This window comes from Lepidochelys kempii, chromosome 20 (assembly GCF_965140265.1).
Source record: "Lepidochelys kempii isolate rLepKem1 chromosome 20, rLepKem1.hap2, whole genome shotgun sequence".
Taxonomy (NCBI): Eukaryota; Metazoa; Chordata; order Testudines; family Cheloniidae; genus Lepidochelys; species Lepidochelys kempii.
Genome location: NC_133275.1, coordinates 3978160 through 4108351, shown reverse-complemented (window position 1 = coordinate 4108351; position 130192 = coordinate 3978160). Strand labels below are relative to the sequence as shown.

At 49.9% G+C, this 130192-nt stretch overlaps 5 protein-coding genes and 1 long non-coding RNA gene across 12 annotated transcripts; 4 read left to right on the top strand and 2 right to left on the bottom strand.

Annotated features, from left to right (window-relative positions):
* Positions 1-22563: 22563 nt before the first annotated feature.
* Positions 22564-26944, top strand: LOC140900895 (uncharacterized). Its single transcript, XR_012155740.1, has 3 exons — positions 22564-22792; positions 24881-25051; positions 26864-26944. It is a non-coding gene; the product is annotated as an uncharacterized lncRNA (long non-coding RNA).
* Positions 26945-56795: 29851 nt separating this feature from the next.
* CTDSP2 (CTD small phosphatase 2) lies at positions 56796-82682 on the top strand. Of its 3 annotated transcripts, none has more exons than XM_073318244.1 (8): positions 56796-57019; positions 75133-75281; positions 75966-76004; positions 77279-77380; positions 77895-77951; positions 78467-78559; positions 78787-78972; positions 79094-82682. In XM_073318244.1, exons 1-8 carry the CDS (start codon positions 56968-56970, stop codon positions 79217-79219), a joined length of 804 nt encoding a protein of 267 aa, XP_073174345.1. In that variant the 5' UTR covers positions 56796-56967; the 3' UTR covers positions 79220-82682. The 3 variants fall into 3 exon arrangements, with proteins under 3 accessions (XP_073174345.1, XP_073174344.1, XP_073174346.1); XM_073318243.1 differs by lacking the exon at positions 56796-57019 and adding an exon at positions 57071-57360; XM_073318245.1 differs by lacking the exon at positions 56796-57019 and adding an exon at positions 72608-73203.
* Positions 82683-84491: 1809 nt separating this feature from the next.
* AVIL (advillin) lies at positions 84492-98628 on the top strand. Of its 2 annotated transcripts, XM_073318403.1 has the most exons (20): positions 84492-84523; positions 86388-86483; positions 87379-87453; positions 88131-88327; positions 88759-88867; positions 89254-89364; positions 89808-90013; positions 90480-90558; positions 91122-91220; positions 91432-91585; positions 91867-91967; positions 92905-93042; positions 93153-93311; positions 93986-94165; positions 94287-94432; positions 94506-94650; positions 95283-95471; positions 96855-96923; positions 97713-97841; positions 98418-98628. In XM_073318403.1, exons 2-20 carry the CDS (start codon positions 86418-86420, stop codon positions 98529-98531), a joined length of 2466 nt encoding a protein of 821 aa, XP_073174504.1. In that variant the 5' UTR covers positions 84492-84523; positions 86388-86417; the 3' UTR covers positions 98532-98628. The 2 variants fall into 2 exon arrangements, with proteins under 2 accessions (XP_073174504.1, XP_073174503.1); XM_073318402.1 differs by lacking the exons at positions 97713-97841; positions 98418-98628 and having other exon boundaries at positions 96855-97248.
* A 55-nt stretch (positions 98629-98683) lies between these two features.
* TSFM (Ts translation elongation factor, mitochondrial) lies at positions 98684-106538 on the bottom strand. Of its 3 annotated transcripts, none has more exons than XM_073318406.1 (8): positions 106433-106538; positions 105817-105969; positions 103058-103186; positions 102513-102635; positions 101577-101661; positions 100051-100615; positions 98894-99009; positions 98684-98813 (listed from the first exon to the last, which is right to left on the bottom strand). In XM_073318406.1, exons 1-6 carry the CDS (start codon positions 106493-106495, stop codon positions 100197-100199), a joined length of 972 nt encoding a protein of 323 aa, XP_073174507.1. In that variant the 5' UTR covers positions 106496-106538; the 3' UTR covers positions 98684-98813; positions 98894-99009; positions 100051-100196. The 3 variants fall into 3 exon arrangements, with proteins under 3 accessions (XP_073174507.1, XP_073174506.1, XP_073174505.1); XM_073318405.1 differs by having other exon boundaries at positions 98684-98798; XM_073318404.1 differs by lacking the exon at positions 98894-99009 and having other exon boundaries at positions 98684-98798.
* A 1570-nt stretch (positions 106539-108108) lies between these two features.
* On the bottom strand, positions 108109-110811 carry EEF1AKMT3 (EEF1A lysine methyltransferase 3). Its single transcript, XM_073318332.1, has 3 exons — positions 110567-110811; positions 109531-109642; positions 108109-108996 (listed from the first exon to the last, which is right to left on the bottom strand). Exons 1-3 carry the CDS (start codon positions 110798-110800, stop codon positions 108605-108607), a joined length of 738 nt encoding a protein of 245 aa, XP_073174433.1. The 5' UTR covers positions 110801-110811; the 3' UTR covers positions 108109-108604.
* Positions 110812-121049: 10238 nt separating this feature from the next.
* On the top strand, positions 121050-127331 carry METTL1 (methyltransferase 1, tRNA methylguanosine). Of its 2 annotated transcripts, none has more exons than XM_073318792.1 (6): positions 121050-121287; positions 123524-123690; positions 124368-124552; positions 125138-125251; positions 126136-126237; positions 126817-127331. In XM_073318792.1, the coding sequence occupies exons 1-6, from the start codon at positions 121208-121210 to the stop codon at positions 126979-126981; spliced, it is 813 nt and encodes a 270-aa protein (XP_073174893.1). In that variant the 5' UTR covers positions 121050-121207; the 3' UTR covers positions 126982-127331. The 2 variants fall into 2 exon arrangements, with proteins under 2 accessions (XP_073174893.1, XP_073174894.1); XM_073318793.1 differs by lacking the exon at positions 121050-121287 and adding an exon at positions 122340-122489.
* The last annotated feature ends 2861 nt before the right edge of the window (positions 127332-130192 follow it).

Sequence of the window (130192 nt, the reverse complement as noted above, 5' to 3'; positions counted from 1 at the left end):
AGGCCCACCTGAGAGCTAGACTAGGAGCCCCCCCGCCCTGTTATAAGGCCTGGCCCAGCTGCGACCTCACACAGACAGCAGCAGCTCGTGCAGTCAGGGTGACCAAACAGCAAGTGTGAAAAATCAGGACAGGGGGTGGGGCGGTAGCAGGAGCCTACATAAGAAAAAGACCCCAAAATCGGGAAGGTCCCTATAAAATCGGGACATCTGGTCACCCTACATGGAGTCCTCAGCTTAATTTCAGGACCCATTTCTCCCCCAGCCGATCACTAGGGTTTTTTTATGTCACAAAAACCGGCTCCTGTTATGGAAGATATTTATAGGCCCTCCCTCCCATGGCTGTAGGAGCTGAGAGTCTCGCTGTCCCCAATGCATTTAATCTCACAATGCCCCTAGGATGTAAAAAAGTGCTGATTTCACAGGTGGGAAACTGAGGCACGGGAAGACTGGAGCAGCTTGCTTAAGGTGAGGCAGGAAGTCTGTCCAGGCAGGGAACTGAAAATAAGCCTCCCAAGTCCTCTGCTTGAGCCCTAACCACTGGGCTGTTCTCCCTTCCAACCCTGAATGACTTCCACCTGGCTCAGCTGTTTCCTTGCCTGCAGGGAGAGCAGGGCTTGTATTGAGCTAGTGCCCTGTACCCATGCTCACCACCGGTGCCTGCAATTTTCTTTTGCGGGCCCTGTGGGAAGAAGGTAAGGAAGCAGGCACTTTTGTGGCTCCCGTGGCATCCCTGAGATTGGCTAAAAGGCTGTAAATATGCAGTGGCTGGAGCATCCTTCCATCAGGCAGAAAACATCTGTGTATGGTGCCTGGAAAAAGTATGTGATTTTCAAAAATGGATATGGGTTTTTTTAAGGGGGGGGGGATGACAGTTTGGTTGTGGGGAAGAATAATAAAAATAACAGGAGGAAGGGAGCGTTTGAGCTGATTGCGGCTCTGTTGTATGGGTCAGGCTGCAAAAGATGCGGGGCTTTTTTGTTTGACCAAAGAAACCATTTCATGTGATGGGAACCTTTAATGAGAGGGACACAGCCCCCAAAATAACACAGCAGGGAGCTTGAAATGAGCTTTGTTGTACACCAGGCAATGTGGGCTACCTGTTAATAGTGAGAACATCTCCCCTCTCAACACCATCCCATTTGCAGTCAGGCATCAGCTCTGTGCAACTACTATAATAGCTTATGTGGAAAAGTAAAATGAGGAAAGTATTGAGGTAGAGTTAATATCTTTAATGCAATGCACGTTTGTTTTTTGTTTTTTGTTTTTTAAACCGATCACACCGCAGTTTTCGCTCTACGCTTCTCCCTTTCTCTCACCTCTGGTACCTGGCATATGATTTTCTGTAATCAGGTCCCTTTCTTCTCCACTCCTCTGCACCAGCTGCCCGATTCCCTTCTGCTTTGAACATTCCTTCCCCTGTGGAGGTTTCTGGTCCCATTGGCAACTCCTAGTTCCACTCCTGATGGTGGCTTGTGACTCCCCTTTCATCTCATCCTTCTCCTATGTAGCAGCCTCTCCTAATAGAGATGGCTAGGCTGGCTCCTCCTCCTTGTTTAAGCTGCTTTTATAGGCATTCAGGCAATGGGAAACGAGGAAAAGCCAGCACCCTGTGACTTTCCAACTCTCCGCAGACTACCAGCATGGACATACTCCATTTTACTTAACCAGTTTCACCATCATGTTCTGTAATAAACAGTGTGATATAAACACTAGGGTAGGAGTGTGTGGGGTAGAAGTAAATTTGATTATGATTGAGAGATCAAGCCTGTCTGGCTTAAATGTAGCTTTAGCCCATTCTTCACTGTCACTGATGATCCAAATTGTTGTTAAGGATAAATTTGGGTGATATTATGCCTGGTTTTACTGTTAGTGCACCTCCAGCAGGACACACATCAGTCACTAAAGAAAGCCCATTCACAGTGCTGTTCCAGCTGATACTTAAATGTCTGAATGATGTATTTAAAATGTTAACATGAACAAGATGACAGCAGTACAAGGAACATTCTGCCAGTAGTGATGACGGGATAATTAGCAATAACTCAGCAACCCAGAAGCAAAAAAACAACCACCCCCCGAATTTATTTTATTTAAAAGGTCTGAAAATGTTACCACTCCATATATATATATATATATAGATAGATAGATAGATATATATAGAGAGAGATACAATAATTAAATATTATTGAAGAACATTCACTGAATCAGGAAAGATGAGTTTGTCTGACACCTTTGGGAGTTCTCAGATTTAAGTACCACTCTAGATATATCCAAACACAGCAGCTGAAAGCACAGAAGTTATCCATATTTTACAACGATAAACGTATTGCAGAAAGGAAGATGTCCAGGAGGGGGAGCAGTTGACAAAGAATAGAGAGAAGAACATACATAGAAGAGAATCCTCACCTATGATTAATGAAATATTTATTCTCTGCCTGTGAACCATATGCTCGCACAGTTTCATCCTCAGAAAGCAGAGGAATTTGGTAGTGCAGATACTAAGAGGAGTTCTCTCTGTTATTATGACTTCCTAGAAAGTATTTCTGGCATAACTAAACACCTGCTGCTGTACCACCTCATGCTGTGATTTTGTCTGCTCTTACAAGCGCTATCTTCCTCAAGGATAATGCTGCAAGAAGTGGGACTGGTGATTCAGTAGGTGTCAGTCTTCCCTCTGAGTGAGTACTGACCCAATGTCTCACCATGATGTTAGGGGACAATGCACTACTGGATATGCTGTTTTGGGTATGATGAACACTCAAGATCCTGATCGTTTGTTGTCATTAAAGATGACATGGCACATTTTTTTTACAGGAGCAGGTATGTGAACCCCGATGTCTTGTCTAAATTCCAGTGCAGCTAATTGAGAACATAAGAACGGCTATACTGGGTCAGACCAAAGGTCCATATAGCCCGGTATCCTGTCTTCCGACGGTAGCCAATGACGAGTGCTTCAGAGGGAATGAACAGATGAGGTAATCATCAAGTGATCCATCCCCTGCCGCCCATTCCCAGCTTCTGGCAAAGAGGCTAGGGACATAATCCCTTCCCATACTGACTAATAATTACATTCTGCCTGCCTAAATTTCTCTTGCAGTTTAGAGTAATGGCATTAGAATCAGACCCATAGGTATTTCTTATATCATTCATCAGTGTATTGGGTGAAACTGCACCAGCCACATGGTCACATACATTTCCTTTAATCAAGGGCATTTTGTGCTCTTGTGCCAATGGATTTGGACTGCAAATATCTGAACCATGAGGGGAATCAGTTGCTGGATGCCAAATATCTGAACCATGTGGGTGGGGTTTAGAGGGATGTGTTGTTTTCCATCGGAACTAAATATGGTCTCACAGCGGAAACACTACATTGTGCCCCTAGAAGGACTGAACCTGTGATCACAGCTGAAGTTTCTGTTGAGTTTGAAGACATGAAAATATGAGTAGTAATAATTTTAGAGAAAAATATCTGAAATCTGCCAGTCAGGTTAGAGGTGGCTAGGTGGTAGAGTGGAAATTATTTGAATACCCCTTTTAAAAGATTTTACAACAGGTGCCCAGCAGGTGGCATCATCTCCTCAAACAGACTATAAAAAAATGGAATGTCAATCTGTTTTATTTACCCAAGTGCTGCTTTGTTGGTGGTATTTTATGTAATTCCCCTCGTGTTCTAATAAACTGGTTAATGAGAAGAGAAAAGTAATGGCTTTGGATCTTTAGGTTGTTAACCAGAGAATGAGTAGAAAAGGGTTACTGAAGCAAGCAATACATGATTAAAATACAAGTGTAAAAAAAATCTCAGAGCATTAGAAATCTCTAATTTCTTAAACTCCATGTGTTGATCCAAAAGAAAATATGTAATCGTTTTGTAATAGCTGGGACTGACACCTGCCAGAAGCCACAACACACATCTGAACAGATAAGGCACAGATTCCATATCCAACCCCCAAGGCTCTAGGGAATGAAATAGAAATACAGTAGTTCCAGATTGCTGGCATGGCCCCTCCTGGACTTTTATCTCTGTTACACCACCACCAGATTGATGTGCTGGATTTGACAACCTCTCTGCAAGGGAGGCCCAGAATGGGAAGGGTAGAGATGTTACAAATCAGGAGGAGAGGGGGCTCAGAAAGCTTTGTTAAATGCTGACTCTGCCTAATCTGCATCAGACCATACCAAATACAGTGTAATTGTAGCTGTGTCAGTACCTCACCCTTCTTGTCTCTCTCATACCAAATACAACACAGTCAAGCCAAAACTTCTTTGAGCGCTAAGATAAACAACAACAAGAAACTCAAGAAGGATAAAGAGGAGGAGAGGAGAAAGGTTTGAGAAACCTTTTTGTCCTACTTAGCTACATACCGAGGCTTTATTAGGCAATTGGACTAAAATCTAAAACAGGTACGTAAATCTGAATGAGACAGAATTCCAAAAAGGATAACTTTATTTCAGTTTCAGTAACACCCAGGAACCACAACCAAGATTGGGACCCCCAGTGCTAGGTGTTTGATCAACACATGAGGTCAGGATCCCCATCCCAAAAAGCTAACAGTGTAAGAAAACTAGCAAAATATGAAGGGGGGGAGGGATACAGTCAAATTGTTGTAAAGTGGGCTATCTGATTTGATTTTGACAGCCAGTCACTGCGGTGGTGTTGGGGTTTTTTCTTTCTAAGATACTGTTAAGGTGTGGAAGGGCCAGAATTTCCCACATCTATTATTTTTGTCTGTCAACAATCTATTCTAATCAAGTTCTTATAGGGTCCCAGTTATTACCATTGTATGAGAGTGGCTGTGTATAGTATGCATATAATTATTTTATTCAAAATAAGTACTTGAGTACTTATTTTAAAATACAGTGCCAGCATTCCAGCACAAAAAGCAGTCCCCAAATTAAAAAGGTGCATATCCCAGCACTCCTGAGTTACCGTATAGCCACGAACCAATGTGTGCAGCCCAACACTCAAGCAACCCTGCAACAGCAAACCAGTTTGTGCAACTCGAATGCTTATAAGCTATCATGAAGTAACAAATCACTGTGCTTATGCAGCTGAAAGAAGCTTTTGTAAGGAAGGGTTTCAGTTTCAAATTTGCAGGTGGTGTTATAAATGAGGAACATTTATTTAAAAATTATGAACAGTAACATGACCATGCCTTTTTAAGTATGGCCGTGTCAACTGTACATCTGCGCATATTTCCTCTAAACTAGTGCGCGCACACACAAAAAGACTGTGTGAATGAAAAATAAGTTCAGCATTTCAAAAATGCCTACTAAAGAAGGGGGACGAGGGAAATGCCTAATCCTTTAGAGAAAATGTAAAACACTAAATCCCAGTTTGCTAGTCTGTTTTAAAAAAAAGTGTATATGCAATGCTGATGAAGCTATACTTGTTACACTGTTCTGGGGAACTAGCATGTGAATATGATCTGGCTTGAGTTTCATCTGATTTTACATTAAAATATGAAAATGTGGAAGTTGTGTTGCTATTTTTATGAGAAGTTTTTAATTTTATGCCCTTATTTGACAGGATAAACACAGCTGCTGAAAAATAATGTAATTGCATACTGCTTCAGTGGCATGTACTGATACAGGCAAAGCAAAATCAACTGCCGCTTGCACACTGCCAAACCCTGTCATTGCTATGCACAGCTCCACTCAGGTCAGCCATAAGCCCTTCCTTCCCAGAATAAACAAGTCTCTTCACACTCACATTCCTGCCCACTTGTGCACATGCACAAATACACAGGCACACACACCATTGTCTCTACCACAGACACAGTCCATTCCTGCCACGTGCACCACACTTACATGCCTTCCCTCACATAGCAACACAATAATTTCCCCTGCATACACATATGCACTACTTCTCCCATGCACAGAACACACTCAACACCATTTCCTTCCACATAGAGATTTGCAGCACTCTCCCCCATAGACCCACATGCTCTCACTGCCCTCCTCTGCTGTTACCACATCGCTCATAAGTTCACATCACTTGCTATTAGTTCAGTTGATACTGACGTGCCTAGTCCTTCCCTGAGAAGCAATCTACACCCTACCCTACGAACCTTAGAAGATAAATTTAAAGTCAAATAGAACAGACTGACATCCCAAGATTTACCAAGATTTATCAACAGATTCCAAGGCACTGCAATAAATTACTGTATTTATTGGGACTGCCATATTCTTTTCTGGTGTAACTCATCTGATTTAGTGGAATTACACCAGAGAAGAATTTGGTCCAAGGTGTCCTAGTATGAGATTCGTCACAGGTAATTTTTAAATCCAACAACAGTATATCAGTTTGGGTCAGTCCTGACCTTGCTGTTGGGGTGTTTGTAGTGCCTGTATTACCCGGTATTCTTTCTATTGATACTACACTTGTGAATCAAGGCTACTTACCCCTTCCACGCCCACCACACTACTACTGTGGGGGCTGACACCTCTAAAATTTACAAGATACCGTGTTCACAACTGACAGCAACTCTGGCATGCTGGTGGAGATGGTGGTTGCCTAGGAACAGCAAAATATTTGGTGACTTTCTTTCAGAGAATTGTAAGCGGATGGACCCCCTTCAGTGTGCATATGGAAAACAAACAAAAATAACAAAACTGTTCATAGCTTTCCAAAGAAGTAGTTCTAGGAGTAAAGGTGGAACTAGAAAGTTTAAATGGGTTTAAAATGCACTTGATCAGAATCTCCCATCCCTAATTAAAATTTTGGTATTTTCCACTTGCAAATGACCTCTATCTGTTTGAGTGAACAAGTAATCCATCAAAGCAGTCTTGATGCAGACGCTATCATAGAACTGCCCCTGTCAGCAACAGAGTGATGAGTGCACATGATTGTGCTTTTCCCCAATCCACAGGAAGTTTCGCCTTGTAGGAGCAGGATATTCTTTATGGCAAATACTTGCAGCATGTGGCATTGTGTATATAATCTTCCTGACAGCATTGATGCTATTACGATATAGAGATCTGAGTCCACATTCAGCCCAAGTAAGCAGGTGTAATTTCAGTGAAGCCAATAGAGTCTTCCTACTCCAGGACTGAACTTGACCCAGAATTTTTATGTCTGCTACCTGAATGATGATGTAACAAAGAACAAAAGAGGAAATACTTGTGGGAGGAAAAGGTTTTATATCCCATGTTTTTAGAGTGTTATGAACTTTTATATCTGTGGAAGCATTTTAGCCATTTGAAAAGTCCTGTTTCTCTCTGTCCCTTTTCAGCTTGCTGATTTCCCCCCTCCCCTCCCCCCAGGTAATACAATGTTCTGTGAAGCCCAGCTGCTTCATTATTAGTGTCAGACATTGTGAAGTGTTGCATAAAATAATTCATTATCTCAAGCATCTTGCTGGTTTTAATTCAGTACAGTTACAAATGATATACATTCACCTTATACTGATATATACAAATTAGTTTCCACTAGGGCTGTCAAGCGATTAAAAAAAATAATCGCGCAATTAATCGCACTGTTAATAATAGAATACCATTTATTTAAATTTTTTGATGTTTTCTATATTTTCAAATATATTTCAATTACAACACAATACAAAGTGTACAGTGCTTACTTTATATTTATTTTTATTACAAATATTTGCACTGTAAAGAACAAAAGAAATAGTATTTTCCATTCACCTAATATAAGTACTGTAATCTCTTTATCATGAAATGTGAACTTACAAATGTAGAATTGTGTACAAAAAAAAACTATATTCAAAAATAAAACAATGTAAAACATTAGAGCTGATTTTCTTGTTTGGTGGTTTGGGTTCTGTAGTTTCCACATCTGAGTGTTGCTCTTTTTAGACTTCTGAAGGCATGCTCCACACCTCGTCCCTCTCAGATTTTGGATGGCACTTCAGATTCTTAAACCTTGGGTTGAGTGCTGTAGCTATTTTTAGAAATCTCACATTGGTACCTTCTTTGCATTTTGTCAGATCTGCAGTGACAGTGTTCGTAAATTAAACAACATGTGCTGGGTCATCATCCGAGACTGCTATAACATGAAATATATGGCAGAATGCGGGTAAAACAGAGCAGAGGACATACAATTCTCCTGCAAGGAGTTCAGTCACAAATTTAATGAGCACATTATTTTTTTAACAAACATCATCAGCATGGAAGCATGTCCTCTGGAATGGTGGCTGAAGCCTGAAGGGGCATACAAAAGTTTAGCATATCTGGCACGTAAATACATTGCAACACCAGCTACAAAAGTGCCTTATGAACACCTCTCCTCACTTTCAGGTGACGCTGTAAATAAGAAGCAGGCAGCAGTATCTCCCGTAAATGTAAACAAACTTGTTTGTCTTAGTGATTGCTGAACAAGAAGTAGGACTGAGTGGACTTGTAGGCGCTAAAGTTTTACATTGTTTTGTTTTTGAGCTCAGTTATGTAATTAAAAAATCTACATTTGTAAGTTACACTTTCAGGATAGAGATTGCACTACAGTACTTGTATGAGGTGAATTGAAACATACTATTTCTTTTGTTTATAATTTTTACAGTGCAAATATTTGTAATCAAAAATAATATAAAGTGAGCACTGTACACTTTCTATTCTGTGTTGTAATAGAAATCAATATATTTGAAAATGTAGAAAAACATCCACAAATATTTAATAAATTTCAATTGGTATTCTATTGTTTAACAGTGTGATTAATTGAGATTAATTTTTTTAATAGCAGTTAATTTTTTTGAGTTAATCATGTGAGTTAACTGCAATTAATCGACAGCCCTAGTTTCAACATTAGCACCCCCTCCTTAAAATATATAACTCCCCTATCCACCCAAAAAAAAAACCTTGATGAAAAAATACTTCAGCTTTTAAAGAAATATTTTTCTGCAAATGTTAAAGTTTGTCCATTTCCTCTCAGTTTCTGCTTTGTTTCTATGAAAGAAATTAGCACTTGCTCCTCATTTTATTTGTGACAACACAGCATTCACTGGAATGTGGTCTGAAATGCACAACATGACAAATGGAGAAACAGTCTTCTGGCTTCCCATGGTTGCCTCTTCCTAAGTGAGTCCACTCATCTATAAGTCTGCATAGGATGGAAGGAGATCTTAGCGCTAATATAGGTGTGTCATACAGAATGAAGGGTAGTTGGAAAACTTCCTAGGACAAGAGGCAGAGATTTATCTGTCTTCTAAAACAGCCACTGGAGACTGAAATGAACATCACAGGTGACACCCTTTGCTCTTCCTCACAAAATCACCTTCAGAGTGCTTTCCAAAATTCGAGCCAGCTTGCCAACTCTTTCTATAGAATGGTTATTTGCACGTACCTTACTTTTGTAGATAATAGCTTTCTAGGTTTGCTATTTGAGACAAGTTCCTGTTTCTTTTTAATAATTTCTTTATCAGTGGAAGCTGAATGTAACCTCCGGACGAATGTAACCATCAGATTTGATATATCTGTGCTCCTCTGGCTGGATTGACTCACCACTTTATTCTTCCATGGTAGATAAACTTGAGTTTCATTCACTTCACTGGTTTCAGAGTAACAGCCATGTTAGTCTGTATTCGCAAAAAGAAAAGGAGTACTTGTGGCACCTTAGAGACTAACCAATTTATTTGAGCATAAGCTTTCGTGAGCTACAGCTCACTTCTTAGAGACTAACCAATTTATTTGAGCATAAGCTTTCATGAGCTACAGCTCACTGCATCGGGTGCATCCGATGAAGTGAGCTGTAGCTCATGAAAGCTTATGCTCAAATAAATTGGTTAGTCTCTAAGGTGCCACAAGTACTCCTTTTCTTTATTCACTTCACTGTACATGGGTCTCAAAAATCAAGGCGTTGCCTGCTTTAGGTTGACTTTAAAGATCCTGTGGTGCTTTCTTTGAAGGAAAATGTTTGCCTCAGTTGCCAAAATTTCCTTTAGCTGGTGTTGTGCAGCGTGTAGTTCCCTAACTGTTGGCTTTCACCACAGTTGTGGCTGCATTTCAATGAAGTTGTATATATAGAGCTTATGGCATGCCCTGGGATGTGTGTATTTTTTATTATCACGGCTGTGTCCTCTCCTTGCATCAGAAAGTGGAATCTACTGACTTATTCTAATACTGATAAAAGGATCTTAAGGACCTCTCTCCCTGTATATGTGTGTGACACCAGGACTGAGGCCTGTCTTTGAAATGGCCGAACAAGACTCTTCCCTGAAAAAGAGACCCTGTGCCTTTAAATCCCCAGCAAATGGAGAAAAACAAGCTGTGATTTATATAAGCTGGGTAATCATGTGATTTGCAGGAAAGCTCTATCCCTCTGCCCCCTCCCCTTCCCTGTTTCCCCTCCCCACACTGGCCTCCAACTGGCATGCAGCGCAGTTCCAAGAAAGAGGCACCAGCATTGGGGCCTGAGCAGGGGGCGGAAAGGGGAATGGGGGGGTTCATTCAGAAAGAGAGAAAGCAAAACAAACAGAAGAGAGGCGGGAAAGAAGAAGGAGGGGAGGCGGGAAACGGGGGCGGGAGGGGGGGATAGGGGCCTCCGCATTGTTTTCATTTCTGCAATTCTTCGCCCTCCATAGAACTACATATGGGCTATCAGAAAAGCTGGTTTTCCGTCTCTCAGGCATTTACCACAACTCCAAGCCCAATTCACAAACTGATCCCACCAGCAGGTTATTTATATTCATGCTAGCAGGGGTAAAAAAAAATAAATCTTAGACTGTTTACAGTATTCTGGTAGTATCCAGCACCCGTACAATGCAAAAACATCTCAGCTACCAGCCGTGAAGAAAGGAGAGACATCTTCATGTCTTCTGCATGCCAGCATTCATGTGTGTGTATATGTGTAAATATCCCATATTTACCCTTCGATTTATTTTATTCATTGAGGCCCAGAGACATTTTATGTCATTTAGTAAAGATAAAAAACCCAACTCCTTGTGACCAAGAGCCAAAGCAAGTAGTAGATAATTTTGTACTGAAAAGTAGGAAGAAGTGGCCATTTATAGAGCAGAAAAGACGATGTTGTTCTCTTTTGTGATTAGCACATAGAGTTTAGCTTCTGGTGAATTGAGCATGGCCTTTTAGATCAGTGCCAAGAACAACAGAAACTCAGATTTTTAGATGTCATTAGCTAAAGGGATCGAACAACCCTTTGTTTTACGCCAGCAGTTCTGGTTGGGCAGAATAAAATCTACATATTTCCTGCAACATTTTAGCTCATCTCAAGCATACTTTGGGCTTTTGTTTTTAATTTTCTCTCCCCAAAACTCTCAAGATGCATTTGGTGATGAGAATGAAGTACGTGGCAATGACCTGGGGAGGTATCACTGCGTGATATGCTATCAGGAGATGCTGTACCATCAAAATGTCTCTCAGTCTCGTGCCTTTTTTACCCATTGGAAACACAAGCTCAAGTGAGATGATAAAATGTCTGTGAAATTCACAGAAGTATCCCCACGTTTGTAAATGGCCTACCAATTTAGCATCAGGAAATGCAGCGTATGTACAGGTTTCAGAGTGGTAGCCGTGTTAGTCTGTATCAGCAAAAAGAACGAGGAGTACTTGTGGCACCTTCGAGACTAACAAATTTATTTGGGCATAAGCTTTCGTGGGCTAAAACCCGCTTCATGGGTTTTAGCCCATGAGAGTATGTACAGCGGGGGTCCCCAACGCAGTGCCCGCAGGCGCAATGGCGCCTGCCAGGGCAGTTGTGTGCACCTGCAGGATACTGCGCCGCCGAAATGCCGCCGCTGAGCACGGCCACTGGAGAACCGCCCGCCAAAATGCTGCCAAGAAGCATTGCTGTTTCTCGGCGGCATTTTGGTGGCGACGCTTCTTGCTGCTGCCGCTTCTCAGCGGCATTTTGGCGGCGACGCTTCTTGCTGCTGCCGCTTCTCAGCAGCATTTCGGCGGCCGGGTGTCTGGCACCCGCCACAGTCTTCTGGGAATAGGAATGTGCTATTCCCACAGAAAGGTTGGGGACCACTGATGTACAGTATGCCTCACTTGGTGGGTACACTGACTCATTGCAGGGAATTAGTATTGCTAGTTTCTCAGTTCTTTAGAGAGAGAGCAAGTGTCTTTTTTCTTCTGGTTTGTTTCTGCGAACCTTGTAGGAAAGAAAGAAAGTGAGTAAGGGGGAAATCCCTAAATATAGAAAAACAGAGCTGCTGATTGCTTATCGGAGGCTACTCTGAGACATGTTTTGCAGGGCTCCCATCTGCTTCAGTCTGTTACTTTAAGCCCTTGCATTTTGTTTTGCCCTCAGGCCCGTAGGGCAGCCACATCATAGATGTCTTTCCCTCTCTCACTTCAGGGGCCATTTTTCACTCATCTTGGAGTTTGCTGCTGCATATGTTTGTTGTGTTCTGCCAAGAGCTGTCCTGCCAGTTTGCTTTGTCCTGCCAGAAGTTCCATCCCTCAAACTGTTATTTTTTTAGGTGTAAGCAGCATGACTGAGGGCCCAGCATGGGAGATTGGGGAGGGGTGGGGGGATAAAAGCATGTAGAAAATTAGTATTACGGCTCAGGAAAAATATGGGGGGTGCTTGAGGTTCTGGGACAAAGCGGCTCCCCCCTTTTATCTTTTTACTCATGTAACAGGAGGAAGCACAATCCATAATTAGCCTTCAGTGACCTCCATTTGAAAAGCAACAGTAAGAGCACAGCTGTAATGTGATACATAAGCAGACTGGTTACTCCTCTCCTAACAGTAGTTGAACTGAAAATCTCATGGCGAGGTACAAGGCCTTTTAGAAAATTCCAGACAGATGGTTCTTTCCCTTCCTACCCCCCACGGTTTGTAACAATTAGGGGTCTTTCCTCCTCCTCATACCTGACTTCAAAGAAATACCCACAGCCGCTTTTCCTGTTGCATTGCTCAGAGATTTGCAAAGGCCAAGAGCATGAGGCCTTCTTGGCCAGTACATGGCGTACACTTCAGAAGCCTCCAGGGCTACAGACAGCTCAATAATGGAAACCATAGACCAGTGAGAACACTGTCAGAGATCACCTTTTCTTTTGGATATGGGGCACTACCAAGTGGAACTAGAGCAGGTACGCCAGCCTAAATACTGCCTAGCCATGAATCACATTAGCAACTTGCCAGGAGCCTAAGGACCGCACCTAACTGGTATAAATGAAGGAGATTGGAGCCGCAGGAGAACTGGTGAAATTAGGCATGTAGGAAGGAGTTGCCAATTTGAATCAGACCACTGGTCCACTTAGTCTGTTATCCTGCCTCCAACAATGGATTGTGCCTGATGTTTCTGAGGACAGAGAACCCCCCATAATACATTGTTATTGGTTCAGTGTTATACATGGAAGGTGGAGGAATGTGGATTCTTTTCTGCTCCTTGAAGGTGATCAGCTGATGTCTTGAAGCAGAATAGTTGATTACTCTTATCATTATCTTAGCATGCACATTTATAAATGTTATTAATGCTCATCCAATTATTCAGCCCTAATAGAAAGTTAGAGACAATAGAAGTTTCTTTGCTCCACCCCCTACTTGCACCTCTTGCTGCTGCTGTTGGATGCATTCTCCTGAATGGAGAAACGTTTTCTTCTGCCACATGAAAGTGTTTCACCCAGAATACACTCCTGCTCTGAGAGGAGTTTGTAAAGAGACAATGAACATGTTCAGAGTAGGCTGTCAGTAAATGACAGGAGAGAATTCTGTCAAAACAACACTCAAAGAGAAATAGAGAAGTGTGCAAAGAGGTTCAGAGCTCTAGCAAAGCACAGTGGAGTCAGGTGTCTAGTGACACTGCCATGTCAGCCAGCCTCACACAAGGAACACAGCTCTGCCTCCTGCCAACTTTTTCTTGCATCTTTACTTTTATATTTTACAGTTTCTTTTATCCTTGATTTCTTAGCTTGAATTTTCCTCTTCTCCCAGATAGCCATGTCAGAGAAGCAAGGAATTAGTAAATGCTGGATAGGACTCTGGAACTAAATGGCACAAGTGAACTGTTAATGCACTGGCCTTTCACCTTTCAAGGGAACTCTCGCATCTGGGTGAGGTTACAACTGAGATGAGTTTAGGGGTCCTCCATTGAATCCCTAGATTTGAGTAAAAAAAAAACGTTACACAAAAAGCACAGTTAGCAGTTTCTGAGTTTTTATCAGTTCCCTAAAAATACAAGAAAATAGTTCCAGTGATTTGGCTGTTTGTTTCACAAATCCTTTTCAGCTGGAATCCACAGCAAATACCCAGCCACATGAAATACCCCTAAATCCAACATTTTTACAAAACAAAAAAGAAAATATTAGCAACCCATCTCCAATGTTTGGTAGCTCACATAATCATTAGTGCAAAAATTAGGTGGTGTATTAACATTGGGAACTATGTTTAAAGCACCCCCTTTATGTTTTGGTTTGTGTCTCTCTCCCTTTCCCCTTCTCCCATGCATATCTATTCTCCTTCTCTCTTTCTCCAGTTAACTGGAAAAAAGCAAGCAGTTGCACATTTTAGCCTGCTCCCATCTTGGGCAGGTTCCAGTTTACTAATCTTGGCCATTTGATTTAGGGTTAAGAATTGTACAGGAAGTACTTCTGTTTAGATCAGGCCGCTCTCAGTCTTCTCTCTTGTGGCACCTCTCCTTGTTTACCTTGAATCCAACTGTGCCGTTTTACCATTTTTAACTTTTATTCAGCAACCTGCTTCTCCAGCATGTATTTTACAGGAAAACCAAATGACCAATCTAGGACAGCGTGTTTTTCCCATTAATTGTATAGGAGAATAAAACAATGTCTGTGCGATGTATGGAACTAAATGTTTAAGCCTTATCGGTGGTCTGGAAGCTCACCCCCAAAGCATCAGGTGTGACATGACACAGAAGGAAAATTTAAAAAATGTCCAAAATGTTGTGGGTTATTTGCGTCTGTGAAAACCTGAGTCCGATTGCACAAGCAGCACTTGCAAGCACTGTCTGGATACAGCAGTGCCATTTGTGCACTCAGAGTCAAGCTTTTCAAAGTACATGTTGTGGATTCAAATTTGGAGTTTGGTTTGAGGCCTCTTTGAAAATTTGGTGCAATGTGTAGAATTGACCCTTTTCACTGTTGAAGTCATTTAGCTTTTTATCCACAAGAAAAGAAAATGTGTAAGAATACCATTACTGCAACAGCTATTGGTTCCATAATTCCCTGAAAGAGAACCAAAAGTCACCCAGAAATTAATGGTACACTTAAGCTTCTACTGTTCAGCAGTTTAACAGGTTTCAGAGTAACAGCCGTTGTAGTCTGTATTCGCAAAAAGAAAAGGAGTACTTGTGGCACCTTAGAGACTAACCAACCTATTTCCCCTTGTTTTTTCCTGCCCCCCCCCCCTCCTTCAGACGTTCTTGTTAAACCCAGGATTTGTGCTGGAAATGGCCTACCTTCATTATCATACACATTGTAAGGAGAGTGGTCACTTTCGATAAGCTATTACCAACAGGAGAGTGGGTTTGTGGGGGGGTGGGGGGTGGATTTGTGCTGGAAATGGCCCACCTTGATTATCATACACGTTGTAAGGAGAGTGATCACTTTAGATAAGCTATTACCAGCAGGAGAGTGGGGTGGGGGGAGGTATTTTTTCATGCTTTGTGTGTATAAAAAGATCTTCTACACTTTCCACAGTATGCATCCGATGAAGTGAGCTGTAGCTCACGAAAGCTTATGCTCAAATAAATTGGTTAGTCTCTAAGGTGCCACAAGTACTCCTTTTCTTTTAGCAGTTTAACAGTTCACTTGGGTGTACAGTAGTTCTACAACATATACAAGGGAGAGACTATGCAATTCTATTTTAACAAAGTACCTTTGTTTGGGAAGCAAAGTGTTCTGGTCTATTTTAAAGCTATTGAAACTTAGGATCCACATCTGGTGACATGCTGTGCTGCAAATTTGTTTTGGGTATTAGAGCAAGTAAAGTTTAGGTAATACAGATCATCAAAGGCAAAATAGCAATGCTTAAGTAGCCAGAGAGATTCTTTAGATTGTAAATATACCAAAGACTCCTTAGGTCAACTAGCACTGATGGAACAGTCTAGTTCATGAAGGATATGCCATCTTGGAAGAAAAACAGGCTTTAAAATCTTTACAATTCTGCTTTGTTTTAGTTACCTTCCTTCTTCCCACCCCCAGGCCAAACAACTCAATGCCACTCCCGGAGAGTGGGTAGACAAATTCTGGTTTGTCCCTGCTAGGAAGAGGGCTAATTCTTGGAGGGAGAAGGTTGCTAGTGGTAAAGGCTATTTAACCACAGTGTTTTCTAAAATTTCTCCTTGTTTTCTCTCTTCAGTGTGTAAAAGTAAAATGTGTGGTAATTCCAGAGCTTCAAGAGATGAAACTAAACATCTAACTCCCTTGTAGCAAAGGGGCCCTCAAGAGGTAAAGCTGCTCCAAGCTCAGGACAGAGAGTCACTCACTAATTCCCAGGGGAACACTCTTGTTTCACAGCAACCCCTGAAGAATTTCCAAAGCTTTTAACCAGAAGAATCGTGAATCGAATATCTGCCAATCTCCTCTGCTGCACCAAGAAAGCCTCTCATTATTGGTGTTTGGTGACTGCAAAATACATCCTCTTTCCCCTGCCCAATGTTCCTTTCTGGATAAGCAGTAAGGAGAGACGAAGCCACTAGTGAAGACTGGACTTTGGCCGAACCCAAACACACATTCAGTGTATATTATTTCACCTCTATCGTCCATGGAAGAGACATGATCTATTAGGTCTCTTCCATCTCTAGTTTCTTTCAGTTGATTAACTGATTTCAGCTCAGAGCTTTAGGCAGGCAAGTAAAGTTTAACTAGTTTTAAAGTACATCTCTGCAGTGCCAGATTCCACATAAACTTTGCCCAGCTTCTCTGCCAAGCTGCATAGGCTACCTGGTGTTCCAACTGGGCAGTATTCTGACTGAAGATGCCCATACATTCCTGAGAATTAGAAATACAAGGGCTGATGTTCAACTGGCAACGTTTGCCTGCCATCCGTCCATTTGAAATATATCTGCTAAAATTATCTTCCTGGTCCATTGAGCTGAACTTGCCACTCCCGCTCTTTGGATCCCTCCATTGGCTTACGCTTGCATCCGATGAAGTGAGCTGTAGCTCACGAAAGCTCATGCTCAAATAAATTGGTTAGTCTCTAAGGTGCCACAAGTACTCCTTTTCTTTTTGCTTGGACACTGCATCAAGTTCAAGCATCTCTATTCTGATTTGATGATGTTTTTGCATCCCTTCATGCTCGAGTAAACAGGTACACAAGGAGCAGAGCTACAGAAAATCAGGTCCCCCATCGTCTCTGTGTCTCTGACTGTGTCTGTGTGACTGTGAGCTCTTCAGGGCAAGGACTGTCTTTGTGTCTTGCACAGTGAGGAGCACAGTCAGTGCTTAACTACTAATAAAATACTGATTGACAATAATTACTCACCATAATCACTACATCTTATTGAAAATATCACTGAATATAGGTAACAGTCATGTAGAATATTTTATAAGTTAAATAAGGCTCTGCTTCCTTCCTCGTCTCTCTCCCTTTTTGTCTCAGTGTTATTTCACAGCTCTCAGCAGCTGATTACAGCAACATTACTGTAGAATTTGTACTTGGCTCAGAAAAGCTATAAATCTTTGGCATTTGAGTGGCTATTGGCCTTCTTACTCACCCTCTCCCCGGCTCACATTTTAAAGAATATTTGCTTTGATAGTTGTTAATTCCTTTAATCATAAAAATTATACATAGGTAAATAAATGAATAAACTGATCCTCAAACTGAGATTCTATTAAACGGTTTTGCCATCCAGATGTCCAGAGAAGGAATATTTAACATACAGCTGAAAAGCAGAGGATTCTTTCTAACATAGCTGTTGACATGATGGTAAATTTTGCTGCTGCTGTAATTAATATTTCACATTCAGCTGCCATTTTGTTTTTCCTAAATTATCCAGAAATGCAGAACATAACAATGAATAATTAATAAAATGTAATGTGGGTGCTGAGGCTTGGCAAGCCTGTAAAAAATGTCTGCTTCAGTCACAGGTTCTCTGAATCTATCAATCTGTCATAACTCAGGTATGGGCTAGTTGACAAAGCATTCCTCAGATAGTTTTCACATGAGCAGCTCACCCAGCCAAACCCTGTCTACTCCAGCACATCCTTGCAAGCACTGCACACCTGTGTGAGTCCTGTACAGCTGAGCAATTACTGTACAGCACGACAAGCCCTGCCCACTCAGTCAGACCCTACAGAATTGGTCAAATTCCAAAGACCCGTGCAAGCCCTCCCTACAAGGTTTTTCCCTAAACTGCAGGGAGAGATGATGACTAAACCCATACTCAAAGTGCTTTACATGAGAGTGGTAATGAGAGATTTGTGTTTGACTCTTCCTGAGGTTGGCAGTCTGCCATTTTTTTCCCAATTACATGTATAGTTGCTTAATGATCCCCTTTTGTACAGTAGAGGTGCAAGGGGGTGGGAAAGGGGAGGGACAGAGGGAAGGGACCTCCATTGTCTTTTGAAGGATTAAGTAAAGAAATATTTAAGGGCATCAAGTTTTCTTTGTGTAGTTTCCTGCGCTCCAGTGGCAGAAAACACAGATGTCAAGGCTGTGCATGACACAGACAGTCCTAGTGTCTCTCTGATGTAATCAGACTGAATAAACAGCCCTGTTTTTCCTCTCACACCATGGTGTTCTCTGTCCTTAGCATTTTCATGTGTTCATGGAGCTGAATCTAAATCTGATGTGTTATTTCAGGATCCTCAGAAGAAATGCTGAGTTCACTACAGATGGTTTGACATACACATTGAGCCGTGTTCAATTTGGACCATGGCTTCTGGCAAACGTTAACAAAATTGAGGTGCCACTGATCTGTCCTAGGTTGGGGGGCAACCCTGTTGCATGGCACTGCATTACTCCTTCCAGTGCTTTCTGAGGCACTTTGTATTGCTTTCATCAGTGGGGTCTAGTGGATAGAGCACTGGACTGGAACTCAGGAAACCTGGCTGCTATTCCTGCCTCTGCGACTGTCCTTCTGAGTGACCAAAGTTCAGTTGAAATGAAATTAATTGGCAGCAAGTTTAAAACAAACGAAAGGAAGTATTTCTCCACACAACACACAGTCAACCTGTGGAACTCTTTGCCAGAGGATGTTGTGAAGCCCAGCACTATAGCAGGGTTCAAAAAAGAACTAGATACATTCATGGAGGATAGGTCCATCAATGGCTATTAGCCAGGATGGGCAGGGATGGTGTCCCTAGCCTCTGTTTGCCAGAAGCTCGGAATGCGCGACAAGGAATGGATCACTTGATGATTACCTGATCTGTTCATTCCTCTGGGGCACCTGGCATTGGCCATTGTCAGAAGACAGGATACTGGGTTAGATGGACCTTTAGTCTGACCCAGTATGGCCGTTCTTAAGACCTTGGGCAAGTCACTTTCCCTCCACGTGCCTCAGTTTCTCCATCTGTAAAATGGGGATAATGATACTGACCTTACTTCATAAAGCACTTTGTGATCTACTGTTGAAAAAAAGGCTATATGAAAGCTAGGTGTTATTGTTTATCACTATTCCTTGGCACTTTTATAAGGCAATAGCAGATGAATCTGCAAGTTTAGAGTTAGAGATTTTAGCTCTAGCTCAGGCTTGAAAAACCACTCTAGAAATTTTACAAGGCCAGGGTTTTTTCCTTTGGTATTACTGAAAATAATTGCTTTTTAATAAGGAGTTTCTCCATTACTGTATAAGATCTGCAGAGGGCGACTCCCAGCTGAGACAAGCTACATATAATTCTTACCAGCAAGCTGATAGAGCTCGGCACAGCACCTAATAGCTCAACCCGGGAAGGTGATTTCCAATAAAGACCAGTTCAACACAACTCCTTCCTGTTCAGCTAGAGATATGTGACTCCCACCTGAATGCAAGGCCAGTAGGGGGTGACTTCCAGAGGAGACTATCTTGTTCCAGCTTCTACCAGCTCAGGCAAGGGTACACTGCCTTCTGGATTACTTCCTATAGCTGCTCCATACAGACCCACACCAGGGTCCCAGTTTGAGTCTTGGCTGTGGTAACACAAAGGCCTCAATCCTCCAAGTCCTTACAGGTTGTGCAAAGTTGTTGGGCTGTGGCACAAGTGTAAGTGGACGCTATGCATGAGCACAGGTAAGGTGAGGTGATGTGCATAGTCCTTCATACAGACAGGAATTCAGTCCCAAGTCCACTCCCTCATTCTCAAGAATGCAGAGTATATAACATGCAGGGTGTGGAGAAGCTATGGGCTTAAATGCAGTTCTCTTAAGTGTGAGTTACACACTCCCATCTTTTACCTTGCACTTGTGCAAGCAACAGTCTGAAATTGTGATGGATGAAGCCCACAGTGGACTGGTCCTCCAGATTAGATAGGGGACTCTATTGGTTGGTTGTCTGCTCTAGCATTTGACAACCCTCTGGCAATATAGCATTTTCACAGCCCACCTCGCCTGAAATCCTGCACTGAAGTAATAATCATCACAGCTGGGAAATGATTGTGATGTGAAAAATTCAGTAGCACGATGTTGCCTTCAGGGTCAAACAAGAAGAGCAGAAGGCAGCCTGAGTTCAAGCCTACTTGAATCATAGTCACATGACTGGGTAAAAAGATAATGAAAAGGGGAAGGTTTACACTTAGATTCGACAAGTTAGAAAGTTTTCTCCAGTATGCAAAAAGAAAAGGAGTACTAGTGGCACCTTGGAGACTAACCAATTTATTTGAGCATAAGCTTTCGTGAGCTACAGCTCACTTCATCGGATGCATTCAGTGGAAAATACAGTGAGGAGATTTATATACACACACAACATGAAAAATGGGTGTTATCATACGCATTGTAAGGAGAGTGATCACTTAAGATGAGAACCAATTTATTTGTGCATAAGCTTTCATGTCAGCTCATCTTAAGTGATCACTCTCCTTACAATGTGTATGATAACACCCATTTTTTCATGTTCTGTGTGTATATATAAATCTCCTCACTGTATTTTCCACTGAATGCATCCGATGAAGTGAGCTGTAGCTCACGACAGCTTATGCTCAAATAAATTGGTTAGTCTCCAAGGTGCCACTAGGACTCCTTTTCTTTTTGCGAATACAGACTAACACGGCTGCTACCTTGAAACTTCTCCAGCATGGAAGCACTTTAAAAAACAACAACAACAAACACAGTATTGTAATATCAGCCTCCAGTAAGGGGTAATTCAGTATCATTGGATCAGCTTTTCAACAATGAACCATCCCCTGCACTGACGCTCGTTCTTTTTGGAGATGGTGTATCTGGGATTGACATTCCAGTTTGGCCAGGGTGTTACCCGCTGTGACAAAGTTCCTCCCCTACCTTGGTGGGTCCTGCACTTATTGGTGGATTTTGCTCGCCTCAGAGATTCACGGCAGCCCTCAGTTTGGCCACTTGCATGGCTCAAATCTGCCGTTCACTCAGATAACCTCATCACTGGCCAGCATGGGCAAAAAGAGTAAGAACAATCCCGGCAGTTTCTTCTGATTCACCATGTGAGTTGGGGACCAGCTCAGAGCCCTTCACCTCTGGTGGAAGCTCCTGTGTTGGGTCAGGAGTTGGGAGATTTGGGGGGAACCCAGGGCCACCCTCTACCCTGGGTTCCAGCCCAGGGCCCTGTGGACTGCAGCTGTCTAGAGTGCCTCCTGGAACAGCTGTGTCACAGCTACAATTCCCTGGGCTACTTCCCCTTGGCCTCCTCCCAACACCTTCTTTGTCCTCACCACGGGACCTTCCTCCTGATGTCTGTTAACACTTGTACTCCTCAGTCCTCCAGCAGCACATCCTCTCACTCCCAGCTCTTTACACGCACACATACCTCACTAACTGGAGTGACAGCCTTTTTAAACCAGGTGTCCTGATTAGCCTTAATTAATTCTAGCAGCTTCCCAATTGTCTACAGGTGTCCTAATTAGCCTGCCTGCCTGCCTTAATTAGTTCTAGAAAGTTCCTAAGTGTTCTGGAATAGTCTCTGTTATCTTACCGAGGGAAAAGGGACCTGCTTAACCTGGAACTAATGTATCTACCTTTTACCACGCTCTTGTAGCCATCTGGCCTGACCCTGTCACACCACATAGATTGGTTAGTGATGTAGTTAATAGAATGCCAGCTCTTACCACAGCTGGATGGGCAGCTTGGCAACCCTGTGTTTGGGTTAGCTACCCAAGTCACAGTGCCACTCTTAGGTCTCTCAATGAAACTAAGAAAAATTGAATGCTGCCATTGTTTCACATCAACTTCTGGGGTTTGGATTTCAGGCTGTGTCCACGTCCAAACTTGGTACTAAATTAGGTTGGTTGTTCATGGCATGTTGCATTTGACTTGCAAACAAAGTAGCAGCAAGTTCACTAGGCATTAAGGTTCAGAGTGGGTCAGCTTTGAAAATCCATTATGTGAAGTGCTAGTAGTTTCTCAGATGAAAATAATTGCATGTCACTTTAAATATTCAGTCAGCAGCTGGTTATTCATCCTTTTGGATGCATTTCACTGTTATGGCTCATTATGAGACAAAATTAGTGATCCGACCGAGTGACAAAGTGATGACCCTACCAATAGAAATGCAAAAGAAAGTGTCTCTTACTTCTTTCTATTAGGACTTTCTCAATCTGAAAGGAAACGGCCGGTTACCAATTACATGAATGGGACAGGTGAACAGGACACATAGCGGTCCAGAACCGGGCTTCATACCCTCTAAATATATCTTGGAGAAGCAGTTATAAGACAAGCATCATGAGTGTGGCAACAGCTAGGTCCAAACTCATGCAGCAGCGGAAAGCGGAGGAAGAGCAGGGACTCTGACTTCCCTGTGGTTAATAATTGTGTGGTATGTGTGTGTTTAAATTTGACTTTCCTCTGCTGGCATTGAAGAAAAGAATAAAAAGGCTCCCAAAGGAACTATAAACCTTTTTGTGATCAGTGTTGTGATGCTTGGGGAGAATATGTAACATTTGGTCACTGCCCTTCAGGCTCTCCCTTTCCCTGTGTGGGGAAGGTGGGGGATGGCTCAAGTTAGTACAGCAGTCTGTCATAAAGACCAGGTTTTTCGCTCTCTGTTTATATCTGTCCCTTACTGTGTCTGCCAATCACTCTGTGTGATTTCAGTACTTTTTAGTAGGCTTGGTCTCTCCTAGAATGTTGTTTCATTTTGTCACTCTCTTTATAGTTCACAGAAACACTGCGATAAGTACTCCCTGACCCCAGGTACACATCCTCTTATGGGATCTTTAAGCAAGGATCTCATTGTGATCACCCCCACTGCCATATGCTCTCTAGACTTCCTGCCTCCTTTTAAATGGTCAGAGGTGCAATAATTTTAATGGAGGATGGGTATCTAAATCTCCTGCACTGTTTTGAAAATCTCAAACCACATTATGGTCATATTCTACCTTGTAATCCTGGCCTCTCCTTCTTATGGGAAAAGGGGGAAATTCAATCTTTGATAATATAATACCTTGTTCTTTTATAACGCTTTTCTTAAAGCAATAAGGCAATAAGGAGAGATGGAGTTGGGCAAGAAAGGACTCAGATAAACATTTTATCTCTGATAAATATGTCACAAGTGAAATTAAAGACTGGATGTGCTAGGATCAGCTCATTCCATCCTAGATTATATTACACATCATCAACATTAGTATTAACAGAACTACGGTTGCACCCCGTCACAATGGGGACCTTATTGGAGCAATGATACTGACCTCCTTTGTAAAGTGCTTTGAGATCTATGGATGATAAGCACTAGATGAGAGCTAAGGCTTATTGTTACTATTGTGTTGGATGATGTACAAATGTAAAATAAAATACAGTCCTTGCCCCTCCCAGCTTACAATTTTCAACAGGGCAAAATGTAATTGGGTGTGGAAGGAAGAGGATGAGGATGGCAGCAATAGGAACACAAGAACTCACCAGTCTTCCAGGCATGATGGCTCTACCTTTCCAGCAATTACTTTTACAAAAGTAACTGCTGCTTTCAGCCATCATCAGCCTCTCCATCTGTACTAGGCATGTCATCAGCTATTCGAACAGCTTCAAACCACAAGTTATGGTGGAAATACTTTTCATAAAACATGTTGAAACAGAAGCTGCACATGAATAAATGTATATTGGTGCCTGACAAGGCTTAAATGGAAAACAGTTTTACAGAGAGGGATTCTATTAGTATCATCCACTCCTGGGGATAAATACAGCTTCTTACTGTCTGCTGAGGGGGAGCCAAAAGATAAGGAGATGACAAAACACAATTTTAAATGTTCTCTGAGAAGGTATAAATATAATAATGAGTCATTGGTAAAACAAAGTTTCAGCTGGAAAAAAGGAAGCTGTTGTGATTCTTCGGTCTTAATTGTTCAGAGTTTCTTTGCAAAAAATGCAAAGTATTGGGGATTTGAAGGAGATTCCAAATCTACTCTTCCATTAAAGTCTTGCAAGTTCCATGCAAACATCTACCTGTCCCTCCCTTTTTTTGTCAGATCTCAGATACATGTGTGCAACCCTCATTGGCTTCAGTGGGAATTCAGTCTAGCTGAGAGTATATTTTAGCCCTGAGTCTCTTGCCTTTCTTTACTAAATAGTTGCATCAGAAAACATGGCCATTTCTAGAAGTGGAGAGACACAAGGCAGCGACAGATTCTCAAAACAGAGCCCCCTGATTAGACACAGACCAAAGCCAGGGATAAGTACTAAGTATTGGACTGGGATGTTAATGATAAGCTCAAATTCTCTGGGCCTGAGTCCGGTGCAAGCAAATCTCTCTTCCTTTGCATTGATATTTTGGAAATCTGTGGTGCTATAGTTATTGGAATGAGGCACCATTGTGTGAAATGTGGCAGCCTTTACCATTAGGGCAGCAAATGTGACTTGGAAATGGATCTCGGCTAATTTTATCTCACCTCTATTGTAATGATATTTCTTTCAGGCCCCTTGGAGGCCAGGAGGAGTTGCGGGTCACAAGGGCAGAGGGTCACTGGTGTTACCTATCTTATTTGATGCCCCATAAAGGTTTGAATTGTGGTCTGTGTTCTCCTCACACTATGACAGAAGCCTCTGGGGTTACAAAGTGCTAAAACTGCCTGGCAACAGATGAGAGGTTAGTGAAATCACTGAGGGCAGACAGGGAACGATAGAGGATAGGCTAACTCATACTGTGTTCTTGCAAGTTAGGTCCCTTTCATGTTTTTTGTCTTGGGATGTAGGATTTGCCATACTCCATCAGACCATTAGTCTATCAAGACTGGCCTCTTGTCTCCGGCAGTGGCTAATACCTGATGCTTCAGAGGAGAATGGAAAACCCCCATTATGCAATTGGCCAATGTACAGTTCTGGGATGGCATGGGGCCCAGTGATATTCTATACCTCTTTGCAATATGGTGAAATGCTTTGTAGTGCATGCCATACCTACTTCAACACTACAGCCCCTGATGGGTCCTGCCTATGGCTTTGTGCATAATGTGTATTGCTTGTCTACATTAGTTCAATCTGGATTGGATTCAGAACTGTTTTCCAAATACAAATTGTACAGTAGATTTTTGGGCCACATCGTCAGCTGGTGTAGACTGTCAAAACTCCATTGAAATCTGTGGAGCTATGCTGGTTTACACCAGCTAGGAATCTGTGGCCCTTAACCTCTCAGGCCTGCCTCTAGAGAGACAGGTTGGGAGGTGGAGAGGAACCACATGCTGGCTTTTGCAGCTGAAATGAGACTTTGGAGGGGAACTCCCAGATTTATATGAGGATTTGAGAGGTCTCTGGTGCCCGGAACTCAAGTGGAATATAAGAACTTGGTCCCTCTCCTGTTCCTAAAAACTATTTGGTATGCATTGCACTTGCTACTGCATTTCCTTACTCTAAAGACTCTAAAATTCCAAATTAAAAAAAGGTACAGTGAAAGCAAAGGCAGGATAAATAGCCGCAGTGATCTGAGCTGAAGAGCTGGAAGCTCTATTCATGTATTTAGAAAGACTCTGAAGGTTCCTCGTAGCAGCTGCAGCACAAAGCCTAGCACATTAATTCGGAGACTGCCAGAAATAGGACTGTCAGGCCTGAAATATCACTGCATTTCATTATTCTTTAATGTACATTACCATTGCCACTTTCTTACAGACTAGGATATGTTCTCTATAACTGCTCTGGAGATACAAGGAATCCTTGCGCTCCAGTGAAGTGAGGCAATGGGAGGGGACCCTATGGGCTTTAATGGACATGTGAACTAATCTGCAGTAGCCTGACCTATGAAGTAGAGAGGTTATATTGTATATTTATTACATTGGGAAGGGAGAGCAGTGGGACCCAAGGATCAGAGACTTAATGGCTAAACTGAAGTGATCTTAAAGGGCAGCAAGAAACCCTGGGTCAGAGAGAGTTGGGGGCTTTGAAGTGCTGGGCAAGCAGATGCTTTGCATAGAGACAGTGGACACAGTCTAGTGAATTCAAAGTGTTAGCACCCTGCTGAAATGAAAACCGAGTATGGCACTGGCTGGAGCAAGGTGTTAGGTATCACCTTGAGTACAGGGTGGACTTGGAACAAGGTCTGGGTATAGGGAGGAGGGGAAAATAGGAACAAATGCAGGCAGAAAAGTCAGGAGTAGAGAACTCCGCTATCGATCCTTCCCCTGCAGGGGAAAGCATGCTGGAGTAATCTGCATGTATATAATAAAACTGACACTCAAAGCTGCCGTGAATAATTCAGTAGGAGCTGTGATCTCAATTACAGTGCATGTCCCAGAGGTACAAAGAGAGAGAGAGCCTCAGGACCATCCATCCCATTCTGTGCCATTCTGAAAGGGGCATGACAGATGGGGGCTTGCATCACTGTAATCAAGTCACGCTTCACATGGTTATTGGTTTTAAAAAGAGGGACCGGGTGGGTGAATGAATCCAACTTGCCGCTTGTTGCTTTCAGATGATCCAGCTTGTTTCAGTCAGCCAGCCTGGTGCTTCTGTGTGAATGAGGAATTAGAAAGTGGGCGTGGAACAAGAGAGGTGAGTAACCCCACTCCATGTGATCAGTTCATCCACTCACCACAGCAGCACACTGAATAGCACTACAAATGCATTATTTTCCCAAAGTGCAGACACTTCATTTTCACCTGTAGTTTGTGGTTGAGTTTTACAAATATTGCTGCCAAGCTTACAGAAGTGACTCTAAAAATGGTATGCCGCTGTTCCATATCTTTCCCCCTCAGTGATTTTCAGATAAGTAGGCTGCACCATTTATAAATCAAAATCTTCCAGCTGGAGTTGCAAGCTCAGCCTCATCTCAGAAAATCAAGCTGTGCTGTACCTACTTCCTACATCATCTCCAACAGTAAAGATTCTTGGATCTGAGCTTAGCTGACAATGTATTTGAAAACAAGGAGGGACACAACAGACTCCAGTTCGCTCCTTCACATCTTTATTGGCATTGAAGCAATGGTGAGAACAGAAATTTTGCTTTTGTGAATAAATTAAGCGGATAGGACTCAGGAGATATGCAGGGAGCAGATTTGTGTGGAAGAATTTTTCTAATACTAAACCAATATCAAAGCTCTTTTGGAATCTCTCTCTCTAACACTACCTGCCTGTGTTTCAACTGATGTCCCATCTCAGCAGTGTAGTGGTAACCAGCAAGAAACTCAGAAATCTTAGTTTGAATGAACGATTAAAAATCCCTCTCCTGCGTTGCAGATGCATACCTGCACCCAACTATGGGATACTGGCCTTCCTTCCTGCATAGCAGTAATTCTTTTAACTGAATACTATGTAGTCCTTGGATAGAATAATCACAGCAAGCCTAGCATGTATCTGTCTCCTGGTTTCATACAGAGCCCTGAAAATATAGCAATAACAGAGGAAAAGCAATGAGACACTGCTGGTCGGTGTGACAGGCCGCAGCCGCAGCACATTACCAAACTGGTGTCAAGGAAGCGGGGCAGGGAAGGGAATGGCACCAGGTTGGCAGGAGAGCTCACAAGAACCCTGCAAGGAGTAGAGGGGAGACAATGGGCTGAGCGTGAGAAAGGGGTAAACCCCACGGAGGGGAAGGACTGATTTTCACTGGGGGAAGGGAGATGAGATGAAATTGAGCGAAGGGGAATGTCGGTGAATATCAGGAATGATATTCCCTTTCTCCCAATCCCAGCCCTGAGCCTTTTCCCCTGCTGGATCCCTCACTCAGAACAGCCTCAAACATCAACCTCCTCTTATCTTTGTCTCCAGTCGTTTCACGGTCATTGAAGACACCAAATTATACCAGCAGTTTTTCACAAGACAACCAGGTCATTCTTATCGGTGAAAGAAGAGAGGAATTGAATAGGTGCATTTGGCTGACCACGGTGTGGCATCACCGTGTGCTTACATAGCTGGTCGGAGTTACAGTCCCTTTCTTGTGCAGCAGTCACACCATTTCTTCTGCATGATGTTTCAAATCACATCCTGGACACCACTCTCTTGGACTAGGACTGTTCCAGACAGATTCTTCTATAGAATAATAAAATAATAATAATATAATATAATCCAAAAAGATCAGCAGATTCCTTATGAATGAGGACAGGTCAGTTTCTTGGATGAAGAAGTGTGTGTTCCCTGTTGTCTGAAGAATTCAGATCATGTTTTAATTCTATTTTCCATTGATGGTTTTGGTGAAATGCAAGTAATTAGTCTATGATTCTTATACGGGCCTTATCACATTTGTATCTGTGCCTCACAAACATTAATACATTTAACACCTTTCAACTCCCCTGGGATTAAGTTTTATTATCCCCATTTTACAACTGGGGGAAGTGAGGTATGGAGAGAATAAGTGACTTGCCCAAGGTCATACCAAAAGTCTGAACCATCACTTTAGGTTCCAGTCCAGTGCCTTAACCCCAGTGCCAGCCACTCACTGGAATGTCTGTGGTGCTGGTCAGGAGGATTGTCCAGTTGAGAAGAGTTTAATGCATTAATACAGACTTTTCCTGTAATGAATGTGTTGAAAGATTGCCAAACTAAACTGCAAGATCTAGAGCTGAGAGAGCGTCTCCAATGCCTCTTCTAATATTACATCTCAGCTTCCTCTTCCTGCTTCCAGCACTATCCTGCACAAGCTCCTTGTGCATGATATATTCAAGCATATATATTCGTGATGGAGAATATGCAAAAATTCCAGTTATGATCCAAATGTGGCCAGAACATGTTATCATAGGTCTGTGTTTTACCATATCTTACAGAATAGTGGTTATTCATGAGCGATGTAGGTTACCAGACCTAGGGGGGCGGTAAATCTATGTAGATTTGCATATAATGGGAGCAGGAGACTTTCTCTTATTCAGTGTTTTTACAGTGCCCAAAACAATGAGGGCATCAGCCTGATTGGGGGTGTAACGCAAATTTCATTTAATAATTTGTGTCCTAGGTTACCTCGTTTTTCCCTTAAACATGCAAGTAAAGTTTATTCTTATAGTAGATAGTATGATATTTCAATGCATATCAAAAGCAGGTGAAATAGAAGGAAACATTCATAATATACTGTATAGTGCTTACCCCTTCATGGAACCTAAAACATAGATAGTTGTCCTGCAGAAGTTACATATGGGTAATACCCTTGATTCTATGCATGGAGATACTTCCTGAAAGGCTTTGAGAATCTTACATTGTTGTGTATTTTACATAACTTACTTTTGTGAAATTGTGGCATTATGGGGCTATCCTACATCGCTGTGTGCCCTATATGATTGGATATCTTACAAGATTGTGTGTCTAGCATGGCTGCAAATCAGTTTGAGAGGGAGAGTCCAATGAGACCAAATTAAAGGGGAGAAGAAAAGGTGACATTTTCTTTTCAAGGAATGCCATCGCCATTTTAGATAAGCTGATAACTAAAAGGTGGGGTTTTATGGAAAGTGTACAACCAATAAATTCCATTATACAGTCCTGCTATACTGGCAGGATTATGGTGCCAGGTAGTCTAAGATCCAATGGTGAGTATTTTTATCATGCCAAGAAAATTATTAAGATGCTGCAGACTATAAAAGTCTCTGCACATTTCTCTCACCACCACCCCTTATAACTGTCAGTCTGTATTATTCAGAACATGATTATTTGAGGTTAATATAATAAAAAATCATCAGTTCTAGGAATTGGAAACAGGCAGTCTTTCTAATACTTTTAACACGTTATATATTTCATTTTCAAATTTGAAATGTCTTTTGTGACTGGATATACAGAACCCTTTACCTCACAGGGTCATTTTAATCTCTTTGGTAGTTTAGTGGAGTGGCACAAAGGGAGTGAGCCAAAGGCCAGGAACTGGTCCATTGTTTTTAGAACCTCCAGGCGAGACACTCCAACTTACAACGGCTCACTGGTTTACGTTAACTGATTCAGTAAATCAGAGTGAAAAGGTTACACAGGGATTTCCCAGCCCTGGCCATGTTAAGTACCTAGGGAAAGCAGAAGGATTTTATTCATTGCATATTCCTTCCCCCCTTCTCCTGATGCAACTCAGTATGGATTAAGTCCTTATGACTAGTTGATTAAATGGAGAGGGCCACGGTTCCATGCAGTGTATTTTACGGACTTTAGCCACTGAATTACTAAAAGGCCTAATTAGCTCTGGATGGGGCCCTATAATTGTATCTTTAAAAGTAGAAGAAATAAATACATAAATTTACCCTGCAAATCTGAGCTAACTTCAACAGCATGACATTAATTAGCACTCCAGCTTGCTATCTACACTCTGATAGCAGAGTGATTTAAGAGGTGATCAATAAATAAACAAATATTGAACAAAACCGTCCTGGGGCCGGTTTTGTTCAATATCTACATAAATGATCTGGAGGATGGTGTGGATTGCACTCTCAGCAAATTTGCGGATGATACTAAACTGGGAGGAGTGGTAGATACGCTGGAAGGGAGGGATAGGATACAGAAGGACCTAGACAAATTGGAGGATTGGGCCAAAAGAAATCTGATGAGGTTCAATAAGGATAAGTGCAGGGTCCTGCACTTAGGACGGAAGAACCCAATGCACAGCTACAGACTAGGGACCAAATGGCTAGGCAGCAGTTCTGCGGAAAAGGACCTAGGGGTGACAGTGGACGAGAAGCTGGATATGAATCAGCAGTGTGCCCTTGTTGCCAAGAAGGCCAATGGCATTTTGGGATGTATAAGTAGGGGCATAGCGAGCAGATCGAGGGACGTGATCGTTCCCCTCTATTCGACATTGGTGAGGCCTCATCTGGAGTACTGTGTCCAGTTTTGGGCCCCACACTTCAAGAAGGATGTGGATAAATTGGAGAGAGTCCAGTGAAGGGCAACAAAAATGATTAGGGGACTGGAACACATGAGTTATGAGGAGAGGCTGAGGGAGCTGGGATTGTTTAGCCTGCAGAAGAGAAGAATGAGGGGGGATTTGATAGCTGCTTTCAACTACCTGAAAGGGGGTTCCAAAGAGGATGGCTCTAGACTGTTCTCAATGGTAGCAGATGACAGAACGAGGAGTAATGGTCTCAAGTTGCAGTGGGGGAGGTTTAGATTGGATATTAGGAAAAACTTTTTCACTAAGAGGGTGGTGAAACACTGGAATGCGTTACCTAGGGAGGTGGTAGAATCTCCTTCCTTAGAGGTTTTTAAGGTCAGGCTTGACAAAGCCCTGGCTGGGATGATTTAACTGGGAATTGGTCCTGCTTCGAGCAGGGGGTTGGACTAGATGACCCTCTGGGGTCCCTTCCAACCCTGATATTCTATGAATAATAATATCTTGGCTTTCTTCATCACAGTGTACTTTACAGACCAAGGGCAAGATTCATTCATTGGCCTCTGGCTACAGAGAGTCTGCTGGAAATGGGGGCTCAATGGTGCAAGCTGCCTGTGAGGATTGGGCTGGAACTGTACAGTGCAGCCTATCAAGTTTGTAGTGCTTGCCAGTAGAGAGAAAGGATGGGAGTAGGCCAGCTTGGAGATGCCCTTATTCAGGGCTTTTCCCAGACAACCTCCAGGGATTTTAATGCTGCCCTTCCTCAGCCAAACCGACCTGAAGAAAGACAATGAGGGTACAGCTATTTGTGATTCACACAGGTGGATCCCTTCTAGCAAGGATGTTCCTGTGGAGGCAGGGGATGAAGTTTGTACCACCCTGTGCCTGCAAGTCTGAATCTGGCCTTAAATGTGCAGCAATCCTTTCAGCAACTTCTGAGTCAGAGGGAAGTGCATCTACTGAGGCCATGTATACACTACACAATTGTGTTGACCTAACTTATGTCCGCATACAGCCAGCGCAGTTATCAAATCGCTTGTGTGCATGCACACTTGGCTCCTTGTGTCAGCGGTGCACGTCCTCACCAGGAGTTCTTGTATCAATTGTATTGTCAGTGTGGGGCATCGGGGGACAGCTCCTGAAAGCTTGTAACAATTGACATAAGCAATGCAGTGTCTGTACTGATGCTATGTTGATGAGGTGCTTTTACTGGGGCTACATTTACACTACTGCCTATGTTGGCAAAACTTTTGTCTCTTGCAGTGTAAATATTCCACCCCCGGAGCGACATAAGTTACATTGACATAAGTGCTAGTATACACAGTGCTGTGTTGTGACATAGCTTATGCCGCTCGCAGGGATGGTCTTTTTATGCCAACAGGAGAGCTCTCTCCTGTCAGCATAGACCATCTTCACCACACATGCTGCAGCGCTGTACGCGTAGACGTGGTCTTAATTGGCGTAGAGAAGCACTTACATCAGCAGAAGACAAATTTAAGTGAGAACACTTCCACATTTCGATACAAGGTAGTTTATGTCAACCCTGTGTAGTGTAGACCAGGCCTAAGTTACCAATACCACTTTCTGAGACTCTGGAGTTTTCCTTGGAAGTCTCATCCAATGCTACTTAACTTCTGATATCAGACGAGATCATATGGTATGGCTAATGGTGATATCTGACAAGGCCAAGATAGTGTGGTTGCAGGCCATATCTTCTGCCATAGATTTGAGTCTAAGAACTAGGTTTTAGGATGTTGCATTAATAGGAAATATATTTAGAAAGAGAGAGAGAGAGAATGTAGGAAGAAAAGGGAGAGAGATTTCAATGGGGCTTATGCCCCTAAATCCATTCGTTACTTCTGTACATCTCCACGGTGTTGAGCTGTCCTGTTTTTGGTAGATTGACACTGCATCAACATGTAAGAATAATTTGGATGACTCTTTTAACTAACTGTGATGGAGTGTCTACCCCACATAGGACTGGAAGGGGTTAAGATGGCCCGGCAGGCCAACTAACTCCACAGCATGCACCTGGAGGAAGAGCCAGGGAGCAAGGAACTAATTGGAAGCAGGCTCAGCTGGACAGGAACTGTTGAGTCCTGTATAAAGCCAGGTAGCTGGCAACAGAAGGGGGCTTCAGGGAAGTAGGCTGCAGTCACTCCCTGAAAGCAGGAAATTGGGAGGCCTGCGAACTCAGAGAGTGTGAAGCCAGGAACATAGGAGAAGACTCAGGGGAAAGCAACAAGGTAGGACAGGGCAGGCCTTGGCTGCAAAGAAGGATTATTATGTAAAGAGAAGGATCAATTTCCACATGGAATATTATCCACATGGGGATGGCCAACTTTGCTGAAGCAGACCAAGAAGCAGCGTGGGTGGGGAACGTAGATCTCATTTCCTTATGCAGCACTTGCAACATTTAAAATCACACCCTGGGCATCTCTAGGACTTCCCTGGATAGATTCTTCTATAATCCTCCTCTTCCAAAAAGATCAGCAGATTCCTTAAGAATCAGGACAGTCCAGTTTTTTGGATGGAGAGGGCTAAAGGATGTGCCTCATTCATACAATATGGAGATAGGACTCCGTGTCAAAAAGCATATGAGAGGCACTTGGATTTGTTAATGCAGACAGTCACACAGCAAAGCCACAGTGAAGCAATTAAATGTTAAACATTTCAGAAGAACTCCCCTACTTTAAATTTACAATTCATTATAATTGCCATACTTAGGGTGATCCAAATGCATATAAACACATTGCCAGAATCAGGGAGTTCCCCAGACTGGAAGGGAAATGAGGAAGGCAAATGTATTTAAGTGGCTAGCCAGCTCTTCCTCCACAGCCTTTGAGTCAGAAAGTGGTGAGGCAACTCCCTGGCCATTATGACTGAAATCTCATAAGTACAAAGCAGATACCAAGGATCCGTCCAAAAGGTAGGCGAGAGATACTGTGGGCTGAGCATAGGATTGGGACTCGGGAACTCTACATTTCTAATCCTGCCCTGGCACTGTTTTTCCTCAGTGGCCTTGGATAAGCCACTTTTTGCCTCAGTTTAACCATCTGCAAAAGGAGGATAATATTTACCTAACTCACAGGATGTGTTTGTAAATGCAGACAATGTATAGAACTTAATAGGTGCTGTGATACAGCATGGCCAGAGGGCAGCAGGAGAGTGTTAGAAGGGAGCCTTATTCCCTGTAGAGGGAAGAAAATTTGCTATAGTTTAATTAAAGCACCTGAAGCCACTCACCTGATAAAACCCCCCTGCTTCAATCAGACAGGAGGAGTTGAAGCAGAATGGTTTGGTGTTGGAGCAGAGAGCAGTTTGGAGGGAAGCAGAAGAGAGTTTGGAGAAGTGCTATGGTGGGCCAAGAAAACTAAGACCCTAGGTAAAGGGACACCTGGTTTGTGCAGAGGGAGGGCAGGAAGCCCCACAAGCTGAAGGGCAGGAGAGGGAAGTAGCCCAGGGGGTTACCGCTATCCCTAGGGCCCCTGGACTGGGACCTAGAGTAGAGGGCGGGCTTGGATCCCTCCCTCTTCCCTCCCCTCCTCCAGTACACTAGTGGGGCAGTTAATACCCCAGTTCAGAGGCAAGAAACAGTGCCCTGAACCTGCGCCCCCAAGAAGAGAGAGAGCGAGACCCATCATAGTTGTGCTAGCAATTTGCCACAGTGCTAAGGAAGAAGGATTTCGCTGCTGTTTCCAGTCATCTTGCAGGTGAGAAAGGAGCCAGTCCTCATAGAGGTTCATCGACAGAGCAGCAGTAGAAACAAGGATTGCCACATTTACAATCCTGCAGATGGGAACTACAGGACAAAAAACAAAGAATAGGCCATTTTCTTGCCGTCTCATTCCCATGTCCAGTTAATCTCAGCAGAGAATAGCCATGGTTTGAAACCAGAAAAACATCCAGAGTCCTCTTCAGGCTATTCTTGCTACTCAGAGTATATAGATTTATGCGAGGCAGTACTAAATTTTCACCAGCGAAGATCCCAGTTAAATTCCAAGTTAATTATTTGTGTCTTGGAATAATCCTAGATTCTCTCCAAAATGGCAGTTGGAGCAAGAGAAATAAATTATTTGTTTCTTGATGGATTGTACTGTGTGTGGATACTTAATTCTACAGTATGACACACACACTAGAACTGATGCTGTGTACTAATTGTATAATGATTCTGGAGGTGAATATTGAGTTTAAATCACTGAGGCCAACATGAGCTTGTTGCCTCCTGGGCAGAACCCCAGTAATAATCATATCAAAACTCATAATCAGTTTCTAATCCCAAAGTTAAAACTCCCCATATGGCCCCAAAAGAATTAGTTTAATGCCTTCTTTCCCAACATATGCCCCTACCGACCAATATAAAATGGGCTTCTTTCAGTTTTCTACTTTTTCTACATATTTCTACACACCCAGGACCAGTCAATATAGCACAATATGTTCTGGAATTCCAGCAAGTTCCTTCCAATTTCTTAGGGCTGGGCCATTTTGACATAGGTTCTGATATAAATCTACTATGATAGAAATATAACAAGCACATAATGAAAAGCCATTAAACTCCCAGTAATAGTTTCTGTATCAGCACAAAGGATTATTTGTATGATCTCCGTGTTAGTTGCAATTTTGAGACACCAGAAAAAGTTGTGATTTCTGTAGATAGTAACTCAGAATTATCAATGAAGCTCATTCAGGCTCAAGGTATAATTGGAAGTGTAATGGTATTTTTCCATTTTGACCTGCGCAATGAGCTGTAAGTCCATAGCATTTAGCAATCTGCTACAACTCCATAACATCTGCCTATGGGGGAAAGCTATTGCTCAACGCCCAGGAATGCATAGCCAATGTGACAGCAATAGGAAATAACCTCAGAGATTATAGTGGGGGCCACGAAGGGGCAACGAATTCAAAACACAGACTGAATGTAAACAACATCTTAAGTGTGCAGAATTCCTGCTTTGAGAGGTCTCCGAATAGTGAGACCTCCGATCGTTACATAAGTAAATAAGATGATTGTTTAAAGATTTTTTCCAGATTCTTCCCCCCCCCCCCCCGAACAATGAAAGATAATATTATTTCAAGTCAGTTGCTAATGGCCAACAGTAAAAATGCAGTTAATTGAGAGCTTTCTGCAGAGATTACTGCTCAGTGTTCATTTTGTGTTTGTGTGTGTATGCCTGGACAGATGTGGGAGTTTCTGTGTGTGTGAAGTGTCTTACTGTATATTTTTGAGTGTAGGGTGACCATAATGGGCGAGTGAGTGTGTCCAGTTTTGTGTCAGAGGATGGGTTCTGATGCTCTGACCTGATAGTCACCCAATAATGAAATCTGCACCAGACAGGTTTTTGGTTTTTTTTTAAAGAAAAAATCAAAGGGGAAGAGAGGGAAATATTTTCCGAATAGCAGCACTGAGTGTGTCTTTCAGAATGGAAACAAGTGATATAAAGTGGTGACGTCTCATTTAGATTCTTCTTTCTTTCAGCACATATTCTCTGGGCCAAACTGAGGGTGAATCTAAACTGGTCTGACTAACACGTAACTCTGACTCACACCCATTTACCAGCATGCAACTCTTCCCAACGCCTTCCACAATTAGTGGGCCAAACTAAGAGGTAGAATGAATGTCTGGGGCCTTGCTATTGCACAGACTACTTCTCCTTTAATGATCCAACACAACAGCTGTGGCTGTAGCTAATGAATCTCAGAATAAAGTTCTTGGGAGTCAAGTGTTTTCAGTGGCAGGCTCTCAGCTGAAATTCTCTACTGCTGGAGACCATGATGAGCCAGAATCTTACCACTTTGAGGAGACTTTGCAAGATGCATTCCTTTGCACAGGCCTTTCTCATTAACGGTGTATTTGGAATGCTCAGCAGCATCTTTCCTGGAGACAAAATGAAAACAAACTAGTGAAAGAAGCTGGATCAGTGATGGAGGGGCAAAGATCATGGTGGAAATTGATGCCTTTTTATCTGTGTATATGGCATCTGGAGAATATGGTGATGGGTTTATTAAAAATCCAGTTGATAGAATCCATACATTCCTTAGTTCCATTGCTAAACCCTATCCTTACAGAAAAGGGGTAAAAGAGATAGAGGCCCTGATTCTCTGCTATGTCCAAACTGTGCTCTCTGCCGCTTCCCCTCCCCCTTCCCGAACAACCCTCCTCCTCCCCTTTTGTGCCAAGTGGGAAGGTGTAGGAGGTGGCTATAAGAATGGGAATCTCTGGCCAGTTTGAGGCCATTTTTTACTGCATAAAAGTGCAAAGTGGCTTTAGTGGACTATATATTCCAACTCTTTAATTTCTACTTTGAATTAAAGCAGCCATTATAATCTGAGAGAATGATTCCCCAGACTGTGACACAAAGTAGTCCTTTAGATTCTTGTAAATGGGATCTGTTGGGGAGGGATGACATGTTTTTCCAGATCTGATGGCTTCTTAAAGCTCATCACTTATTCTACTGATACTCGCAGAGAGATGACACCAATCAGATTCAGGATTCTACAACATCTTTTGCTTTTTCCACCAGTGTGAAGGTGATTGCAACGTCCAGTGTGGACAGACAGGGAATTTGTAAATTTTCACTTGAATATGCAAAAGAGGCCTTTGACCACAAAGAGTTCATGACATATGTTGGTTGCCAAAACCCCTGAGTTCTGCCATGACTCGCAAGTTATCCACAGAGGACAGTTGGCCATACCTCTGAAATACAAGCCAGAAAGTTTTGAATGGCTTGTTAGTGAGAATGTGGCAGGCAAAAGGAGAGAGCAAGAAAGGTTGCCCAACCCTCTATTCATCTTTAGCCATTTTTATTCACAGGAGACAATGGCTTTCCATGGGAGCTGTGGCTCCCAGTGACCCTATCCACCCATCTGGAGAGGAACAAGGCAGCAGGCTATGCACCTCTGCTAATTCCCCATGCAGTAGTTTGCACTGAGCATGCATGTGTCTGTTACACTCTTAGAAAGCATTCAGTATTTTGGAACTCTAGCCCTGTAAGTCTAACAATAAACTTCTCTCTTATGTGGGATTGTCAGACAAATTACAGAATCAAGAATGCAGACTGCCTCATCCCTCGGTTTACTGATACATGCAGAAAAGTGGTTTGAATGCAGTGTGGCATCCAATAATACTTATCAACCATCAGTAGCTTTGTCGTACTAAGGGTTCATCTCAAGCACACTTTTGCTCAAAGTGCTGTCAGTCGTAGCAATGGGCTAAAACCAGTGGAGGGAAAGATTTTCAAAATACAATGTGTAAATCTGCTCACTTTCAATGGTATTAGAATCTAGGTGTCTAAGGCCATTTCTACACTACAAAATTATGTTGACCTAACTTACGTCGGCATCCAGCCACCACAGTTATTAACTTGCTTGTGCGTGGGCACAAGTTGGCCCCTTTTGCTGGCAGTGCGCGTACTCAGCAGGAGTGCTTGTATCATTTGTAATGTCAGTGCAGGGCATTGTGGGATGGCTCTTGAATACCAGTAACAGTCGATGTAAGCAATGCAGCGTCTACAGTGACACTGCATCGACCTAATTACATCGACCGTGACTCTACGCCACTCAGGGAGGTGGTGTTACTAAATCGGTGTAGAGAGGCACTTACATCGGCAGGAGCCAAATTTAATTGAAGACGCTTCCACAGGCAGGTTGATGCAAGGCCACTTACATAGACCAGGCCTAAGAGAGGTCGATACCAATTTTATGGGGAAGCCTGGTGCGTCAAGTCGTTATATTGTTCTCTAACATCTGGATGTAGCTGAACAATGAAGGTGAAAGGAAAAGAAATCAGGGAGTTCTATACTTCATGCTTTTTTACTGTTAGTGTATTTTCATTGGTTTCTGCCTTTTAACTTTCTGAATAGGGCTAGTAGGTTTTGCTTTGTGGCATCAGCTAGTCTCAGAGTGTGGGTGGCTGTCTGACATCTCAGCTTGACCTGGTTGTAAGAAGAATGCTCTCCACGCCTATTTGGTAACGGGCCCTTTTCACGCCAAGTCAGCAACGGGTAATACATTGTCTGTGTGTTTTTATTTTAATGGAAGCTGTTGAAAACTCCAAGAGAAACTTTGCTGCCCTCCCTTTCACGTTGGGAAAATGAGGACAGCTGGTAACACAAACAGTTTGTTACCAAATTAGCAAATACTGACAAGACCAGTTAAAGACATTCAACTGTGCAAAAGACCAGTATTCCTTCCCTGGGTCTGTTCCTTCCTTGGGTATTTGATAAAAGAGGGTGTCGTTTGTTTAAATATAGGATTGGTTCAGAACATGTGTTCCTTTTAAAAAAGGTCAATTTCTAGGGCATTTCTCTCTTTAGTTTTATTATGTGCTCTAACAGATATTGATTGAAAAGACATTCCTTCTGTGTCTATGTCTAATTAGGGTTAAGTCAATGAAAATAAGCAACAGCTACCGTTATTCTTATGTGGCTTCCACATGAGACTTTGAGCTCATATCAGCACAGGACACTCAATTGCTGGTCACGTGTTCCAAATGTTCAGTGACACTGGATGTGATGAATGAGATCAAAACAAGGAACTCCCCCCGCTTGTTTCTGTTCATATCTATTCTGCCTGCCCTGGTCTAGAGATAAAACTGGAACTCATCACTTTGGGACAGTCTGCGTTGTGAAACCACCTCTTCAATAGCAGGCACCCCTGTGTGAGCTTGGGCAAATCGTTTCTTCTTTCTGTAGTTTTTCCCGTCTGCAAAATGAAGGTGGTGAACCTGCTTCCCTGATGGATCATGGGGATTACATTCATTTATACCTGTAAACAGTGACACAAGGCCTGGAGGAACGACAGCAAGCTGCATGTGTGAGGACAGAGGGATGCTGTAGGGCTAGAGATGCAAAACCCCAGTGGATGTTACTGGGCCTGAGGCATGCTGCCCTCCTTGGGCCTTTTCTCCTTGACTTTTCTATTGTCTCCTCACTTTCACTCCCTCCTGCTCTGTGCTCAATTATTCCAGTGCATGCCAAGTAGGTGTGACGCTCATATTCCTAGCAGGTTGCCAAAGTGGCCCATCTTCTGGGGCAAAGTTTGGGTGCATCTGAACTGCAGCACAGAGCTCCAAACGGGAGCTCTCGGGGCTCAGGATCTCCTCTTCAAACTCTGGCTGTCATCCTGGGTATTTGGATGTGGTGTGACTGGTCTCCAGAACAGGATCAATACAAACCAAAATCTGCACTGGAGCCTTCCTCCTTCCCATGTGGCTGGCTGCCTGCCTGGCTGCTTGTGAGAGCAGCTGTCTCCAGGGCACAGCTCTGGCTCCTTAGACTCTGCAAAGCGAGAGGCAGCAGCTGTACTTTTCAGGAATAGCTGCAGCATTCTCCTGGCAGAACAGTTCTGACTGATTCCGTGTCCCAGGCTTTGAAGTGCTGAAGCTGTCGGTGTTTCCTTTCCCAATCCTGCGGGAACTGTCACAAAACCCTTATGGAAGAGTGTGGTGAGAGGAGGCTGGGTGCAGCTGTTAGCCACTGCAACCTGAACTAGGGACCAGATTGCTCCAGTGATGCAAAGCATCCATAAACCCAATAAACCAGCATAAAGTAGCCCTAACATATCGATGAATCTGGCCCTACATGTCTAGTGACTCATATGATGAGGGCTAGGCTCCACTCCTTTCACTTGTAAACTACTTGGAATCATTGTCTTGATTGCTAAATTAGCTTCCTTTATAGGAATTCAAGATCCCAGTGCTGCTGGAAATATAAAATGCAAAGTCACCCCTCCTGTCTGGCTCTTTTTTCAAACCCAAATTCCTTCTGTGGCTGTGATACCTTTTGTGGAACTGACACCGACATCCCCAATCTCTCCTCCAGAATCAATAACGAGCTCATTGGTACCAATCAACACAAAGTCAGGGCTGTGAGGAGCTAGTCCATGTGAAAAGTATCAGCATCAGACCCAAGAAAGGGCCCTGTGAAGGTACATTTCTCTAATTTCCATCCCAGCCTCCTTGACAGGGAAGCCATTCTCCTGGCAGTCTGGTTGCATAACAATGACGCTGGATTTGAAGGCCACACAAACAAATGAGTCCTTTGGTGAACCCACCTCACAGTGGGAAAATTCAGACCAGCTGCTTCTTTCTTCCCCCGCCGCCCTCCCCACCCTCGCGTAGCGCACACAACTGCTCCATCGCCAAGATCTTTATCCCAACTCATGGAATCAAAACAAAAGGCAGAGTCCAAATTGCTTAATGACCTCTCCTGAATATGGGCTCAAATCTTTATCTCTGAATCCTAAGGGAAGTGGGCCCTTCTCCTCCCAGCCTCCATGATTCAGTGCGATTTTTCTGGGGACAGATAGTAAAGGAAGTGGCCTCAAATGGCCCCTTGTGGTTTCAAAAGACTGAGAAGGTTTTTAAAATGTAATTATTCTATAGAGTAAATCCAAAATATAGAGGGCTCCGTCAGAACAGAGAGATTAACCAGATTGACTGTGATTCTCATACCAATGTCATATATATGAAACCTATTAGAATAGCTCCTGCCACCTGAAAGTGTGAAATGGAAAATGCTGTTCACAGGCCGGGTTACCATGGACAGACTTTGTGCAATACCCTTCCCTCCTGCCCCCGACACCGCCTGCTATTCCAGTTGTGGGACACTCCTTAAATGCAAATCTACCATTGAACCTAAATCCTAATCTGCAGACACCCCACTAATCCAGTCTCTGAACCCTCCTGAGCAAAGTCTGGTTGTGTCAAATCATATTTTTATTGTGCAGCAATGGGATAAAGAGGGGACTCAGTGAAGTCACTTAATGTGTGACCTGATAATCTATATTCAAATTAAGACAAACAAAGATAAAAGGCTCACCAATTCTCTTCCTCAAATAGCCCCAGTTTGCACAGCACAAGCCAGGAACAGGCCAGGTGAGAGGAGGGTTGTTACTTTTGTATGACCCCCGAAAATTCTGCATTCTCATTAAAAGGACTTTTACACTCTGGTTACTGAACTCCCTATGTGCCCATCATTAGTCTACTTGAGGAAGAATATCTGAGGCAGAAGGTGACCCTAACATTACTGATCACTTTATTGCCTTAAAGGTGGATCTTGCCACATCCGCAGGGTTAGAAACAGTTTCCCAATGCTGTTTCCCTAGTCATTGATTAAACTGCATATTTATTCAGTTCTGAATTATACTAGGGAAACAATAGTTGCTACACTCATGTCACTTGGAAAGAGGGCCGGGGGGAAAAAGCCTATAGCAGCTAAGAAAAATACTGAGATTTTCTTCTCATTAAAAATAGTCTAGTCACTCCCAAGTGCTTGAGTTCACAACAGAGGAAAAACAGGGAGCATCTTTAGTTTTGATAGCCTGGTGTTTGGTTGAAGGGAGTGTAGATTTATAACAATAATACTTTGCCTTTTCATGCAAGGATCTCTATGCATTCTCTAAATAGCAGTTAAGGAAGACTCACAACCTCCTAGAAGATAGGTAATTGTTGTTCTCTCAATTTTACAGATGGGGAAACTGAGGCATAGATGATGACTTGCTTAAATCCAAACAGCAGGTCAGTGATTGAGCCAGGATTAGGATTTAGGAATCCGGCCTACCAGACTTCGCCTCTAAGTGTAAACCCATGGTAATTGCCAGCTGGGACTAGAAACTTGAGTGCAAACTTCCAGTCCTCTGCTCTAAGTGCTTTCATTTTGTAGTCCATGCTGAGGTTGTAAGGGCAGGCTGGAAGCCCCATGTTCCCAGACAAATGCAATCCTAAACCCTAGGACTGGGAGACTTTTTAAAGAACAGAATCTAAACTGTAATTTGCAGACCTGCATTACCAACCCCAATGCTGGGGACCTGTATGGTGCAACAGATAGCATGGCAAGAATCACATGTGAAATACAGGGTCCATTGTGGGAACGGGATTCTCTGCCCTAAAAACTCCCCCACTCTCCTCTGATCTGTGATGGTTTCAGTGACTGGTAAACTACAATCTTGCCTCACTTCCAAGGTTTTTGATTACAGTGTGTGGGTGTTTTTTTAACAGCAGATTTCAGTGCCAATAACAATAGTTTTGTGCTGATTAAAGGGGCAGTTTGCCACTTAGAATTTGTGGTGTGCTTGCCCAGTTGCTGGGCTCACCACACTGCTCACTCTTGCCTCAGTCTCTCTCCCTAACGCTAGCTCTAGAGAATGACTGGGGAGATTTGCCCCAACAAGACTGACTTCAGGCAACCTTAAGTCTCAAAGCTCTGCTCTATCTGCTTCAGCCCTGGGACTTGCTGGAGATTTCCTACCCTGAGTTAAGCCAAGCTCTGGGACAGGAAGCCAGAAAAATCTAACTGGCAAGCATTTGAGTAAGGCTGTCCCCTGGGTCCAAGCACCTGCAGTGGATTGGGTAACCAGAATCAGCAGTCAGGCCAGAGACCAGCTGCACTCTGCGATCTACAGCTGTGACCAAGTAAGGCACTGGGAATGACTTGAGGAGAGGAGATTGGATAGAGTGGATGAGATGGCTCGTGACCTAGCAGCAGACCTGTTGTCACTTCAGAGTCATCAGTGCTTGAATCAGGTCACTGCCTAAGAGTAAAAGATACCCAAAGCAACTGGAGCTTTGAGAGGAGGCATTGCCCAGATACTCCACTGATGGGCTCACTAGAAACACAAAGCTAGATCAGAGTCCTTTACAATTTCCTTTTTCAAATGTTACTTTGTTTTGTTTCTCTCTTCTATTTAGCTGCCTTGGTGGGATGATCTATCAATGACATCTGCCCTGTGATGAGTTGGAGCTGTCATCCAGTGCATTTCATGTGTCCGTACCACACGGTTTGTCTGAACATTAGGTTGTCAGCCCTTTGGGCCAGGGGACATATTTTATATGCAGATTGTGTGCACAGGATCAAGCACTGGCTCACTGATTATCAGTTACTGGTTAAGCATGGACAGCATCATGCTTGGCTCTGTGCAAAACACAAACACAGCAAAAATCCCTACCCCAAAGAGCTTGCAATCTAAAAGACAAACACAGAGAAAGCAGGTGGCACTGGACAGCCCAGAAAAAGGAATAAATTAGAATAGTTGTTTTCTTATTTATTATTAATTCATTTAGCTAATAATGCTTCCCCCATGGGGTAATGGGTGCTGGTCAGTAGCTGAAATCACTCCTGAACCGGTGACATCAGTTTGGGGAGATCAGAGCCATCATTTAAGCCCCAGCTGTACTCAGCCCATGAGAGGAAGTTGCTGCTGCTCTTCCAGGTCAGGGTCTTAGAGCATTGGCAGGGTTGTGAGGGGAAATGCAGGCTCCACAATCATTCTACTGAGCGGAAAGCTTAGAGTATCCTCACTGGCATTGAAACTCACCGTCCAGCCCTGATCCGTGCAGTGGTGACATGATAGCAGAAGGGAGGCCCACCAACCAGGCAGGCTTGGCAAAGGTAGGGACGAGCAACTCAGCTGGAGAAGCTGGAAGTGCGATCAGCCTGTTTTGCTTTGCTGAGGTAACCCGTAAACACAGTGCTTGGTGAAACCCTATCTGCTCCTGTCGTTTCCCTATTTAGGAGAATACACTGGCGTTTGCTGCTAAATTAACTCCTGACTCCTGGGGTATGATGTCACATGACCTTTATGGTATAAGGTTATCATACATTCCAGAGATGTATCCAATGGGAAGACAGGAATCTGATGTCATTTCTGCCTCCCTTTCCTATTTATTTCTGTTTGCCCTTATCTCTAAATAACAGTCAAGCTATAATTTCCCATTTGACATTCTATTGTAGAGGAAAAGTTTCAGATCTGTTGCCTTCCCTACTTCTCTCTCCTCATATCTTATTATTATTTGTTATTTGTATTAAAGTAGCAACTAATTAAGATTGGAGCCCCCTATTCTACACATACGTTGTAAAAGACAGTTACTGTTCTGAAAAGCTTCAGCCTAAATAGACAAGTGAAATAACTGTGAGGTCTTAAAACACTTCAATTGGAAGGTTTAAAGGAGATTATCGATAGGGCCCACCGACAAGAAAAGGAGATTCTAAACCTGACCTGGGGAAATTGGAGAGATCACTATAAAGGATGGGCGTTAGCTCACAAATACCTAGTTGTGTGAAAAGGCAGAGAAGGGGTTCAGCCAGGGACCTTTTTATAGATACCCAGCCTGCCATAATCACAGTTGTTTCTATCTATATCTATCAGAGAACTAGAGTGTTACATGACATGTGACCTCTTTGTTTAGCATCAGCAGAGTCAAGGCACACACCCTCCTGTAATATGTTATGTGTATGGTAGTATAGGTCAGGCATACAAAGAAGAATAGTACTATACAGCATGTACCTTGCTAACTTACAATGAGCCAATGTTTAGACTTTGCAAATCTGCTGAGTAGAAAGGACAGACTGCACTCCTGTCCTCTCACCTCACAGACGCATTCTGGGTCCAGCCAAACTCTCCAGAAGCCGGAACTGTCCTCATCATTGTTGAGTCTGCTGCCCCTATACCATGTAATTATAGCTACAAGCTTCTTTTCCTACTGACTGTCAGTTCAAGTATCTAATGAATTCCAACCACCTGAGCCAGCTCTTGTTTAGCAGAGCAACCACTTCCCTCATGTCCCAAGGGAATCCTGGTTTGTTCAGCTCTTGGAAGCTATGGAGTTTTACCAGTCATTCCTGCATGTCAAGAATAGAAAGGGTGTGGAGTGAGGGAATGCGGGGTGTGAGAGGAGAAAAAGGGCGTCTCGTGATTGGTTAAAAGTTCAAGCACTGCCCCAGCTGTGTTCCTGCTTTTGATCTTTGGGAATTGGAATAATCCTTCCCTACTTGTCTCTTAGGGCTCCTTTTCACCTCTTTGTAAATACCGCACAGGGAAGTGATTTAGGCCTTTAGGAGCACAAGCCCATTGACTTTCAGTAAAAAGTAGGCTCCTAAGTAATTTTGGCAGCTTTGAAAATTGTCCCGCGGTCCTTACGATTGACCCCAGGTTGATCCTCCTGAGTCTTGGGAGGCAGTGCACAAGCAGAGGAAATCTCCTATCAGTACAACTCTTAGGCTTGGCAGCATAGGAAGAAACCTCAACAGGATGTTAGCTTCCCGATCACCACCTTCCTAGCTGCCGCTCCGTTAAACTACTCGCTGCTGCTGTTGTACCTTAGAGGCAAAAAGGCTTTCCTGAAGTCCTAATAATTCTCTCTGGAAATCCTTTCAGAGCTTGCAGGCCCACACAGCATGTGCAAAGGGGATTGTGAGTGACAGGCCTGGCTGGAAGACCCAGGCTCACCCATTTCTACCTTCCTTGGATAGTCATTTTGCATATCTGTGCTCTTTATTTCACTCACTGCAGAGCTGTGCTCACTCATGGTGAACTTGGATGTGCTGGTGCTGTTTATAATGAAGCAGGATGAGAGTTCTGGTTTGTTTCAATGTATTTGCAAATTCTCATTCTAGTGACACTTATTACAGAAGCACCTGAAGACCCCTATGAGTATGTAAAGCTCCATATGAAGCAAGAGGTTCTGTCCTGAGGAGCTAACATTCAAGACAGTCAAAATGGGAAGCATGATTATCCCCATTAATTCTAAAAGGCACTCAGATCAGGAGTATGAGATTAATATAAGAACCTATCTCTACAGAATAGAAATTCTAGCATGACGCCTTCACTACAAGATCCTCCCTCCCTCTCTAACATCAGCTGAAACTTCCGCTTAGAGTCAAGTGTTCTGCGAAAAGAATAACTTAATTGTTAGTCCTGCTGCATATGAAGACTAAGCACACAAGAGCTTGCAAATAGAATCGACACAATATATATTACGTGTTTCAGTATATTCTATGTTGTGCTGCTGTCTCTTATGCAAAAACACTACATTATTCCACTGCAAATACTCCAAAGCCTGACATAAGAACGCTGTAGTATTCTGGACATACTGAAATATATATTATATATGTGCACACAAATTACGTATGTGTAGGCATATCACATGTTGTGGTCTAATTTCTTTCAATATTGCATAACTGCTTGGGGAAAAGTAGGTCAAAATAACAGTAAACCTCAATTGGAAAAAGGCCGCTATTCCCAGTAAGAATGTTATCCAAATTAATGAAAGGTTCATGCTGGATGAAAAATCAGACCCATCATCTTTTCCCTTCTTGAATAGGATCCACCTTTTTACTGCTTTCTTGTGCTCTCGAAGTGATATTAGGATATAGCGCATGTCACTTAGGGGAAATGCCATCTAAACCTCTAAATGCCAGAAGCTAGGATTGGACGCCAGGGGATGGATCACTCAAAATTGCCTCTCTGAAGCATCTGGTACTGGCCACTGTCAGAAGACCGGATAGTGGGCTAGATGGGCCATTGGTCTTACCCAATATGGCCATTCTGACATTCTTAGTGGATACTGCAGTGGGCTGGCAGTCAAATGACCTGGGGTCTGTTCCTGGTTCCGCTGCCGGGTGACCTTGGACAAATCTCTTTGCCTCAGTTTCCCTGTCGATAAAATGTGATTAATGATTCTGACCTCCTCTGTAAAGATCTACAGCTGGAAAGTGCTAGGTATTATATGGCTATAGCCGCTGCTGAGGATCCCAGTTTATTTTGCTTTCCAAACTATTGGCTTTCCTTGTCCTTTCTGCTCCTCTCTTGCTGAGCCCACACTTCGCCTCAGAGATGTGAGCCAGGCTACAGGGATGATGTATTCACTATCACACAGCAATAGCCTCATACTTGGAACTGTGTGCTCCTCCCAAGTCCTGCGCTGTCTTACTCAGTGACCAGTATATGATATAAACACAAGAGAGAAAGAAAAGAGAATGCCATTTCATCCTGCTCTGGGAGATGAGACCTGAGTTTCTACTTGTCTCTCATCATCATAAGAACTCTCTCTTTCTATATGCTAAGTTGACAGACAATTAACAAGAAACTATATCCCTGACACGCACACAAGTTTACCAGCCACATGCAGGGATAGCTGGAACCAAAAGGAAACATGGCACTTTATTGCCCACAGCTCTTGGATCTGCATCAAAACTGTTTTTGAGGCCTTTCTGCTCTGACTTGCTTGAGAAAAGGCCAATATCCAAAGGTGAACTGTGCTGAGGAAGGAGAGCCCTGGCATGGGGGAGATTACATTCTGTCTTACACATCAGACATGAGGGGAATTGTTCTTCTCTTTTTGTGGTTGTTGTGTTGTATTTTTACATTTTTTTAAGGGAAGTTAATGCTGGTGAACAGTCCAAACTTGATAGGCCTGGAGGTTTAAACCCTTCTCTGTTTGTTCCCAGAATAGGTACAACATGAGCAGGGTTTGTGTATAACCCTCTCCAAACTATCCTGCCAATAGGCTTCAGCCCTAACTTGGAGGGACATCTCGACTAGGAATTATTCTCTGACTCATTTCATCCTTGGCTTTGCTGCTGAGACTGCCAGCAAGGGGCCCAGTCATGGTAGTGCTGGTTTTGTGATGTGCTTTCTAGAAACAGGCCTACAACTTGCCAAATAATTTCTCACTGGTAACCAAATTGCCTTCAGATGAGGACAACCTTTGGTTACTATTGGATCAGGGATTTCTTTGAACCAACATCCTAGATGTTACTAATGATACAGGTGGCATTAAAATGGGAGAAGGGATCAGCAGACAGAACGGACTTGGATGTAAATTAGAGGACCACCTCCATCAGGCTGTCTTCTTGCTTCTGCTAGCAGGGACTGAGCTCACCATTAGCAGTGATTTGATGTGAAGTTGGGTGCCCTTTTCAATTTTACCCATGTGCCTCAGATCTACCTATAAACTCACATACAACCTGCAGCACTCCATAGTGTTGGCAAGTCCATCTTCACCTCCTCCAAGAAGATTGTCTTGTCTCCATTAGTTTGTCAGTTCTGTGCTCACAACCCTTAGGGGACGAGTACGCTGCTGAAGCACGAGTGCCGCTGCTCAAGTGCGTCTGTAACTGAAAGAGCCACCATGGGGTAATTAATTCAGCCTAATTTATCATCTGCAATTACAAGTTCATTATTTACCGTTCGTTTCTGAATGTGTGTACAACCCAATGTTTATTAAGTATTGTTTGTGTTGGAAATCTCCCATGTGTGTCTAATTGCCCTCTAACGTATGGAGATGAATTCTCCTGAATCTCCCCAGAATGCATCTGAAGAACCAAATCAAGCTGAAACAGGGATTCTTGGGCTCAGATAGAAGCTGTTAATCTACCAATGATACTGATGTCTCAGCAGTAAAATCAAACCCTGGCAAGCCAGAAAGACTGGAGCAGAGAGGTCCCAAACGTGCTGTGGGCCAGTGGTCTTAACTAGCCCAGAAAACAGAGAAGAGCCGATAACCTCTCTCCTCTCAGAATAATCATGACTTTATTCTGCAGCACACACAGGTCTCTACTTTACCGATCTGACTATTAACCACGTCCTGCCCTATGTTCTGTAACATGAATGAACCCTCCTGGTACCTTCTTCCTTCAAACTCCAGTAGCTGACATGGACCTCTGTGGCTTCTCTACACATACTCCATGGCTCTGGGGATCTGCACATTCCACCCACCCCCTGCACTAACTTTCTCCCTCAGCTTGCAGCTACCAGCCATCTCAGCCAGCAATGACCTAATCAGCACTGGTCTTTAATTAACAGAAGGGGGCACTGTGAGGATATGGAATATGTCCTTCTGTAACTGGGTGTGTGAATTCTGGAGCTAACTCAGCACCTGGTCACTCAGGTCCTCTCCAGTGGTGGTTAAAGCACAATAGTGGTTAAGAAGCCCTGGAGTGGTTGTGGTCAGTGACTGAGGCTGGAAATAACTCTCAGGGGACCAACACCACCCATGACTTTCTGGGACCTTGTCCAGGATTAGCATCCCTCATCTGAGTGGGAAGTTGAAGAGGGAACTGGCGTGAGGTCAGGGAGAAATAGAAGAAATCCTTAAAAGGTGGGTAGAACAACAAAAGGAGCTGCAATGGCCCATGCAGCTCTTTCAAAAAGCAGAGCAACGGTCCAGGAGGGAGTGGCAAGCAGAGCAGGAGAAGGCTCTCCAGGAATTTACTAAGGAGCAGATGGCAGCACAACATCAGATGCTGTGGAATCCGATGTGTCCTGCGGCCAGGGGCGGCAGCAGAGCCCAGGGAATCTGGCTGTGTGAAATGGCTCTGACAGACAACTCTGAGGCCTTTCTCTGACCTTTTGAGAGGATGGTGCTAGGTTCTGGCTGGGATAAAGCATCATGGTCTTTGCGAATAGCTCCCTCTATGACAGACAAAGCCGAAGTGGGCCCATGTGTCCCTAAGTGCCAAGGAGTACAGTATAGCCAAGGCAGCCATCGTGGATAGAATGGGTCTGTTGTTGGAGTAATGCTGACAGAAATTTCGAGCTGTGAAATGGACAGAGGGAATATGGCCCAGAGCTTTCACGCACAGACTGTTGGGCTGGGCTGCCTGCTGGATGAGGCTGGAGGAAGAGATGGATGCGGTGAATTTAGAACAGTTTTTGCAAAGTTCCCCCAAGGAGACAAGCTTATGGGTGTGCCGGTACCAACCCACAACTTTGGACAATGCGGTGAAGCTCACCAAAGAGTTCTTGGAAACTGATTTACCCAGGAGAACAGTCTATCCCTTGTGCAGATAGGGAAGAAGACTGTAGATGCCCAAGGGGGGAAAGGGACCAAAAAAAGGTATGGCAGAGATGACCCGTGCCAGCTGATGCCAGCCCCAGTGTTACTGAGCATGCTTAGTACAAGCCAAGCAGCAAATCTGAGGAGGCATGTGACCCCAGATGTCCCCTCCATTCATCACCTCTGCTAAGGGGCCCTCCTCTTCTGCAAGCAGAGGGGTGTATTATCAATGCAGACAGCCAGTCCATAGAGAGAGACTGTCCGTAGATGGATGGCTGTTGGCAGAATTTTGTGGATGGACTGGGATGCCCGGGGGAAATGAATGGCTACCCTTACTGTTAATGTTGGCAGGAAATGGGTGAAGGGTTAGTAGATTTGGTGGCTGGCTGTTCAGTCATGCAGAGGGATGTTTTAAAACCCCATTGGATGATCGCCAGGAAGGGCATTAAAGTTAGAATGCCTACATGGGGAAAGGAGACACTGCCCATTAGTGAAAGTCCCCTTAGAGGTCAAAGGACTGTTTAAATGGAAACTGGTGGGGATGGCAAAGGCTTTGACCCATCCAGTCATGTTGGGATTTGACTGGAAACCCTTCCCCTGGAGTGAATGAGGAAATTCCAGGAGACTATGGGGTTAGTTAGGGTGTGGGGGGGAGGGGGTGATCAAAAAGAAAGATAGATTACAAGCCAGGAAGTTCAGTAGGAGAAGAAGGAATCCTGGGCAGAGTTGGAGATGGTAGAGAAGGAAGGGAAAACAGGTAAAACGGGCTAGCTACTGAGACCTGTACCGATTTAGCCACCAAAGAAGGGGAGACCCATGTAGTCCCAAGAACAGACCAATATGAGAATCAGCCTTTAGACAAACAAGGGACAGAACAAAATATCCCGGAGAGTGAAAGGAATACAGAACCAGAAGTAGAACAGCGACAGGTTAAAGAACGAGGTCAGGTAATGGAAGATCCTGCCTAGCGCCCTCAGTGTGAGGATAGATGGGCCAAGACCGAATTGTGAGGCCGGCTCCTACCCACACATTGTTCTTTGTGTGGGTGGACATCAGAGAACACCCATCAAGGGGCCAGGAAGAGACCCAAAGGTGGGGTCCCACACAGAGCAAGGAATGATAAGAAGAGAAAAGCTCAGACCAAGAGAAAACAGCACGGAGAAAAGGAGACCCTGGCTGGGAAGAAGGCGGGGGGGGGGGGCGGGGAAGGTGCATAACAGGAGGTGTGGACTCAGGAGCTAACTCAGCACCCTGTCACTTAAATCCCCTCCAGGTTATATCAACTGTTTGAAAGATTGGCATTTGGCAGAAGAGGCCAATTAAATGAATGGAGGTACAGCTAAGGGGCTAATTGGATGGAAGTATCCCCAGCAGCTAGGCCTATATAACCAAATGGAAGGAAGTTGTGGGAGGAAAGTTGGGAGCCTTAAGGAAAGCAGAAGTAGGCAGGACTACTCTCTCGGGGACGGATGAAGTACCAGAGCAGACCTTGTGATGCTTTGGAATTCCTCTCCTTCAGGGAGGTATTACTAATGGCTATTAGCCAGGATGGGTAAGGAGTGGTGTCCCTAGCCTCTGTTTGTCAGAGGGTGGAGATGGATGGCAGGAGAGAGATCATTGATCATACCTGTTAAGTTCACTCCCTCTGGGGCACCTGGCATTGGCCACTGTCGGTAGACAGGATACTGGGCTGGATGGACCTTTGGTCTGACCCAGTATGGCCATTCTTATGTTTTAGAATCTCTACTAGGATGGAAAATCCCCTCCTTTTCCCCCAGTGCACATTTTAAAATTAAATAATAGTTGATGGCTCCAAACTGCAGAGGACTGATGACTTTTTGTCAACATTTAACACACAACTTAGAATTGCTTTAAGGCAGAATTTTATTTGTAGCTGATAACTAGTATATTAGAGATTCTCAGTGTTGGGACCAAGAAGAGTCTCCTTCAACCCTGGTGTAGCTAAAACAACAGCCATTAAGTTGATCTTCACCCGTGCATCCCACATTGCTGCCTGCCCTGGAGCGGATCTGCATACAAACCTTTTTCTACTAGGAACACCGCAGACTAGATTCAGATGTCTGCTGAGAAGTAGGATGTTTTCAAATAGCCTCAGTGAACGATGTGTTTGTTCTTCATGGGATGTGGTGTTGGGGTTTTTTCCTGGTTCTTTCCAGGGCTTGTCACTAGAAATCTTCGTGAAATTATACGCAGAAGGATCCGTTGATTCTGTGTGCAGGGAACAGCTACTTTTAAACCTATCCATAAATGTCTCCACCCTTATTTGTAAGGCATGATATTAGTCTATAAGCCAGCAGAGTCAAACCATGTGGACCAGCAGCAAAATTCTATCACAGAGAGCAGCTTTGTTCTCACTTGCTTATTGTCAGATGTTTGAGTTAAACAGGTGTGAGGGGAATTATTTTTTTTAAATGTTGCAACAAAAGTTTACTAGCCCTTTATAAACTAGTTTGCCAGCCTGCCTCTTCCACAGTTCCCAGGATAGCCTGCTCTCTGCTAACTTCAGTTCTGCTTCCATTTTAAAGGTAGGCTTGGAAAGACTAGATTTTTATCAGTAAATGTTGATAAATGTCAATTTCTCATCCATGCACAAACTGAGGAAAAATATTTCCATTGATAACAATAGAGAATTACAGATAGACAAGTAAGAAAAATGCTGTTTGAGAAGTTATTAGAGTTTGATTTAAGGATGTTTTTACGTTGTATATTTTGACATGTGGTGGTGACAACTTGTCTTTTACCAATTATAAAGCTTTAACTTTTTGAAATCAAAGTCTACTGTCATTAAATAATTGGCTGACCTGGCCTGTCTGAACCCCCACACCATAATTTCCTGCAATTGTGAAAATTGAAATTGATAAACAATGGGGGGGAAGCTTAAAAATTGATATCCCTTGAAATTTTTTTATATATATATATATATATATATATATAAAATCGAATTCTGACAAGCCTATTTATAGGGCTTAGCTTCTGAATGCATCATCAGTGTCAAAACGGCATTGTGAGGTTTCAGTCACACAGCAGAGTCCCTGCATATCTGAACTTGTGGCTGTCAGCTGGGAAAGAGGTATACTGTATGAAACCAAATTGGTGGCTTCCTCACCTTAGTCTCCTACCCTGTCTCTTGTCACCAGGGCCTCCCCATTGCCTGGCATCCAGCCTCCTCTTTCTCTCTCTCTCCCTGCTCCTGGCCTGCTGTCTCATTTCATTCTGTTGCTGAAGAGCATGCTTTCCCTGTGGACATCACTCAGAGTCTGCTCTGCCAGGAGACACAGTGTTCATAGTGCTCTCTCCCAGCTCAGAGATTTTCCCAGCATTCATTTCAGGGAGCAGTTCATTATTGAACGTCAGCCGAGGCTTTAACAAAAACAGATACTCTCCGCCTTGGAGAAGTCTGCACCTTTCGGTCTCCTGAGCCTCACCCTCTGACTTCCTCTTGCAGCCTTTTCACCTGGGCAACCAAGGTGAACAAGACGTGGGCCATCATCAAGAAAGAGAGGGAGAGAATGCTGCTGTACCAGCTAATTCCCAGAAAGCAGAGTTCCCTCTTTGTTGTGTGATTATTACACTGAGCATGGGAAATGCTCTCCAGCCCTGCAGGATGCAGCAGTAGCTGCAGATAGGGTTTATTGCCATGAAATGCTAATATACTGTAAAGATTGAAACATAGTCCTTGCCATCTCTCCCTTTGCTTCTTCTTTCAGCTCTGATTGTGGCTTCCTTTTATTTTCCTGATCCCAGATTGTATCCCTACACCCTTGACTGGCCTGGCCTGGCAGCCTTCCTTTACACCTGTTTTAATTAAATCAGGAAAGATTTATAGGGTGCTGGGCTGGGTCAGGGGTCCCAGGCAGTTTTGATACTTATCTGATAAGTAGGATTCTAATTCAGATGCTGTGTTGGAAGCTGTCAGATATTGTGTAATAAATCCCAGGTGCTGCTCTTAGGGAAAGTGAAAATGTCATTTTTCTTTTGCCCGTTTTTTAAGGGGCTGTGGGGGGATTTTTTTTTTTGATCATAGATTATAAGGCCAGACAGACCTGTTGTGACCATCTAGTCTGACCTCCTCCATAACACAGGCCATAGGCCTTCCCTTAATGAGTTACTCTTAGAACTAGAGTGTATCTTTTAGAAAAAACATCCAATTTTGATTTTAAAATTGCCAGTGATTGAGAATCTGCCACAAACTTTGGTAAATTGCTCCAATGTTCCATGATACTACTGGAGTAGTATTCCAGGTGCTCCTTTCAAGCAGTTTTTGCCATGGTGATCTTTAACCAGCCTAATTCAATCGAGCTGGGAGTTATTGAGACACTGCTTATGATCAGGAGTTAGCAGAAATCATGGAATAACTTAACTGCTCAGTGTCAGAGAGAGATTGTACCCAGAAGGTAAAGTCTGGTTATACTATCTTCAGATCAAATTTGGTATATTGGGAAAATTTGAGATAATAAAAATTATTTCTATGAAAGAACTATCATTGAATTAGCACAGTGATTAGCAGGTGTCAGAAAAGCATTTCATGAAGGAGCCTGTAGTTTCTGTAGAGTTGCATCTCTGTATTTAATATGAGTGTGGCTGTTATTGCTCTATTTTATCCAAATTAGCTATGGCGAACAGCTAGGAAAAATTTGGGCAGTTGTTTATGGATGCTGTCTCCAAAAAAAATTATTTTTATAAACAAAATGTACGTAGGTTAGGAAATGACAGAATTAAGGTCGCACAACCTTATATTCTTGTTCTGTGTTTGTACAGCAGGCCCTACAATGATACAATAATTAATAATTATGGTAGTATTTAATTATGTGATCATATATTCATTCCCTGCCTAATTCCATGCACAGTGGGTGAGGTAGTTGTAGAATATTTTCTTTTATCCTTCTCATTGAATGCGTGGCTCCACACTGTATATGCTGTGCGCCATCTAAATCCTGCACTGAATACAGCTCTGTAAAGAGTACTATGTATCTGTTCCCTGAATGAGATAGGGGGACAAGTGGAAAAAATAGTGCCATTCAAGTCTTTATCATAACAAGGATCCAAGAAATCTATTTTTTGCAGAAAAACACTGAATTTGTGGTTTTTTTAGAGAATGTTTAGTTTTTACAGTCTGTGAAAAAATAAAAACATATATACCGTAGAACCCCATTTATCTGCCCTCCATTATCCAGCTCTCCATATTAAACTGGCTCGGGCTGTCAGTTCCCTGTGGTGGGGCTCCCTATTGTGGCTAGGGAAACTAATGTTCAGTGTTTCATTTTAATTGTGGGAAAAATGTATTTTTTATGGTTTTTTTTTTTTTTTTAATCAGAGAGTGGTGGTGGTGGGGTTCATTACGGATAACTAGAATCCCTGATCATAATGCATAAGTACAAGGGGGCCAAATTAAGGTTGCTTGGGCATGCATCCCTCATAGCGATTGTCCTCTTCTGGGGGTAAGGGGAGGAAGCCACTATCATGCTAGCATGTGTTGCATAAAGCTTTTATCCTTTATGGTGGGCTACACCATCCTGCACCTTGACCTGACCTAACCTACCAGGTCTTTCTCTTGCACAATCAGGGGGGTGTATTTCCCCCACCCTGATCGGTGCAGGGCGAGCCTTGGCCTTGCACGGATCACTGGGGTAAATAACAGGTCTCAGAGTAGCAGCCGTGTTAGTCTGTATTCGCAAAAAGAAAAGGAGGCCTTGTGGCACCCTAGAGACGAACCAATTTATTTGAGCATCAGCTTTCACGAGCTGCAGCTCACTGGATCGGATGTACCTCACGAAAGCTGATGCTCAAATAAATTGGTTCGTCTCTAAGGTGCCCCAAGTCCTGCTTTTCTTTTTGGGGTAAATAGGGGCACAGCCAGAGGCAGCCCCTGGAGCGAGAGGCGTGGCCGCCCCTGCCCACTCCCTGGTCGGCTGGAATGTTTGTTAGGTCAACAGCCCATAGTAAGCGTTCTAGCGCCGCCCACTTCCCCGGCGGCCAATGAGAGCCCGGGAGCAGTTTCAAGGTCTCCCCTGCACTGTGAGCGCCTCCGGACCGGTACAAAATAACAAAGCTTCGAACGTTGCAAGAAAGTAACGGGGGGCGAGTCCCCCCCCCCGCCTCCTCGTGCGCCGCCTTGGGCTGGCGGGTCTCCCCCGCCCGTGCGATTTGCCCGGGGTTGGCGCTCCGCAGGTCGGGCTCAGCCTGCCTCGGGGGCCTGGGGAGCTGCTGCTGGTTGTTTATGGAAGAGCGAGGGGGAGCCTGGAAACTGCGCCTGTGTCCCATTTCCTTTGGTGTGTGTGTGTATGTGTGTGTGGGGGGGGGTTGGCTCTTTTTTTTTTTTTTTTTTTTTGCGCTCCAGCCCCGGATTCTCCATGTTGGACCCGATCTGAGAAGCCCGGAGCAGCTGCTCGGCTTGCATGCATGCATGCAGCCTACTCCAGGGCATTTGCAACTGAGGACCACCCCACACCTCCTACACACAGCACCCCCGCCCCCACCTCCCTGGGCCTCTTCCCTCCCCCAACCCCCTCCCACCCAAAGGATCCCCTGGATCTGTGGGATTGTTAGATGGAAAGCGGTTCTATCATCACCCAAGTGCAGAGGGAAGAAGCCCTGGTGCTTGCAAAACAAGGTAAGGGAGAGAAAGTTAGAAACTTTGCAATAAGAAACAGGAGGCATCTCTCTCTCCCCACCCCCTACTTTCACCCCCACCTCCCCAATCTGTGCAGTGGTGGGGAGTTAACTCCTGATCTAGGCAACGTGGGGGCGAACGGGCTGTTCCTGATCTGTGTAATTGGGGCGGGGGTGTCTCTTACACCCTTTCCCCCTCGGGTTCGGTGCAATAGCGATGTTTAGCGACCTGTGTATGGGGCTTTGCTCTTCCATCTCTGCAGCTATGCGGGGCTCTTCGCCTGCCGTCACCCCTCCCCCCCTTTATTAATTTTTGCAGAAAGAGCCTTTGAAAGGGGGCGACTCAACCCAGATGCAAAATCCTCACTTGACCCTTAAATGTGGTTGCGATTTTCTGCCTTTCCCCCCTCGCCGGTGGGTTTGTTTTTGTCTGTGTAATCGGCTCCCTCCCCTCCTTCCTCTTCTGTCCTGGGCGGCTGGGATTTGGGGAATTTTCATAAACATCCTAGTTATGTGGAGAGGAAGGAATGCCAGGGGCTTCCATGCTTTCCCACTCCCACCCCCCTTTCTGCTGAGCCCGATGCGTTCCCACTCCCACCCCCCCTTTCCGCTGAGCCTAACGCCTGGATTTTGTTTGCATTTGAAACGATTTATTTTGTTTGCATCTGAGATCTTAAAACGTTAGGTTTGAGCTACATTGCTTCCTACTAGGTGCTGTTTGTTCTGCCCTGCACACAAGTAGGGTGACCAGACGTCTTGATATTAAGACCTTGCCTATATAAGACAAACTTTCTCTCTTCTCCTCTTCCCCCCCCCCCCCAACAAAAAGTGTCCCAATTTTTTCACACTTGCTATCTGGTCACCCTGTCTACAAGTGGGCGCTCTCACGTTGGGCTACGGGACTGGATGTGGCTTTGCACTGACACCTCCAAGCTGCCTTTTCCCCAACCTGGCGTTTTCCTAGCTGGTATAGGAGATTGGAGTGAGGGTAGTTCAATCCCAGTCTGTCTCCTGCTTTTGCCATGCCACAGGCTCCTAACTTTGCAGGCTCCCCAGTATAGAGTGCCATGGTTTCATCATGGAAAAAACAAGGCTGACCCAATGGGCTTTGCCAGTTGCAGGACACTACGATTTTAAAGATCGATCCCTCTTCGGCTTCTCTTCGGCTTATGTATTGAAAACCTAGCTGGAAACACGAACCAGTTTAAATGTGCCCCTTATTGGTAGCTCTGTAGTCCAGTTCTGCTTTGGTTTTTTACTAGCTACTAGTTTCATCTACCAGCAATAAAACCTGTAAGGTGGCTTTTTTTTTTTTTTGAGGGGGGCGGTGTTTGGAGGGATGAGATCTTGAAATCAGCTGTGCAAAACTGTACTTAGAGACAGTGAAGTGCTGTGACTGGAGGAGCAGGAATAATTAGTCCATTGTTTATTGGGTGTTTCTGATTGCCCTGGTGATGCGTTTGTTTGTGTGCAACAGAACATGGAATTGTCTCTTTTTTTTTTTTTTTTTTTTTGAATGCTCTGGGATTGCATGCAGGTCAATTTGGGGCCTCAGTTTTTCTCCAGGTCCTTCTTCCCAGTTTCTCCATGTTCTTAAAGAGGCAGTGTTATTCCTTCTAGGGCCAGAACTCTGAAAAGGCTCAGGGGTTGATTTATCTCCCTCCAACCCCATCATCGCAAGTGCTCAGGATCCACAGTTGGGTGCACGTTTTCCAAAAGAGCTTTGCTCCAATTTTTAGGCAAATAAATAGGGGCCATTTTTTTTCAAAGCGCTAGCCACCTGGCAGCTCCTGTTCACTTTTTTCTTTTCAAAAGAGCCAATCAGTCCATGAGCCAGCCACTTCTTATGCTGCCTAAATGAGAGCTGCATGCATGTTGGGTGTGCCCAGTGTTTTGAAATTGGCGAACTGTGCAAAAGTCCGGTAGATTTTTTCCCCACCATGAGTGAAGGGAGTTTGTTTACCACCGTTCCCTCGAGCTGATTGGGGCCTACCTACGGATTAGCTCTTGGCAGGAATACCAGAGATCTTGGAGGTGGCATTGGCTTTGATCTTGCGTTTCTGTTCTCCCCCGGCACCCCTCCACCTTCTTCTTGGTGCCCTGGCTGATACAGAAAGGTTTAATTGAGTGCCAGCATCTAGTAGTTGCTACTCTGGCTTGCCTTGTTTCAGGGAAATGGAGGCTCATGGCAGTCGCCCAGAGAAACACTAATTTGGGTGGAGAAATCCCTTGCAAACAAACAAGCTGGCTCTATTTGGAAGTTGGTCGTGCGGAGGCCTGTGTGTTCTTTTTCCTTTTGTCTCAGTGGGTGGCACAGTGAAGGAGAAGAATAATTCTTAAGTATTTTACTAGTAAAACTTAATCTTGATAAGGAAGTGGGAACAAGTGTGTTTTTTGGAGAGTGATTAACTGCAAGTCTGAGCGTGGGGTGCATGCAGCTTTGGATCCCCCCTTTTTGCAGTTGGCTGTTGGACCCTGGCACAACGGGGTACTGTTAGCAGTGCTGAGTTTGGGTTTAGTGCAGACAAAATGGGTCCTTCCCCATTGCTGAGCTCCTATGGGTTGTGTGTGCTGATCATTCTTGCGGACCCCAAATGACCAACTTCAAAGAGAAATTTCCTTAGTGTCTGAATTCCCTATTATCTGCTTGATAGGAACAATACAAACAGTTTGTGTCATTGGCTTTTGGCAGTGTAAATTCCTCTTAAAGTGGAGGTTTCTCTGCTTCTGTGTGTGTGTGTTTTGTTTTTTCCTTTTGGAGTTTGCCCTCAGCAATTCATTAGCAAGGTTTCAAATAACTAGTTGTTGGACCTTCACAATTGCAGTTGTAGAGAGATCCCTCTTGATATTTGACTGGGAAACCCCAGTCCTTCCCCCAGTGATCAGCACGGAAGATGGTTTGACAATCCTCTGACTTTCTTACTGGAATTCGTTTAGAAGAACACCACTTAATAGAAAAAATGTCATTAAGTCCATAATTGTCTGACGAAATAAATGATCCTTAAATTTTAGAGGTTTGAAATCTCTGCAGAAGAGTTTTGGGGTCTTTTCTCAATTTTTTTTAATCTTGAAAATACAGGCACAAATTTTAAAAAGGCATTCTCACTGGTTGTGGGTGAGATTTGTAGTTAAGGATAATTTATTGACTCAGTAGGAGCTGCTCCTGCTACCTTTGGGATGTTTACAGAACAGCAAAGTTTTAATGGGTTTTTCTCTTCTTAGAAACAGTGGTTTATGTGTAAGTGAAATTCTCCTTTCTATAGGATCTCTCTCCACTCTGGCTCTAAATGTTCAGTAACTTCCCAGCCAGAAAACGTATTTCCTCCTCTTCTATATGTTTCTTTGTGGTTTGAACACAATATTGCAACGTTTAACTCAGTGAGCAGTGCTGGGACTTCGTGTGTGTGTGCACGTTTTCCCCTCATTTCTAGGAACTTCCCAAACAGATTTGCTTTAGGCAAAAAAAAAAAAAAAAAAAAAAATTGTGCTGAAATGTTCCCAGAGCAGATTCTCGGGGAGGAAAGTATGTGTTCCTTCCATATGTCTTTAGGGAGTACTTTTCTTCGGTACTATTGAGGTCAGTACCAGGTGTACACATGCCACCCCCTCCCCGGGGTGGTTGGTGTTCCTAAAGTCTGGGTGGGATTGCTTTTCCTGTTAAGTTATTCTCAGAGCTGGATTTTGATTGCTGCAAGGGATCAGGATTTCTGGTCGTGACAGCCATTTTTGGAGTCAGATCAAACAGCAAAGTGCTGTATCCACTCCTCTGTTTTGAAAAATGCACTGCAAATTGCAGCGTTCAGGGAGGTAACTGACTGGGGTGTGTGAGGCCATTTTAAGATGCATTTTAACCAGCCCTTTCAATCCATTTACAAAATAATGGATCGGGAGCAGTGTTGGTTGATCCCTCTTCCCCTAATCCCACAAAACAGCTTTTCTCTCTGATTTTATTTGTTGAAAGAGAGGCACCAAAACCTTGTTTATCGTGAATCTGATACTAAAATGTGCTCCTTGCTGATTTTTGCAGAAGATCTACAGTTTGGAAATGTTTCTTAATGCCATTATAATTTATAGCTGTATCTGCCTGGGAAGGACTAGGGGTGTAGAGAACACAATACCAAAATATCCATCAAGAAGAATTGTCTAGTGGTTAGAGCGGTAGCTGGGGACTTGGGAGACCCAGGTTCAATTCCCTGCTTTGCCATAGACTTGCTTTGTGACCCTGAAGTGGGACCCACAAAGGTACTTAGACATCTACACCCCAGATTTACATGCCTAAATCCCAGTTTTGCCTCCACTGCGATCCTCAAAACTCCTGCCGAGCCCTGTAGGTGCCTAAACTGGCTCAAGTGCCTAAGTTTTTAGGATAACAGTTCCCTCGAGGCCTATGTGATGCCTTTATGCAGGCACACCAGTGTCGTCTTCTAGGCTCCTGGATGCTTATGTCCTGGGATTTCCTACCTTTCCGGAGAGTGCTCTAACCACTGAGCTAGGGTGTATTCTGATGTGGAGCTCCCTGCGGCCATGTCTACACTACAGAGGCACAACTGTGTCGCTGTAGTGTAGACGCTTCCTACATCAAAAGAAGGGGTTTTCCCATCAGTGTAGCGTATCCACCTCTCCAAGAGGTAGTAACTAGGTTGACGGAAGAATTCTTCCTTTGCCTGAGTTGCATCTACAGTGTGAGTTAGAATGCGACACAGTTCGGTCAAAAGGCCTGAAATTTGTTCACAGCCCTGAACGACGTAACTAAGTCAATACAATGTTTAGGCATAGACCAGGATTTAGTCTCTCCTGTTAAAGCTGTTCCACTTTGGTTAGATACTTAAGTCATTGGGCCAGAGAGAGTGATATATAGTCCTGTGGTTAGGTGGGAGACCCTGGGAGGTGGGACACTTTGGGTCCAGTCCCCTTACTGCGAGCTGTCCTTCATTATTTATCCACAGTGGAACAGCTTCAGCAACAGAGATTGAGTCCTCCCCTCCAAATAGCCCATAGCTTAGTGGTTGGAGCACTCTCCTAAGAGAGAGGATTTGACCAGGTGTCTCCCTTCTCCCTCTCTGGCAGAGAGGGGGAATTGAACCTGGGTCTCCCACATCCCAGGTGAGTGCGAGGCAGGCAAGAAACAGCTTCAGTGCCTAAGCTGCTGGACTCCAGGAGAGGGGTTCCCATTCATGGCTCGCTAACAGAGCTAGGTGCCTCCTTGCAGCCTGGATTTAGGTGCCTATCTCTACGAAAGGGGCAAAGGCTTAGCACGTCCCCCCCACCCCCCCATCATCAATATCTCCCATTGGCTAGCTTAGGTGGCTCCCCACCTACCTTGCTAGCTTTGCCCATCGTAAGGCACCCATCTCTCCCCATTCATTGTCTTTGGAGCCTGGTTTGGGCTTTGCGGATTGTGGGGGTTGTTCCTGTGAATTTCTAGGTGCCTAGAAATTAGGCGCCGGGAGGTTGAGTGTTGCAACACCTAATTCCCTTTGTGGATCCCACTCTTAGTTGCTTTGTCCTCAGGTCCCCTACTAGCACTGCTCTATCTCAGGAGTGGCGGTGAAGATAAGAGTGTGTGGTACTTGAATATCGTGGTAAGGAGGGCCATATAAGTAGACAAGATAGATCTGGCCAAGGACTTGTGAATCCCCACACCCTTAGACCTTGTCTTACACCTTTAAACCTTGTTTTACAGATCATCACAATGGTTCCTTCTGGTATTATAATCTCTGAATCAACGCTGGGATTTCCCCACAGATGTAGCCATGCCAATGTAAGCCCCCTAGTGCAGATGTGATGTGTGTCACTGCAGGGTGATGGGCATCAGGGTATATGGGGGCAGGGGGTTACACCAGGAGTTTGCATTGGTGCATCTATGTCAGTGGCAGAAATTCCACTAGGCTATGTATTGTTGTTTGACATATATATTGCAGCTGCACTTAAAAAGTCACAACCAAGTTGGGGCCTGTTGTGCCGAGTGCTATACATGTGATAAGTGACTGCTCCTGCGCTAAAGAGTGTATAAACTAGACCATAGCATCAGCCTCACAGAATAACGTCCCTCTGGGCAGAGGCTTCTGGGTTATAATTGGATTTGCCTTTTACACCTTGTCATATGCTTGAAATAATTTGGGATTTTCCTTCTGCTTCGCCATAAATGGTGCTTCCCTTAGAGAAGCAAGACCCGCTGGGTATTTGATTCAGTGATATAACGCAGTGAAAGGCCATTGTTGTTTTTTAATAGAGATGCCCATTAATTAGGCAGTGGTTACTATGAGCTGATGGGGAATCTAGCATGGTGCTCCCCACCCCCGTAACCTCGATCTGCAAACCCAGCCCCAGCGGTTTAAGAGGGTCACACTTCACCGCTCTTAATTGGCCTCTTCTACACCTAACTCATAAACAAGGGCACTTTGCATAGGCAGTGAGAGGCGCAAGGACAGCATGGGCTCGGGTACCTTTGGAAGGATTGCAGAGGATGTGCGATAAGAGCTCTCTGGTTGTAGAACAGAGAGGCCTTTTCCTCTTAAATACATGATTGACTCCCTCCCCCATTCACACCGTGACTCCTGGTTTCTTCCCGCAAGAACCTGGAGTGGCCTTGGGCTGTGTTCCCTTGAGCCTTCTCTAGGTGGTTATTTTGTGCTGTTGCGGCACAACTGATGGGAGCGCTAGTGTAGAGAAGGCTCCGGGTGACCATCAGCGTTTTTCATGCCCTAGGGGCGTGAAGTGACAGGCTTAGATGACCCAGTGTTTAAAACACAGACTGGCCCCTGATGCCTTGTCTACACTATTGCTTTTCCCTCCCCTTCCTTCCCCCCTTTGAAATTGCACTCGCATTAGCGACGGGAAATAATTCAGAAAGAAGATTAATGTAGGTACGGCCTCTGTGCTCTTGGGCTGAGGAGCAGTGTCTTTTGTTGGGAGAGACCCTGGTTTGCTCTGGAAGACTTAATAATCCTTAGCATTTACATCACGCTTTTCAATAGTGCAAATGCTCACTAGGTTAACCCTGACACTTCCCTTCCTCACGCGGCAGTTGCGATCGTCCCTGTTGAACAGAGAGGTGACTTGCCCAAGGCCATAGCGGGAGCTGGTGTGCTCTGGGATTATAACCCAGGAGTTCCTGGATCCCAGCCCCATGCTCAGTCCACTGGACCTTGTGTGTCAAGACTTAGACACAATAAATGGCAGCTGCATAGATAAGACCAAGGGCTGGGATTCTCCAAATGGGAGCTGGGTGCCCCAAATCCTGGCCAGGATGCTCAGCCAAAACTCAATTGTTCTCAGTCACAGACTAGTTAATTTGACTCGACTTCTCTCTCCTTAATGCAGCTGAGGAAGGGGAGATCTACGACTTGGATTTTAAAGGCCGGGCTGGTCTGCACGGGAACTTAATAAGCATAGCTTCTTCACTGAGCGAGGCAGCTCTGCCAGCCTCTCCCCTGGCATAGACTGTGTGAGGTTGATGGAAGAATTCCTCCATCAGCCTAGCTGCTGCTGCTGCTTCTCGGGGCAGTGGATTACCCTACACCAATGGAAGAACCCTTCCCATCAAAATAGTTAGTGTCTACACTGGAGCTGGACTGCTGTAGCGTATCTCCAACCAGGCAGTTCGGCCTTACGACTGTTAGTGAAGCTATCCTTGTCCCTGCTCCTCTGGCTTTGGGCACCTCTGAGTTCCAAGGAAGACTTTGTGAACTAGTGGGTTGGGGCGAGACGGCATGTTGTCCTGAAAGACTGGCCCATCTCCCGGACTGTGGCTGACGTTCAGGAAAAGGGATAGGGAGCGGAAGAGCATATTCCTCACCCAGTTTCACACGCTGCTCCTAGAGGCCGTTGTGTAACCTTCCAGAGCTGGAAAAACCCTGGGTCATCAGTGTCTCCCCAAATAGCATTGAACCAGTTTTGTGATCTCCTCTTAAGGCGAGGCTGGACAGAAATTATATAGAGGAAGGGGACCCGTCCACTGTCTTGTGGAGGAGTGGGAGATCATATCTGATCCAGGGGACATGACTGAGGCCTGGAGCGTTGGCTGTGAGCATTAGCTCATCTGGGCGCCTAATGGAAGAAACTCACCCTGCCCAACCACCGACCTCCTCCTGTCAGTGTGTGCAAGAAGGAAGTCTTGTGAATCAGACTTTGAACAAGCTGGTGGGTGGGGGAGGGTTATGCTGCACGTCCCAGCCCAGGAGGAATTCCTGTCTTTCTGCTCTGTTAGCCTTTGCTAAACAGGTTTAAGCTGGGGGAGAGCCTGTGCTGCCTGGCTCATCCTCACCAGTTGCCTTGTGCTAGGTGGATGATTGAACTGGCAGCTGCTCAGCCCCAGTGACTGTAGCTGTGATTCATAGGGACCAGACCAGCTGTGTGCCAGGCAAAAGCCATGGCTTCTCCTGATTTAACTTCTCTCTAAATCTGGGTGGAGGCTGGCATGGAGGGTGGGAGGGGCTGGGACATCACTTGATGCTGGGTCACTCTCCATGTGAAAGTAGGTTTCATTTAACTCGGATGGCCTGTGACTGAAAGCCATTTCCCCCGGCCCCACATCTCTGCTCCAGCCCTGCTCTTCGCTGTCCATCAAACCTTTCACCTGGGGTTCCAGGGGCTGAGCCCTGGGGTTCCTGTGTTTTGGGGGAGTGATGACACTGAAGTGAGATGTGAACTTTTGCAGTTTGAGGTGAATGTGTCGCTCCGGAGTCCACTGGTTCCTGAGATTTTTTTTTTTTTTTTTTTTGGCTAGGGCTAGAAGCAATGTATCCTTTTTTTTTTTTTTTTTTTTTTAATCTAACGATTTTGAGGAGATGATCCACTTGGACTTATTCTGGCCTTTTTTAAAAAGGAAAACCCAACAAGTGTGTGCTGCTGTCTTCTGTAAGCGCAGTCACCTGCTTGCGGGTGGTTGAACTTCAGTGTTGATGGTTGCCAATCTGCAGTCTAGGTGATTGTGCCATGCATTGCCAGAGACGTGGGTGTTAAAAACGGCTGAGCCCATCTGAGGTTTGTCTGTCCCTCGGCATCCACTGGGGGTGGGAGTTACAGGGCTAAAATCCTTCGTTTCGGAGGCTGGGTTCAGGAAACCCCAAGCGTATCCTAGGAGTATCTCCAGTAGTGTCAGAAAACATACAGAACTGCATGGAAGGGTTTGAATTATGTTTCAGGGCATAATCTCCTTCCCGGGGGATATGGACTTTGGCACACAGAACGCCAAAGTGCGTTTATTCCGTGACTTGAAATCAGTCAAGCTGTGTATTTATCTCCAGTTTCCAGCATCCTCGTTCAGTGGATGTTGCAGGGTTGTTGTGGGATGTTGGATATTTTACTCCTACACACAGCCAACATGCTGCTAAGATCTTACATCTCTCTTCCTCCTGTGCCCTTGGCCCCGCTTATGCCATGCAGGTGATTGAGACAAGTTGGAAGTTCTCCCTGGGGCAGGTGGGAGATGCTGTTGGGATGTTTAACAAATAAATGGTACTTTTTACATGTAATTTCTTTGCTTTGACACCTTAATGACAATTCCCTGGATAGGGAGTGCACTGGGATTATTGCAAAGCAACTCCCTTTGTACCACGCCCAGCACCATGCCTGTGCGGATGCCTCTAAGCACAGAAACACGAGCCGCCTCCCCCAGATAGCCCTAGCTCTCCCTCTCCACGATCCCCTCTGTGAGAGGAAGCTGTCAGCGGGAGGCAGCTGTGGGCTGCCAGGACTGAGTGAGTGGTCTTTGTTCTGAAAAGTTGCATTGAAATAAAGTTCAGGGTCTGGCTCACGCCAAGGGATCTGGAGTTGAGGAGCGGGGCTGGGTACTTGTCACAAGGGCTGGACTCAAGGTGAAAAGTATCAGAGGGATTGCAACCGATTGAAGCTCAGAAGCTGCACCGTCACTTGGCTAGGGTGGGCTTAGGGTCTGTTTAACCCCCCCTCCCTGGTGCAAAGGGAAGGTCCCTTGGTTGTGAGCTCTAAATCTCCCCCCCTCTTGGGAGCTGCAAAATCTGTGCAAGGGGAAAGGTCTCCTGCCCCGTCCAGGGGGCTCTTTGTGCTTGTAGTGGCCAGCCCCTTGGAAGTGGTGACACGATATAATAGGGGCTCTGGCATGTGAATAATTCATATCCTGAAGCTCCCTGACTGCTCTGAAGGGCTCATCTGCTCTGGGACCTATCATAATTCCTTTCTGCTCTGGGGCCTCCTCCCTTACTGCTGTGGATTAACCCTCCCTTCCCTCTCTTCTGCTCTGCAGCACCCCAACACCCCCTGTCTGATCTGAGACCCCACTGCTTGTCTTGGGAGTGAAGTTGCAGAGAGAGGAAGTAAGGAAGCTAAGGAAGGATGCAGCGGCTCCTTTGGAACACTGCAATCCCGCATGTTCTGGAGCAGGGGGTGTCGGCTTTCCCTTGGCACTGCTTATTCCTGGGCCAGTGTCCTCACCGGTCAGGCAAGCTGTCAGGAGCCAGAGACCCTTCCTCCCCTCTGCGTCTCATCCCAGGGGATCCCTCTCTGCTGCCTTGCCCTGATCTTCATGCTGGGAACAGGCTCCAGACAGAGGGAGTTTCCACTTGGGATTCCTAGAAGGAGTAGCTAATTCCCCCTGACCCCACAAAGAGAGACGATCCCAATCCCTTCCTGACTCTGTAAGCTCGTCCCTCCCATCTAGCAACCCTGCTTTACGGGGCCCCGGGCCAGGTCACTGAGACGTGCTGAGGATGCGCTTGGTGTACTTTTGACACTGAGTAACTGCTTGTGCGTTGGCAGCAAATGGATTAAGTGTGGGCCTGGAGTGGAGTGGGGGGGGGATGATATGTGGGGGAGTGACAGAACGGGGGGTTCCCTTGTGTGCCTCATAGGAAGTAAATCACTGTCCTGTTGCACCAAGAAATGGGCTCCCCAAGGGCTGAAGTAGGAGGGTGAGTCTGGTTATGTACAGGGACAATTGGGTGGGAGTGCTACACTAAAGCCCCCACCCCCAGGGTACAGAGTGGTGGCACTTTGGTTCCTGAGGTAAGTTCAGTCACCAGCAGGATGCGCCTCTCTGCTCTCCGTGCAATGGCTGGGCCTGGCCCTCCCCGCGGTCATGCCTTACCTTAGCCCAGGATTCTTGCCTCTCATTAACCTTCAGCACTTAGGCCCGGAAATCAAGGGAGCAGCTACCTTGAAGACCCACTCCCGCACCCCGCTCTGAATGAGGGTCCCCAAACAGCATGGCTCGGGAAGGGAAGTGGTGAGCACTCCACTGCTTTCAGCATCCGGCTGGAACTGCCACCATGGAGACGGAAGATCCAGAAAGTAAAATTTGAGGTGGACAAATGAGATGAAGGCCGCAGTATGACAGCACCGTCTGTGCCAAGATACTATGGTGATGGGTGCTCTAGAGATACCGGGATTGGCAGGGGCTGGTGTTCTCACTGCGGTGACTTGTCCAATTTCTTTTTCCATCTCCAAGTGCAAAATCTTTTTAATCTCTTCCCCCAAACCATTGTTGCTGCAATTTGCATCCAAAGCTCTCTGGACAGGAACCTCTGCTATGACCAGTTGCTGCTGCTGCTGCTGCTGCTCTGTCCTGCCCTCCAGCTCCCAAGTGTCCTGCCTGATGGGATTTCATGCTGGCAGACTGAAACATCACCTGCTCTGTTCCACGGGCTGCAGAGACCAGCCTCCCTGGCGCTGGGCTGTTGCTATTGCAGAGAGCTCCGGGACTTGCCCGGCAACGTCCACCTGGAAAACAATGAGGAGAACTTCAAGCCAGATCCGTTCTTGCCCTGTGCTGGGAGCCCATGAGGAGCTGGAGCTGTTTGGGGAAAGGTGTTTATTGGATCATAGAAGAAATTGGAGTGATCCATGCTGTGGCCAAGGAAAAGGTCTCCATTGACTTTGGATTCTTCTCACGAATGGTACCTGGTATCCCTCAAACCTCTCCAGCTCACTCCCCCTCTCCCTGTCCCTGATCCTGGCTCCCTTGGCACAGATTTGCCACCCTTTATGAGACCAGGGGTCCGTCGCAGCCTGTCTTGGAGAGCAGCCATCCCAGCTCCCTGCTGGGTGTTGGACCTGTGACAGTGGTACCCAGGGTGCTAGCTCAGGAGAAGTGGTTGGATACCATATGTACCACATCCTCCTGTACCTTTGCCTCTGGCTCCTTGTCGCTTGTCTCTCCCTCTCGAGAGCTGCGTTGGAAACTGGGTTACTATACCTGACGTCAGTCTTGGCTATTTTGAGAGCTGCTGGCTGATCCATGCATTGACTTTCACCACCATGTCCCCAAACGTTGGTGCGCCTTGGCATATACAGTAGGAAATACAGGATTTTCCACTTAGTGTGTTTTGGCCCTTAAAGGACCAAGTGATGCTGGAAATGCTCTGGAGTCTCCATTTGGGAGCCATATGGTAGCTATGTCCCTGACCCTGTTATGCCATGGGTTGGGAGCTGGCCCTACGGAACCCACTACCCATCTCTCTCCCCCTTTAAAACACATACATGTGTTCTCAAGCCACTGGTGACCCCCTAGACAAATTTGCATATGACAGAGGTGTTCGATTAGCAACAGTGAGGTCAGATCACAGACTAACACATAGTGGAAATTTGGTTTTAAAGTAATGCAACCCCCGCGCCTGACACACAGGGTCTGCATCGCTCTCTCCTCTTCACAGCATCAGGCGCTCAATCTATTTATCTCAACAAAGAGAGGGTTAAGGGGTGGCTTGATCGCAGTCCGTAAGTACCCACGGGGGGAATGAAAATTTGCTAACAGGCTCTTCAATCTGGCAGCCAAAAGTCTAACAGAATCCAATGGCTGGAAGTTAAAGCTCAGCAAATTGAGAGGGGAAACTAGACACCTGTTTAACAGTGAAGGGAATTAACCACTGGAACAATTTTACCAGGGTTTGTGGTGAATTCTCCATTACTGGTAAACGAGGGAATTCAGGGGCGTCCTATGGCCTGCGTTACACGAGAGGGCAGACTAGATGATCACAGTGGTCCCTTCTGGTTTAGGAACCTTCTAATGTGCTTTGGGATGGTTTGGAGCATTCTCAAGCTAGGGCTCCTTGCAAAAACGCTTCTCTTGGTACTGCCCCGGCAGCCCGACCCAGCACGGAAGCTGATCTCAACTTGCCTGCTGTTTCTGGAATGCCCGTGTGAGCCACGTTGTGGGAGATGTATGTGTGGGGAGGAATCCCATGGGGCGGATACTTGGGGCTCGCTCTCTCTCTCTGGGCTGGGCAGGAGAATCATTGAGAGTGAATCAAAACCTAACAAGTGCTTCCATCGTGGAGTCTTGCTGGTATCCAGGTGCCTCTACCACCTGCTTCTGTCTTCCTCGGTGGGCAGCAACTTGAATCCTTGCTCATACTGCCTTAGGCAATGCAGCTGGGTTATTGTCTGCCTCAGTAGCCCCAGCCTGTCCTCCTAGTCCTGCTGTGGCCAGTTTTTGCAGGAGGCAACTGTTGCAGTTGCTTCTCGGGCTCTGCGCTGTCACTTTGCTAATAGCACCGTTAAACATGGTGTGCAGCTCATGTCTCTTCCTCGGCTACCGACTTAGCGGCAAGGACCAGGCAAAGCTGTGGGAGAGGACAATAGCTGAGAGGGTTGGTTCTGCAGGCAGGTGCCATGATTTTGCTGCAGCTAGCTCCCAGCTTGGGATTCGCCATTTTCTCTGTCGCAAGGGTCTGCCACCACTGCAGATGGCTGTGCTGGGACTGCTGCTCTTTAAGATATGGGCGCATGGGGTGAAACCTCCCAAAGTGGTTGGGCTGCTGGAGAGAACAGGCTGCTGTCCTGAGAGAACAGGGGTAATTTGGAAGGCCAATTGAGGTAATAAAGTTTAGGATCCCCTCCCTACTTTGCACACACTGTCTTTATCGTCAGCTAACAAAGCCCCCCTTGAGCCTCCTTGCCGACTCACTGTCTGCAATTGTCCTCCTTGCTTTCTGGTGCATCAGATGGAGATGCAAATTCAGAGAGGGAGCTGGGTGGGGTTATGTTAGGGTTCAAGATGAGCATAAAGCTTGGAGAGCGGAGAAGGCGTCTTGAACTGCTCATTGGCTAGTCAGTATCAGGAAAGTTGCCTCCTTCCCCCTGCCCAACGTGAAAATAGAAAACCACAACCTGGAAACATTCCCCCAAGGTGGGAGTGGATCTATGGGTCAGGCGCTAATTGCAGGAGAAGAGAAAGAACTGATTGGGTTCCAGGGTGGTCTGAAATGTCCCCAGGATTGAGAGAGTGAAGCCAACTGGACACAGGACACTGAAGTCCGTACTTTAAAGAGAGATTTTTTTAAGGCTTGTCTCCACGGGGAGTTACTCCAGAATAGCTATTCCTGATGTACTGCTTTATATTCACACCCTACCTTAGTCTGGATTAACTTTCATGTGTAGACATGCACTTGGACTTTGGGGTTCCCCTGCCATGCCTTCTCCTCCATTTTCATGGCTACTTTTTGTTTGCAATTGATTTGTTTTAGAGGTGATCAGATTTCCTTATTGAGGGGGCAATTTACCCTGCCCTGAATGTTCAGCATGGAGTAACTGGGCAGGAAATATTTAGTAGCAGCCACTACTGGAGCTGGGATACCGGACACATTGGGCCCACGGGCTCCTGTGATAGCAAATCCTCTGTTCCTATATCTTCTTCGGCAGGGCGTCCTCAACGTTCATTCCCCTAGGGACACGTTCCTGGCACGTTTGGGTTTGGAGAAACCCCAGAGAGCAGTTAATGCAGTGACGGGGCTGGGAGCATCTGATCTGGAGACCTGAGTTTGAATGTGACCTGGGGGTTCTTGGTTGCCGGTTGCTTTGGCCGTTGAGCTTCTGCAGCTGGTGGAGGAGTGAAAGGTGCTTCCTCCCTCCCAGTGCTTAGCTCAACGTTGTGAAGGAGACGGGGAAAGAGTTTCAGCCCCAAATGGACGTTTTAAAAAGGAAATTTCAGATCCGCTTGTGAAGAGATTCTCTGACCAGGGAGGAACGAGGAAATGCAGCAGGCATTAGAAATTAATCTTAGCCCGGGAAAGGTGCTGGGTGGGTGGGTGGGTGGGCGTGTGTGGGCAGAGTGGTGGGGACTGTTTTGTTCCACCCTTGAAGGCTACTCCGTGAAGGGCAGAGCGCCTGTCAGTTTCCACCTCGTACCCTGTGTGCCTCCTGGTGCCTCCAGGAGCTCTGCTACCTCCCTCAGCGCTCTCCCAGCACCCCGCAAAGCAAACAGCAGGTTTATCATTAACGGATCCAGCCCTGAGCGTGTTGGGCTCAGGCGGGGTGGCCAGAGGTTCCAGCCCTGCTCCTAGCAGGCACATCCGTTGCAATGGTTCTTGTCAGGATTGGGAGCGAACCACTGCATTTATCTCTGTAAATGGGAGGTGGCTGGTGCGAGGAGACCATTGGCCCGTGATCCGTAAGACTAAAGTTTTACAGACTCTCTGGAGCCAGCCAGTTGTCTGCCCAGTTGCCCCCTCTGTGCTGTCCTACAGCTTCTGCACCCTGACCCGGAGAACGGCTCCCTTGGTGCGAGGCCAGGGCTCTCGGGAGGGGAGCCATCGCCAAGTGCAGCTGGGGTGATTAACGCCATTTAACCTCGTCTGCCAGAGCACGGCGCCAGAGAAAGAGGAAATGCTGCTGCAGTTATCGTAGCGGGATGGGGACTCAGCCTGATCTTTCTCGCTGCCAGGAGCCGGCACAGGGAGCTCTAGACACAGATTATTGATTGGTTGGGGTTGCTGCTGGCCCCAAGTTCCTCTCCCCAGTTACGATCCTGGGGACACTCTGCTCAGATCTCTCCAGGATGGGACAGGGATGAAGCCTGCCAGGCGAGGCACCCCCGGCTGTGTGCGGTGAGCATGCAGATGTATGAGGCACTTTCAGCCCCCTGAAGAAGGTACTGGTTGCAGGACTGGTGACGGGACTTGCCCAAGGCTACACAATGAGTCGGTGGCGGAGTTCATGGTGGGAGAACCTTTAGCCCTCAGCCCCCTGTGCCTTGCTGTGGCCGTGTTGCTTTCCCGTATGTGTTGGGGCTTCAGGCAGGGTGGCTGCACAGCGGTGCTGATGTGAAGTCTCTTCACATGGGTTTCACTACAACTCGCCAGCCTCTCTGCCTTCTCCTCTGGCCCATGGGCTGTGTCTGCCTGCGCTGCACTGGGACAGGGAGATGCCAGAGCAGGTGGGGCACAGATAAGGAAGGGGTGACTCTCCATTAAGACATTTACTCAAAGGGCTTCGTGTGCTCAGCGCCCTTGAAGGATTCCGGGCACTTCTGGAGCCCTGGGTGCAAATCCCGGCTTGGGTCCCAAGAGCAGATAAGCCCCACATCACCTCCGTGGTGCGTGGTACAACATTTGGCCTAGTGGGCAGCCTATGCTCAAGAGAGACCAGCGGTGGTGGTGGAGAGTTGGCCTGTGCCTGGAGTCAGCCCCTCAGTCCTGTCATGCCCAGGTGCCCACTTGTGCTTGGATGCTGCTGGGCTTTAGAACCTGGTTGCTTGGAGGTGCCCATGCAGTGCTGGTGACTCAGGTGGCATGGAAGGTGATGGGAATTCTTCTCATCTGACTCTAAAGCCCAAGATGATATGGTGGGACTGGAGGGGAGCAAAACCTGGGGTGCAGAATGACAGAGGAGGGAGTGGAGCCAGAGATTGCGAGGGAGGGACCCTTTGGTGCCCCGGGGCAGTGGAGTTATGGCACCAGGATTATGGTGATGGAAGGATGCAGTTTCCAGAGCTAGGCTACAGAGCTGCTACGGAGCGCGGCCTGCCAACTGCAGGCTACAGCCCTGCTTTGCCGCTCCTGCTGGTCTGACCGCACTGACTCCCGCCAAGTTACACCACTTTACACCAGCGTTAGCGAGGAGATCAGGCCTTTCGTTTTTGGACTCTTTTTGGGAGGGAGGGATAGAGCGTCTCAATTGCACAATGGTCCCAGAGACGCTGCTGTTCCTCCCTAGCCCAGCGGCTCAGAGCCCAGGATGGCCTCTCCGCCCTGTGAACAGCTGCCTGGTTTTCTTGGGGGAAAAACCTTGCAGATTTTTTTCTTTTACTGCCTGGTGCCCAAGAATGGCTGGATTTCCCCTCGGGGGCTACAGTATGTGTTGTTCCCAGCTCACCTTCCATCCAGGCTCAGTGACCGTCAGTCACTTGGCTAACGATCGCTCTAGGGGGCTGTGAAACATGCCCCCAGGCTGTTTTCCCCACCGTTGGCTCTGAGCCAGGGGCTATTTATCTCATCCCTTGCACCAGCCTGCCAGCTCCCCCTTCTCCTGGGGGCTTCCCCTTCCACTCCCCACCCTTGGCTGCAGCAGCTCCCGGACATGACTGTACTTCAAAGGTGCTGGGGACTTGTGGGTCTGCAGCGCCACCTTCTGGTTGCTGCTCAACATTGCAGTCCTGGGTCCCTCCCAGTTTGGGGCTGGGGGAGTTGTAGCCTTCACGGCTTTGGCACAGGCTGGGGTAATGGGGAGGGATGCGTGGTGGTGGGTTAGCAGATGGATGAGTGAGGACTGTTGGGCTGAATCAACTCCTTCCTTCAAGGAATCTTGCCCACAGTCCTTTGCTTGGATTTCTGCTATGGTTCGTTTTTCAGGGGCTCACTTGTCCCCTCCTCCCAGCCTGGTCCTGCCCTTTGGGGCCCATATTCCTCCTTGATTGCAGCTCTTGTGTTGAGCTGGTCCCCAGGCACGTTGTGGTGGACTGGATCTCTCCCGCCAGACCCTGCAATACCGAGTGGTTGGTCTGTATCCTGCGTGGGGAGCTGGCTTTGTGCGGGTGTCCATCCTGCTTATGCTTGGCTGTGGTTCTCTCCCCTTGTTCCAGGCTTGGTGTCCAAGTCTTCTCCCAAGAAACCTCGTGGCCGGAACATATTCAAGGCCCTTTTCTGTTGCCTCCGCGCACAGAATGTTGGTCAGTCAGGCTGCGGTGGGGAGCATGCACTGCACAAGGAGGAACCCAGCACCATCGCTAAGGTAAGGGGGCTGCAGGGCGGGGGGACCTGGAGCTGGGCTACTGACCCTCTAGACCCCTACGTGGGGTCAGACACACCGGACATGCCTGTGTCTTAAGAACAAAGCTTGTTCGTCATTGATCATAGTAAAGCAAAGGGTCAGGGAGTCTGGTGCTGTAGCCTTGCTGTAGACATGAATGGAAGGAACTCTGATCCAAGCACAGCCCCCTAAAGTTGCACCCATCTCCTCCAAAGGTCATAGAGCGGGTGTGTATGCAGGTACCCCCACTTGCTGTGATGGGGATGTTCCACCAGGTGGCAGCACTGGGACCCTTCTCCATAAACAAGTCCCCATATGCCACTGCATGAACGTGTGAGAGAGAGAGAGAAATACCTGCTGCAGTTTCTGTCTCTGAGCCCTTCCCTGCTTGATCTGTCTTAATTCTCATGTTCTCCAGCTGACCCAGTGCTTGTGCTGATATTCATTAGCCTTTGATTATTTCTTACCTGATTTCTCCCCCCTTCTCTCAGGTGAGAATTGCTGTAAGCACATGGCAGCAGATTGGAGGGGAGTTCTGTGCTGTCCCCGGATGGCGAGGGCTAAGGGGCGGGTTAGTCCCGCAGCTCAGTTGGGGCCACGCTGTCTCTCTTCTGCTGCCAGTTGTCACCCTAATAACTGTGTTTCTCCTCTTCTTTCCTGCTGTAGTCCGATCTGCTGCAGTGTCTTCAGTTCCAGTTCTACCAGGTAGGTGCTGAGCAGCCGCCGGGTATTTGTGTGGGTGGCTGAGGTTTCCAGCTCCGATCTCCCCAGCATTTGCCCCTTCTTCTCCTGTGGAAACAGGCCCTGATCCAAACCCCACAGTATCAGTGGGAGTCCTGTAGATTTTGCTTGGGTGTTGGCTCCAGCCCAGAGTGAACTGCCTTCCCAGGGAAGGTGGAGAAGCTTAAGACTGTAACATTCCCTTGCTCCCCCTCGCTTCAAAGGCCAGTTCCTCACTCGTCCCTGAGCATTGTGGGATGGGGACGGCTCCTCCACTGGAGAAAAGGTATAAAGGTCACAATCTCTTAGCGCCACCATCTTGTTGCCGGAGGGTGTTGTGAAGGTCAGAAGCATAGTTCAAAAAAGAACGACCTACGTTCATGGAGGATAGGTCCATTGATGGCTATTAGCCAAGATGGGCAGGGATGCAACCCCATGCCTCTGACTGCCAGAACCTGGGACTGGACGACAGGGACTGGATCACTTGATAATTGCCCTGTTCTGTTCACTCCCCCTGAAGCACCTGGCTCCGGCCACTGTCTGAAGACAGGATCCTGGGCTAGCTGGGCCATTGGTTGGACCCAGTCTGGCCATTCTTATGTGCCATAGTCCGTGCAGCTTTGGCATGAGGTCTCTCCCCAGTCCCTGGCTGCTCCCAGTGGGAATTCAGGATGGTCCAGATGAGGATCAAGGAAGACAGTAATTCTGTACAGGGCTCGGGGTCATGAGGCAGTATCACCAAGATATCTGGAAGGGATGTTTAGAGCAGTGGTTCTCAAACTTTTGTACTGGTGACCCCTTTCACGTAGAAAGTGTCTGAGTGCGACCCCTGTCCCCCCCAATAAATTAAAACTTCTTTAACACCATTATAAATGCTGGAGGCAAAGCGGGGTTTGGGGTGGAGGCTGACAGCTCGTGACCCCCCCATGTAATAACCTCACAACCCCCTGAGGGGTCCCGACCCTCAGTTGAGAACCCCTGGTTTAGAGTCTCCCTGCTGGTCCCCAGAGGAATTCTCTCTAGCGTCAGGACATGGATGGACACCCCAACTCAGTGTGAGGTGGGGGAGCTGCTGGAGATAAGGAGCCTTCTCCAAGGTGTGTGTGGGGGAGGTGTCTGCTAGTTAGTTCCACTGGCCCTGATCTCCATGGAGAAGCCCCTCTTTGGGGAGGAGCAACTCAACGTGTGACCCTAATATGAGCTGGGGCCAAGGCTGCTCCACGAATCCCTCTGACAGCTGGGTGTGTATCTGCTTGCAGATTCCCGGGACGTGCCTGCTGCCCGAGGTGACTCAGCGGGACCAGGGCAGGATCTGCGTGGTGATCGACCTGGATGAGACGCTGGTGCACAGCTCCTTTAAGGTGACCCCACGTGCTTGCTCAGGGAGTAGGGTGGAGGGATGGCCCAGGGAGGCTGCTGGTGGGAAGAGACGGTGCTGCGGGCAGGAGCAGGTGGATCTGGCTCTCAGGAGCTGGGTTCTGAACCACTGCTAGCCATGGAGAATACTTAATCCCAGATCCAGTGAATGCCCAATGAACGGGTGACGCATCGTGGGCGCCGAGGGCTGGGAACGAGGCGTGAGATGTTCTTGGAGGGGCTGGGGCAGCAGCGGAGGTCGGGATCTGCTGCGCCCCGCTGGCAGGACAGCAGAGCACTTGGGGTTTGGAGCGGGTCCTAGAGGCTGTTCATGCAATGCTCCTCCCCCGCCAAAGCAAAATTCTCCGACACCATCTTCCCCCAGACAGAGCCAGATGCATGTGGAGACGCCATGGCATGCATGTTCTTGATCTGGTTTCCTGCTGCCCCTCTGGGGCGCTGGGGAACCCCCTCTGCTGCTCTCGTGCTAACAGACCCCTTGATTCCTTTCCCTTTCAGCCAATCAACAATGCTGACTTCATAGTGCCTGTGGAGATAGAGGGAACCTTGCACCAGGTAAGTGAGTCCCTCTGATGGGGGGGGGGTGGCGCTGTGATCAGGATCCGTTCCAGGAGCGGGGCCCGTCCCGTCCTGTGTGCGAGGAGGCCCCGTTCCCCAAAGCTGTGAAGGATCTGCGGAGGCCGTAGCCCGGTTCAAGTAATCCAGGATAGGCTGTTACCAGGCAGCACGGCCTATTCTTGATTACTTGTTTCAGGAGGCGGCTGCTGGCGCCGGAGGAAGATGGACTCGACGGGGCTGGGTTCGGTGACGGGTGTGGCTGGGGGATGGGGTCCGGGCTGCAGCGATGAGCATGGGGCAGCCCCTCTGTGCTGCTGCCAGAGCCACTCCAGCTGGTTCCCAAGGGGCAGCTTGGGCCGGCAGTGCTGGGCACCAGGCTCCATCAGCCTGAGAACAAGCCCCAGGCCAATGCTGGGGGCCCTCCCCGCCCACGCTTGCCAGCAGAAGCAGGGAGCCCGAGCATTGCCCCAGCGTCTCTCCTGCCCCCTGCTGATGGCCCCTTCCCTCCTTAGGTCTACGTGCTCAAAAGGCCCTTTGTGGACGAATTCCTGAGGCGAATGGGGGAGCTGTTTGAATGTGTCCTCTTCACTGCCAGCCTGGCCAAGGTAAGGGAAACCGGGGGTGGGGGGTGCTCCCCACGCTGCCAGGCAGAGGGGACGTGGTTGGGAGAGGTTCTCTGTGCTGCTGGCCTGGCCGTGGGGGGATCTTCTGAGCTCGCCGAGCCGCTCTCTGCTGGCGCTCGGCTGCGGGGAATGGCGGGGAACCGAGCCGCTTCCCCCACGTGCCGGCAGAGCCCACTCTCAACAACAGGGCGCTCTCTTGCTCTTGCCAGTACGCCGACCCAGTGACGGACCTTCTGGACAAGTGCGGGGTGTTCCGCGCGCGGCTCTTCCGGGAGTCCTGCGTCTTCCACCAGGGCTGCTACGTCAAGGACCTGAGCCGTCTGGGCCGGGACCTGCACAAGACGCTCATCCTGGACAACTCGCCGGCCTCCTACATCTTCCACCCGGAGAACGCGGTGAGCCCCCCGGGCCATGGCTGAGCGGAGCAGAGACAAGCCGTACCCCTTTGAGGATCTGAGCCCAGCCTCTCTGTGGGGCTCCGGCTGACCCTCCCCTCCCCTCCTTGCCCCCCTGCAGGTGCCCGTCCAGTCCTGGTTTGATGACATGGCGGATACGGAGCTGCTCAACCTCATCCCCGTTTTCGAAGAGCTGAGCGAAGCTGAGGATGTTTATACCAGCCTCGGCCAGCTGCGGGCGCCGTAGAGCCTCCAGTGCCCTGGCAGCCCATTTCTGCAGGGGACTTTCACTCAGTGCCTTCACTAGCAGCCGGGAGGAAGTGGTCGGGCAAGGAGTCAACTCCCGGGCCCCAGTGGGAGTGCCAGTCGCCCCTCGGACTGGGGCGCAGGGCGGGATGTTGGATTGCAGAGCGGGGAAATCTCTGTAGCCCCAGGCACAGGTCTGAGCCCATCCCCTGGTAGCCCTGGGGTCTCTGCACTGTGGGGTGCAGGGCTCCCCACGCTCCGACTTGCAAATGGGGCTCTGCTTCCTGCCCCGCTCGCCTCCCTGATGCACAGCACCTGTGGCCAGGCTGGGAGCGGATTCCACATGGGGGGTGGGCCTGGCTGGGCGACTCCTGCCATGGGGGGTGGGGAGGGTTGTACATCCCAATGCCTCCCCTCTCCCCCCATGTGCTGCTCTGAGAGCAACTGCCTGAGCAGCCGGCCAGCCTCCCAGGAGGACGGCGCTCTAGCTCTCCAAAGAGCAAATGCCAGCTGCCCCGGCCCCAGCGTCCCCGGCCCCTGGAGGCATTCCGCCCGGCGGGGTAGCTGCTGCGAAACCTTTCCTGTGGCTTTCTCCTAATCTTAATCCCTCCAGTGCAGTGCCTCCAGAGCCCTGCCTTTGCCATCCCCCCCTCCCAGTCTCATCTTCCCACTTGGAGCCACTGATCCCATTCCCTGTAATTCCCTCCCCCATGATGCATCTCCCGAGGCCGCTGGAGCTGGAGCCAGGCCTGTCTGGGGTCAGCATCCCACTCCTCAGTCCCCCCTGGTGAGGCCCAGGCCCAGGGGGACTTGTATCCTGAGGGAGCCTCTCCATCCTCCCTTGTCCCTTAGCCTGCTCCTTCCAGGAGCTGGATCTCCAGCCCGACCTGATTCCTCCTCCCTGGCCTGGATCCCAGCCTCTTGCCAGTGTTGCTCTGAAGGATGTTCCTGGAGCAGCCCCGGCTGGGCCCCGTGACTCCCAACAGTTGCCAGTGCCCAGTGAAGCAGAGATCCTTGCCTCATACCAATTGCCACTCCACCCCAAAGGAGAGGGGAGATGTCGAGTTAACGGGTAACTTTAAACCAAAGCCACACTCCACCTCCCTAGCTGGTTTAGCCCAAAGTGGGGGCCGGGGGGCACGTTTGAGCTGCGGGGAGATGGTCACATTGGACTCATGCATCTACAGTACAAAGCAGCACCCTCCATCTAGGGGACCACGCCCACAGGCCTGCCTTAACTGCTGCCCTCCATCCGGGGAGTGGGGCCGACGAGAACGCGCTGCTTCCTCCACCAGCAGGCTGCCGGGGCGAAGACCGTAACATCCCCTCTAGAGCCACCTATTTAGTGCGACAAGCCCCCCACTGAAGTCCCAGTGTGGTGACATCTTCAGCTTCAATAGCTCCTGCGAGTGGCCTCAGGAAACGCCCATTGGAGCTGAGCCCCTTGGCGATATGAGACTTTGGCACCAGCCCCAGCCCCCCCCCCCCCCCCCCCAGGTCTGCATTGTGCTGACCCCACTGGCTGGCTCCCCATTTCTCTCGGCACAGCTTGACTTCCCACGAGCAGCCTGGCGAGACAGGGCCCTTTCTCTGATCTCTGGTTCGCTGAGCTCCCAGCGTTCCTCGTCGGTTCCACAACACAACCCCGCAGGGCCCGGCAGAATGTGCCCTGATGCAGTTTGTGGCCTGTCATTTCTGTGGCCGCCCCAACGAGTGGTGGCTGCTCCGGGCACTTCTGGCACTCCGGCATTGGCAGCCACCCCTCTCCATCTCGTTGCCTTCCCCCTCCTGCTGCACCTTCCACTTTGGCATTTCCAGAGAGAACCAGCTCTTCGTCCAAGCCAAATGTCGACTGGGTCACAGGCAGCATCACCTCTCCTGGGGGGTGACCACTGAGGGGGCTAACGGGAGGGCTGGGCCATGGGTGTTGCTCTTCCCGCATGGCGTTGGGGCCCGGCGCTCAGTCCCTCCAGGCAGCAGGACGGACTCTGTGGGGCTGTTACACCATCAAGTGCCATTAGGACGTAGGCCAGTGACTGCTGTGCCAGGGGGCACCCCTGTCTGGGCCCAGCCCCTGGGTCTGACCTGCTTCACTTCCATGGGCAAGATCCAGAGGCAGCTGTGCCCACGGCACTTGGCTTTAACCTCCCCATCGCCTGCCCTGGTGGGCCCCCACTGTGAGCTTTGTGGGTCACAGGGGACCAAAGCTCTGGGCCCCGTGCCTGGCTGGGCCCTGGGGCAGGCCGACCCCTTTCTTGCCCTCGTGGGGGGGGGGGGTGTTCTCAGGCCCAGCTAGGAAGGGCTGGGACCTGTCAGAGTGACTAGAAGGAGCAGGGCCGACAGCTAGGCTTGGGGTCGGAGGAACCTGGTGCAGTGAGTGGGGCCAATGGAAACCCCCTCCCTGTGCAGGTCTCCCCTGCCCCTCGCAGTCTGAGTCCCCCTTATAGGGGAGATCTTAGTAACAGGCCCACGTGTGCCGGGCACGGGGACTCTAGCTCTGCACATTGTAGAGGGGAGAGCAGCCCGGAGCCCAGCAGCAAGCAGTGAAGCACTGGGACAGATGGGGTGGCGGGGGGACACCCCGACTTATAATAAATACAGGTTTCCTCTGCCCCCTCAAATTCCCTCCCTCCTTGGAAATGCGACTCTTTAAATCGAGCTTCTCAGGACCCTTCCTCCCTGACCTCTGATGGGGCTTGAAATGCCCCTTCTAGGATGTGAAATTGGTCCCTTGTTTGCTTCCCGTCCCCCCAGGTGTGGGAACCACCACACTCCTGTATGGTAGAAATTTCCCAGCAGTGATTACGGCATCTGACCTGTTCTCCAGCCTCTTCCCCCTCCCCACCCCCTACCCTACACACACACCTGGTGGACCTCCCCCAGCATCCGGTCCAGCCCCACTCTTCTGTTGACTCAACGGCCTCTGATGAGTTACCCCAAAATGCCCATTGCTGTGGGAAATCCCAACCCACCCCTTTGTGCCGCAGCCAGGAGCCCTGAGGATGGGGGAGTTTAGCTGCAGATGCTTTGGCAGGTCTCATGCCTCTGACGCTCCAACTGGCAGTAGGTGAGCCCCAAAATGCAGCCCGGGCCAAGGCCTCGGAGCTGGGCTTCCCCAGGCCTCCTTCAGCATGTACATGGTCACCTGCTCTCACTGATTTGCCTTTCATATGAGGTCGTGTTCCCCTAAACCCCACGGCTCTGCTCAGGTCCCCCCTCATTGTAATGCGGGGGTGCCCCCATCTCCCATGGCAGGGGTCTGTGCACTGAGCACAAGGCCCTGGGGTTCCCTCCCCCCCGCCAGGGGTGTAAAGACTTCGGTTGCTTTGGGTCACTTCCTTTTGTTTGTTACATTTTTGTCTTATTCAAATGAAAAAACTTGAAGCCGGCGCCACTGTCTCGGTCTCTTTCTATTTTTGGAATCTTTGTATTAACTGCGATTAAAGCCAGGAAAGGAAAGTGAATTGGTCTCGTTATTGGCTCTGCTCCGTGCTGGCCAGGGGCCGCCTGCTGCAGCGGGTAAGGGCCTCGCTTTTTTGTACTAATTGTCTGACCATGCCCCCCTACAGGCTCAAACCAAGACCGAAGGCCCGGTGAGCTGAGTGCTGCATAGACAGACAGACCCCACCAAGAAGAGCTTAGGCCCAGATACTCAAAGGTATTTAGGCTCCTAGCTTCCATAGACTTCAAGGAGTCGGGCCCTTCCATCTAAATATGAGGCAGATGAGGGGAAACTGAGGCACAGAACGGGGACGTGACTTGCCAAAGGTCAGCAGCAGAGCCAGGATTAGAACCCAGGGCTCCTGAGCCCCTGGGAGGGGGTCTACCCTCTAGGCAATGCTACCCATGCTGACCAGAATGCCGGCAGACGCCCTGAAAGTGGGGTGTTGGCGTGGAGCAAGAGATGGATAGATAGCAGGTGCCTAGGACGCAAAGGTGCAGCTTTGGGCTGGCGGTGGGCCAAGCCTCTGGCCCTAGATGGGGTTTGCTAATGAGGCTCCATGGCGGGGGGGGGGGATGGGGGATGGGGGGAGTGGCGGGAGCTGGGAAAGGCCTAGAAGCTCCTGCTGAATCCCCACGGCCTGTGGCTGGGGCTGCCTCATTCCAGGCCCTGAGCCGAGCATCCCTTCCCGCTCTGTGGGATCATGGCTGCCGAAGCCAGGCGGGGGAAGGATGATGCTGGATCTGCACTCCAGAGCCAGCGAGCAGAGGGGCAGGCGGGGATGCTCTGTCCCTTTGCTGGGTCAGCAGCTTCTGCTTTTCCAGAGTTGTCCCTGCCCCAGCAGCCGCTAGGTTAATGTGATCCGCAGCGTGAGCCTGGGAGCTCACCCCGAGTGTTGCTAATTTCCCAAAGGCTGCTCTGTGTCCTCCCCCGCCCCCCCTTGCAGCAAGGGGCCAGCTCTGCAGGGAGCAGAGCAGGGAAGTAGCCCCACGGCTTGGGGCCAACGCCATTAACCTCCCGGCATTGGGGTAGCAGGAGCTGCTCCGGCTCTGGGGATGGCCACGCATGGCCCAGGCACTCAGTAACCTACAGCTGCAGGCCTGGTCTGCTCAGAAGATGCTTGACTTGTCACCAGCGAGAGCCCAGATTTTTGGCGCTGGGATGGGCCCTATGCTCCGGCTGCCCCTACAAAGGGGGGCAGGAGGGGCTGTGGGGAGTGTCCAAGCCCTCCAGCGAGGGGAGGATGGAGACACCCTGGGGCCCCCTTTCCTGGGCCTGCACCCTTTGTTAGTTGCTTGTCTTGCTGCTGCTATTCCACCTCTCCTGTCCGTCCCCCCACTCCTCCAGCCGTCACTGCTGCCCCCTCGAGCTGCCCACTTCAGGGCTTGGCTCCTTCCCCTTCTCTCTCACACACACATACACACACACACTCTCACACACACACACCCCCCGATCTCCTGCCTCGATTCTGTGCATGTCACTCACATGTGGTTAATTTCCCCCCTCCTCTTTGAATTATTAATCAGCCCGAGCACTTTAGAAAAATCAATGGGAAGAGGGCGTGGAAGGAGGAGAGCCTGGCGGTGCTGACCTTAGCGTCCCTGTGGCCCCCTCTCCCCGCCCCTTCCCCCCGCCCTTCAGTGCTTCAAACAGGAACAAATAGCTGCTTTCCCTCTGCTTTGCCTATGTCAAGCGTGCGGCCAGGCCAGTGCTCATTGGTCAGGGTTGCCCAAAGATGGCTGAGATGCAAACTCAGGCAAATATAATGCCTGGGTCCAGGCACATCGGGTGACTGGGGCTCATGCCAGCAGCTGTTCCGGGGTCTCCTCAACAGCCATTTGCAGAGGACAGCAGCGAATTCAGGTGAGTTCCAGCCTGACTTTGGGGTGGCCGAAGTCCTAGATGAGTGGCCTTAGGGATCAGTCCTGCCTTGGGCTGGGTGAGGGAGATGGGCTGGCTGAGATGGCCCTAGATCTGCAGGGCTCAGAGAATGAAACTTGAAGCCCCCTCATTCCTGTTGGGCTCCTGGTGCATAATGCCACCACGTGGCTGTTTAATGAGAGAACTGGCAAGTGCCCTTCGGTGGCAACTCGGGGAGGGAAAGAGGAGTGAAAATGAGTGAATCAAGGTAGATCTAAATGGGGTGGTGGGAAGAGATCCCAGCTGAGGCAGGAACCGAGAGCGTCCATCACTTGCTCCTCAGGCAGGAGGAACTGATGCCAACCAAGATTCATTGGATTGGGGAATGCCATGTCAGGTTTCTCAGTACTGGGTTAGTCGGTGCCACATAGGGAGGGGAAGTCTGGCCCTGGTGTTTCCCCCTGAGGGGCTTGGCATGAGCAGACACCTGCCCTGCGGCTAAGTGCAATGGTAGGAAAGGGCTGGCCGTGCCCGTGTGAACGGAGAGGAACAAACCAGTGTGAACGGCGTCTGCAAACGCAGCCGGGCCCAAAACCAGCACATTCCTGGCTAATCGAACCCAGCTGATGGTGTCTCACCCAGCCGACTCTTTCCTAGGGCTGTGGCTGGGCCGGCTCCCTGGGTCAGGTTACGCCATCTGGCTTCAATGACTGAAAACTGGGGGAGACGGGGGGGAGCGGTTACGGTTTGGGCTGCCGTGAGCCCGGCCCCTCTAACCCATTCTCCTCCAGAGCCTGCAGTCAGGGCGTGTCCCTCTCTGCAGTGCAACGGGCAGCGTGGCTAGAGCAGGGTCCGCACCCCAGCTGTGCCCAGGCCAGCGTGCTGAGTAGCTGGACCCACCCCAGGCCGGGCAGGCAGGGAGCACCCAGTGGGCAGGAGAGATTCCTGCGGTGTTCGTAAGTATCCGCAGGGTGCCCTTGGGTCTGAGCCCTGGCTGCGGCGGTGAAGCCAGAGGCGCCCAGCCCAGCCAGGGCAATGGGGTTGCCCCAGGATCTAGGGCATGGAGAATGGATCCAGAGCTTAGAAAACCCTGCTCTCTGCTGGGTGCCATCCCGGCTGGTGCAGGGAGCGGGGGTCCGGGCTGCTGTGCAGTGTGAATGCGCAGGTTGGCCTGACTCCGTTCGGGGTGGCACAAGAACCAGCTGGGTGGGGCCCACATGCCCTAACAGCTTCCATCTGCTGTGAGGGGCAGGCCAGGCCTGGGAAGGAGAATTCCTCCTTAAAGGGGCCATGGAGTCTTCCCAAACCCTGGCTGGCGTGACTCGGGGGAATTATCCTGAGGAGCTGGTGAGCTGTGGCTCCAAGGGAAAGCCCCAAATCCCAGGCACCAGCCTTTAGCATCACTGGCTGGAGGGGGGGGCGGGACACCTGCAGGGGTGAGCCCCTGAGATGTGGGGCGGGGCGGGGCAGATCCCCAGTGCTGTGAGACATGTGGGGGCGGGGCAGGGAGCTTCTCCCTGGGCGTTGGCTGCTGATTCACCCTGCACGTGCCACCCACGACGAACTTCCACCTCTCCTGGCCCTGGGTGTGTGCGTGGGGGCGAGGGGCCAGGGGGTGGGTGTCTCATCCAGAGAGTGCCCCCTGCTGAGCTGCTTGGGTTCCATCTCGTGCGATTTGGGGGATCCCCTACCCCACATCCCCTCGCTTCACCCCTTTAATTCCCTCCCCTCCCAAAGCATGCAGCTTCTGGGCAAAGCTTTTGCAGAAGCTTTTTACACCTCAGCTGGGACGTGTGCGGCTGTTCTCAGGCAGGAGTGTCGGGGGTGGGCTGCTCCTCTGGGCTGACTGTCTCCTCTTGCCTGGCAGCTCCCCGGTGAGTCCCCGGCGCGGGGCGCGATGGCTCTGAGCAGTGCTTTCAAGGCGGTTAACAACATGCCCGGCCTCCTCATCTGGAGGGTTGAGGTAAGTGGGGTGCGTCTCCCGCCTTGGGCTGGGATCCCCTTGGAGCTTGCAAGCTAAGCAGTGTCTGGCCTGGTAACTAGGACTTGGCTGGGAGACCTCCAGGGTGCAGAAGGGATATGGGCAGTTGGCTAGCGAGTACTTCCAGTGGGCCACTCGTCTTTTCCCACGGCCCTTTCATGGAGGCTGGGGTGTGGTGCCCTGGCCTAATTCCAACTCTAGCTCTTTATGCTAAAAGAAAAGGAGGACTGGCGGCACCTTAGAGACTAACCAATTTATTTGTGCATCAGCTTTCGTGATGCATCCGATGAAGTGAGCTGCAGCTAAACAGCTGCCACGCCCCTCCCCAGGGGAGGATACAGTCCAGTGGTGGATGTGCAGTACTTCCATAAACAGCTGCCACTCTCCCACCACAGAGATGGCTGAATCCAGTGGCGTAGATGGGCTACCCCTATAAATAGTTGTCGCCCCTCCCCAGAGGTGGCTGCATTCCAGCGGCAGATGTGCAGGACTTCCATAACCAGCTGTCATTCCACCCCCCAGAGGTGGCTGCATGGTTGCTGATCAGCAGGCCAAAGCTCACCCCCGACTCCCTAGGCTTCTGTCCAGATCCCCAAAGGCCCAGCTGGCTCCCTCCCTCCTGGTTCTTCCTTTTGCCAGCCCTGCCCTGTCTGGGGGACCTCGGCTCTGGCCGGCCTGCTGGGGAGAGTTTGGCTGGGCGCGGTGCTTTTCCCCTTGGGCCAGAACACACCCAATGCACCATTTTGGCTGAGCTGCTCCGGGGGTGGGGGAGAGGTGAGGGACGCTCTGCGGGGGGATGACTGTTGTGTGCCCCATGGCTGATGCCAGGACAAGGGGGAGGCTGCGCTGGTCTCAATGCACTTCTGCCTCCCCCCAGAAAATGGACCTGGTGCAGGTGCCTCCGAAATCCCATGGCAGTTTCTATGAGGGCGACTGCTACGTCCTCCTCTCGGTGAGTGCCCCCAGGGCTGCAGCAAACCCTGCTGGTGGGGCGGGCTCATTAACCCCCCAAGCCACCGACCTGCTGGGACTCGCCGCAGGTGCTGGTGGTAGAATTGGCTCCAAAGGGTGACGCGTGGTGCTGGGAGTGAAGCATCCGGTACTCACCCCAGGGCCCCTTGCTTTGCTTTAATCCCGGCGGGTGTGGGACAGACAAGCAGCTCGGGGAGGCTGCTTTGCAAAGCTGATCTCTTCCATTTCCTCCCTCCGCCCCCCCGTCTGTCTTGGAAGAGCAGTAGAGAAGGGGGGGGGAGATAGCACTGATGAAAGGCAAAAGCAACAGCAGTGGGTTTAAGCCTGACAAAAGAAAATGCTCTGCACGATGTCCTGTTAGCCTGTGGGACTCCCTGCCACATGATTTGGAGGCAATCGTTCCAGTTAAGATTAGCGGGCATGAGTGAGGATACAGCAAGGAGGGCTTCTCTGTTTCGGCTTCCGGGCAGGCACTGCCAAACTGATCCCCAGTTGTAGAGGGGCAGGGTGTCAGGAAGAAATTCCCTCCCTCCTCCATGCAGTGGAGGGGGTGGCATTTGCCAGCTGGGATCCGGGAGCACCTAGCCCCCGGCAGTCCCGATGCGGGATCAGCGGGGCAGAGGCTGGGTCACTCCTCAAGGTCTGTCCCTGCTGCAGACCCGGCGCTCGGGCAGCGTCCTGGCCCACAACATCCATTGCTGGGTCGGGAAGGGCTCCTCATGGGACAAGCAGGGCTGCGCTGCCATCTACACCACCCAGCTGGACGACTACCTGGGTGGGGGCCCCGTGCAGCACCGGGAGGTGCAGTGCCACGAGTCGGACCTCTTCAAAGGCTACTTCAAGCAGGGCATCATGTGAGTAGGAGGCTGAGGGGCCCTGGTCCCGGTGGGCCTGACCCACCAACCCTCCTGCTTGGAGTGAGATCCTGTCCCTCCATGGGGCTCCGGCTGCCCACCCCAGCCAGCCCCCACGCGGGCACATCCGGGGCGTGTGGCCTACAGGCTATCCCCAGCCCCCCGGGGGGGACATCCGGGGCGTGTGGCCTACAGGCTATCCCCAGCCCCCCGGGGGGGACATCCGGGGCGTGTGGCCTACAGGCTATCCCCAGCCCCCCGGGGGGGACGTCAGCCTGCAAGCGTTGCAAGGAGCTGTGCCCACAGCACCTTCTGGGGCTGGGGGGTGACGGGGCCGTGTTTGCCAGGGTGAGGAGGGTCCTGGCGGCCCCCGTGCGTGTCTCCCCTTCCCTGCTCTGGGCGCTCACCCTTCCCCCACCCCTCTCCCCCAGCTACAAGAAGGGCGGGGCGGCCTCGGGGATGACGCACGTGGAGACCAACGTCTACAACGTCCGACGCCTGCTGCACGTCAAGGGGAGACGGAACGTCGCGGCCACCGAGGTGAGCCTGGGCCCGGGCACTCCCGCCCCTGGCCTGGGCCCCCGCCTGCCCTACGGCAAGGCAGCCTCCCTGCGCCCCCAGCCCGGTTCCCTGGGGCCAGCGTAGCCACTGCCTTCCTGGCACAGCCAACGCTCTGCCCGCCCCATGCCCCCGGTGGGCCAGCTGCCTTCCCACCCTGCTGCTGGCGCGGTCCCTGCCTCCGTCCTCCCGATTCCCCCCGCATGGCGGCTGCCCCCCTGCCTGTGGCTGCCCTTCCCACTCTACTTCCACCACGGCCACTGCTGCTCGGTCCTCCCGCTTCCCCTGGCACCAGCATGGCTTCCTGCCCCCACCCCTGTGCCAGCCCCCTCACGGCCTCTTCTCCGTTCCCCCGCCCCCGGGCGCAGGTGGAGATGAGCTGGGACAGTTTTAACTTGGGGGACGTGTTCCTGCTGGACCTGGGGAAGGTCATGATTCAGTGGAACGGCCCCGAGAGCAACACCAGGGAGCGGCTGAAGGTAGGAACCCTGCCGGACCTGCCCCGCCCCGCCTGCCATTCCCATTACTCCCGCCGCTGTAGGGAAGAGAAGTTTGGAGCATTCCCCTCCCCCTGGATCTGGACCAGAACCAGCGCCCTGGAAGGGAAAGGCCCTGGACCCCACTCCCTGGCCCTACTGGGCTGGCTTGGAACCAGCGCGCTAGAGGTGGGCATGCTCTGTCCAATACCCAGGAAGGGCATTTGGCGAGCGCTGGTTCCTCTCTTCAGACCAGGTGAGCGTGCGGGGTGCCGGGCTGTGTTTGTCATCAGCCTGTGATAAGCCCTTCACCTGTCCCCTCCGTATCTGTCCGTCCTGCCTTTTCAGACAGCACAGGCTCTCGGGTGGGGTGAGGGGGTGCCTGGTGCCTTTGCCCAGCACCCTGCAGGGAGCCGATGATCGTTTTCTTGGGGGGTCTCGTCCAGGCCATGCTCCTGGCCAAAGACATCCGCGACCGGGAGCGTGGGGGGCGGGCGGAGATCGGGGTGGTGGACGGCGACCAGGAGGGAGCCAGCCTGGAGCTGACAACGGTGCTGCAGAGCGTGCTTGGAGACAGGCCACGGAAGATCAAACCCAGCACCCCGGACGAGGTGGTGGACCAGCAGCAGAAGACCACTGTCCTGCTCTATCGGTAAGCGGGGTGCAGTGCAAAGCAGCGAGTGGGGGAGGGGCGGCACATCACACAGAGGCTTCCGCATCTCACTGGCATTTGCCGGGCCTCACTCCCCATCCCTCGCTAATCCGCATCTCCCATGCAGGCTTAGACTGATCCAAGTGCAACGGAGCCGGCTGGGTTTTGTTCCTCGGGGATCTTCCTCCAGGGACGGCACCCCTGCTCCCAGCACGGCTGGCCAATTCCCAAACCAAGCCGGTCTCCTTGTGCCTGGTGGCTCCTAGATTTGCTGCAGCATCGCTGGGATGGGCCCTGACGGCCCTGTGCCTGAGAGACCTGTAGAAAGGGGAGCAGGTGGACACTGTCCCAGAGACCAGGGAACATTCCCATCGGCTTGCCCTGGTGTCTGCTCCCCTCCTGGGCCCTGAACCCCCCCACATCCCCAGCGCCCCTGGGAATAAATCCACCCCTCTCCTTTCTCTAGCGTCTCAGACTCCGGAGGGAAAATGCAGGTGCTGGAAGAGGCCGCGAGGCCGCTGGTGCAGGAGCTGTTGAGCCATGACGTGAGTGAAAGATGGGGGCCGCTGTGCATCATCAGGACTTTCACCAGGTGCCATTTAAAATCCACCTCTGTGCCCTGGGGCTTTGCTCCCGCCGCTGCACTTCACCCAGAGCTCCACCTCTGCCGGCCCGGCTCCGCCTGGCTCCCCCAGGGCGCCAGAGCCAGCCATCTAGAGCCCTCTTTGCAGGATGGCTCTAACTCTGAGACCGGAGGGGACGGATTATCCCGCAGCTGCTGGCTCCTTGCGCCTTCCTCTGGCGCTGGCCGCCGTCAGGGACAGGAGACGGGGCTGGCCAGACGTCGAGGCTGATCCAGTCTGGCAACTCCCACGACTCCTTCAATCCGGGGCAGGACTGAGCACTGGGGGGTGGTCCGGGAAGTTCCCGAACCGGCAAGTGGTGCATTGCAAAATCCCTCCCCCCTTTCTACGGCACCCTGTTTGGATCCCTTTTGCCCCATTTTAAGCCCCAACTCCCCCATTCGCGCCTTACAGGGCAAGGCAGAGGAGCATGGCATGGGGCCAATCAGCAGCCCCAGGAAGTGGTTTGACCTTTTCCTCCCCAGGACTGCTACATCCTGGATCATGCCGGGACCAAGATCTATGTCTGGAAGGGGAAGGGGGCTTCCAAGGCAGAGAGGCGAACGGCCATGGACAAAGCTCTGGTAGGACGGAGGTGGGGGGCGAGGGAGTCTCACTAACAGTGATGCACGTGCAGGGATGGGGAGGAGCTGATCTGGACCAGGGCCAAGTTGGGGGCCTGGAGTGAAAGCTGGATTCCTGACTCCATGCTGCCAGAGGGTGGGGGCCTCTTGCGGGGCATCCGGGTCGCACCACTGACCGGGCTCCTTGCCGTTTCCGCCCCTGGCCTGGCAGGAGTTCATCAACATGAAGGGCTACCCCTGCGGCACCAACGTGGAGACGGTGAACGATGGTGCCGAATCCGCCATGTTCAAGCAGCTGTTCCAGACATGGACCGTCCGGGACCAGACGGTGGGGCTGGGCAAAGCCTACAGCGCTGGCAAAACGGGTAAGAAGAGCCTCCTCTCTCCTGGAGCTTGCAGGGTGCGGCTGCCGATCTGTCTGCAGGGAGACGTGGGGCACACAGCTGGTCTGCTTGTTTCCTAAGCTAGCCCCCTACCCCCCATGCCAAGGCCTTCCCCAGGGTGCAGGGACACAGCGTATGGGGGTAGATGCTGTAGGGTATGGGATACACATTGACCGCTGCAGCCCTGCTGCCTGCATCTGCTGCCCCACTCTCTCCACCTAGGCTGTTGACCAAACCCCGATGCTTTTTTTTTTTTTTGGCAGCCAGAGTCAGCCAGGAGAAGTTTGATGCCATGCTGCTGCACACCCGGCCCGAGCTGGCCGCCCAGGAGCGGATGGTGGATAACGGGGAAGGGAAGGTGGAGGTAGGAGCCGTGAGTCGGCCTCGGGGCACTAAAGCCGAATGCTCTGTTGGGTGACCCCTCTGCCCTTTCCCTGGCAGTGCAGGTGTCTCTGGCGGAACCCCCCCCTGCCCTGCTGGGACAGGGGGATCCAGGCCCCTCCGCTCGCTGGGGGGCAGCCTGGTGCCCTCACGGCTGCTGCAATGCCCAAGCTGCAGGCGAGTTCAGCACCCGCGAGCAGCTTGGGAATCCTTAGTCGTCGGGACCGGCTGCACACGGAAGACACCTGAGTGGCTCGCGGCGTCTCTGGGCTGAGCTGTCCAGCCCTGTTCGGGCCCCTGGTGCTGATCAAAGACCCTCTGAATGACCCCAATGCAGGGGCGTGCACAGGAATAAAAATTTGGCCACTTCTGGAGGGGCGCTGTGTGTGCCCCCCTGCGGCCGGAGGAGCTGGCTCTCCCCACCGCGGCCCTGGGGCCGGTGGACCTAGCTCTCCCCTGCGGCCGGAGGAGCTGGTTCTCCCTGCTGCAGCCCCAGGAGCTGTCACGTCCCGCCCTGGCTGGGCTGGAGGAGCTTGCTTTCCATGCCCTGACCCCGGAGGAGTTCTGTACCCCCACTGATGGGGGGGGCCCAATACCCCTGCTTGCTCCCCCCTTGTACATGCTCCTGTGCCAAAGGGGGTCCTGCATCTGGCCGATTTCCCACGGCCCCCTTCCCTTTCCAAGTTTTCTGCAGGGAATGGGGGCGTGGGGTGGCCTCCCACTGGACTGATGCTCCCTGACAAAGCTCCCGATGCTATGGGGCAACAGTTTGAGTCTGGGGGGGGGGAAACCGGCTCTTAACGGCCCTGTTACAAAGACTGCCCTCGTCACGGGGTCAGCATGGACCGATCAGCTGCCTGAACGGCCCAGTGCTATGACTCGCGCTAATATCACTCCCGGCACGGTTGCGCTCATTCTAGGTCTGGAGGATCGAGAATCTGGAGCTGGAGCCGGTGGAATACCAGTGGCATGGCTTCTTCTTCGGCGGAGACTGCTACCTGGTGCTTTATACCTACGGTGTGAACCACCGGCCCCGCTACATCCTGTACCTCTGGCAGGTAGGCAGAACCCTGCACCCCGTCTCCGCTTCACGGGGCATTGCCTCGGCCGCAGGCGCGGAGACTCCTCCGGGCTGCCGTTCCGAGCCGGTCCCTCTGTGCGTGCCCAGGGTTGCCACGCCACGCAGGACGAGCTGGCTGCCTCCGCATACCAGGCGGTGGAAGTGGACCGGCAGTTCAAGGGGGAGCCGGTGCAGGTGCGCGTGAGCATGGGCAAGGAGCCGCGCCACTTCCTGGCCATCTTCAAAGGGAAGCTGGTCATCTTTGAGGTACGGCGTTGCCAGCCGGAGCAGGGGGAAGTGGAGGCCGGGGGCAGGAGACGCTGGGCTGGATTTTCCAGTCACCAGGGCAGTTGCGGTTTCAATTCGTGGCCAGGGCCACGGCCACGATCAGGGCCCCTTTGCGCCAGGGGCTGCATGAACACAGAGCTGGAGGCAGCCCTCACCCTGAAAAGCACTATCTAAAACGGACAAGGGGCGGGAGGGGAAACGGAGGCACGGCCCGGGGGAAAGGGACTTGCCCAAGGTCATGCAGTAGATCAGTGGCAGAACTGGGAACGGGACCCAGGTGTCTGTTCCACACTGTCTCAATTACAGGGCATAGACTCTCTCCTCCCCCCACTTGTTGCTGGAGTGAGGTAGACGCAGAGTGGCCCCGGAGCAATAACTCTCCTGTGCAGGAGCTGGGGCTGGATCGTTTCACTGATGAGTTTCCCATCCCTCCTTCCTGCCACCGGTTCAGCCAGCACCATTCCCAGCTGTTGTGTCCTCCCTCCACCTTCTGCAGCATGAGGTTTCCCCCATTAGCTCTCTTCTTCCCTAGCACAGACCCTACCCGTGCTGGTCCTAACCCAGCTGGAACCCCTAGGCCCCGCTCTCTCTCCTGGGGCCCCATTGGGGCTCCTTCTCAGGCACCAGGGCTCAGTTCCCCCTCCCCCCCTCAGGGTGGGACATCCAGGAAAAGCAACAAAGAACCGGAACCGCCCGTAAGGCTCTTCCAGATCCACGGAACCGCCCAGTCCAACACCAAAGCCGTGGAAGTCCCGGCGTTTGCCTCGTCACTCAACTCCAACGACGTCTTCCTGCTCCAGACCCAGGCCGAGCACTACCTGTGGTACGGCAAGGTAAGGGGCGGCCTGGCACCGGCTGGGCAGCCAGCGGGAAGTGAAACCCCCCCGCAAGCGTTCCTCCCCCATCGCTGTGCGCCACGGACAGCGAATGCCAGCTTGTCTCCTTGCCCGCCAGGGCTCCAGCGGGGACGAGCGGGAAATGGCGAAGCAGCTGGCTGCAACCATCTGCGAGGGCACACAGGAAACTGTGGCCGAAGGGCAGGAGCCAGCAGTGTTCTGGGAAGTGCTGGGAGGCAAAGCCCCTTATGCCAGTGACAAAAGGTACCAGGGTACAGAGCGGGTTGCACTGACAGTCTCAGCCAGGGAGGGTTGCTGAAGGAGCTGTGTGTTGCAGGCTCCAGCAGGAAGTCCCAGATCACCCGCCCCGGCTCTTCGAATGCTCCAACAAGACCGGACGCTTCGTGGTGACGGAAGTGACCGACTTCGGCCAGGATGACCTGAGCGAAAGCGACGTGATGCTGCTCGACACATGGGACCAGGTGCGCTGGGAGAGCAAAAGCCACCGGATTCCCCACTTGCCCAGCCCCAAACAGGATCTGCCATCAGCCAGCAAAATCCCTGGGACTTGGGTATTCCAGGGGCCTTCTTAATTTAAGACACACCAGCGGTCCCAGTGTGAGAGTTGCCCAGAAGGAGGATAGCGGAGGGGTGGCTACAGGTCAGGGGGTCCTGGTAGAACTGGCTGTCTGGGGAACTTGGAGCTGGACTAGCAGAGGGGCTGTGGGTCAGGATTGAGGGGCATATGTGGGGGGGAAACGACCCAGGACTGGACGAGCAGGGGGCCACGGGTCAGGCTCGAGGGGATGTGGGTCAGGATCAAGGGGCTGCACACACAGCATCTGTTTGTGCTACCCCGGCTTATCAGTTTCATGAGCACCCAATTCACCCATTCTTGAGTGTTGGGGTGAGTGCTTTCTGTCCCTCTGCTGGCCTGGATCTAGGAAATCCATGAGCTCTAACTCAATCCCAGGCTCTGGGCTTGATGCACAAATCCCAGCTGAGGTTCTTTGGCCTCTGTTATGCAGGTCGACCAGGTTATTACAACCATCCCTTCTGGCCTTAAGCTCCAGTCCCATTCCCGTGCCTGGCCAATTTGCATTTCCTCTTGCAGGTCTTCTTGTGGCTTGGGAAGGATGCCAACACGATGGAGAAAGAAGCAGCGCTGGCCACTGCTCAGGAATATCTCTGCACCCACCCCAGCGGGAGGGACATTGACACGCCCATCTTGGTAGTCAAGCAGGGCTTTGAGCCACCCAACTTCACTGGGTGGTTTGTAGCCTGGGACCCACACAAATGGAGCGTGAGTATAAACAAGGTGGAAGCCTGGCCACAGCAGGTGGGTGGGAGAATCCAGCCGGGGCAGGGTTTATCATGCTCATCTGCCGCTCTGGATTAGAGCGCACAGTCCAGAGGCATCTGCCTCTCAGGGCCTGGCCTCGAGCAGATGGGGAAATGCAACTGATCCTTAGACTAGCAGGAACCAGTGAGGGCTTTTCTGGTAAATCTTGATTGCAGATAAGGAGCGAATGGGGGAGATTGCTGAAGGCACACACGGGAGTCAGTTGCCCAGTATCCACTGCCTTTCCCAGGAGGCTGGGGGCCTAGCTGCCTTCGGGCTGATTGCCACCCTCAAGTCCTCAGTTTCATCTCTCCTCTCACTTGCATGGGACCAATGGAAAATGTAAAGACGGGAGGAGAAAGTTGAGGCAGCCCAAGGAGTAAGGCTGGGCCGAGAGCGCTTGGTCAACTGAGTGCGAGCAAACATCAAGTGTTTTAATACAGATAAATGTAAATATCTAGGAACAAAGAAAGTAGGCCATCCCTATGGCATGGGGGGCTCTCTCCTGGGGAGCATGATGGACAATCAGCTGAACACAAGCTCCCAGTGTGTTGCTGTGGCCAAAAGATCTAAAGTGATCCTGGGTTGTATAACCAGGTGAATCTTGAGTTGGAGGAGAGAGATTATTTTGCCTCCATATTGGGCACTGGTGCAACCAACAGCTGGAATCCCGTGTCCTGTTCTGGTGCCCACAATTCAAGAAGGATGTTGATAAATTGGAGATGGGGCAGAGAAGAGCCACGCGAACGACTAAAGGATTAGAAACCTGCCTTATAGTGATAGACTCAAAGAACTCAATCTATTTAGCACCATCTGTAAGTACCGACATGGGGAACGAATATTTAACAATAGGTTCTTCCCTCCAGCAGAGAAAGGCAGAACTTGATCCCCTGGCTGGAAGCTGAAGCTAGACATGTTCAGACAGGAAATAAGGCGTAAGCTTTTAATGCTGAGAATTATTAACCACTGGAACCATTTCCCCAGGGTCACGGTGGAGTCTCCTTCACTGACAGTTTTTAAATCAAGCTTGGACGTTTTTTTGAATGATCAGCTCTAGGAATTATTTTGGGGCAGTTTTCTGGCCTGTCACAGGTTAGACTATCACAATGGTCCCTTCTGGCTTTGGAGTCTCGATGACAAGGGATTCACTCAAGCCCCTCTCTCCTCCTCTAGTTGCATCCTCATGCTGACTGCAGGTGCTCCAGGCTCTGGTATGGTAAGAGCTGGGCAGTCCAGCTCCCACTTAGGGCACCTCCCTGTGAACAGGGCAAGACTCCACCCACCCTGTTATAACTGTGGCTAAGGGGCGAGCTGTGGGGTTCTCAGCTTTCTTTGTCCTTCCAGGAAGGGAAGACTTACGAGCAGCTGAAGGAGGAGCTGGGAGATGCTTGTGCCATTGTCAGGATCACAGCTGTGAGTTGTGTTTGTGGTGTAGGGAGGTGGCCGGAACTGGGTGGGATTCAGCTCAGGTGGCCAAAGACAGGGATGACTTCCAGAAAGCAAACTGACCACCCGTTTCCCCCTGCTGCAGAGCGTGGGGTGGGACATGTCACCTCCTGCCAGGTTAGGGGGTGTCTAGCCCTCGGGGGAGGCAAACACTTGAGAATCTGCACGCTGCTACTCCCCTATCTGGGCTCTCATTGCCCCACTGGGCCCATACTTACAACTTCTAGCTAGGCCACCTGCCCGGCTTAAGCGCTGAGCACCTGCCAAGCCCGTTAATCTCCTCACAGCTTCTACAAATCAGCCACTTAAGCGCCTAGACAAACTGCTGTGTTCAGATGGAGCGTTGAAGCAACAATCTACTAAGTTTACCTAGCACCTTCCACCTAGAGAGCCCAAAGCACACTGCAAAGGGCACATGTAGGCATGCTTTTCCCTGCCAGAGAAATGGAGCCACCCCTGGGGTAGAACACAACAGCTGTTTAACAGTGCATAGCAAAACTAGCCCATTTCTGGGCACAGGTGATGTGGGATCTTGTAGCTACATGAAACTGTAAGGGAACCTGCAGGGAGGCTGAATGCAATGCAAGGGATCCCAGCAATAACAGCTGGACCTTTTACGAACAGTAGCCGGGGCTCCTTCCTGCAGCCCCCTAACTGACTTAGGAGCAAAGGCTCAGCAGAGAGGGGCATGTCTCTCCTGCACTAAAACAACTTGACATGCTCTGGGGTGTTTCTCCTTCCACCCGCACTGCGTAGGATCTGAACAGGACAGCTCTCTCCCCCAGCTCTGGGGCCCACAGTGGTGGCGTGGCTCAGTTCTACCCTCTAGAAGTGCTAACTAACCAGGAGGAACTGCCAGGAGATGTAGACCCTGCCAAGAAAGAGGTGAGCTTTGGGGACCAGGTGCTTGGGCTCAGATCCTGCAGGGATTTAGCCCCCCAACTCCCACTGATTTCAACAAGCACCTAAACCTCTTTGGGAATCCAGCCCCGGCTCACTAATGCGGAAGGTTTTTGAAAAGCTTTCCTCCCTCCGACAGCGCGCTGGAGGAGGAGCTGAGGGTTTATTAGAGAGGCCTGGGGGGAAGTTCTGCTGTTCTACCCCCTGCACTGGCTCTTGCTACCTCCCGGCCCTGGGCTGTTCCACAGGTTGTTGGGCTTCCATTGAGTCAATGAATTTCTGTCTCTTAGTAAGTGTCTAGTGTGCACCCCCGGCTTCCCTGCGTACTGTAACCAGGGGGAGCTTTTGTGGGCAGCCCTGGCCTCTCCACAGAGCCACTCAGCTTTCCGCTGCTGGAGGCAGAGTCCCAGCCCAGCACCCCTTTGGCTCTACCGAAAAGCAGCCTGGCCTCCCTTCCTACCTAGTTGTGCCCCCTTAGGTTCCAAAATGACCTTCCCAAGGCCACTGCACACACTGCCGTCCCGCCCCCCCCGCTAATCTGCCCGGCGTTTTCTCTGCCAGAATTACCTCTCCGAAAGTGACTTTGTGGCAGTGTTTGGAATCAGGAGGGAGGAATTTGCTGCTCTTCCCAGCTGGAAGCAGATCAACTTGAAGAAAGAAAAAGGGCTCTTCTAATGAAGAGAACGGAGCACCCAGTCAACAGGCGGAGAGCAGCCGGAGCCCCATGTCCTGGGGGTGGGCTCTACCACACCTGGGACCGAAGCAGTAAGGGACCGGGGGGGTGGGGGGGTGGTTTTTACTCTTGCAAGCGTACTCAATAGCTGATATTTTAGCTTTCTATACACATTTATTGTCATTGCCTTTGTGCCTGTTGGGGATCTGCTGCACAGCCAGGCATGCGGACTGCATTTCCGCTTCACCCATCCGGCCAAGCGCCAGAAGCTGGAAAACAAAACACTACGTATCACTCGCTACTACAGCTTCCCAGCTTCAGCCACGATCTCAAACATTTAGTGCTGTTGGCAGGACAACTGTACCTGCCGGCGTCTCCTCTCCTGAGGAACGCTTCCTGCAGGCGATGCTAGTTTGCAACCAGCAGAAAGTCCAGTTCTAGCCAGTCTTCTGCCTGTAGCCCCTTCTCCACCTGGGACTTCTTAAAAAAATAAAGATGTATCATATGAACTAGATGTTGTGCTTTGATGCTTACTACCAAGCAAGCTGGGTGGACAAGTGTGTGGGTGAGCCATGCCCACCTGCCCTGCAGCTGGCACTTCATTCCCTAGTGCCCAGGTGGATTTCTCCTAGGACCTGCCAAGAAGTTCTTTAACCCCCATTTCTTCAGCTTTGCCTCTGCCCATCTTGAGTCAAACAGAATCAAGACCCACCACTCCCAGCCTGCTGCTAGACCTCAGCAGCCAGGCGTTTAACTGAGTCACCTGTGTACTGTAACCAAGTTACAAGCTCCCCAAGGCTGTGACATGTCACAGCTGCAGCCGGTAACAGATCAGACTCCCCCTTGGACACACCTAGCCAGAGATCTATTACAGGCTGAAAATTTCCTATATGCAAAGATTGTGGCCCCTTTATCACAGAGGAAGGTGGCAGTCCTGCATACAGGCCAAATACTCACTGCTGTTTGGGGTGGAAGCTTCTCCAGGTGGCTAGCCAAGCACTGGGGCCTTGTTCCTAGTGAGCAGCGTACATGGCCCTGGTCAACTGCACCTGCTGAAGAAATAGCTTGTGCCCCTTGAGACATCACTCAGTTCCTGGTGGGACAGTGGGCCCAGGGGAAGGAACTGTTCTTCGGGAGGGTCTAAGCAACATGAGGCAACATGCCTGCCCTTGGGGAAAGAGAAGCTGCAGCCCTTTACTGTTACTGTCCAGGGGAGGGGATGTGAGTGAAGGGACTAATCTGGTTTTGTGGGAATAGCTTAAGAGTAGGAGAGTCTGGGATCAGCAGATGGATATTGGTCTAAATGGCTAAACCTCAGAGGGTCTCTATCCTGGCCCAAAAGGGTTAAGATTATTTAAATATATACTCCAGCACATCTAGCCTGAACCATCAGCCGAGATCCAACGCTCCCTGCTGACTTCCCTAGAAACAAACAGGCCAGCCCATTTTATATAAAATGCCCACAGATGCTTAGTACAGGACAGTTACCAAGGTCCTTTAATGCTTTGCAAAAAAAGTTACCTGTATTAAATGTCCAGCACATGAGATTAATTCATTATTGATCCCGTCTCATAATTATTTCCTTACTGATCCAATATGTAAATGCCCGGCCCCAGGCCGCAGAGGTGAGATTACGAAGAGTTTTCTTGTGTGAGATGTTGCTGTGTCTACTCTGCTTCTGGTATCTCTGTGTCCTCTCCACACTCAAACCGCACAAAGTCCAGCACAGACACGCCTTGGGGCTGCACGTACTGGCCCAGGGTAATGCTGGGGTCCAGCAAGAAAGGTTGGGCGAGCATTTTGGTTTCCATGTCTCCGCCAGGTTCATCCTCCAGAGATCCCACCGACAGAGGGGCCATTCCCACGACATGCTGACCCAGCCTCCGGCCTAGATCAGCAAGGTTTGACTTCTGGCTCTGCTCAGATGCTTGGCAGATCACTAAGGCACCGTATTTCCCAAGCACCATGTTAGGGAGGGAGGGATTAGCCGCTGGCAGTGCCCCGTGGACGTAAGAGCCAATGTAGTAGGTCTCTGGTACTGCCACCCACGCAGCCCTCTTGACAGCCATGTTCTCCCCTAGTTTGCCTTTAAAAACCCAAAACGAGAACAGGTTTTATTTCACAGTTAAAGGTACAGATCAGGCTGAGGGTTCTGGGGCAGGGCTATTTGCTGCAGCTTTCTGCCCTCTCCCCCACTCCTTTAAGATGTCAGTTTCCTTGGTAGTTTTGCTGCTCAAGGAGCGTAAGGCTGGAGAGTTGTCTCAATATAGGTACTAGGCCTGTCCCCCTCCCGTGTATTTACAAACAGAAAACCCCTTCCTGTAAGAAAGGGAGCTTGGCTAGCTTACCGCTTATTGGAAATGTTAGGCTATTGCAGTGGTTCCCAGACTTGTTCCGCCGTTTGTGCGGGGAAAGCCCCTGGTGGGCCGGGCCGGTTTGTTTACCTGCCGTATCTGCAGGTTCGGCCGATCGCGGCTCCCAGTGGCCGCGGTTCGCTGCTCCAGGCCCATGGGAGCGGCTGGAAGAGGTGGTCAGTACATCCATTGGCCTGGAGCAGCAAACCGAGGCCACTGGGAGCCGCGATCGGCCGAACGTGCGGATGCAGCAGGTAAAAAACCGGCCCGGCCCGCCAGGGGCTTTCCCCGCGCAAACGGCGGAACAAGTTTGGGAACCACTGCGTTATTGCAATGTACTGTAAGTCTAAAGGGATGCCCCACCTCAGAAAACTCCCTCTGAACTACTTTGCAGCAGTACTAGTTCTGAGAGCTTGTGAGCGGTTATAGGACAGTTCCCAGAATTTAAAGGTCCCCAGTTGAGCCTCACTGCATCCTCAGTGCTGTCAGAAACACTGGCACAAGCAGTTTCCGTGAGGCTGGAAACGGACAAGATTCATGCCAGCCAGCCCCTCTGAACACAGGATAAAAGGTGGAATCCTCTCAGGGGAAAGGGTTTCTCAGTCAATCCCACACAAGGATGATGGAAGCCACACAAACAAACGCCTCCCTGATTTCTATCTTCTAACCAGCCTCTTATACTAGAGCGCTCACCTATAGCGAGAGCCAGCTGGTCACTGAGCAAACATCCAGCAGGCCCGGTCCGCAGTTGAGAAAGCTCAGCTGCCTTCATGAAATGCTGAAAGAGACGAGAGACAACACATTACGCTGCAAGCCCCTGACTCTAGGAGAGTAGTAGCCCCCACCTAGCTACTCCAACAGACGCCTGATGTGGTATATCCTCACACAGCACCGCCAGACGACCTCCTACTCAATCGACTTCTGTACATTGGAGATTACTCAGAACAAATTCCTCCAACACTTCAGCACATCCCCTAATTCCAACAAGGATTTTGAGACAGGATAGCTGCTTATCCCAGCAAAGTGGCTTGGCCGAATACTCATGATTGGGAAGGACGTCTTAGTCAGGCCAGCATCCGCGAGAATTCCACTTCAGTGAGATGCATATAACGTACTAAATCCACCTTCCCAAGGTCAACAGAAGAACTATTCCGTCAACCTAGCGCTGGCTACATGGAACTTAGGTCATCTTAACGATGTTGGTCAGGGGAGTGGCTTCTTTTTTTTTTTACACTCCTGAGCGAAGTAGCTGGGTCGATCTAATTTTCTCGTGTAGATTCACTCTAAGCCTACACTCAAAGTTTTGCTGATATAGCTATGTTGGTTAGGAGTGTAAAAAAAGTTACATCCCTGAGACAACATAACTGTAACATCGAAGTCTCAGGTGTAGGTAGACCCAACTGCACTGCTAGAAGTGTGCTTCAGGCGGCCTACAGTGTGTCTCCACTAGGGGGCTCTCCCAGCATTGCTATATTGGCAAAGGCATGCAGACAAGGCCAACGTATCTCTGTGGCTCAATAGCACTTCCCTACCTCATGGAGGTGTTGGGAGGAAAATATATTATTAAAGAGTGAGAGGTGGTCAGGTAACGGGGGGAGGATATAAGTACTTTCGATAGATCTCTCTCACCTTGGTATATGTGGTTAACTGGTCTTTAGCGCCTTGATGGTGGAACATTGTCCCAGCTGCTGCTTGTTGAACTAACTGTTGAAATTTGGCATTTCTGGCCACAAAGTCTGTCTCACAATTCACCTGGTAGAGAAACAAAGCTGATTATTCTGAAGTCATTGTCTGACAGCTGCCATTCCACTTAAGGGGTGGCCGTTACAGCAGTCAGAGCTGCTATCCGGGAAGTCAGCGACAGAAATAAGCCCTCCAGCTTTTCAGAACAGGAACTCCCTGTGGCTATTACTATTCTATTTAGGACAGACTGAGGGTTTGTTCCTGCTTCTGCAGTTTAAAGGAATCCCTTTAGTATCATTCATGCCAGACATTCTCTATTAATCATGATTTGACTAGACAAATTTGTCTATTTAATATTTTAACCAAGTTAAACTCCCAGCTGCAAGATTTGAACTTATGCACACAGGCCAGCTCAAGGGATAGGGGAAGCGACTCACTCTATCCCATGAGCCCAAGGAAAGGGTCCCCCACACACTAGTGGAGGAGCTTACCTCCACCATAACTGCCGCGTTCCCCTCCCGCAGCAGCCCGATAAGGCCTTCTTTTGTCTTCCTGCCCTGTAGTTTGGAAGCTTTGCTCCATCCCTCCTTTTGGGCCTGCTCATGCAGCCAGGCTTCAGCCTTTGAAGACAAAACCAAGATGAACCCAACAAAAGTCAGTTCAGAGACTAAACTCTCTCCTAGACCTAAGCTTTGTAATACTGAAAGTGGAAAAGTCACCTCACAGGAGAGACCGTAATGGTCAGACCACGTCCTAATGGTTCCACAAAACGCAAGAAACCCAAGCCAACATGACACTGACCAGCTGTGTGGTGCTGTCACATTTGGGATAATTATTTGCAGTGCCATTATAGATATTTTGGTCCCAGAATATGAGAGAGACAAAGTAATATCTTTTATTGGACCAACTTTTGTTGATGGAAGGTACAAGCTTTTGCGCTACACAGAGTTCTTCAGGTCTGGGGAAGAAAGCAGAGCGCCTGAGCTAAATACAAGTTGGGACAGATTGTTAAGCAAGAGGAGTAACGCATGTTGGAGGTGGTCTCTTGAAATGAAGTGGGCAATTGGGGGTTAGATTCTTATGTATAAAGGGTTTGAAGTGGGCAATTAAGGGGCGCAGCAGTGAGGTGTGTTACAAATTGTTGCAATGAGCCATTATACCAGCATCCCCGTTAAGTCCATGGCTTTTGGTGGCTAGCAGAGTTATGAATTTAAGTTCCCAGGCTTGCCTTTTGAAGGTGTTGGGCAGGTTTCCCTTGGGGACAGTACCGAAAGATCAGATATGGAGTAATCACTTTGTAACAAGTTGTCCAGTGGCACCTTAAAGACTAACAGATTTATTTGGGCATAAGTTTTCGTGGGTAAAAAACCACTTCTTCAGATTTCAGAGTAACAGCCGTGTTAGTCTGTATTCGCAAAAAGAAAAGGAGTACTTGTGGCACCTTAGAGACTAACCAATTTATTTGAGCATAAGCTTTCGTGAGCTACAGCTCACTTCATCGGATGCTACCCACAAGTACTCCTTTTCTTTTCACTTCTTCAGATGCATCTGAAGAAGTGGTTTTTTACCCCCGAAAGCTTATGCCCAAATAAATCTGTTAGTCTTTAAGGTGCCACCAGACTCCTTGTTGTTTTTGTGGATGCAGATTAACACGGCTATCCCCTGATACTTTGTAAAAAGTGTTCACCCACAGGTGATATGGTGCTTTTGTCTTATACCATTTTTCGGGGCGAGTTCATTCGAGAGCTGAGTAATTGGTTTCACCCATCTAATTGTTAGGGGGGTATTTGATGCACTGGATGGGGTACAGCACATGTTACAACAGGCATATGTAGGACCCATGAATCTTGAAAGGTATGTTGGGGAGTGTTGATCATTGTAGCAGTGGAGATGTGTCTGCAGATTTTGCACCTGTTGTTCTCGCAGGGTCTGGTGCTGCTTTGAGTTGGTGTGTCCTGGTCTGTGGGGAGCTTGCTTCTAATTAAAAGTTTGCCAAGGCTGGAGGGTTGTTTGAAGGCCAGAAGAGGGGGTTCAGGAAACATTTCTTTCAGGACATGGTCCCCATCAAGTATGGGTTCTACTTGTTTGATGATAACCTGTAGCAGTTCCAGCGTGGGATAGCAGGTAACTAGGGGGGTGAAGTCAGTGTGTTTCTTTTTCTTGTATTGATGCAGGTTCTTCCAGGGTATGTGGGTGGCCCTTTCCATGATATGATCTACTTTGCTGATGAAGTGTTCTTGTTTAGCGAAGGCAAATTTAAGTGTGTTTAGGTGCGTATCCCAGACTTTCTCTTGGGAGCAAATTGTGTGGTAACTGAGTGGCCGCAGATAACAGATTTTTTTGGTGTGTCTGGGGTGGTTGCTTTGCATGGTGATCAGTGGCTTCTTGTATAGCATTGTTAGTAGGATCCCACTGTTGAAGCTGACTGTGGTGTCCAGGAAGCTGATGTTGGTGTGGGTGTGCTCTAGAGAGAGTTTGATGGATGAGTGGTGGGTGCTGAAGTTGTGGTGGAAATTTAAGGGAATTTAGATCTTTGCCCAGAGGATGAAAATATAATCCAAGTACCTCAGGTATATTGTTCGTTTTGTGGTGCACTTTTCCAGAAATTCCTCCTTGAGGTGATCCATGAAGAGGATGGTAAAGTCGGAAGCCACACCAGTACCCCTTGCTGTTCCCCTGGTTTGGACAGTGTTGTTAAATGTGATGTTCTTGGGAGCGAGGATGACATCGATGAGTTTGGCAATATGTTTTGAGTGGATTTCCAAACATCCCTAATACATACAAGATAATGCACAACGTCTTCTTTCTGACCTTCTGCCCCTGATCTACTTATGCCTTGAGAGCAGGAAACTAAATTCCCCATGCATCTTTCTGTGTCAGCTTGTACAGCTATAGAGATCACAACATTATCCAGACCTTTCTAAAAATCACGACCTTGATGATCAATTTCCGTCGGAGAGAGTCCTACATAATGATTACAACAGAAACGCAATTAAACCTATTACCTTGGTATCTATGCACCATCTCCTTTACTATGGACTGAGGTAAGTAAGAGAAACCACTCAGTTTTAAATATATCCTTCCTTTGTTTTTATACACCTGCATGCAGTGAGTTGCCCTCCCTCTCCAAAGTAGAGATTCCAGTCTCATCTCATTCAGATTAACATTTTGAAAGAAGCTAAGGGAGTTAGGTACCCAAATCCCACTGACATTCAGTGCAACGTCAGGGTGAAGTCCAAGCAGCTCTCACCTGTTTGGAGTCGCCACTGAACTTCTCTAAGGCTGTCTTACAATTCACGAAGGAATAACCGGTTTTCTTCCTGAGCTTCACCAGCAGCTCCTTATCCGCTGCAAATGCACGGAGACCAGCGTGAAAGAGACAAACCAGCCGCCGGGAAACGACCTGCCAGCAGGGAGGAGATAGAGTTGAAGTCACCTGCATGCTCAAGCCAGGGGGTAAGGAACAGCCTCACGCATGCGCTCAAAGCCCAGCCCTGCTGTCTACCTCAGCGTTGACGGAGGTCAGCCCCCTACCCTGTAACCCCTTCCTCTCATTTGCTCCCCAAGGCTCCATGCGCCTTACTGCCTCCCTCCCACCCTGCTGCTCGTTGATGCACAGGCTCAGGAGGGGCCCTCGGCCTGGGGCAGCACGTGGCTGCAGTGACAGCCCCGGGACGCCTCATCCCAGGGGTCGCCCGGCGCCTCCCACTCGCGGGGGGGGGGGGCCTACCCCGAGTCGGGAACCCAGGCGTCCTGCCCCGCCCCAGGAGCCAGGATAGGCTAGAGAGGGAGGGGCGCACAGGGGAGCCGAGGGGCTGGGACCAGCTCGCGGGGGAGGGGCAAGGCCCCGGCCCCTCCCCCCTCACCGGCCGCGGTCGGGCCCCCCCGCGCAGGGGGCCGCAAACTCCGGTCAGCGCCGCCCGCTGCATCCTGGGGCCGGCCGCCACGGCGCGCACGTTATACGTCACACGCCGCGCAGCCTATAGGCGCCGGCGCGAGCCGCCAGCCCAAGGGCGCGTGCGCAAGAGGGGCCTCCGCCACCCCACCGACCGCGTCGGCGCCGTGAAGCCTCGCGCAGCCGATTGGCCGTCGCGGAGGGTGACGACGGAAGCCAATGGCAGGGAGGCGGGGGAGGGAACGAGCCGTTTCATTGGCGGCTGGAGCAGGGAGGGCGGGACAACGGACCTTCTGTTCATTTACATCTCCCACCCCCAAAGGCTACCCTGCCCCCCTCCTCCCTGTACCTCCAGCCCATGCCCCTCCCACCTGGGGAACCCAGGAGTCCTGCTTCCCCTCCCCTCCCCCAGCCAGGAATGGAACCCAGGAGTCCTGCCTCCCAGACCCTCCCTCATTGGCCTCCCCTCCCAGGATTGCCCCGAAGGCCAGCCATAGAACCCAGGAGTCCGGCCTCCCCTCCCCCAGCCAGGAATGGAACCCAGGAGTCCTGCCTCCCCTCCCAGGATTGCCCCGAAGGCCAGCCATAGAACCCAGGAGTCCTGCCTCCCCTCCCCCAGCCAGGAATGGAACCCAGGAGTCCTGCCTCTCCTCCCAGGATTGCCCCGAAGGCCAGCCATAGAACCCAGGAGTCCTGCCTCCCCTCCCCCAGCCAGGAATGGAACCCAGGAGTCCTGCCTCCCCTCCCAGGATTGCCCCGAAGGCCAGCCATAGAACCCAGGAGTCCTGCCTCCCCTCCCCCAGCCAGGAATGGAACCCAGGAGTCCTGCCTCTCCTCCCAGGATTGCCCCGAAGGCCAGCCATAGAACCCAGGAGTCCCGAGGCCCCATCCTCTACCTGTGCTCTCCCCTTCATGACCAATTAACCCTAGAAAGGGAGGGTGCAGCAAAGCCTGGCCCATAGCATGCTGGGGGCCAACTGCTCATTGCCCTGCTGGAGTCATATCGGCCCCGTGTAACACACTCAGGTTGCCTGCAGGGTGGAGAGAATCGGTGCAAGTCCTCTTGCCTCAGCTCTTCCCGTGTGCGTTGTGACAAAACCCGCCTGCTATACACACAGACATGCCCGTTTGATAGAGCCCCAAGGCTTTCTCCCGGAAGGGAACATTTCTATGTAGTTGTAAGGTAGGTAGTCAGGTTCCAGAGTAGCAGCCGTACTAGTCTATGTTTGCAAAAAGAAAAGGAGTACTTATGGCACCTTAGAGACTTGGAAAGCACCACCCATGCGGGGTAAAAGTGAAGGGTGTACACAGGGGTAGCTGACACTGATCAGCAGCCAAGAAAGTGCCCCTCCTCCCTGGAAAGTGGCTGGGCGTGGGGCAGAGGCTGAGGGCAGTTCCTACAGCACGTGCAACCTTTAAGACACTGAGTGCTCACGCATCTATTTCTACTTAAATAAAACCCAAGGGAGAGCCTTCATTACCTCTTGAGAGAAGAAATGTATCCTGCACATAAGCAGAGCTGCATTGCCACCTAGAGGTCCAGAGCCTAACCCAAGACAACGTGTGGTTGTACAAAATGGTTTGTAGAACTCTTTTTCCCATCCCCACAATTCCCAAGGAGGCGTGACACATGAAATATACCTTTAATTCAAATATGAAAGCAATGAAAAAAATATATTTAGCCAAATTATAGGAACAAGGCACCGTGGTGTCTCTTAAGAGACGTTTAATGCTCTTGGTGGTTTCAAGTCACTTGGCTTGCTTCAGTGGCAGAAGGGAATTTGGCTTGGAAGGCCAGGGTTCCAGGGATGGGCCTAAAACAGCCATCCTCTTAAAGATCTTGGCTTTTAAAACTTCCACTGACAGTAAGAAACTCTGTCTCCAGGTCTGGGGCAAAGCTAAAACCGAGCTTCTCTCCCCAGCTTGAGGGTGGTGGTGGTAACATCTTGGGTCCATATTGCCGGCAGAACGGAAGAATCTGGCCCTCTGCATCCTTAGCTAGGCAAAGTCAGCACCCATGCTGTGTACTCCATTTTGGCTGCTGGTGGCTCACTCAGCTGGGATCACGGCTCTCAGTTTGGAAAAGCCAAAGGCCATGTTGTGTCTGTCCCTTTCCAGCCAGGGAGAAAGGTATGCCCTAACCTCAGCTATTCTGCTTGCTGGTGACTCTATATATGTTAATATTCTCATTGTCATCTCTATAGGCCAGTTCTGAAGTGAAGTGCAGTGGGAGCAGCGCCTCGTAGAACACATCTGTGCTGTGCTCCTGCCGCATTTTGGAAGACAGGTAGATGGTTGAATGAGGGCCACAGAGGTGCTGGAGGGTCTTGATTAGCAAAGGGTACGTGTCTTTCAGGTAGACTATGTCTGCGCCCAGGATGAAGTCATAGTCTCTCAGGAACTCCTTGTGGTCCAGACCCCAAGACAGAGCACAAACTTTGACCCGAGCCGAATGCTCTGCTGGCACATTCTTTTGGACGTTCTCCTGTATCTGCTCCAAAGCCAGAGGGAGATCTGTGATGGTTACATCTCCTCCTGGAAAAGACAAGAGCAACCCAGAAGGCATGGGTGTTGGTTAGGAGAATCAAACCCTCCCGGTATGCATTATCCAGACGTTGCAGGATTTTCATTGGCTTCCCGGATGCACGACCATGCAACAGACCCATTTGTCCCATCCCCAGGCTGTCTATACATACTAGCTAACGCAGGGATAGAGGAGGCCCAGCACGCTGAGCCTGCAGCTACCATCCTCTTTAACCTACAGGCTGTACTAAATATGGGGACAGCTGTAATCTTTGCCACCCTGTATGCAGATGAGGCCCTTGGACTTCCACGAAGCTGCTGATTCCATCTTTATATTAGCAAAGTTGGGCACACCTGTGAGCTTTCGCTAGCAGGCCAGTTAAAAAAAACAATCAATAGGTCTCTCTGTACAGCGTGTCTGCATCAGGTCCCATTTAGGGAGTTAGACTATGGTGATAGGTAGTTTAGAAATGCCACAGATCAGATGCATGACTACCCCCCCCCCGCCCCCATGCTTCAGCTCAGCTGTCAAGCAACTGTACCTACCGAGCAGGGTGGCAAGGATGCCAACGATGCCCGTCCCAGCGCCCAGCTCAATCACCTTCTTGCCCTGGAAGTTGAGCTTCTGCTTCTCAAAATATTTACACAGGGTTAAAGCCTTCAGCACAGAGACACAGATGGAGAATGGGGCCATCCAGTGGTATACAGGACAAGAGAACAAAAGCATAAGGGAGACAGATCCTCTTGCACTGACTCTTAATTGACAGATTTAGGGAGAAACTTCCCCTCCAGAGTGGTTATTTCTTAATGACCTGTTACAGGGCTTCTTGCACCTGCCTTTGAAGTATTGGCCACTGACAAAGATGGGATTCTGAATTAGATGGGCCACAGGTTGAAGTGAGCTGTAGCTCACGAAAGCTTATGCATCCGATGAAGTGAGCTGTAGCTCACGAAAGCTTATGCTCAAATAAATTGGTTAGTCTCTAAGGTGCCACAAGTACTCCTTTTCTTTTTGCGAATACAGACTAACATGGCTGTTACTCTGAAACCTAAAATAGACAGGATTTGCAGCTGAAGAACAGGAACTTTGGGGGCGACAGAGGAACAGTTGAGAGGCTACAGCTTCCCAAGGCCAGGGACATCTCCGGAGCCACACAGAGAGCCCCCACTTTATCTGATGAACCTGCTGCTCCCCATGAATGGGGGCACCAAGACGCCCTACAGGCACTGGGGGACACACCTCCACTTTGTGCTGAGCCCCCACCAGTCCCCACTCCGTGTGCTGTGGGATGCCCCATCCCCAGAGCTCAAAGGTTTCCAGCCAACTCCCACGTTCCAGCTCTCCCCACCTCCTTGCCAAACATCCTATCTCCCCCCCACTTTCCCCCTCCATCCCTGCTCCCACCACCTCCAAGCCAGCCCTCCCCAGAGCCTCCTAATCTCGCAGCTAATCCTCCCCCTGCACTTTAGGGCATCCACCCCCCCCACACACACACTGCATCCATCTCCCAATCCCCCCTGCACCCAGCCCCCACATTTCACCCGCCCTCCCCACCGGGCTCCTCTGCACCCTGCCCCTCACCGCCTCCCAGACGGGCGCTGCCACCCCGAGCCGGCCCCCGTGGTGCTGGGCGATGGTTAACACGTGGCCGCAGAAGCTGAAGCAGGTCTCCTCGGGGAAGTCGTCGGCGAAGAGCCCGACCTCCCGGGGGAACACGGCCTCCAGCCCCTCGGGGGCGGCCTCCGGCGGCTCCCGGTCCGCCACCGCCCCGCCGACCTCCACGTGGCAGAAAGGCGGCTGCCTGGACGCAGCCATCTTGAGGCGCCCCCGCCCCCTGATTGGATAGGCGGGGCCAACCTGCTGCTCCCATTGGAGGATGGGCTCCGGGGGGGAGGAGCCTAGCCCTGCTCACCTGGGGCAGGTGAGCGGTCCATCATGGGCTGCTGCCGTTTCTAGGCATTTGTTTCCATGGGGCGTCATCACTGGCATCCAAGTGACTTGGGACATCGAAGGGCCGGGCCTGGCCAGCCCCACTGCCCCGAGAAGTAGCAGCTGAGTGGGGCACAGAGAGGGGAAGGGCCCTTGCGACATTGGCATCCACTTATTATTAATTATGATCATGGTAGCGACAAGGAGACACAGACCAGGATCGCATTGGGCTAGGTGCTGTACAAGCACCGACCAAAAGACGCTCTTTTCCCTAGGGAGCTTACAATCTATTTTCCATTAGCTGCACGGTCAGCCCTGAATGTTCAAAAATCAAAAGTCACCCCTTCCCTGCTCCCCAAAAATCATGATATTGGCTTAAAAATCACAAGAATGTTTTCACAAAATAGAAAACATTGTGTTCTTTTTATTTGCCTTCTGGCTTCTGAGTCTTTTGGTTACTCTCGGAGCACAATCTCTTCATCCAAAGGCGTTGGAAAATTGCTTTTCTCAGAATCATGGAATTGGAAAGGACCTCGATATGTCATCTAGTCCAGTCTCCTGCACTCATGGCAGGACTAAATATTATTTAGACCATCCCTGACAGGTGTTTGTCTAACCTGCTCTTAAACATCCCCAATGATGGAGATTCCACCACCTCCCTGAGCAATTTATTCCAGTGCTTCACCACCCTGACAGTCCAACCTAAACCGCCCTTGCTGCAATTTAAGCCCATTGCTTCTTGTCCTATCCTCAGAGGTTAAGAAGAACAATTGTTCTCCCTCCTCCTTGTCACAACTTTTTATGTACCTGAAAACTGTTATCATGTCCCCTCTCAGTCTTCTCTTCTCCAGACTAAACAAACCCAATTTCTTCAATCTTCTCTCATAGGTCATGATTTCTAGACCTTTAATAATTTTTGTTGCTCTTCTCTGGACTTTCTCCAGTTTGTCCACACCTTTCCTGAAATGTGGTGCCCAGAACTAGACAGAATACTCCAGCCTAATCAGTGTGGAGTAGAGCGGGAGAATTACTTGTCATGTCTGGCTTACAACATTCCTGCTAATACAACCCAGAATGATGTTCGCTTTTTTTGCAACAGTGTTACACTGTTGACTCATGTTTAGCTTATGATCCACTTAGGGTGACCAGATGTCCCAATTTTATAAGGACAGTCCCGATTTTTGGGTCTTTTTCTTATATCGGCTCCTATTACCTCCCACCCCCGTCCCGATTTTTCACACTTGCAGTCTGGTCACCCTAGATCCACTATGACCCCCAGATCCCTTTCCACAGTACTCCTTCCTAGACAGTTATTTCTCATTTTGACAGGTTTCAGAGTAGCAGCCGTGTGAGTCTGTTTCCATAAAAAGAAAAGGAGGACTTGTGGCACCTTAGAGACTAGCAAATTTATTAGAGCATAAGCTTTCGTGAGCTACAGCTCACTTCATCGGATGTGTGCAGCTGATTGTTCCTTCCTAAGTGGAGTACTTTGCATTTCTCTGTATGGAATTTCATCCTATTTACTTCAAACCATTTCTCCAGTTTGTCCAGATCCTTCTGAATTATAATCTTATCCTCCAAAGCAGTAGTTCTCAATCGGGGTCCGGGGCCCACTAGGGTGCCTCAAGCAGGGTGTTTTTTGTTTTGTTTTGTTTTTTTTTGTGGGCGGGGGGTGGCTCCAAGCAGGGCCAGCATTAGACTCGCTGCGGCCCAAGGCAGAAAGCCGAAGCCTCACTGCATGGGGCTGAAGCCCTGGTCCCTGAGCCCCGTCACCCAGGGCTGAAGCTGGAGCCTGAGCAATGTAGCTTTGTGGGGGCCCCTGCGGCGCGGGGGCCCCTGCGGATTGGGGGCCCCAGGCAATTGACCTGCTTGCTACCCCGCTAATGCCGGCCCTGGCTTTTATATGCAGAAAACCGGTGATTATGGCACAAGTGGGCCGTGGAGTTTTTTATAGCATGTTGGAGGAGTGGGGGGGCTCAGAAAGAAAAAAGTTGAGAACCTCTGCTCCAAAGCACTTGCAACCCCTCCCAGCTTGGTATTGTCCGCAAACATTATAAATGTACTCTCTATGTCATCATCTAGATCATTGATGATGATATTGAACAGAACCGGACCCAGAACTGATCCCTGCAGGACCCAACTCGTTATGTCCTTCCAGCATGACTGTGAACCACTGATAACTACTGTCTGAGAATGGTGTTCCAACCAGTTATGCACCCACCTTATAGTAGCTCCATCGAGATCTCCTCTCCCCCCCCCCCCCAGCAGTGAAAGCTGAATGTCGCCTGCAATCTCTTGATTCTAGTAGTTGGAAGTTTAAGACCAACACCAAGTATCATGAGACTCATGATTAAATTGCAAGAGTCGGCAACGCCGCACCTGCAATTGCATTAGAGGCATGAGTACGCCGATTGGCCCCAGATGTTCAGTTTGCAGGGACCAAAATGCATGTGTAAATTGCACCTGTGAAGAAATGGGGATGTTGGCGGTGCCATCCTTTTGAATGGCCCCCTTAAACACAGGGAGTCTGTAGCAGCACCAGGAAGAGAGCCCCCAATCTCCTGATCCCACTCTACTGCCCAATGCACAAGACCTCCTACCTTTCTCATGCAGCAGAGAAGAAGAGGAAACAGAGGGAGGCAAGGCTCATTTTGCCCTGTTTTAAAGCACAGAGTGGTTGGCAGAGCCAGGAATTGAAGCTTGATCTTCCCAGTCCCTTAACCACAAGGTTGTCATTCCTTTCTAACACGGCTGCCAGCTCACGCAGGTGATGTGACTGTGGTTTTGTGGCGATGTTAATCCAAGTATCAGAGGGGTAGCTGTGTTCATCCGTATCCACAAAAACAACGAGGAGTCTGGTGGCGCCCTAAAGTCGAACAGATTTATTTGGGCATAAGCTTTTGTGGGTAAAAAAACCCCACTTCTTCAGATGCATGGAGTGAAAATTACAGATGCAGGCATAATATATACTGATATTTATATATTTGTAATATATTTATGCCTGCATCTGTAATTTTCACTCCATGCATCTGAAGAAGTGGGGTATTTTTACCCACGAAAGCTTATGCCCAAATAAATCTGTTCATCTTTAGGGCGCCACTGGACTCCTCGTTGTTTTTGATGTTAATCAACAGAGTCTGTGGGGTTCTCCCTCCGCATCCTCCTCTTGAAATTCAACAGCACAGAGACTCCGAAAAGGCAGGAGGCTCTGGCTTTGGAGCTGGGATGAAAGTGTTGGCCTGGAGCTGACAGGTATCTATGCTAATGCGTTATGGATGAGATTTCCAAAACTGTCTTGGGAATGTGGCTTCTCAAGTCCCATTGGCAGGGGCACTAGTGGAAGAGGGGGGCCTCACCTTATTTAGGGATACATCTGAACTTTGGGATGTTTATCTGAAGCGTCACTCGCGGTCCTCAGACCCATTTCTGTGTGACTCGGATCAGAGAGCAGGAACCGCACACTACCTGCGACATCTCATTCTCCAGGGGAAGCCACCCACGTCCTCTGCTGAGCCATGGCGGGGGATAATGCCACCACTCGACGCACATTGCAGTTAAATGTTAACCCAGCAGGGCAATGCTTAGGGACCCCTGCTTTCAAACAGCCAGCCCGGCTTGTTTGGGTGATATAATTCGGTCAGTTAAACAGCCAGGGAGCTAATGATCAGCTACCCTCTAGGCCTCTAGCCTCATAGTAGATCCCACGTGACAGCTGGATCCTCATTGTTTTCCCATGCTTACCAGGGACGTCTGTTCTAGGCTCAGCCCACACTCTCACAGCATCCCATGTCTGTCCAGTGAGGGACACACCCACAATCTCTGCAGATCACGGTGGTACCCAGGGCTAACTACATTGGGGTGCTTTCCCCATCTGCAGGCTCTGTTCCAGTCACACATCCCAGGTTCACGGTGCAAATCACTTCCTGGTCTTTATGCTACGGAGAGTGCATCCTAAATCCCACATGCCAGCACCAAACTCATCTTGTATCTGGTGAGGACATTTAGTTCTGTGTAATGAGATCTGAATTAATGTTGTCTAGTGCTGGGAAAGTGGCTTGATGGGGGCTTATCACGGAAGGAATCAGAACTGGGGATGGGGTCGGTGTCAAACTCTCTGACTGGGTAACAGGATTTGCTGCTTCTTCAAGAGAGGACACAGCCCTGGGCATCAGTCCCGGGAACAAGAGACCTGGATCAGACCCCTAGTCCATCTAGCCCTGTAGCCTGTCTCTGACAGGGGCCAGCACCGGATGCACCAAAGGACGGTATAAGAAACCCACAGTAGCAGATGTGGGCTAATCTGCCTCCCACATTAGGTCTTATCCTGATCTCTATAGCTAGCGGCTTAAGCCTGAAGTGTGAGGTTTGATATCCCTTCCATATTCTTGTTATGAATTCTTGCTGAATCTTGCCAACTTTTGGCCTCAACAACATCCAGTGATCATGAGTTCCATAGGCTAAGTGCACACGGTGTGAAAAAAATTATTTCTTTTAATCCGTGATGACATTTCCATCTTTTAGCTTAATTAAATGTCTCCTTATTCTTGTGCTATGAGACAGGGAGAACAGCAGCTAGCTCCCAATCTACCTTCTCTAGACCAGTCATTATTTATAGTTTCCCCTTTTATCTAAAGTAAATAGAGACCAGGGACCAGTTTGCAGGCACATGCCTCTGGGCAAGCCAACAGGGTTTACAATTTGCAACCCAAAGACTTCCTAAACTCTCATGTGCCTCTTGCTACGCCTGCCATGTGTGGCTGAGCAATCTTGAGAGCCGTCCAAAGTGGGGAGCAGTGGGGAGAAGGAGCTGAATTCCCCATTCTTTCTTTCCCTTTGTAGAGCTGGGGAATAGCAATGGCTGAGCGAGACCAGCCCAGGCTTCATCAGGTCAGCGTTGAGAGCAAACAGAAGTCCCGGTACTGTTTCTGCTAGCTTGCAAACACACCGACGCCGTCACTAGAGAGACCCCTGCCGCCCTTGTGTTCGCTCACCCACAGCTTCTTGGAGCACACGAGGCTGATGGTCGTACGAGGGTCCATTACTCTTTAACTACGTCCTTTTCGCTTCTTGACGGAGGAGCCAGGCTCCTTATTCACTGGCCCCGAAGTGCGTCAGAGCCACGGGTCGCTGGAGTGTCCTGCAGCAGCTCTTTGGCTGCTAACGCTTCCGTCGCTAATGTGGGTGGTAAGCTTGTGCCAGTGGCCACGGCCATGGTGCCAATGAAAAACCCACGTTACAGGAAACCCAGGACTGCCAACTTCTTGTAGGTGCTGTGGTTAGGCAGGGGAAAGTTTCCTAATGTTCCCTGGGGATTCTGCAGACTCCATGAGAAACACAGGCTCAAGGCGCCAGGTGCCTTTCCTTGTCAGTCAATGGCTCAGGGCTCTCCCTGGCTACATTAGCAGCCTGAGTTTAGCTTCTTGTGGGCTACCCATGCAGTTGGGCTCCCCACATTTGGGTGCCTGGAAAGCCACTGTGCGGTTTGCCTGTGAATTATGGTGTCTGCTCAAGGGAAGCTCGGTTCAGCACAGCAGATGTTGTTAAGAACCGAGGTACATTGTGGGACATGCTGAGAAAGTGACTCTCTTGTCACCGGCAGTGTTCCAACAGGGCTATGGGATGGAGTGGGATGGGATTTGGGCGAGTCTCAAGGGAAACTCCAGAAAACTTCCAGAACCTCACAAAGAGTGTCCAGGCCGGAGGTTGATCGCTCATCGGCTCAAGGATGCGAAAAGGAAGCAGCCACCTTCTCCATCACGATTCAGCTGCTTTATGGGGGTGCAGGGGTGGGGCAGCGCCTGTCTTCCCAGATTTGCCCAATCTGATGAGCACTCCGTGCCTCACTGCCCCGTGTTTCTACGTTGGCCCAGGTCCCATGGCCCCCGCTTCCTCTGCACCTTGTGCAAGGAGCATTTCCCGTAGAGGGCGTGCCTCTTCCACGCTACCATGGGCCCTTTGCCCAAAACGCCTTTCTCTGAACGGAAGCCCTGCTTTCGAGTCCAGCAACACGAACAGCCAGGAAGTGCCCCACATCTGCACTGGATTCTAGGATCTCGCAGAGTCTGTGAATGCTCTCTACCCATGAGTCACCTCAGTTACCATGAAGTAGAGGAGGATACCATTTTGACCACAAAGGCTTGTTGCACAACCCCACAGCTGGTGAGTTCCCGTTCCTGTCAATATGTCAGGACTCCTCGAATGCTGAGGCTACCCTTCTTCTTCCAGGAAGCCCCAAAAACTACAGCAAAAGGCCTCGGATGAAGTTCTGAGAGAGGAAGAAACTTCCTGTCTGGGTCCCATCAGAGAGATCACAAGAAAGATGTGGGGTTATGGCAAAATCCATCCCATGACAATGTGGTTCTCCTGGCAATGGAAGGCTTGTGCAAGGACCCCGAAAAGGAAGACCAGTTTGGTATAGCAACCAGGTAACTCCCTTATCCACAGTTAAATGTTCCTGTCATACACGTACACAGAAATGATCGTCTTCAGAGCATCCCAGGCTGGGCCACAAGTCTCTCTGCTGTACAGTGCACCTGTTTGCTTCTGCTGCAATGTCATAAAAGCTGCTCAGGGTGACAGCCATGTGGGGAGGAGAGGGATTGATGGGGAGCCCCTATATATCCTTGGGAAAGCAGAAAGAGAAATTTATTTCTTCCCATATCCATCAGGCTGGAGCAGCCCCATGTATCGGCCCTGAGACACCCGAGAGGGGAGACGACAGAGCTGGGAAGACGGCTGGGGAGATAATTTCAACCTGTTCTCAAATGCCTACCTACTTCGGAGCTGGGACTTCCCCACAGACATGGGAACACTGAATTTCCCCGTTGGATCAGCCCACTGGTCCATCTAGTTCAGTGCCCTGACTCTAACCATGCTTAATACTTGATACCACAGGAGAAAGTGTCACACACATACAAAACGCACCTAGCCATTTGTACAAAATTCCTTCCTGACCCTGCTGTGATCAGTCTGTGCCCCACTGTAGCATGAGAGTTGGTTACTCCACTCTTCTCACAACTGCAAACTTTGACTTAGCCCACAAAATTCTGTCACATCACCGCTGTTAGTAATGAGAATCCTAGATCCTCTGTGTGGATTTCAAGAGAACACTGCAAAAGTTGCCCCATCTCAAACACTTCCTGCTTTAGGAGCCAGGATATCATTTTTGTGCCCAGTGCACCAGTATTTCACCATGGATGAATTTGTACTGGGACTGATGAGAAATAATTGGGAATCACCCAGTTTGAGCCCTGCACCCTGTTTGGATAGAACCAGCATTTAATTAACTTTGGAGCCAGGGTGGTACGGAACGTGCCATTTCAGGATGAAACGTCCAGCGCAGAACCATGCAGACTACGCAATTCCTCCTGCCTGGATTCCCAGTACAGTGGTGTGCACCAACCCCAATGTGTATTCGTGTCCCTCTGACACACCAAGAGACACTCAGCAGGTTGCTTTTCAGAGCCTCAGAGGGCAGAAATGAGCTCTGTCAGATCCTGGTTATTTAAAAAGAATTAAATAAAGCTGCTTTCGAGATTGTCTGCCAGGTATATGGCACATCTGGGCTCGGGCAGTGAGTGACAGAGTGAGGACGCAAATCAATCAGTTCTCCCCGGCAGCGCTGTCCTAGTTCATTGTTGGCTTTGCCACTTCCTCACTGTGTGAGCTCCCATCTCTGGGCCTCAATTTTGCCAGGGGAAGCTGTGAGGTTTGCTTCATTAATTGTTTGTAAAGCGCTTTCAGGTGTGAGGAAAGGGATCCAGGCCATACAAAGAGCTATCAAAAACGAGGCAAGGCAGGAGCCGGCAGCCTTTGTCCTTTGCAAAATCCTACCCAAATCCCCCATTTCCTCCAAATTCTTAGGCATTTTGCTAATTGCTCATTAATTTGAAAAGATGTGAACAGCCAAAAGCCCAAGGGGCATGACTCATAATTATCTTCAAGCCCAAAATTCCCCCTATGGATTGGTTTCCAGTAATGTCCTGGCCACATCCCATGTGTCAACCAGTGGGAAGATGTGTGTGTCTGTGTTTGTGTGTGTGTGTGTGTGTGGGGAGGGGACGTTCCTTTTAATTGCATCTCTTCCTCTTTTACTCTCATTGTATATCTCTGTTTCTCACCCCTCAGTGGGCTGGTTCCCAGACCTAGGCCACATCCAAGCTGCCCATGGTCAGACCTGATCTATAACTAAGCTCCAGCCCTGGTTGTCTGCATGAGCAAATTCTGTAGCTGTGATTCACCAGCTCGTGCAGCTTCGCCAGTGGTAGCCAGATGGAGCAGATGACATGGTGATAAAAACACATGTACCTTCTTGAATCTACAGCTTCCTCCGTCGCTACCTTCGGTGGAGCTGCAGCTAAGGGCTTGTCCACACCGGCAAGTTACAGCGCGGCAACTTTCTGGGTCAGGGGTGTGAAAAAACACCCCCCCCCGAGCACAGCAAAAAGTGCCAGTGTAGACAGTGCACCCCTTGTGTAGCTACACCCGCCGCGACCACACAAGGCACGTTAAAGTGTAGAACCGCCATACTGGGTCCGACCAAAGGTCCATCTAACCCAGTATCCTGTCTTCTGACAGTAGCCAGTGCCAGGTGCCCCAGAGGGAATGAACAGAACATGTCACCATCAAGTGATTCAAGAGTCAGGGGGCTCACTGGGTTTGGGGTCAGTAGGATGAGGGTCGGTGGATCAATGGATTTGGGCTGGGAGTCAGTGGGGCTGGCAGTTGGAGGTCAGTAGGATGGAGGTTGGAGGGTCAGTGGGATGGAGGTTGGGGGGCTCAGTGGGGTGGGGCTGGGGGTCAGTAGGATGGGGGTTGGAGGGCTCAGTGGGGTGGGGCTGGGGGTCAGTAGGATGGGGGTTGGGGTCAGTGGGTGGGGCTGGGGTGGGGCTGCGGGGTCAGTGGGATGGAGGTTGGGGGGCTCAGTGGGGGGGTCAGTGGGCGGGGCTGGGGTGGAGGCTGGGGGTCAGTAGGATGGGGATTGGGGGGGTCAGTGGGCAGGGCTGGGGTGGAGGCTGGGGGTCAGTAGGACGGGGGTTGGGGGTCAGTGGGCAGGGCTGGGGTGGAGGCTGGGGTCAGTAGGATGGGGGTTGGGGGTCAGTGGGCGGGGCTGGGGTGGAGGCTGGGGGTCAGTAGGATGGGGGTTGGGGTCAGTGGGCGGGACTGGGGTGGGGCTGGGGGTCAGTGCGATGGAGGTTGGGGGTCAGTGGGCGGGGCTGGGGTGGAGGCTGGGGTCAGAAGGATGGGGGTTGGGGTCAGTGGGCGGGGCTGGAGGCTGGGGGTCAGTAGGATCGGGGTTGGGGTCAGTGGGTGGGGCTGGGGTGGAGGCTGGGGTCAGTAGGATGGGGGTTGGGATCAGTGGGTGAAGCTGGGGCTCAGAGGGGCGGGGTTGGGGGGTCAGTGGGTGGGGCTGGGGGTCAGTGGGATGGGGGTTGGGATCAGTGGGTGGAGCTGGGGCTCAGAGGGGCGGGGTTGGGGGGGTCAGTGGGCGGGGCTGGGGTGGGGCTGGGGGTCAGTGGGATGGGGGTTGGGGTCAGTGGGTGGAGCTGGGGCTCAGAGGGGCGGGGTTGGGGGGTCAGTGGGTGGGGCTGGGGTGGGGCTGTGGGGTCAGTGGGATGGAGGTTGGGGGGCTCAGTGTGGGGGTCAGTGGGGTAGGGCTGGGGGTCAGTGGGATGGAGGTTGGGGGGCTCAGTGGGGGGGTCAGTGGGGTGGAGGTTGGGGGGCTCAGTGGGGGGGTCAGTGGGCGGGGCTGGGGTGGAGGCTGGGGGTCAGTGGGATGGAGGTTGGGGGGCTCAGTGGGGGGGTCAGTGGGCGGGGCTGGGGTGGGGCTGGGGGTCAGTAGGATGGGGGTTGGGATCAGTGGGTGGAGCTGGGGCTCAGAGGGGCGGGGTTGGGGTCAGTGGGCGGGGCTGGGGTGGGGCTGGGGGTCAGTGGGATGGGGGTTGGGGTCAGTGGGTGGAGCTGGGGCTCAGAGGGGCGGGGTTGGGGATCAGTGGGCGGGGCTGGGGTGGGGCTGGGGTCAGTAGGATGGGGGTTGGGGTCAGTGGGTGGAGCTGGGGCTCAGAGGGGCGGGGTTGAGGGGTCAGTGGGCGGGGCGGGGGAGACGTCAGGTGACACCGGCCCGCGTGGCCAAGGCCCGGCTGGGCGGGGGCGAGGCTGGGCCGGGCCCTTTAAAGCAGGCGCGCGGGCGCTGGCGCTGGCGCGTTTCCTGTGACGTTTGGTTCCCGCGACTCCAGCTGTGGCCGCGCCGGCTCCACGTGGGTCGCGGGCCCGGCGCGGGGTCCCGGCGGCGCCATGGCGGGGGCCCCGCCCCAGAAACGCTTCTACCGGCAGCGGGCTCACTCCAACCCCCTGGCGGACCACACGCTGCGCTAGTGAGTGGGGGGGAGGTCCTGAGACCCCCAAGCCCCCTGACCCCCATCCCGGGGGCCCCCTGACCTCCCGCCCCATTGAGCCCCATATGCCCCGGGGAGCCCCCCAAGCCCCCTGACCCCCATCCATCGAGCCCTCGCCCCCATCCCGGGGGCCCCCTGACCTCCCGCCCCATTGAGCCCCATATGCCCCGGGGAGCCCCCCAAGCCCCCTGACCCCCATCCATCGAGCCCTCGCCCCCATCCCGGGGGCCCCCTGACCTCCCGCCCCATTGAGCCCCATATGCCCCGGGGAGCCCCCCAAGCACCCTGACCCCCATCCATCGAGCCCTCGCCCCCATCCCGGGGGCCCCCTGACCTCCCGCCCCATTGAGCCCCATATGTCCCGGGGAGCCCCCCAAGCCCTCTGACCCCCATCCATCGAGCCCTCGCCCCCATCCCGGGGGCCCCCTGACCTCCCGCCCCATTGAGTCCCATATGCCCTGGGGAGCCTCCCAAGTCCCTTAACCCCCATACGTTGAGCCCTCGCCCCCATCCCGGGGGCCCCCGATCTTCTGCCCCATTGAACCCTATATGCCCTGGGGAGCCCCATTCATCGTGCTCCCCCTTCCCATTTTGGGGTCCCCTGATCCTGTATTCACTGTGCCCTGGGGGAAGCCCCTGATCTTACCCTTCCTCATCCTGAGGCGGGCGTCCTGAACTCTCTTCCTCTGTAGGAGCCCTCGTGATTCCCACCCCCCCACCCCCATGGGAGATCCCCGGAGCCAGGGGAGAACCCCCTCACCTTGAACCCTTTGTGTATCCAAGCAGCGCCCCCCAACCCTGGGGAACTAATCTTTCTGTCCCAGCTCCCAAAGGGACCAAAATAAATATTAAATGGGAGAGAAGAGATGAGCTGCTTCCAAATCCATAAAAAGAAAAGGAGGACTTGAGGCACCTTAGAGACTAACCAGTTTATTTGAGCATAAGCTTTCGTGAGCTACAGCTCACCTCATCAGATACAAGTCCTCCTTTTCTTTTTGCGAATACAGATTAACACGGCTGCTACTCTGAAACCTTCCAAATCCATGCGTCTTCCAGCCGGCATGAAGTGTTTGCCAGAGTGCAAGTGGCGTAACCCAGCTGGGTTTGTCTGGACTAGGATGCGCAAGAATGCGTTAGCTGACTTTTTATAAATCTGCGTAGACAGGGAATGTTCCCATCAGGTACTCGCTCGAGGAGCTGAAGTTGCACCTAGGCTAGCATGTGTTTAAAAGGTTACCCTGAGGCTAGGTCTACCCGACCCAAGCTTGTGCCAGCACAGTGTGTCTGTTAAGGGGTGTGAGGAGCTGTGATTCATGACCGACAGTCCAGTAAAAGCCTGAATGTCGTTAGACAGACAAAATCCTGCTTTTATCGGTATGGCTTGTCTTGCTCGGGGAGGTTGAAACAAGCTCTATCAGCAAAAGGGCAGTTTTGCCCATAAAAGCAATATTTGCTTCTAGGGCAAAGCTTTCCAAGTGTTGACTTGACATGGCTTCATTGACTCTCTTGTTCCAACAACATGCATTTAAAGACTACTTGGGAGGACTCCTAAGAGGTTGCTGGTGATGTCCATGTGTTAGTATATTTACATACATCTTTCAGAGTGTTTAAGTGTTTAAGGCCCACCTGATGATCACTTTAGATAAGCTATTACCAGCAGGACAGTGGGGTGGGAGGAGGTATTGGTTCATATTCTCTGTGTATATATAAAGTCTGCTGCAGTTTCCACGATATGCATCTGATGAAGTGAGCTGTAGCTCACGAAAGCTCATGCTCTAATAAATTGGTTAGTCTCTAAGGTGCCACAAGTACTCCTTTTCTTTTTGCGAATACAGACTAACACGGCTGTTACTCTGAAACCTAAGAAAACACTGTAGATTTGTTACTTCCTGAAGCTCCTCTTTGATGTGTTGTCAGGTTGCAGGGGAAGAGAGAGTTCCTGCCCAAAGAGCTCACAAGTCAGAGAGGAATTGGGACAGTTGGGTGGAGAAACACCATTTAACGCCAAGTTAGATTAGCTCCACCTGATTCATTCCCCAGGGGCAGGATTGGTCCCTGAAATCTTTCGGTGTTTGTCCAGCTTGAAATGGTCCAAGCAGGACATATTTTTAGCCCATTGGGAAGTTATTGCACAGCTTAAATCTCCCCACTAATCAAATAGCTGCTTTCCTATTCTCTCTTTTAATCCAGCTTTGTCCCTGTTCCTCTCGTTTAGCCCCACAAAACCTGAGGAAATGAACTGGGCTGAGCACTATCCTGAGTTCTTCGCCCCGTTGACCAAAGATGACCGTCACGATGACCCGAAGGACTCCGAGGAGAGAGTGAAGCCAGCGGCGCAAGTTGAATTTGCTGATATTGGCTGCGGTTATGGGGGCTTGTTGGGTAAGTTCCCAGGGATGCTTTTCCGTCGGTCTGGACACAGCAGGTTCTAGGTGAGCAGGTGTGGTCAAGGCTGCCTTGGAGGGACAGTCCTGAGAGGGGTGCGGGTTTGCTCCATGAAGCCTCTTCCTTCTCCAGATTCAGGTCCATGCCTGACTTCACATCTTGGGTACGTCTCTCTCTGTTGACAGCTACGTATCCCAGAGTACATGGTATGGAACTATGCATGCTTAGCTGAGGTCTAGCGCTGACTCGCCAGTGGAACTAGCTCCTTGGTTTGTTCTGCGCAGAACCCAGACTTGATGCGGGAAATCGGAAACCGGTTGCACTGTCGGTCGTGTGGATCAGGGAGAGCTGGTGACATGGGCTGTCTCACCCTGGTGTCCCTATAGATTCTGTGGCGCAGAAGCCGCTGTATCCATAACTGTGCTGCTCTGGTTAAGTTTAACATGCTGTGATGAGCAAGGGTTGCAATCCTGAAAGGTGGCAAGTTGTTGCTCTCAGCCCCAGGCTGCTGCCGCTGCCTCTCCCCAGGCAAGTGGGAATGACCTGTCTGATACCCTAGCTCCCGTCTTGGGAGGCAGGTAGCCGCTCTGGGGTTTATTGTTCTGAACGGTTGCCTCTGTCTGGGATTCTCCGGCTCTGAGAGCAGATGGTAGTTGCTCTTTTATCTTTTACAGTCGAGTTGTCTCCCCTCTTCCCCAACACCTTAATGCTGGGCCTGGAGATTCGAGTGAAGGTCTCGGATTACGTCCGCGACCGGATCCAGTCTCTGAGAGCATCCCATCCCGGGCAGTACCAGAACATCGCCTGTGTCCGCAGCAATGCCATGAAGCACCTGCCCAACTTCTTCCACAAGGGCCAGGTGAGGTGCCAGGGGCCTTGGGGTTCCGCCACTGATGTCCCAGGCAGTCATATAACCTCCCGCTTTCAATCCTTGCCATCCTTGGGGAGCATGCAGCCCTCACTCCCCACCTCTCAAATCCTGAGAAGATGATCTATAAGCTTCAGTAAGAGCCCCATCACCGTGGTGTCTGGGCACCCCTTCGTCTATTCCCATTTGAAGGAAAATCGCTCTTGAACGAAAGGCTTTTAGTTTCCCACTTGAAAAGAAGAAACCCCAACCCTGAATGTGCTTTAAACAAGCTGTAACTCAGTGGGAAAAACCCTTCTCCCAAATTGGTCCCGGAGACACTGATGCTGGCTGGGGCCTGTTCCCATAGCTATAGTAAGACCCCTCCTGCCTGGGGAGGGATGGATGAGGAGGGTGCTCTCATAGCTGCAGTACTGGTAGGGTTAACGGTCCCAGGAGGATGGGGCTGGTCAGCCAGAGAATGCATCCATGGCCATGGTGATCTCAGTGGGGTGAGGAGGCGTTGGTGCTGCTGGCTACGGAGACTTGTAGGGCTTACCGTCTCCACCCTCCCGGGCTTGCCCCCTATGTTTGCAGCTGGCCAAGATGTTCTTCCTCTTCCCGGACCCGCACTTCAAGAAGACTAAGCACAAGTGGCGGATCATCAGCTCTACGCTGCTGGCCGAATACGCCTATGTCCTGCGCATCGGGGTGAGTTGGGATCGGTCGCTGGCCGGGGCGGGCGGAGGCTTTCGTGGGATCTCTGGTTAGGGGAAGCCTCTCAACCAACAGAGTCTGTAGGTCAAACCCAGCTGTGCCCCAAGGGCATGGTGAGTAAGCCCCACTTACTGCATGGGTCCCAGCACGGAGGGGTTGGCCTTTGCCCTGCTTCCTGCAGAGCTGTGCTGGGAGGGCTTCCTGTTGGCAGAGTGAGCCCGTTGCCCGCCCTCGGCAGCTCCCACCTGCCCGTTCATGACTTAGCTGCCTCAGGCAAGCCATCTGCTCCTCCCTGTGCCGTCACTGTGGGTTTGTAACCAGCAGATCAAACTGGGGCGATGAATAGGCGTGGGCCCCACCCAGCCCGGCTGCGTGAGTAACAGGCAAATACGCTAACATCTCCCCATGGTGCAGATCCCGGGGGCAGGGCTATGGTTGCCAAACCTCGATGATTGTCCTGGAGTCTCTAGAAATGAGAGATGGATCTTTAAGTGAAGATGATGTCGTATGATGAAACATCCAGGAATATGTCCCACCAAAATTGGCAACCGGGGGGGGCGGGAGCAGAGGTGGAGAGCATAATTGCCTTGGCTAATTAGAGTTGGCACCTCTAATAGTTAGGGAGGAAGTCCCTTGACCACAAGCTGCTCTGTACAGAGATTACCCTCCTTCCCATCCAGGGCCCTGAGGTTTTGGTAGTTGCAGAAAGTTTTCTTCTATGGCATGAGCCATTTGGGTTCTTGGGTTTTGCTGCCGCATGGCTGGGATGGGGCCATAGGTGTCCCTGCATAGGTATCCAGTGGCCCCTCCACATCCTCTCTTTGATGGGCTGGTCCCAGCTACGTGGATCCTCAGGCTACTCCCTCCCTCTTGCGCAGGGCCTGGTGTATACCATCACTGATGTGGAAGAGATGCACGAGTGGATGGTCGGGCACTTCAGTGGGCACCCGCTCTTTGTCCAGGTGCCCTTGGAGGACTTGGTAAGAGCGAAAGTAGCGGGTGCTGGGAGGGGAAGGAGCCCGAAAGGGGAATGTTTGCACTACCCGGGGGCCTTGCACCCATCCTGGGCTGACTCAATCTGCAAAAGTTTCTTCCCTTGTCCTGGGGTTTCCAAGAAGCCCACAGAAGCTGGAAAGTGAAACCTGGTCCCACACCAAAACCTCTTCTCTTTTCACGTTCACACGCTGGCTGCTTATTGCATGGTTGAGTTGAGGGGAGGGTGTGTGCTGTTGCTAGGGAGCCACCCCCCCCGCATCTGTCCTGTTGCTAGGGAGCCCCCAGTGATGGACTTGAGTAGGAGACGCTGGATTTCAGGACCCAGCCAGCTTCCCCTGTTGCCGCTTGGCTGGTGGATGGACCAGCTGCCCCCAACACAGAGCCAAGCAGGGCCGGTTGCCGTTGGCTCACATGGTTTGATGCCTGCTTGGGTCTAATTTCCCTGCAGGGACAGGGGGCTGCCGGTCTGCATGCCTGTTACGCTGGAGACGAGCCAGGCCGATGGGGAAGGGGAGGCATTGGCCAGTTGGCAGCTCACGCGGTAACGGCCCTTTCTCCAACAGGACAGCGATCCCATCGTGGGGCGTCTGGGCACCTCCACTGAGGAGGGAAAGAAGGTCCAACGGAACAGTGGCAAGACCTTCCCTGCTGTCTTCCGGCGCATCGAGGATGAAGCCCTGCAGGGGGTTCCAGGCACAGAGCAGTCCCAGGGGGCTCCAGACACGTGACTGTGGACCCGAGAGACAAATCATCATGGACCGTGCTGTGCAGCGTTCCAGGGAGATCTCTTCCCCCTCCCCTGGTGCTGTTGGGGCAGACGGGCTGGTTGCTTGGCCTGGAGCATGAAGCTCACGGGAGCCCTTGATGTCTTGAATACGGAGAAGCTGGCTCCTCTCCTAACGAGAAACGCATAAGGAGTGTCCCAAGCATACCCTTGGGCTCTGCCTGCTGGTGCCCATGAGCTCCTGGCACCGTTGCTTTTACCTCTGAGACTCTGCCAGTCAGGGGCGGGCTGCAGCTTCACTCACACTCGATTTCTGAATAAAGCTTGAGCTCACAGTCCCGGCCGGACTCTCTGTGGGTTGCTGTGGGGCGGTTGGATGGTGTCCCTGGCGGTAAAGAGGGGCTTGGAAGTGGCACTAGGTGTCAACCCTGCGGGCTCACCCTGTTCCCATCCTGCAACCTGGCTGCTCCTTGAACCACCTGATGCGGTGCGGCTGCCCTGTCTGTTCCCAGCCAGGACTCCCTCTGGGCATCTCCCCTCCAGCCCAGCCAGTGGGCGAGGGGAACCATCCTGGGCGAGTGCTAATGGTGATTTGCTGCCTTTAGTCTCCTGCCAGGTGAGACTGTGGGGAGCCATGCGGGTGTCTCCTGAGCCCTGCCAGGGGGCTGTGGGAGGGACAGTTTCTATGAGAAACGAGGTGGGGACACGAGCTTAATCCACCAGGGGATCCTAGCACAGCCAACCGCTGTGGAGATGGAGAAGCCCACTTAGGCCTCCTCTTGCTCAGACGAGGCTCTTTGGGGCGAGGACTGTCTTTGTTATGTGTGTACAGCCCCTAGCAGGGGTGCCTCTTGCCCTCAGCCTAGGCCCTGCTATTACCACCAGCTGAACCTGTGACTGGGCCTCAGTTTCCACACTCCTGGGGTTTTCTAACTGTCCCCCTCACTGGTGCAGGTCAGATGTACACCCTACCCACACAGGCTTAAAACAGCACAGTTCCACAAAGGGTCCAGCAAGTGGTCTTCCCTGAGGTCTTCCCCAGAGAGCCGCCCCCTACATTTGCCCACACTGGTGGAGTCAGAGGTCCCATTCCCCAAACTACTAGGGAGTGATGGACCAGCTGCAGGGCCTGGTCCATCACCCCGGTGGGATAACGCAGCCTGGGTGGGGCTGAGCTCACCTGCTTTTAAAGGGCCATTAAACCTTGTAACAATCCAACTCTTGTATTGTGGATCTTCCCCATGCATGCCCGAAGGGTGGTACTGGCTACTTCTTTCTCCTTCCCCCCCCCCCCCCAGAACCAGTACTTTGTCCAGTCTGTCTGTGCTTCACCTCCCTGCTGGCTGATCCCATCTCCCCTTTTGCCTGCCCTGGAGCATCATGCCAGTCCTGGTTGCTAGGCACTGACTCCCGCCATGGCTGCAGCTTTGGTCTCTCCAGCCATGGGCTGCAGGACCCTGTTTGGGGGGAGGAGGGCTGGGTTGCAGTCCCTAAGGGGGTGAATTCCATTGTTTTGCCTGCGCAATGAGCGTAGCTTCCTGTGTTGCAAGTTGGGTAATTCCCAAGGATCTGGCCGGGAAGGTGGGCCAGGCAGGGTGGGTCGGGGGTGGAGCCTGGAACTTCCCAGCCAGGAGCCTTCCAACAATCAGCCTGATAAATACAGAAACTGAGCGAGCTGTTGCCTCATGCAGGGAAAACCATGGCCTGGAAGCGCTTAAGCCCATGCAGATCTTCTGGGGCTAGGGTGAGGGGCCTTTGCTCTGGAAGGGGCAGGGGGGAATTATCAGCTGCCCAGTGAAAGGGGCAGTCACTGATTGCAGCTCGGAAGGTCACGGAGCGTAGCCACGAGAGGGAAGTGTCCCCGGTTGGCTCTGCCTGGCCTGGCGCTTCCCGAATGTGGTCCCAGTGGGCTGCACCCCTGGGCCACCGCCCCTTGCATCAGGCGCCTGGCTGAGAAGCAACCCAGCACCTGGTTTGCGGGGTCCCGGCCCCAGAGAGATGCCGGGGGGCTGCCAATAGAGGCTGCACTGCTAAGGAGCAGAGCAAGGGTCTCTGGAGCTGTGCTGCCAGCAAGCCAGCTGCAAACTCCCCAGCGCACCCGAAAGGGTAGAAGTTAAGAAATGTCCCTTAATGGAAGGTGGGGAACGGAATGGGCTCTGACTGGGAGCACCAGTAATGGACCATCAAGTAGAAATGCTTTCTGTTGTGCCTGGGGAGAATGCCGGTGCGGTGAGAAGGACTCGCTGCCTGGCCTCAGCACGGCTCCCCGTGCCTCTTCATGTCAAGTGGCCGTGGGCTGCTCGCTCTGGGTCATGGTTTCAGATGCATTTTCCCGGCTTTGAATGGGGAAGCGGAAGGGGACTGCAGCCTTGAAGAGAGATGGGCCCGGCTCAGAGTGGAGACGACATACACGTGGAGAGCCACGCAGCGTGGCCAGCGCGCTGGCAGGTTGTCGCTGTTGGCGTTTGGGGGCTTGGTGGGGTGGGGTGGTTGGCCACTAAGTCAGCGCTGTGGGAAGGGGCAAGTTGTTGGAGTGGGGGAATTAACCCTTTGGGAAATCAGGCCAATGGCTGTCAAGTTGGGCCCCCAACATCGCTGGCCATGTAACGAAGCCTGCAGCCTGTTACAAAAGGCCAGATTCTCCACTGTAGCTTGGGCAGCTCTTACACCCGTGCAAAAGTGGGGTGAGTTTTTCTCATTCTGGTTTAGCAGTGTCTGCACTGGAAAGTGGACTTGGATTAAGGGAGGTGTGAATGTAAAGCACAATAGCTGTTCCCGTTGGACAAGCCATGGTGTCCCCCCCCCCACCTTGCACTGATGGAAACGACTCCACCAGGGGAGAATTGGGGCCCAGAGCACTGGATCCTCACCAGGTGGATGCTTTTCCGTTTAAATCCACAATGCTGGTTTTGTTGTTTGCAGAGCTGAAAGACTGCCGGCTGCCCTGAAGTCTTACTAGTCCGGCCCCGAGACAATGTGCTTTCCCGCTCGAACTGGCTGTCCAACAGCAACCTGAGCTCTTGACTCTTTCACCATGCCACGGAGAAGCAGAAACAGGAGTGACTTTTATTGGTCTTTCTGCAGTTGTTGCTTTGGTCCCAATTGCCCTTGGGCAAGGTCCTGCTGTCAGGGTCAAATTAAGGCACTCTGGGGCCCTAGCCATCTCCTTCATGGAGTCCCTCACAGCCCTGCCCCCAAGCTGTGGCTGTACCCCT

Excerpts from the sequence above, each read along its gene's own strand:
- CTDSP2 (XM_073318243.1), top strand. The coding sequence starts at position 57,297 with ATGGAAAGCGGTTCTATCATCACCCAAGTGCAGAGGGAAGAAGCCCTG. Across the intron at positions 75,282-75,965 it reads AACCCAGCACCATCGCTAAG|TCCGATCTGCTGCAGTGTCT; the intron begins GTAAGGGGGCTG and ends TTCCTGCTGTAG. Across the intron at positions 76,005-77,278 it reads TTCAGTTCCAGTTCTACCAG|ATTCCCGGGACGTGCCTGCT; the intron begins GTAGGTGCTGAG and ends ATCTGCTTGCAG.
- AVIL (XM_073318402.1), top strand. The coding sequence starts at position 86,418 with ATGGCTCTGAGCAGTGCTTTCAAGGCGGTTAACAACATGCCCGGCCTC. Across the intron at positions 89,365-89,807 it reads ACACCAGGGAGCGGCTGAAG|GCCATGCTCCTGGCCAAAGA; the intron begins GTAGGAACCCTG and ends GGTCTCGTCCAG. Across the intron at positions 93,312-93,985 it reads GGAAGCTGGTCATCTTTGAG|GGTGGGACATCCAGGAAAAG; the intron begins GTACGGCGTTGC and ends TCCCCCCCTCAG.
- TSFM (XM_073318406.1), bottom strand. The coding sequence starts at position 106,495 with ATGCAGCGGGCGGCGCTGACCGGAGTTTGCGGCCCCCTGCGCGGGGGG. Across the intron at positions 102,636-103,057 it reads ACGCGGCAGTTATGGTGGAG|GTGAATTGTGAGACAGACTT; the intron begins GTAAGCTCCTCC and ends TTTCTCTACCAG. Across the intron at positions 101,662-102,512 it reads AGTTAACCACATATACCAAG|CATTTCATGAAGGCAGCTGA; the intron begins GTGAGAGAGATC and ends CGTCTCTTTCAG.
- EEF1AKMT3 (XM_073318332.1), bottom strand. The coding sequence starts at position 110,800 with ATGGCTGCGTCCAGGCAGCCGCCTTTCTGCCACGTGGAGGTCGGCGGG. Across the intron at positions 109,643-110,566 it reads CAGCGCCCGTCTGGGAGGCG|GCTTTAACCCTGTGTAAATA; the intron begins GTGAGGGGCAGG and ends TCTGTGCTGAAG. Across the intron at positions 108,997-109,530 it reads CATCCTTGCCACCCTGCTCG|GAGGAGATGTAACCATCACA; the intron begins GTAGGTACAGTT and ends TGTCTTTTCCAG.
- METTL1 (XM_073318792.1), top strand. The coding sequence starts at position 121,208 with ATGGCGGGGGCCCCGCCCCAGAAACGCTTCTACCGGCAGCGGGCTCAC. Across the intron at positions 121,288-123,523 it reads GCGGACCACACGCTGCGCTA|CCCCACAAAACCTGAGGAAA; the intron begins GTGAGTGGGGGG and ends CCTCTCGTTTAG. Across the intron at positions 125,252-126,135 it reads CCTATGTCCTGCGCATCGGG|GGCCTGGTGTATACCATCAC; the intron begins GTGAGTTGGGAT and ends CCTCTTGCGCAG.